The following is a 144,179-nucleotide window of genomic DNA, read 5'->3' on the forward strand; positions in this document are numbered from 1 at the left end:
CAGCAGAGCATAAATACAGTTCTGAACGCCCTAGATCATGTGGACAGAAGAATTTGCATGTGTGAGGTTTCCAGTTGTCCCTGATGAGCATTCAGGCTCCCACCAACATCAGGAGTGAGCAGTTCAAGTTTGCCTCATGTTGGGTATGAGCAACAGGGTCTTTTTGCAGAGTAATCCACAACTATTTGGTTAGGAAAAGCAGAGCAGCCATCCCACAGAGCTTTCTCTTGCAACCTCTAAACATTCAAGGGTAAGAAAACTGGATACCTCTGAACATTTACTTCATAGTGCCTCATAGTGCACTGAACTTTATATGAGGATCATTGAAACAAACACTGCATTGCTCATCTTGTATTTCCATTTTTGTAGAGATATTGAGGGATATTTTACATTCAAATGCTATCTGTCTTGAATTAATGAGGATAAAAAGCATGCAGTACATTGCTACATATTTTCAGTAGCCCTTATGTTGTTTTCACCCTGTGAATATTCTTGAGGGGAAATATACCACAAGAAAAGACATACATGAAAGAAAAAAGTAGTTATACTCAGTTCTGTCTCCCTTCCTACTCATATCCGCCTTTATTCTTTCTGCAAAATTTCCACATGGCTGATTGGCCACATGAGAAAGGATAGAAAGAAATATTGAGAAGGAAAAAAATAAATTTAAAAGACTCATTTCCCTTAAAAGCTTTGCACCAAATGGAGAAGAGCAGCCATAATTCTTTCCTAATATTCTAAATTTTTTACTCTCCCCAATCATATTCAGTGAGGACATTGCCACTGCAGCTATATTTCTTTGCTAAATTATTATGTTACACCATGTTTCAGGGCCCAATTTCCCCAAATGTCCAGATCAGGCACCATTTTGGATCAACACATATCCAATTATAATTCCTTGCTGTGAAAACCCACATATCAGGAAATGGAGAACAGGTTTGTGCACATGGATGCAGAAATTCAGAATCTCAGTAATGTGGACCAGACATGCACAGACAACACAGCTTATTTTCTGCTTTATCTCCTGCTTCTCTTATCTCTCTCAATATATGTATATTTACATATACATATAGGCAAATGTATTTTTATGTATATACATATGTGTGCGTGTATATATATAAATATATCATAATTTCTTCTCAAGTTTGTACCTATATTACCCTCAAATACACAATCATTATATGCTTCATTGTATTATTTAAAAGGTTCAGTACATTTCAGTGCAACTTTTAAAATAAATTTATAAAATTATTTTTATATAGCATTGCAATTAATTTTAATTGAATATTCAGCCTTAATGGACTTAATATTTAACAGACTTCTGCAGTCTGTCCAAGTCTGTTTGCAAAAGAACAATATTCTTTCTACTGCTGCATTTGAGGCAAGAATTCCTTGAACTCTGAGAAACTGAGAAAACTGGGATATCACAACAGAATAATAGATTATGTCCTCATACAATGCTCCTGAAACATGATAACATACCCATACATCTGGGAAGCTCCTGCTATAAGATTTCTCTCCTGCAAACAATCCACATTCAGCCTTTAGTCAAATTTCAGCCTTTCAAAAAAGCTTGTAATTTCCTGAAAATTCAACATATTCTTTCAGAGAAAGTGGCCAAGGGGGGTGATGTAATAAAAATGCTGAAATAAAAATAAATGTTAAGTCAAGAATTTAAGAGATAATGTGTACTACTCAATTATATCCCTTTGCATTTTCTTCCATTTTGCCAAGACATACTTTTCAGTATTTGTTATACATATAAGCAAAGAATTCCTCATCAATTGCAAGTCAGTATATAGTTGGCAGCAACTACATCTTTTGTCCTATAAATATTTATTATTTTATCAGTGGGTGAATCTTTGGAAAACAACATTTAAGTTGCCTGTCAAAATCAACTGATCCATACAAATAAGTATGGATAAAAATATGGAACACATAAATTTTACTGTTGTCCATATTTTCAGCTCTCATAGATGTAAAAATGTATTTAGAATAACTCTGGTCTGAGAAGCTGTGCAGATTAAACACTATGATCGGTTCATTGATGACATCAGACAATCCACTGTCAGAACATGGGAAACTTCTGTGCTAACTACAGAGATCCTTGTGGCAATTCCTGCTATCTTTCCTGATCTTTCCAGAGCAAATGAAGAAATGCCTATGCAGCAGAAAGCCTCCTTTTTAAGTGCGATCTTGACCAGTTGATGGAAAGCTGTGTGCACAATTGCTGTGATGGTTACAAGCCATGTGTGGATGTAATACAACCAACTAAAAATCTATTAGACTTGGTTTCTTAAATCACAGTCACTCTCTCTGCTTGGTGCATTGTGTTTACAGGCCCAGCTGACCTCAAATGCTCCTCAAATACTGCTACATTTCTGGCCAGTATTTAACCCATAAACAATCTACAGGGTAAAATAATCTTTAGATACCAAAAGATAACCCTAAATTAAATTCTTCACTAGACCTGCTTACATTTCAGGCTTTCCTTTTGCCTGTCAAGGATAGTTAAAACAATTTCTGTACAAAGACTGTACAGTACTGTACTGAAATTTAGGATCCTTCTTTTCTAAAGCTGCTGCAAGAACAGAAGGTAGTGTTGTTTAAGGAAGGGAGATAGTTTCTGGAAGTGCAGCTTGGACTGAATTACTCAGAAGCCTATTAGCATGAGTGAGTGCATGTATTTCTTCTCTCTCTCATGCCCTGATCTTTGTCTCATGCTGGCCAGGTTCTCTAGCCCTTAAATATTACAGTGAGAGTAGAAACTGAGTTTCCACTTGGTTTTTTTGAGGAAGCCTCCTGAAACTTTTACCTCGTTGTTGTCCTAGGTGCAGAAGGGAGCCCACTTCTCTTTTTAAGACCATCATATAATTTCAAAGCCTTTCTTCTGCAAATTTCGGCAGCTCAGAACACCCAAGCAGCACAGTACAACCGTGTCCCTTAGTGGCAGTAGCACTTTTTTTATGAACGGCCCTGACCTTGAGTAAAATTTCCCCAAAATTCTCATAAGGACTTCACCAAACAACTTCCAGGCCTCACCCAAAGGAGCTGGCTTGCTACCACATTTCAGAGCTCTATCCCGTTCACAGTAGTCACTGAATCTTTGCAGTAAAACCTCCTAATGCCCATATGTGGCAAGCATTTGCTGTTTACATAGCCATTAGCCAATCTTTTCAGAAGATTTCTTTCTTGCATGCCATTTTCTTACTTGGGTTACAAGTGCAAAAAACAGAGGCCTGTGGTAATATGTTTTAATAGGCAAAAACTCAAACATGAAGTCACAGCCACAATTGTTTTCAGATGTGCTTTTCAGTGTAGTCTTAGGGCAACACAAAAAGATTTTTTTTCTTCTTTCATGGTTAGATTTAGTTTAAAAGATTGTTTTTTCAGGCTGATTTCTACATTGAAAAGAAGATTTAATCAAGAATTATATTGTTTAATACTGCTTTGCAGAGGTCTGAGTGATTGATTCAGATTTCCCTAAGTCATAAGATGAATGAATGGAAGGAGGGATGAATAGTTTCCCTATCTGGTCTCTCTGTGTTCTGCGGTGTTCACTCCAGTCTTAGCAAAACTGCTTTTTAAGATCAGTCTTAAAAAAAGGTCAGAGCCTATCAAAACCTACTGTATCTGAGAAATATGCAAATCTTTCCCTGTTCCATATTCTCCTTAGCCTCCCACTCCAATTATTAAATTATAGGGTATTAATAGAAACTAAATAAAGCACTCTGAAAAGACAAATTCCAAAGATGCAAAATTCAACTGCCAAATAGAGAGTATGCAATTAGGTTCTTAAATAATTCTTATCACATTTCAAGCTAATATTAGCACTTCTGAAAAACAACAGAAAACTGCAATATTCCCAGAGACACTCAGCTGAAACAGCATAGCAAGACACAGAGAAAGAATCTTAGTGAATTCTTATATTTTGATGTTATGCACAAATAACATTTATCCCCACCTAAAATACTAAAAATAATTTTTCAACTCTAAAATGAGTTCACAATATTTATGTGGTGATGTTGGGAAATTTTTGATTTTTTTTTTACTGAGCAAGTGCAATAGCAGAAATGAGGCATTTCTGCCTAGATTTTTAGAAAGCATGTATTAGCACAAACTTTTACTTAATTGGCCTCTTCAAGTAAGTACACAGCAATGAGCATTAGTCTCTCCTCATTGCTTTTTAAAACCTTTATGTCTATCCAGGTCCCATAGCCTTACAGATTTTAATGGCCTTAAATGAAGAAAAAGAGCATTGTTATTCAATTTGACTCAAGCAGATCTCCGTTCAGAACGTCAATGTCTCCATTCACAATGCTATTGTTAGGGTTGTGTCATCCTTTCTATTTTAAACCTTGTTTTTCAGGAGGTTTTAACTTGCCAGTAATTTTTCTTCCTTGAATCTGAGGCTTAGCAAACAAAGTTGGTCAGTTGGTTGGTCAGTCAGTCAGTCAGTCAGTCTGTCTGTCTACCTATCGACTACCCACATAATCTATATTCCTGCAGTACACACTGCCAACTGAGAAAATTATCCATTCAATGAGTTATTCAGAATATCACTTCATACAGCTCAAAATCACCATTGATTAAAAAAGTAAAGTTTGGCAAATAATTTACCCACAATACAGTCAAATTCATTTTGACTTACTGACAATAAAAAGAACTTGATTTAATAAATATTTGCAGGACTGAGATTTAAATATTTTCTTCTTACGGCTTGTGGTTCTTTGCATGAAATAAATCTCCAAGATCTTCCTCACAGAAGAATGGGTTTGTAACAAGGTATCACAAACTGAGCAGACATCTTTTCATTTAATGTCTTATAATGTATCAAAGTATTTTACCACATATTCTGGACATATTCTGTATTGTAGATAATTACATACCACATCAAGTTTGTGAAAATTAATTTTATACTTTGTACAACTGTACATGTACAAAGGGAAAAATCCTTGTGATCGAATTGTTAGGTTATCAAGGAAGGTAAAGGAAAAAAAGGGTCCCTTCTTTATTGTTGCAAAACAGAGTGAAAGCCATTTTATTCCATTTTTGTTTCACTTACATAAGGTGAAGGATTTGAGTATCCATGAAGCTGTGCGCTTCAGACCATTTCTCATAGCTCATCTTGGCCATTAGTGAATTCTTTTCCAGGATGGTCTTGCAGGAAGCCCCAGGAGATGAAGGCTTTTCACTGCAACAGTTCTGAGCACCATGCCCATATGCATAAATATTCCATCTTCCTCTTTTTATTTTGGAACTGCACTGGCCTCAGAGATAGAGGAACCTCTGTAATTGTGACTGCCTGATAGCCCCACTTGAAGAACTTAAGCAAATCTACAGCCCAGCTCTCACATGTTCTAAATCCTAAATTCCCATAGGATGTTCTTTAGTTAACCCAAACAGCCCAGCTGCCTTGCATATAGTTGGAATATGAAGAGCAATTTTTGTTTCATAAATCTGATCACTCTCCTGTTGCTTCTACATATTAATGGTGCTAGAATAGCTGCCTTGGATTTAAATCCCCTTTGTGATGTGCTATATTGGTAACCGTAAAGGGGATTTTCCACTTCTAAGTGGGCTGTGATCCAAAACGGACCAGGAGTTGAATGGAACCTGGAGTTACATGCCATCTCACCATGACAAAAATATCCACTTTTGGGTACAAAGCTTGCAGTCACAAACACCAAGAACTGGCTGCAGCAGGAATGCAAGTTGGGTATTAGCTGAGCATTCTCAGCAGTGCAGTTCTCAGATAGGAATTATAACTAGAAGAAAATTATTCCTTTCTAAATGCTAGACCTCCTTCTGGGAAAAATTGGAAGCTGAGAGGAACAGATAGTTCTCTCTCAGACTGGGGAAGACTGAAGGGAGGCAGTAGGATTGAGAGCAAGTGAAAAAAAAAGACTTCTGAACTCATCTTCCCTTGTCTCCTTTCCCCCCCAACCCCTTCCCTCAGAAGAATTAAATAATGCAAGTTTGGAATAACTGGTATGACTGCAAAAGTCACTGAAAGACCATCAGAGGCTGGAGAAAAAGCTTTCAGCCCTTGAGAAAATGTACTAATAGAGCCACATTTGATCCACCCAAAATGCCTCATAAGTGAAAATGAGTTTCTGGAAGAAAATAATTGCATATTGATTTAGACTAGTTCCCAAATCCAGAGTTGACATCAGAGGTCAAATTAGTTATAGACTTATGTATACGCCTTCATTTAAGAGGTGTCTACAATGGAGATTTAAAAAATCTCTTCTTTCCTGAAAATGTTTTAAAATATCAGATAACCAATAGAGCAGCTGTTCTACAACATAATAGTTCTGTACACATACCTATATCAATTATGCATATCTACGAAGGTGGCTGACATGAGTTTGTAATCGGAAAGAGTATTTAAAATGTGCTTCCTTGATCTAAAAGGTGATTATTTTAAGATCACCATTGCAGAAGTGAAAGTTTCCCATTTACTAGCTGGCTATATAATCAGAATATGCTTTGAGCTGGCTAGATGTATTATCACCTGTCAGCTATTTAGAGCCCCTATTAAGTTAGAAGATAGACCCGCACCGAGTTGGGGAAAACTACATCTGCTTCCAGACATCAAATTGACATTTCCTGGAAAGAAAATGCCCCACCTGTTAATTATACTCTGGAGCTGCCAATAGGGCAAGAAGACAATATTTTCAGGATAACCAACAGAAAACAGATTAGCAAATATTAAAACTTTGCCACTAATATTATTAACTTAAGTATGTTATTCAAGACTGGAAGCATTTGTATTAAATATGGCACCTGCTGAAGACTATTCAAGAAAACAAATCAGACAGAGGAATAAAGCCAGTAACAATGACTCTGGGGGAAAAAAAAAATGAAATAAATGAATTCCTGTTTTCTTAGTTTTTGATGAGAAACTGTCTTCTCAGTGATGCTTAGCACTTTCTTATAATGTGGCCAATGTTTTATTGATCTATGACTCTAATAAACCAAGAGCCTGTTTTTATGGGATGTAGCAATGAAAATAACTGCAGGTATGCAACTGCTTATATTTCTATGGATAATTTGTCATTCTCACTAGCTAGTATTAAGATATAACCAAGAACTCAATCAATCAGACCATTAAGATCATTGGTTCAAATTTCATAATTTGGGTTATGCCTTCTAAAATGTCTTTCCCGCTGATAAAGTGAAGAGTTTGCTTAGCAACAGCTTCAGCATTTCTTTTTGTGACTGAAACCCTGATATCAGTTATAAAAACTAGAAAGTGGAATATCTGGGCCATAGAAGATATTCAGCAATCTAATTTCCCTTATATTCAAAATTTCCAGTGACCTCAAGTAAAATAGACACAAGCAATGTTTTGTCTATAGCATCCAAAAGCCATATCCATATCAACCTGCTTAGATACAAACTTACTAAGTGATGTTAAAAAACTTCTATGTCTAGGTGGCATTTACAACAGTGGCTGAGACGGGAATCACCACTTCTGAGTGACTATTTAAGAGTATTTAGTTGCCTAAAATGCAAGGCATGTAGCAGGATTACAAAACACCTAATTTTCATTGACTTCACAAACACACAACGCTAAATGTTTTGTATATTTTTAAACAATTTACTTTCATTTTTACATGTTGAAGAAAGACAATATAAACATATTTGTGAAAACTAGCACACTAACTAGTTAGGTAAGGCAAAAAGTATATAAACCAGCGTGTAGTAATAAATAGCAAATATGTTTCAAAAGCCAAGAAAATAGGACTTAAAGAACTTCTAGTTTCATAAAACATAACTCACTGTTAGGGTTTTAGAAATCAGTCTTGCCATATTTCATATTCTAAGGACTGCAAGCATGAATCACAGATCTGACAGTACTAAATTTCTTGACTGTATGCATGAAGGTATACTTGTGGTTGATTAATCCAAAAAGTGTTGTTTAAAACAAAAAGGCTCCCTACCACAATTCCTTCCCCCCACAAAAATCTGTCACACTAGCCTTGCTTTTGTTAAAATTATCGTGAAGATGCTAAGATATGTTCAGATATCTATCTGGGAAGGGTGGGTGGTAATTGTGATCTTAAAGAACAATTGCTATTTTGAAACCCTGTCTTGCTTACAGATTCACCATTCTGAATATCATGCTCTTTAACTGTAATAGTGCAATTTTTTTTAAATGGATCTGATTTCAGGGTTACACTTGTATCATTCCCAATAGAACTTTGAAATACAGCTCTACTTGCTGTAGAATTCCAAAGCTTTTAAGTTATTAAAATTGTATGTCTTGTATATTTGCTATACAGATAATACAGTGAAGTAATTTCTTTGAGGTAATTACAGTCTTCTGAAGTCAAGACTTTGTTTTAATCACTAAAGTCAAAGCCAAATGTCTTTTAGAATTTGCTCATGATTTTCTTCTGCTATTTTACATTGGAGCAAGAAAAATGTTAGCAAATCAGTTGATTTACTGATTGCACATCTATGCCAGGAACCACTAAAAGTTGAAACCCCTACAGAGATTATATTTTCCTTTTGCAGGTACTGTTTTAATACAGGGACTAAGCATAACATTGTGTCCTTACTCTGCTAGTTCTTAGGTGTACCCTGCATTGATTTAACTATTCTATATGAATTATGAAATCCTCATTCAAGAGAGAGCTCAAATGGTAAGCATTCCTCAAGAACTATGACAAAAAGCACATACTTTGCAAGTATTTCTAATGAATGTACTAGCATAGTTAATGAACAGGATATTCTGATTATCTTCCCTGTTCAGGAGATGAATTTAATTCTACATTCTCGTAACTGAAGGTAGAATTTTTTAGATTAAACTACCTTTTAGGTATTCTGGTTAATTTGCAAGCAAAAATGATTTTCACTTCTTTTTTATAGCACAGGTTTCTGTGTGTAACTGTAGTGACATAGATTACATCCACAACATTTGTGGAGTTGGCTAAACATTTTTTGTTTTGTCATGAAGTCACCAACAATTTTTCTCAAAACTTTAAATCCCTAAATCAATGGTAGAATTCCAAGTAGATTCATACTAGAATCATTTAAGATCTCTTTGTAAAATCCTTGCAGCCCTTTGACATATTTTTGATTTTGTAAACTCTCTAACTAAATAAGGCTAGCTTGACTCTGTATTGAAATTAGGATGCATGTTCTTAGCCCACTAGGTTGGTAGGTAAGGTAAACTCCATTTAATCATGTAATTGCAAATAAAAAAAATCTATTCATGAAACTATTCGACTGTCATTTCTTAGAAAGGATTACATCTTGCTTCATGTTTAAGCAGCAAATGACAATCCAATAATAAATAGTAGACTTAAGAAAAGAACATATAAATATTTTTGTCTGTTATCTTGATATTTTCAAAATTTATCTTGGTTCACAGTGAAATAATGATACTTCGGTGAAGTCAAACTTTAAAAAAAGTCAGCTTGATTAAAATTTTTCTCTTTTATTTTGAAGGTTTTGAGCTTTGTATTTCAAATATGTTGAAGGGAATTTTGAAACAGAAAGTATCACTGAAGAATACTGACATCTTTCATTCAGAAGCTGCTGAAGAGGATGCCGACTACTTCAGTCAAAAATAAAAATATTCAGAAAATCACTATCTGCATTTTCCTTACACTATCTGATAGAATATAATAAATAGTAATAATTATATATACTATTTATATTATATACATACATATTCACACTAGTCTCTATTTCTCATAATAATATTCTTCTGGAAAGTTGTCCCAGCTGTTAACAAACATATTATGCTCTGTTTGTTTTCAGAAAATGAAAAAGAAATTCTACACTATTACTAGTTCTAACAAGTTGCAATGAATTACTCTTCACACTTGAGAAACATCAGTTTAGTGCACTACATGAAGAACATTTTAGAAATTATTCAAAATTTGAATTTTGAGGATTATGGATAATCCTAGAACACTTCAAAACAGTCCAACCCTGTCATTGTGAATACTCCCCCAAGATAATTTGAGTACTCAATGGTATTTTTGCATAATTCTACCTTGGGCATGTCTGTGCATCTTTTAAGAAAACTTTCACATGACTACGCTTGAGTAATGCAAAGCCTATTTGAAAGTCAATATGAAGTCTTCATGCTCCATTACTTGTGTTTCACTGGGCTTAGTTAATCAAATCAGGAAACAGAAATAGAACCATGAGATTTAATTGACTAGTCACAAACATGCACACAGGTCAGGTTTCAAATTCTGACTTTCCAGTGTGATGGATGAAATGTTAGAAAACTGCAGTCACTCTAAGAACCTCTTAACCACAAACTTAGACAAGGGTTCGGGTTTTTCTCAAATTATTAGATATATTTCGTTACCTACTGATTAGCAACCCTAGTGCCAGATTCACAGAATCATATAAAAATAGGACTGGAAGAGATCTGACATGGGTCTTCTGTCTTCTCCTAAAGAAATTTCAAAACATCTATATTTTTATTTTTCAGAATAACATTATTCTTTTCTGAGCAGTCAAACTGCCATTTCCAAAATTTTTAAAGGTTTTTAGACTGGATTCCTTTGGCTTCAGATTCCTTTGATAACCAACACCAGGCACAAAGCAAAGGTGTGTTCTAATGTGAATGCCACATAGTGAATGGGCCATCATTCTCACCTAAATGAGACCCTAAGATGCCATTGCATTATCCACAGCTTCTACAAACACTTGTATTGATGTGCAATTTTTTTGTCCCACTGCACAACCTGCAAGCAGGAGTCCAAGTGCTGCATTTCAAAACACTTTTTACAGAAAGTTTTAACATCCCCCAAATTATAGCAAGCCATACTAACAAAGACAGAGGATGAAGATGCTTTGCAGAAATGCAAAGGAAAAATATAAACATACATTAGATATTGCTAGCCTAGCCCACTGGGCATATATTGTTGATCACAGCATGGATCTGACATTGTGGGGTATATTTACAGCATGGGGTATGGAGAACTAGACACACAAACAATCGTGAGAACAGTGTATTTATTTTTATATGAAAGGCATTGAAAATTGACCCTGTTGGGATGTAAATCAGGAATTGGAATGTTTTGGAAATTCTACTAGTTCATGTGCTTTTTAAATGTTGAATTTTCTTTTTAAGTGATCAAAAGTGTCTTTGAGTCACAACAGTCAAAGATGGCAAAGACCACATATTGCTCTAATTCTGCTTTTCACGACATCTTGCAGAGATTAATGCTTGAAAGATATTATTAGAACTTTTTATTCCTTTATTCCAAACTGACACCATATGAAGAGCTTGCCATGATAGCTCTTCAATATCTTCTCTTTTTATTTTTGAAGCTATATCATGTAAATTAAACTAGGAACATCACATCAAAGCTAAAAGAAAGAGCTAATATGCACTACATAGAGGCATTTAAACACCTGCCATATTCTCTTTTTCTCAGGTAATAGAATAATCACTCTACCCCTTACAGTGTGAGTGCTTCAGCCTTCCAGTCTGTATTCCTTCCTCACTGTTTCTTTCTTTCCCCATGGAATTGTTGAGTCCATGTTTACTAAGCTTCATCTCGCATACATATGACTGAACAGTATTACACTACCCCTAATCAGTAGTACACAGTATTTTCAGGGCCTTCTTATCACAGTTTAGGCTAGCAATGAAAGGAGAAATTGAGGGAATTGTGGCTATTCTGAGGATTGCTAGTAAACCATCCCTCACAGAGATTATTTACACCCTTGAGATAACTAACAAAGAGCAAATGGACTGCCTGGGGCATACACCAGAGTGTAGTAAGTGACTGATCTAATGACCACTGAAGATTTCCATTGACTTCCAGAGGCTTTGGTAGTAAACACTGGGTTTCTAAATTAGCTGCTCAAGGAGAGGCTGCTCTTCAAAAACCTCTTACACTCTTACTCCTCCATTCAAATTAACCACACTAAGCACATTGCTATACTATCAATATAGGTATTTTCAAGGTATATATTTATAGCAAGCATAATAATGTTAAATTAGCTATTTGTGGTATTGCTTCTTTGTTGCAGTAAGACATTGAAAAAAAAAGACTCATTTTACTGTAAAAATACATATCCTGGTTCCATAAACGAACAAGATATTTGTAACAGTTACAGGAAAAATGTGTGTCCTTCCTTAAAATATCAAAAGAAAAATTGTAGCACAAGTCTAATAGAGAAAAGCCAACTATGTTTCATCATTAATAGTATTATACAGCTTAGTATTTATTTCAAATTGTTCACACAGTGAAATAAAAGTATTGATTAATCACCCATACCATTATTTAAATAAGCAGCTTCTCTCACCTAAAAGCAGTGCAGAAAAATGTGTTTGAAATAATATACCATTTTCAAATATCTAAACTAGGGTATATGGAAAGTTAAAACGTTTGAAAAACTTACTACAGTGACAAAATTCAATGTGAATTAAACCTTGAAAACCTGACTCTTTAATCAGTAAAGCAATCTGAATACAAAAGCTGGCAAATAAACTTAATACACAGATACATTTTTATAATGTCATTTTTCCAAGGAGGAATGAATATTATCTTCCATTTTCCAGTTAAAAAAGCAGTGGAGATTATTCATCCTTAAAAGAGATTTTCACACACTACTTACTGGAAATGTAGGAACAATAATAGCTGATATAATACAGAACGTTATGAAAACATGCCTTGTGTATCAATGATACGAACAAAACTATCATACTTCAAAAAGAGTTTAAAAGCTTAATTTCTGCTTATTTAAGCATATGTAGAACTTTTATACTTAGATTAGAAAGTCACAATACACTGCACCGGAATATGTATTTTATATATATGGTGTAAATATATGCCTATGTGAACTTCCACATTTAAATTAAATACAATCACCATGTCAGGGATTATTTTTCTTGGACTAGACCTTTGCCTGATAGCAAAAGGCCTGCCTGCAAATGAACTGGTAAGTGGGTGTTCACTGCTTCTCAGTTACCCACTGAAAGGTCGATGAATCTCAGAAGCCACAGAAACAGCAAAGAGCAAAAAGGGGGTGTATGAATCTTGCAGTGTTTATGAGTGTTAATGGTGAACACAAAAAACTTCCAGAGCTAACTAGACCTAAAATGTTTATAGGGAGAGGAGTCTCTGAGCTACAGAAAGTCCTCCTTTAATAGACTAATCTCTTTTCAAGGCAACTACTGCATCTGTGTTGTCAACCAGTTTAATAACTGCTGTAAGTCAAAAAGATGCAAGACTCTGGTCACTTAGGAAAAAAGCTATAAAGGACTCCAGAAGTAGATCTTACCATATATGTCATAATCTCATTTCGAAGATCTATTTTTGTCTCCTCTACTATTCTTGTCTATATTATAATCAGAATATGACAAACCAATATGCTATCAAAGATCTGAATAAGCATTTTAAAAGAAAAGTCATTATCTAGAATATTGACCAAAGCAAGGAAAGCATTTAAATACTTCAGGTCTTGGCAGGCTTCAATAATCTCAGAAAATGGCACCACTCTACAAGTGTTGTAAACCAGCCTTACTCTATTAAAATCAATGACTTTATGACCATTTCCAGGAGCCAGGCATTTGGTCCTAAGAAAGTATCATTCAGCACATCACAATACCAGTTCAAGCTTGGTAAAGACAGTGTAAATGGTATTATAAAGAACAGGGAAATGCTTGTGACTATTTGCCATAAAGGTACCTCTGCATGTGCAGGTCAAAAAAAAAATCCTCTTGCATTTCATTTTCAACCAGAAGCTTATGACTGTTACAGTCATGGATTATTACTAAAGAAAACAGAGTCATGATACCTTACAGTTAGTTTAAAACCAGATCTTGTAACTTAAGGTACAAACAAGATAGAAAGTTATTTTTTGACGAATAATTTCTTCACCAAACCAGCTGTCATGGGGAACCTTGTGATAAGTGACAGAAGAAGGAGACTGTGTTGCTAAAACAGCAAGGATGAGCACAACTGCCTTAATTTTAATTCAGTGCTTTTTTTTTTTGAAAGCAGCAGGAGAACACAGAACATTGTCTGGACGAGGGATGGCTCCCGCTCACCTCCTTCATTTATTCTTTTTTTCCACCAATCTTTTGATTTATATACACATTAAAAAAAAAAAAATCTGTGCTTGCACAGCTGGACATTTTTCTTTTTGTGTCCTTAAATTCCACTTCTATGTGAAACCTACTGAGTGCAATCTTTGGGCCAAATCCTAGAAATAGGTTTAGGTTTAGAGCCTAAATGTGCTGCAGGAAAATACCATGAAGGTGTGGGAGTAACTGACAGGATCTTGACCTTCCATTTCTAACATATGGCTTGGCTGCTATTACCTGGTGAACTAAGGGGAAAGAGCATAAAAACTGTGAATCATGGAATATTTCCCATACGGAATTTTAGTTCAACGTTTCCTCTGACACCAAGCTTGTTATAGGGAAAACTCTACCTGTTCTGACATCAAGGAAACAGTAAAGCCAGCCTGCTAAACATCTTATAGCTTTGTGGAGGTTTTTACTTGAATTTTTTCCCTTTGCTTTCACCTCTCTCCTACTCACACAATCCCTGACTGCAGACATAGTGTCCTTCCCAGTGGAATCATGCCCTGAGACATGTTAAGTATATCTGCATAGACTTTGCAGTGGCACTGCAGTCTCCATACTAGCATGACCTGGACAGGCATGCTTCTCTCCTCTACCTTTTTCACCTCCTCTCTCCAGCAGATGCATTCTGGATTCTTTCTGCACATCTAGATTCACTTGCATTGTATGTGGAGTTCCTCTGCCTGGGTTTCTATTGCCAAAGTGACAGAAAAAGAGCATTACCCCTGAATTTGAATCTTCAGTGAGATAACTACTGAATATGCTCTTTCTAACATTAACACACATAGTAAAACCTTTATAGGTAAAGTGTAATGCTCGGTCACTGAGTTAGTATGTTTTGTGTTGAAAACTCCTGAAAAACAGGGGTTTTATCTCATGCTATGGAAAGCCAATTGGTAAAATATCTCAATTTTGGAAAGTATAAATCAGTTCTTTGGGGCAGGGAGGTGGGAAGAGAGGTAAACATGTTTGTATAGAGATGCATATGCTACATATACAGGTTCTCACAGATGATGCAGAAGGTACAACACCTTCATGCCCTTCATTATACTCATATCCTTCTGAGGGGTTGAAATTTTTTACCTGAATTCTTGGATCCATCTTTTCCATCCATTACTGGGTGCACCCATGGTGACGTCACGGTAATTATATTCTTCACATTTGCACCAAGGGGAGGAAATAATGTGAAAGCCATTTCAATTGCTTGATGCTTCTTGACGCTTCTTAAAGGAGCAGTGGAAGCTGAAGAAAAAAATAATAGTATTTGTATAATGACCAATGTCTTTCCTCTGATAAACATATGTAATTGACATTCACATTAATAATTTGTACAGATAGATTTCCTTTTATTACTCTGTTAAACACACCAGAGTAGAACTGTGATATTTTACAAGTTAGAAGGTTGGGAAGCATATAGACTTACAGGATATTAAAAACCAGGACAAAGGTGTCCAATTTGGAAAGGTTTAACCGATTATTATTCAAATACTTCAACCAGTTCAATAAGCAGATATATTCTGTAATGATACTCACTAAATGATATGATTCAATATTTTCTGAGTAGAGTCCAGTGATAAGCATGACTAAGATTTTCAAAGGCATTCAAAATCTTCAATCCCTTTGAAAATCTCAAGCTAGACCCTTACTGTTTATTGGCCACAAAATGTAGCACGCTTGAAGTTACAGATCATTAAATTACATGGGAAATTCAAATAATTATTAATAGCACCATATCAAAAAAAAGGGAGCTAAAACTTCAAGTAAGCAACTATTCCAACCACAGTTTCAATAATGATCTTCAGCAGCAGTTGATAATAACGTATTTAAAAAATGGAACAACTCCAACACCAAAAAGGAGTCCATAAAGGAGCTTGATCCTGTAAATATCTCTCATGCAAGTCCTTGTACTGGATTCAGGAGGCATGAGTCCTCATGAAACAAAAGACTTTTTGGTACACACATATAGAGGGGCAATTTCCTTGGAAACTACTGCATTGTTCCTGACTACAGTGCAGCTGAAGCAATGTAAATATCTGTGTATGACCTTTGTTGGCAGCAACCTTTAGAATAACTTCTCTAGAAGCATGTCTGGGTGTAGGGGAAGTTCTCCCTTCTGATTAATATCCAAATGCAACCCATGTCCAGGATGCTGATGCTGAAACTCAAGGTAAGAATAGCTGTTGCATCCTTTAGAAAAGGGCAATGAGCCAACTGCCTTATAGCACTGCATTGCTGGCAACCTTGCTTATTTAACCATTTGGGCTGTATCAAAACTGCACCTGGAAGCAGAGAGATCTATATTCCACCAGAAATAAATTCCAAAGCCATCTCAGCACTGAACTTCCAATATTTTGTTGTTACAGTTGAATAAAGTCACTTCATGTTGCATTCATTTGTTTCTGCATAAAATAAGTGAATGTCATACTTTTTTGTCATACCATTTTTATTTAACAGTTTTTTTCCATATCCATTAGTTAAAAAAGTTATAACAAGGCAAAGCATTTATCAAAATGAAAAATGTTGTACTCTCTGAGCAAAGAAAGGGGAGTCTAAATAGACTGTCCCTGCTCTTAAATTAATGGAACCATCTTACATTTAATATTTTTTCTCAAGTAGTTATGTAAGCACTCCAAGATCATTAATGAAGAAGTACAGAATCACAATTTACAGCTGAAGGGCAAAACTGCTAAAAAAGCATTTCAGAGTCATGTCATCGAGTGATATAATCTAAGAAAATAAATGTAAGGATCATTGATCTCCGATATCATAATTAAATGTACACAACACATGACAAGGAGAAAGGACAACAAAGTTCATTAAAACTTGACTTGGAACCTAAGCTGCAGAACTAATCAAGCAGATGTACTAGGGAATAGCCAGATTTATAAACAAGAAGCACTTACATTTCAATAAATAGAATTTAAAAACTAGATTTTTTGTCACTATTCTAATGTTAAATAATACTAATAGTTAACAGTTATTATTTATAATAACATCCCAAAATGTATCATGGGCTAGTTCCTCTGCTGGTACTATAATTTGTCACATTTCTGTCCACTACCATTATTGCAACAGTTCAGTTGTCTTTTGTAAATCCAGGCTCACTTCCCATCCAGACATTAACACACACCTTCCTGGCCTTCCTCTTTCTAAAAAAATCTAGCAGAACAGATTTGCCCAGGCCTGCTTAAGTAAGTAATACCATAACTGATCTTTCTTTTAATATACAATATGTTTATTGCAACAAAAGAAAATTCACAGGAATCAGATGGAATTCATCCCAGAGAGCTAATGGAACTTAAAGAACTAGTATTGGAGCCACTGGCTATTCTTCTTCAGAACTAATGGAGAACCGCCAAGGTCCCAGAGGTGGGAAATGACAAACTGTATTACCTGCTTCCAAGGAGAAACAAAAATATGTTCCAGGGGAATTACAGAACAGCAAATTCGAAATGAAATTGCCAAGATAGCTAGCAAAGCAGTCAGTTTGCAAGCTGCTACGAAGGCATGCTGAAAGGTGGATGATAAACAGTAGAATTACAGATTGGCAAAGACAAAGCATTTCTATGACGTAAATATTATTGTACACAGGCCTCCTGCTCAGTGCTGTTGCCACCCCTCAAGACCTTAGTACAATCAGACTTACTTGAGACACTTTCATTTGTGCCAGGAAGTACAATAGTCAGCTTTTATCAAACTTCAGGAGGAACAACCCATCAATGTAATCTCTCATTGTCTCCCAGCAGGTTGGCAGGATAACCATATTTTGCTAATGCTCCTTTGCACCATTCACATAGTTTACAACATTAGACTACCCTGCATTTGTCAAATACTAGGGTTTAAATTGTATGCTAAGCACATTAAAAAGATTTACAACATAACAGAGGATGGAACATAGATCTAGCACACTCATATGGAATATCCCTATATAGAGATTAGGTTTACAATCTCACCAGTTACAAGAACAGTTTAAGAACCAATTGCCAGGTTTGGATTTGCAGTGTTTCACGAAGGTCATTTCCCTTCCAGTTACAAGAAACTTCTCATGTTGAAAATTGTATGATAAAAATAGATTTCTCTCTTGTCCCCACAGGACACAGGAACTAGAAACCAGCAAATATAGAAACACTTCGAACAAGCAGGTTTATCAAGAAACACAAAAAAATGAATCCTTCTCCAATTTAGCTCTATTGGATAACCCTCAGTTAATTCAGAATTATTTTAAAATGTTGATCTAAGAAGATAAAATAAGAACTTTAAAGTCTTTTGCTTCAAAGTGGAGTAGCATGGTGCAACTGCTAGCCCTTCCTCACCAACTGGGCAAACATGAAGAAGCAGGAATAACATTCAAATGACCATGAATCCCACATATTGGTTACTTTGTGCAAGTATTTAGAAATACACTCACAGGATGAAGGACCGTGTAACAAGGATTGCTTGATAGTATGAGAACAGAAATCCAAGTACATCCACAGAACCTACCAAGACCAGAATAGAGCTATGCAGCGAGTCCAAGAATATAGTAAAAAAAAGGGGGTTAGACTTCACACTAAAATTATGGATTTTTAAAGTGAAATTACATTTTAAATCTTAAACCATGATTCACATTTGTATTCAATGCATGCCTTAAATGCCATCCATACCTCTAAGATATATTTTCATATTCCATACAATGAAATTTTTGGAACAAATACACAACATGCCTGGAAATGAATTGTGCTTCTGAAGCTCTTTTAGAATAAACTTTTCATTTATTTTCATCTACATGGCAGACTTGTCTCATTATCCAGATTCATATTTGTTTTCCAGGAGATTTCAGTGGTAAGTATTTGGTAGCCAACTCTGAAAAAAGAAAAGGTGCATTCATCACTGCCCTAATACAGATCTGTGACAGCTTCAGGTGCTATAAAACTTTGATTGCCTCCTGTTTAGGATGACTGTACTAATAACAGGTGGCAGAGCTGTAAGTTAGATATATGTGTTTTCCCAAATGACTATCAACCAAAATTTTATAGAATATTAAAGAACTGTGTTCAGATATCATTATTGAGGTTGCAAAGTCAAGTACTTAAATATTAGAATCCCTTTTGCATGTGCATTATGATATGGTCTCTAATTTCATGATCCACATGAACCCTGTCTCTTTCAGTGCATCAAGCTGATGGTATTCACCTCATGAGCAGCTATTTGGTATTTTTTTTCTCATTTTTCAGTGTGTTACTTCAGGACTTAATTACCTTACAGTACTCACACTCTGAGCTGATGATGGAATTAGTAATTTCCTTGTGAGTTGCTTCATGAGACTTATCACGAGAGTATTGAATGTTCACAGACATTAACAAATTTACGTTTGCAACAACCCAAGGGATGAAAGGGTTTTATTATGGTCATTTTACTGCTTAGGAGCTAGGGCACACAGGACCAGATTTTTCAGTTATATACGTACCCAAAGATGCATAAAGGAGCCTAATAGTTTTCTCAAAAGTGCCAAGACACTTTATTTCCATTACACAAGTGCTTTTGAAAATTCCTCTAAGAGATTACACATTGCTAGCCGTGCAAATACATTTTGAAAACTGACCAAGAAAGAATAAGGATGAAAGTATCCAGGAACTGTGGTTTCCCAGTCTCAGAAATCTAGGATCCCATTTTCAGAGTATTTGGCATTCTATTAACATTTTATATGTTTTAAACACAACCTTCAAGTTGTGGCAGAAATCTAAACTTCAGGTGTAGCTCTGAATGTTCAGCACTTCTGTAAACCAGTCATGAAGATCCCAAGTCACAGAATCACAGAACAGCTGAAGTTGGAAGGGACCTCAGGAGATCATCTAGTCCAACCCCCCCTGCTCAAGCAGGCTCACCTAGAGCATGTTGCCTAGGATTGTGTCCAGACAACTTCTGCATCTCTGCAGATACATTTAAATAAATTAACTATCAGTAAATAGAAACTCTCTAGAGAGTTCTGGACAACATTCAAATGCCTTAGCTATGTAGCCAACCTTTCTCTCCCTGCAGTTCTCATCATCATCTGCAATGTACCTTTTAGCTTCTGCAAAATTGGAGGAGTATTCACTACAATCTCCTTTGCCATAAAACTCTGAATCTTTTGTGTACTGCATGCAGCAGCAATTCCATGCAAATATGTTCATGATTGTGCAACTGAAGACCATTACTCTGTGTAGGCACAGAGAGGTCAATTTGTATATGCAGTGCAGCTGCCATGCAAACTACAGATCACATAACTTTGCAACTCCAGCAGGGTTCTTCCAATGCTTTGAGGAGGTTTTATTTTCTTTTTCTGAAATATTCAAGATATCAGAAAGAACAAACTGAAAAAAAATGCAGGACTGCCCTCGTGAATTAATCCATTGACAGTCCAGAGTCTTCAACAGACCCTGAACCTGTTGACACCCCACATACATGCAGCTGGTCATCATCACCAGTCTCTTGATAAGAAGACGGAATTTATGACCTTGCCTTTGTGTTAGATATGTGCCCAAAACAAACTTCAGGCTCCCACGGTCTTAGGAATAAACCTGTCACTTCAAGTCACTTCATTTCACCTATAAATGCTGAAGAAATTCAGTTAGTATCTAAATAGATAGCCTTTTCCTAGAATAATCAAAAAGATTATCACTTTATTCTCTACTTCTCTTTCTTTCCTTTGACATATATTAGTTGTCCTGAAACGATGAGGCCAGTAGTGTGTGTGAAATGAAGTTGTATTTGTAGTAGTGATATAAAGTCAATAGAACTATCTCCACAGATGGAACGTCCAATGTCTGCAGCAATTCCACCAGTTATTATTGTTTGCTCTTATAAAAATGACCTGAAATATTCCCTCATATAAGTTTACACTTACATATTAAACTAGAGATGAGTTGTTTTTTTACAGTTATACAGGTGGTAATAATGAAGTGTATCTCTACTACCTGTTGTAATTATCATATTAAATCATCAAACTAAGATCTGTCATACAATAGCACAACAAAACTTGAAGGATATCAAAGGACATTTTTGTTCCTGTAAAAGTATTTGCTTAGCACATCCATTACAGACATAGATGTACAGAAGAGATAATAAATGAAGAGTCATAACTGAAATCAGAAGAGACTCTTGAATGCTCTAATAAACTTCCAGTGTAGTGGAAGGATACTTCAATTGTTGGCTAACACAGAAACAGAGAATAACCATAAGCATATCTTCACCAACATTAAAATATGTGTAAGGACAATAAAACTATATATATTCTTTTGTTCAACATCTTTGACAGAGAACTATCATTTAGAAATAATACGTAATAGCTCTACAATGTATAATATATAATTATGTAAATAATTGGTATAATCTTGAGATGAGATGAGGGCTATTAGTGGCAGTGGATACTTTGAACCTTGCACATTTAGTCAAAAAGACCAATGACATCCAATCAAACTTCTTTAAAATGAATTGCAACAAACAATGGCAGCACAGCTGCTATTAGTATTATAATTGAGTTTAGGAGGGAAACAGCAGCTGAATGCAATGCAGATAATTAAGGAGCAAGCTTTTGTTAACACTATCAGTAGGGTCATGATTCTGCAGATTGTGAACTTATTATGATTGAACAAACTAGTCTATTTTTATAACAGAGGTATATTTCAGCTTCTTGTACCAATAAAGTATATTCTGACTACAAGATAACTGATTACTTATTTATTTAAACTAGCCATTTACAGAAATGATAAGTATTTACAAAATCTAAGATTACCATGGAAACCTCATTCTTAAACGCTGAGGATTATGGGAACAATTGGTTATACAATTGTGATGGGTAAATAACAAGCTTCTGAGTATAATAAAGACTGTAGTTGTGAAATTATATTAAATAATTTATCTCTTTCAGCCTAATATATATTTTATTTGTTAGCCCAGCAATGAAAGGGAAGCAATACACCTCCTGCAGATGAATAGTGAAAAAAAATCAATACTGAAAAACACAGCCTTCAAAATATACAGACATGAACTGCATAAATGCAAGTTCTTGTGGTCCTAACACTTAAGTTGTATCCCCAGGTGTGGGAAATCCAAAACTGATCTAAAATTTGTATTTCCTACCGTTTGTTGACTAACCTTGGAACAAAAGACACAGTCACCCATGTAGAAGAAACAAACAAATGAACAAGAATCAGCAAAGGACTGGAAGTCATTCCAAACTTACAGCTTGGCACCACAATCAGGCAATGCGAGATGCTTGACCGTTCATAACCATGAGTCAGGGTTCCAGAAAAAGAAAAGAGGTCATTAAAATAATAATAACAACATTAGTGCTGATAGTAATATTGCTGTTATAATATTATATTATCATAATAGCTGGTACTGTTTAAGCAAACTGAGCAGTGCAGGTCTACCAAAAATGTTATTAGCACCAGTCATCTTAGTAACCCCTTTAATTCATGCAGCAGAGACTCAGGATCTTTGGTTTAAGACAATCCTGCTGACAACATAGGTCATTTCACTGGCAAATCTAAATTTGTTAGTGACAAATGAGTAATCCTGCTTTGGAATCTCATTGACCTCAATGTGTAAATAAAGCAAGTAGAATGTGTCTGACTGGCAGCAAGCCATTACTGTGCTATGTGCAATAACAACAATAATATGTCAAAGTGATTTAAAAAAATACGCTTTGATGTTTTGATCTGCTAAAATTCTATTTTTGACCCTACAACCTCCCAGAATAGTATAACAAAAATGTTTTGGACCAGTTCTACTAGTTACTAAAGTATCTATTCTGATGCAAATATTTTTACATTACTAACCCTTTGCTTGTGGCAAAGTAATTTTCAGTTTTTCCATTCCTGATTCTGAACCTTCAACAGTCTTATTTCACTTGACTGTGGAAAGACTTAGCAAAAGCTTACCCTAACTTGAAGTTATTTTTCTCTCTCTTTTTTGCAGGAAATCCATTCCCAGGCATAGCACAGAGAAAGCTTTAATTTGATCATTATTACAACATAACTCAAGCATACTTCAGTAAAACTGAAGAATGGTACAATTTCCTCCCAGTTCCAGTTCCTTTTAAGGAAATCTAGAAAAGAATAGGTATCAGCCAGGAATAAAAACATGCCCACCTGCTCATATGCACAGCATGTTTTCATATCTTTATTTACAGATTAGCTCTGGTCACGTGTCAACAGAAATCTGAAGCACCTTTCAAATATTATAAAAGTGTTGATAATTTACTAAAACTTTCCTAATACTCTCTTAATGTTTGCAGTGGTAGTAAATAAATTGATGTATACGTAGAAAATTGAGAGGAAAAAAAATGGAGGTAAAATAAACTTGAAATAAACTCATTAATAAATATATTTTTGAACATCTTTTTATTGAAATATGTGAAAGCTTTCCTTAACATGACCAGATTTCTTTAGGACAACAGTACTGGAGAACACAGTCCATTGTGCCTACCAAGTAAATCTGTTGTTCTAATGAACCTCTATAGTTATCATTGCACAGTTTGCATAGTAATTTCAGGGACTGGGAATTTGGGACCTAGCAGAAAATCAACAATATCTCCTTTTGGCATAGAAGTTTTCTACTAATTTAAAATTAAAGACTGTTATGTTTTTGGAAATTTTTAGCCACAAGCACTTATAGCTGAAGATGATGATGCAGAACAACAGTCAAGTTAGAGTTGTACTGCCCTCCACCTTTATCAGATATTGCTTTATTGTAATGCAATTGTAATATTTCATACAATATATTGTAATGTAATTGTAATATTAGAACACTTTAACACATTAGGTTTTTTTTGGGGAGAAATATGTTACTCACTAACTAAATCAGCTAGCTTTGAATATCTTTATATCTCCTTTCCTCTCCAAGTGGACATCATTAAAAAAAACTCAAAAAACAGCACTTATTACACTTCTTTAATGATGAAAACAATTTCAAATACCATGCACAAGTTCCACTGCTGAAATGTCTACCAGAAGCAATAAACTGCTCAGACCATACCCTCTGCACTCATGTCACAACCTCCTAGCATCTTCACCACAGTACGTACCACCATGAAAACAGCAGAGCATTCAAAACAACAGCTCCGAAATTCTCTCTCTCTCACTAAAATATCTTCTACATTGTTGTGATAGTCTGATTCAAAATGCAACCATTTTAAGCTTACTCTGACAAAATTAACAGAAATTCTATATTTAAATAAATAAGTAACTTTTGAAAGGAGAAACAGCGTAACTGCTTTTTTTTCCTCCTAAGGAACAGAGAAGAATAATCATTGCTGCTACATACATAAGCTTGTAAAAATTAGTCTACCACAGCAGAAGCATTCACAGCAGCTAATAAGACTTCTTGGTAGAGGCAAAAGTGTCTGGAAACAGAACTAACGGGTATGCAGACTCTGACTGCGAGCTCACTGCCTAACTCAGATTGTCTCATGTCCTGTCATCAAAGAACAGGTGAACATCATTGTGTCTTTAATATATTTTTTTAAATGTCTCTCTTCAGTTAAGAATGCAGGTTCAGGTCACCCATTCCTGCAGGACAAAAAGTCACAGTAAGAGTCAATAAAGGACAATTGCAACAGTGGAAAATTCTGGAGTTTTAGTTTCTTCTATCACCTTTTCCATCTTTCCTGTTTGGAGAGCTTTGAGAAGCCATGACTGAAAGGGTTATTATGAGACTGTGGAGGAGACCTATCTCCTTTTTGCACAACTGCAGTGGATACCCAGAGGCATGGCACTACGTATTGGCATTCTGACACTGGCCTGTGGTCAGGGCACAAGCACAGGCAGCAGTTCACTTGAATATGTATTAGTGAAAAAAGAATTTGTTCTATAGGGTTTTCACTACCATGAAATCATGGTTTCTGATAATGCAGGAGGGATAAAAACCCAGCCTGATTTCCTTTACCATTGTGGAAATCAAAAATAGATTTACTCAAAACCTGAAGAGGTTTGCTGCAAAATAACTGACACAAGGTTAAACGTGGAAGCCTCCATAATTCACTCTGACAGAATGATTTCTCAGCTGAAAACCTAGTTTACTCCCTGCTTTCCTTCTGAATATCAGTTAGCACTCACTTTGGATTGGTCAGCAGGTCATATATGTATTTCCTTTTCCTCACTCTGGGAACGAGAGCTTTCTTCCCATAATGATACCTTTGCTACTCCATGAAGCAAGGGATTAAAGACAAAGCACGGAACTTGACCCTCCCTGATCACTGCGCCCCACTACCACTGCACTGATCCACTGAACAATTTCTTTGTGGTTTCAGAGAGCTCTCCATGTATGCACTGGCCTGTAAAACACATTCAGATGAAAATGACTTCTATGTGGAAGCCCTACAGCACACCATTCAAACCCATTACAGTAATGACATACAGTACAGTACTGTAATACTTGGCACGTATATCACTTTATTATTTCAAAACACTTTATGAAAATTAACTAAGCAACCTCCTTAGCATCCCAAGAGGTGGGATAGCATCTACTGTAAATAACACCATGTTGTGTAATGTGATCTATAACTTCACATACAATACATAATTTAATCAGATTTATTAATGACCTTGAATTTTATTCAGGTTCTCATCCCACCTTCAGCTGCATAGAGCTGAAGTCCGGAAACTCAAATATACTTAGGCATGTAACTTCCCTTGATGGTAATGCAAGTGAGGCAGATAACCTCTGAGAATCTGAAGTGAAACACTTAAAGGACATGAACAGCACTGTGATTCCCTCCTTTTTCTTCTTCTCCCTCTTTTATCCAGTGGGAAAATTATGTGACAGTTTTCAAAATTATTTTTCATTTATTTATTTTATGTCTGCTGTGCTTCACATGTTTGATATTGAGGCAAGGTTAATGGCAGGTAGCTTGCATTTGGAATTGAAAGTGGAGATGTTTAAGGTGGCTCCTAGATCCTGTGGGTATATGGTAGATATTGCCAGAATATACAAGAGATTAAATGATGCTTATCAAAAATAAATGTATACTAATTACTCCTATCTGTGCATATTGACTGGGTTCACAACACAGTGAAGGTAATGTCTGCATATTGTATACACTAGCTACTGACATTCAAGGTCATATCTTAAATTACTTCCTGAGGCAAAACTCCCAGGAAGTCGATTAATGTTTTGACTGTGGTAGGATGTTAGGTTTCACTTTATGCAATGATTATATATGACCCACCATTGAAGGCTTGGTGGAATCAAGGATGCTTGATTGATTCATATAATGCTCTTTAAGGAGTTTTCATTTTGAAATATGTCTAAAACCTTTAGCTGTAATTAAAGGCAGGACAATGGTTGCTCCTTCCCATGGAGAAGCATAAGAAGAAAAAAGAGTAAAAAGAGAATTTAAACAGAGTAAGACTTCTGCCCTTAACTTGCATTTTGTAAGAGACCTTTAAACTGGATGTGTTCTAGAAAGCTATATGAGAGAGAAAACTGTTAAAACAAATAAAACATTTGATTAGGCCACAGAGGAACTGCATTCAGAGTCTGCTTCTACTGATGATTTCTTGTGTGACTGTTGGAAAACCACCTAATTTCTCCATGCCTCCATGTTCTAATGTTAAAATCGGCATAAGAACTCGTCTTTCTTCAGGGACGTATTGTTGAACTTAATAGTTAGTGCATGTGAGGCATTCACAAACTATAAATGTGTGGGGTGGGCCAATAAGAAATTTCCTAGATATTTTTTTCTCTCTCATGACTGAGAGCTAGGCTACATAATCCAGGAAATTTATTTACGTCTGGAAGCTCTCAGAAGGCTTGATTTACTATGTGACTGTGGCCCAGTACACTGCATATCTCAGTTATGAAGCGTATTGACCAAGGAGGTCATTGCAGTTGAAGAAAGAATTAACTGCTCTGTTGGAGGGCTTCATAAACTCATTTATTACTATTGCTGCATAGAGCCCCAAATGTCCAGCACAATTTTCTTCTGACTATATTGTTTGCTAGGAGCAAGAAAGCTGTTTTACTGAATGATGAGTCTTTTTTTTTGTTATATAAGAATGTGCTTAAAACAACACATTGGGAGTTGTTAGGCATTTATTTACCATGGTGGGTTAATCTCATTTGGGGAGGTATAGAAACTCAATCATGAGTGCTACAGTATATAAACTAATTGCCAGGATAAAACCAAATGAATAATTACTTAACTTCAGAATGAGGCCTGGGGGGATTTTTCTTTAATAAAGGTTTAATTCACCAGTGATAATGAATGCAATCTCACATACTACTGAACAACAACATTAGCATAATGGCTGAGATACAAAAACTATAATTAGAACTAAACAGAAATGTTAATTACAGCCACAAAGGTACCAAACAAAAAGGGAGTTTTCCTTTACCTGTAAAATGGGTTTCTGCCTGTGTAGCTCTAGTAATCCCTATGAATGGGTCATCCACTCTGCTTGGGTGACTGACAGGCAGAAATCAAAAACTGAAGCTTCCTTTGCCTTTTGATCCAGAGAAAACTGCAATTCACACAGGGGACTTAAATAGAGTACAGATGAGGGCAGTAAAGACTGTACCTCTAATCATAAAGCTTAAAAATTAAGCTTCAGTGTATCTGAATCCTACATTTCAGTTCCTTTTCACAACAAGGCAGGTCCAGCAGGACTACTCAGGAATATTAGATCTCTTCCAGGTATATTGGCTACCCCCAGAAGTACATAGCACCATGTAGCTGGACAAGGAAACACGGGCATCCAGTTGACTAGGCAGCTGCTGAGAAGTTTACTGATAACAAGCAGCTTCATTTCCGGCACTAACAACAACAATAACAAAAGCGCTTTGTTTAAAAATTTGCACAAACTCTTACATCTTGCTTAAATGAAAACTGTGAGATAACCTCCTGGAAGAATGCTCTTTTGTGCCAATTCTGCTATGCATTTTTTGCAATCTTATGTTACAAAAATATTAAATTTACAGATTCATAAACTCAGAAGTTATAAAATATGAGAACTAAAGTTGCAGATTTTTTCCCCCTACAGGACTTGTTCAGTGTTTAAAATGGACTGTGCTCACTGAATGGGGAGCTATTTAGTTTTTCTTTTTATCTTCATCATTCTATGTTTGATTCCAAACCTTATTTATCACACATCATCCAAACCCTGCACTGAATACAAAATTACCAATTTCTTCATAGGCTTTTTTGTGGTTTTCTCAGCTTTTTTGTGGTGCTCTCAGCTCTCAATATAATTAATCTATCCTCACAACACCTCTAAGAAGTCATATAATTGAAGCACAGAGAAATGAAGGCCACATTGCTAAATATTCACTAATTCGCGTGCCTTCTTTGACAACTAAGTATTCTAGAAGAAAAAAGTCATCATTTATCTAGCAGTGCACATTTAAAATATTGCCTCTATTTTCTGGACCTGTACACATGAGCTTTCAGAATGTTCAGAAGCAGAAAATATCTGTAAAAATCTGTAAAAATTCTGATACAAGAGATCTGTTCAGCACCCCATTAGAACATGGGGTTGAAGGTAGGAGAGGAATCCAGTCCTCTACAGTGGTGTTCAACCACTTGAACCACGAGACAGTCCCCTCCATCCATATAGTTCTGTGCCTTGTACACTTCAATTTCTGCAACAAGAGAACAGGCAATCAAAGAAGGGTGAAAAGGAAGAAAGAAAAATAATAATAACTTGAAAAAAGTAGAGATATTTTTGTTATTGTATTTGCTAATTTCATTGTAAAATGGAGACTTGGGTGCAGTTGTTAATGGGAAGGATACTTCTGATCATCTAACTCCATTGCCACTGAAGTTAACAAATGCTTGCTTTTATTGGATACCCAAACCTGATTCGAATCTACAAACCTGACAGGGAGCAAACATGCCCCATGATGAAGCCAGTCAGTGTGTGTTCTGAGAGCATGGGCTGACATACAGTTACAGAAATGGGTTGTGATGAACATGGCCACTTTAATTTAAGATGTCCAGAAGAGAGGTTAGTAAAAGTGCTTTCTTTTCTGTAACAGGCAAGGGATTAAAGCACTGATGCTAAACCACTGGCTAAAACACCTTAGGGGGAGGAGGCTCAAAGTTTATCTGCTTAAATTGATCTCTCACCACCTGGCTATATATGATATATTCTTTCCTGTTTAAGCTGGACAACCTCCACAAAAAATGTTCAAGCTTCAGTAGATGAAACTGTGGAAAAACAAATCCCAGAACCATGACATGACTTTTTAATGCAGATAAGATACTTTTCTGGGTGGCCAAAAATCTGGCTTCTGATTGTGTTTATGCACTTTACCCAGTGACAATTTAAAATAAAAGGCATATTATTACAGTATGGACAAGAAACCAAATGCCTCTTCCTCCCAGGCCCTGAATGCTCTAGCCATGAAGTCAGTGTCCTGCTCCTCCTAATTCTCCTTCTCTAGTCCAGTGACTCTTGGAGTCCCTTCTGCCCAGCAGAACAATTTCAAAAGGAAATACAATCCAACCCACCTAACCAGCCTGTATCAGAATGATTAAAAGATTCATCTGAGAGGTTAGAAACATGAATTTGAATCTTTTCATGCTAGACAAACCATTGAAACTTGAAATACCATTTCCCGGGCAAATGCTGTAACAAATATTCTGAGTGGATATAGGGAAAAACTTATTCACCATGAAGACAGTCAAGCAGTGGAACAGGATGCCCAGGAAGGTTGTGCAGCTTCCATCCTTGCAGGTTTTCAAGATCAGACTGGATAAAACCCCAAGCAACCTGGTCTGACCTCATAGCTAAGCCTTTTTGGAGCAAGAGGCAGGACCAGAGACCTCCCAAGGTTTCTTCCAACCTGAATCATCCTATGCTTCTACATGAAAAGATGGCATTCTTCATGGGTTATACTGCAGAAAAAGCAACAGTTGAAACCATGTCCTATGAGAAACCCCGAACTACTTGCAGTAGACTAGGAATGCTTAACAAACACAGTCCTTCACTCCTACCCATCTGTTTGATTCTTTCAGTGTCTAGAGAAGCTATTTGTAGGCAATTTCCGTGTGCAGTTCTTGCAACAGATTTTTATTTTCTTCTTTTATCTCAGCAATTCTGGTATTAAACACATCTTAGCCTTACTAGACAGTGAAAATATTTATGTCTAAGGTGATTTTTACATTTGAGAAAAGATTCCATTTTAATTTTGAACATAAATGACCTATTAGGCTAAACTGCCCATTCCATCAGAATGCTATGCAACTTTAACAGATTTCAATTCACTCTGCTTAAATTATGATGCACAAAGCTAGACAATCTTCTTGTATGATTTGTCTTTCATGCAAAGTAAGAGTTTCTGGAAAAAAATGCTGTAAAACTAACAAAAAAGAACAAAGGAACAGCTGTAAGTCAAGAGTTCTTATGCCAACACACTGTTCAGCTGGGTTCCACATTCACTTCCATCCCCCACATCATGCTGATTATAAACTTAGAAGCAGTTCTAATGTTTTCATTTAATTCATTTTTTCCATATTTTAAATTCATTGTATTTAGCGAACATTCGTTTGAAACATGCAATATCAGAAGAAACCCCGCAAGTGCAGGGAATTTGAATAATCAGGTCCAAATAATCCCCGAACCTCAATCCAGTGAAGTCTCGCTGGGACCATTTTAAATGTGCAAAGGAAACAAATGGCCAAATTACTCTAAACAATTGTGAGGTAATATGAAATAAGGCAGATGATTAAAATATTGATACTTACATTACAGTAATGCCTTCAGTCCCTCATGGAGATACAGAACCTGTTCTGCCAGGTACTGTACAAACACACAGGATGGTGTTCTATCCAGGAGAATTTACAGTCCAGATCTTGACCTCCCATTAACTTCCTTGTTCCAACACTGGGTCAGGAATAGACAAGATAGAGTGTTGGGAAGAAACAAAAATATGAAACAACTATTCAGCAAGTCTGTAGAAGCACTGGCCATAGCTATCAAATTTCTGCAATTCTGTTTTTGTGCCCTGCTCCCCAAACCCCACTGTAAACTAATCCTCTTGTGTGTTCTTCTGCCATCTTCAACAGCTAAGCACTGGCTGTCTGTAATACATATTGCAACTTTGTAGGTACTTCGATTTTCCTTAGACTATTGCTGTGTCAGAATTATTTGTGTTACTGGATTCTCTACATGGTTTCTTAATTTTAGGGAGGTTCTTTTATTTGCTTTTGTTTGCATTACTGTAAGTTTTCAAATTCACACTTTGGCATACTATTATCTGCTAATGTCCTCCAAAGCATCCAAAGATTACATTCCAAAGATTGAGAACAACTGGGGATATGCAAAATGAACAATGTGATGCATATTCTTTTAATAAGTCTATCTTCTATGCTTAGATTGTGCAACCCATTTGAGGTATTGTTCAAGTATGTTCAATAACTGAATACAGCCCAAAGAACTGGAGGACAGCTTTCTCCTAAAAAACAGCACAGTCTGAAGATAGTGGCATACAGTAAAATTTGTCATCTAACTGAAATCTTAAATTCTCTAAATATTTCATGGCATACACATTTATGCATTGATGAAGATATAGTGCTGGAAAATTGATAGTCGTACATATGTAAACACCCATACCTACATTACAAACTTGACTGACATCTTGGAAGTGGAATATTTAATCAGTTTCTCTTGACAGTTTTATCCATGGGCCTTAAAGTGCTCCCAGTTTTATCTCTGTTGTAACGCTACAATCAAATCTGACTATTTCGCACAACAGCAACATTTTGGAAAAGTATTTATCTTTTTATAATGAAAATACTTAACTTGGTGGACGAGAGAAAGGCTTTGCTACACAATAACAGATATGATGCTAATTATTCCAAAGAATGATGTCTCTTTAAGCAAAGTTGCTTTACTAGGGTGAAGCAGTATTATGCATCCTAACCTTTTGTTATTGGCTAAAGGTCTCAAAAGTTAAAATACTAGGAGACACATCCAATAGAGTTTTATTCAAACCAGGTTTCAATCAAAAAGTCATCCTCATGGTGCATGTGTACTTGTCTGCATCCACATCACAGATGAAAAATAGCAAAGCTGCAAAAAAATACCTGATAAACTATGGTCCTTATTTATCAGAAATATTTCTTTAGATATGGCTAAATCATTACTTTTTTATCAGTGACCAGTTTGCCTGTTACACAACAAGTAACGCTCCTTCTTTTTGGCTGAGTGAATAAGAATCCAAACATCTAATTTCTTTACTCTCCACCTGTTAGCCAGGATATATCCACATTGGTTGTTGGCCATGCCAGGCCATCCCCATTTTTATTTCCTCAACATGCCTAATACTTCCATTCACACTACATTTAGTTATGACTTTTTCTTTGACTTTTTCAGCTCTTTGTGTTTGGGGATTTTGAAGGTACAGTTAGGATGGTAAGGATATTTGGCTCTGAATTATTTCATAACAACCACAAATAGATGACTATAATTCATCTCTTATCTCAATATTTATTTTATTACACAAGACACTCTCCTTGAATGGGTACTAAGCACTTCTGAAAATCAGGCAGGTTCCTAATTTAGAAGCCTAAATTTTAGCCCTTGAATCTCAGTTGCATTTGACTGTGTGGTTCCCAAGCCCAAATTCGCCCTTAGTAGCAGGGAGCGCAGTTTCTCTGGCTTCACTTTTACTAGCAGAGAGTAAGTTTATTCATTCTTGAGACTGTACTTTACCATCTGTCAATACAATTTTTTGCTTGTGATTTTTTTATAATGAAGCTTTACCACTTTCCACTAATTTCTAAGGACAGTCTTTTTTTAAAAACAACCAAAAACATTACAGTTAGCTCCTGTTGGTTTGTTTCTTTTTAGCAACGTATCTTGCATCTATACTGATTGCTGGGCTTTGGAAATACACTGAACATGTATTTATTGACTAATCAAAAATACAGTAAAAGTAGAAAGACACAGCAATATTTAAAATCTAGCTGATTACCCTTTGGTGGCAGATGACTAACAGCTTACCTCAGCAAAGCAAAAATTGCTGCCAAAGGTTTCTTCATAGAAGTAATCCTTATTTATTATCCAAGTTCACAGCTGTATACACTGCAGGCAGTAACTAAAAACACTTAAAAAGCACGATGCTAAAAAAACAAACCCCAAACTTACGTGACTATGATGCTTATTAAAAGTCCAATCCAGCCTCATTAAAATCAACAGGAGGGGTTCTGCCAATGATTTCAGTAGTAAAAGAATAAGGCTCAGGGAAAATATTCAGACAAATTCATAAGGCTGCATTCTGCTCATTAGCAGTGAATGTATGATTCCGTCTGGCATGAACAGGGAAAGTGCTAAACAGTTTTAAGAATCCTTAGGTTACTCGATAGTCTCCTTTCTCGAAATAATAGGACAACAATAAAAGCCATATTCTGCCCCCAGTGCACACACGCAGCCCCAGCCGTCCGAACTCCAGTAGTTTTCAGAAAAAAAGTGGTTATACACAGCTGTTGTAACAGCTTTGGGGGCCAAATTGGTAATCTCTACACAGGATAGTATTTTTATAAGATACGTTAAAGTCTCACTTACTATTAATAATCACTATTCAGTATTTGGTAAAAGGTATGGAATAAGACTGGATGAAAAAAGAAATATTCACTAACCAATCAACCACTTACATTCTTTGCCGGGAGGGAAGAATGCAGTGGAATAGCCTACTATTCCTCTCCTACTATGCACCCCATCTTGCCCTTCTATGGCTTTTACTTGTCCTTCCTAGGCTGCATTCTGCAACATTCTCAGGTAGTTTGCAGGAGCTAAATATGAAACTGAGCAAGGTTAGGTGACAAAATACCAGCCGGTGATTTAAAAGACTGAAACAAGGTAGAATCAAACAGATTCTGCCCCTTCCCTTTCATATCACTGCTATGGAAAGTAATCATCTTTAGAAAAAAATCTGATCACAGTTTTCCTGACACTGTGTTTGAGAAGGATATTTATAAAGGACATCTGTTGTGGATGCCTCATGCAGCAGTGGCCCCTCTGCAGTGCTCACTGTCTAACATTCAGCTGCTTCACCATGACTAAGTCAAAACCTGAAAGCTGGGAGCACTAATGAATATTATCCACTTCACCCTGCACAGAGCCTGAGATCCTGTCAGAAGTGGAAAAGGGACCCTGCCATTGAAGATCCAAAACGATCTGCCCGAGCCAGAGAGAAAGAAAAGAACAGAAAGCTATGGAGTCTGAATGAACAAATGAGCCTCTAACATGAATCGAAGAACAGCAAAATTTAGAATAAGGAAGCCATCTCAGAGACCTTTGTATGTTCCTCAAGGTTAAACCTGGTGATAGCCCAAGAACTTCCATTCTACAAGACCTCCTATAAAGGGAGCACTCTGAAGGCAAAACTGATGACACTCTCCACTGTGGTTTTAGAGATCCCACAGTAAGCTCTGAATGAATTACTATGTTGACATAGTACCACGCAGCAATATGAGCTCAGGTCCCAGAAGCACGGTTAGAGTTGTGTTAAGTCTGGACTAATTAGCCATGTCTCTCAGCAAGGCTAATTAGTCCAGGCTCTGCACTTCTGCTGACATGGTGATATTGTCCTGGTTCAAAAGATAGCTCAGGCAGTGTTAGCTCTGATCTATAAACTATGCTCCATCATAGGGCAGAAGCAACCCCTGAAGCAATCCATTCCAGACACAAGACATTTAAAATTTTATAAATTTAAACTAACACTACAAATCATATTCAGAAAAATACAAGGATCAATGGAGGTCATGAATGAGAGGTGGCAGGTGCACTGCAAAAGAAACGTGGCATATAAGGATTACTGCAGCAGGAATCAGTAGCTTATGAGGCCTTTGTTTCTAAGTACCGTAATATTGTCAGCCTGAAATCCATTCTTCCTGAACCTCTCTCTCTAATTAGAGTTAGACATGCAAACAGTGTATTTGTATAGACATATGTACCCTATGCTTACATATGCTGCATCATTCCAGTAATTTAGAACATTTAGCTATAGCCATTGTTTGGATCACATCCTTAGCTGATACCATTTGGCATCATTCCAAAATATTGATTGGGATCATAGGGGCAGTTGGAGTCCCGCACATCAAAGATTTTTTTTTTTTAAGTTACCAAGATACCTGTATTTTCATTCTTGTACTGATCTCCCCTTCCCCTTCCTTCACTCCAGTTCTCTTTCCTCCAATTTTTCCAGTTCAGGTTTTCTCATAGCCTAATTCTTCTGCTCACTTCAATATACTTCCTGCCTACATCTACAGTGGTCAAAATGCCACTCAGTCCTGCTACTCAACAGATTGCAGTAGCAGTTGCAAAGTGCTGTTCAGTGGTTTACGGACAGTTTTCAGACCTTCTGGTCATGCCCCTGATGAATCACAAACCTCCTCAGGTTTGTGACCTCCTTCTTCTTGCACCGGAAGCCACTGATTAAATAGACTTTGGAGTTGCCTCCACAGGAGCAGTATAGTTCCAAAACTGTGGAGATGCCAAGAATTTTTAACTCTTTCAATCCAGCTTCTGGTTATTTCAGTTGCACTTTTATTTTTGTATGCACAGTGTAGGGATTTCTGGTCTATAAGTAACCCTTCACATAGTATACATGCTTCATTTGTGTAGACAGCTTTACTGTGGCTAAAAATATAAGGCAGTTACCTCAGTAACAAATTACTTTCTATATTACAGTATGCATACAGAAAAAATTATGCAACAAATTCCTAAAGGGAAGAACATATCTATTACTTGTTAAAATAATTTTAAGAGGAAAATTAATTTTAATTTTTCAGTAGAATTCTGTAGTAGAAAACATGTACATTGTAACTGTTGCACTTAACAAGCATATGCATTTCAAATATATATGTTTTCTTAAAAGGTAACTATAAAGAAGGACACTGGGTGAGTAAATTCATATTTGCCTATCCTGCTATTATAAATGATGTGATCTTTCCAAATAGAAGCACTGGCATAATTAAACTAATTTTCCAAAATTATTCTAGTATATTCAATTACAGATTTTAATTATTTTGGAGAAATAATTCACAATGTTAATGAAAGAGACAGTAGTAAGAATCATGGCAGAGTATAGGTTTCATGTTCCTGCACTCCATAAGCCTTATTAGAAAATGTAAATCAAATATTTGATGAATACTAAGAGCCTATTGGGACATTAAAATGAATATTACCATTGTGACTCTGAGAATCAGGTTGAAGAATAACAGAAGTCAGTTAAGGTAAGTGGATTTCAGTGCCAAAGGGAACATTAGCTGTTTTAAAGAGGCCTCTAGAGTATTATCCAGTATTAAATACAAAAAAATGATGTTTAAATAACACTTAGATTGTGACACAAACCAACAAAAGACACCAGAATTTCAAAGTTTCAGCTGCTGCCTCATACAAATTGACCTCATCTCCCACGTTCATAAAAATTAACAGAGAACAGCAGGGTGGGGGGAGAACAGGATACAATGGAGTTGACTTTGAATCTCCAACGTTAACCCCTAATGATTCACATTAAAATTAATGAGAACTTTGCCTCTGCTTTCAAAGAGGGCAGGTCCTAATACTGGCTTGTATTTAAAAAAATGATTTTGTATTTAGTGTTCTGTAAAAACATCCAAAGCTCACTATATTCTACAAAGTGCAGGTTTGATAGCCTAAAAGGTTGGATTTCAGTTGTGCCAGTGCTTCATATTCATACTTCATGTTTTCAAAATACTGTGCAAGCTGTAATTTATTCCTTCTAGGAGATGCCATGCTTCAGAGAGGGGGAAAATGGGAAACATAGGTTAGACTTATTTCCAAAAGCCACAAACAAAGGCTGTGGCAGGGAAATGGATATTACACAGGTTACTCTGTCTCAAATTTTCCACAAAGCACCACAGCACATTACTACTTGTGAACATTTAAGAAAATATCTACAATTTTATGTTCATTTAAAGGGATGGAGGAGTTACACCACTAGGAAAAAAACTATAAAAATTCTGTGTGCTTCACTACCTCCTAAACTGGGGTAAACATACAGACACTATCAGTAGATTCAGGGTGAAAATATAATTATATACCTTCAAATTTTAGGGGGCCATGGATGAATTCTGAAGATGAATGAGAAAGATGTTTGCATTTGATAAAGCTAAGATTGTAAAAGATGATCCTGTAAAACCTAATGAAATTTCTACCTTTCTACACCACCAAATATTTCACTAGTTGGCTAAAATTTCATACAGATTCTTGTCAAACTTTATGTGTGAGCTGAACTCAGAAGAAGAAAACAGTTTCATATTGTTCCAAATTGAAATCTGTGCTTTTTGTACCAAAAGGTCAATTTACCTGTTAGGATTTATATTCAGAGAGTTTGGGGTAGTAATCTGTTTTCTGCATTCTCCCCTTTCCCTGTCATTTCTATAATTTTATCTGTGGTCAGTACATTTCATGAGCTCTTATGTTAAGATATCACTGGCAATGTATTTAATAACAGAAAATGAGTATCAGGTATTGCTTGAACTACTCCATATTCAAGGAAAAGGAAGGTGTAATAAGCATCTCTGTTCCTAGAGCTTTGACAGAAGGCCTGATTCTGCTCTGGGCAAGGAGGGGACCACATTCTTGGAGGATACCATGCCATAACCTGTCACACAGTCTAAACGTAGCTCTGTGAGCTTTTGAAAACTCCACTCTTTCTGTGTACTGTATGGACTTGGTGACCCAAAAGCAGTGGCCTATATTTGAGAAATATTAGCTTACATGTAGCAAAGACTTCCTAGTCATTTCTGAAAGTACCAATTCCATTTTTTGTATCATTATAATTAGTAGAGGATTTGCCTTCAACTTCAGCAAGTGCTGTGAAAGTCTAAATAACTTTTGATCATTATCCAGAAGCAATTTTATTCTAAAATTACAAAGATTTTATGCCACTACAGACAGCAAAATTAGTAAAAATGCAATTTCTATTCTGGATCATACAGTTGCAAACACTTACATATGTCTTTAACACAAAACATACCATTAACCCTGTTAAATCCACAGAACTAAAACTGGGTAGTCCCCCACCCAGTTCCTTTACACTGAGATTTTTTCTGACTCCTCACTGGAACAAAGTTCTGGAAAAACACATTCCTGAAACCATCAATGATATAGAATACTGTCAAACTATCTTCTTGTGATAGATTGCCCCCTTTTCTCCTTGACCTAGAAATATTGATAAATTGATAAATCTTAATAAAATATCAGCATTTTCCAGGTCCTACTGAATTTCATGGAATGGACCATAAGTAAAACATATTTGCTCTTTTTTGCAGAATAAAGACCTTAATAAAAACCTTAATTTTCAATTCTTTGGTTTTTACCTAGATCGTTTCTGCTAAATTCAAATAGCCTACCAGTACTAGAATTGTATTCACTATACTAGCATAAACTTTCAAATTAGTTTCACAGGGATTAAATCTGACTGATATCACGGACTGTTTTAAAAAAGGGATATTAAGTGACTTAAGTCATTATTTAATTACTCTCATACAAAGATTTAATTCAGTGTGACAGTATTACGCCAATATTTAAATGAGAGATGCCCACGTTTCTCTGAGCCAAGACCAAGCCCAGTTATTAGGAGTGATGAGTTTGATTTGAACCAGCTTTTCTGGTTCATGATATCATTGGGCTCAAAATCCTACAAGTGAAGGCCAATCTTTATATTCAGAAGACAATCCACTTTGAAATATCTATTTGGGACAATAATTCATTCTGGAGTATTTTCTAACAAAAGTGTCACAGATATTTTATCCATCATTGTATTAAATTACATATGATCTGATCACATGTGCTTGGGTAGGAAACTGGGAAATCTAGAAATAGGTATTATTTATTATTTTTCTATTTAAAAGAAAACAGCTATTAATACAGAAAGCAGAAAATCATACTAAATAGCAAAAATTAAGTGCAGTATTTAGCTAGCAGTGCTGACTTCTTTCTTTAAAAAATGCAGTCTGTTGAAGGGTATCTTAAAGTATTCAGTCATCTATCATACAGAGATTTATTAGACTCTCTTGAACTACATGGGAGAGACATCTTGGATCTTATCTTCCACATATGGTCCAAAGACTTTTTGTTTTCAAGAAGCTGATGGTTATCACAACATGATATAAAGGCTTCCAGCACAAGGGGTGCAATTTCAAAGAGTGGATTCAAAAGAAATCACCACAAGTATGCAGCTTTCAGCACGACTTAACAAAATGAAAATAATAATTCATGAACCGGAGCAGAAAACTCCAACAATGATGGTAACAATGACAGATGTCCCTGATGCAGAAACATAGTTTCTTGCTGGGTGACAGACAACAATAGCAACACTACACTAAAACTCAATTTCAGATTGAATAGAACTGAGACCAATGTAATCAGAGCAAGCCAAATAACAGAAAACCAAAAGTTATTCGTCATCAAAACTGACAACCAAGTTTGGTCTCTTTAGCAGAAACACAAACATTGATAGCAGAGATGTATGCTGATAGGAGTGGTAACTCTCAGGAGAGTCATGTGGTTAAAGAGGAAGTTTTGTGTTGGTTTTGATCAAGCAGATATAACAATTTACAGTCAAATAAGTATTTAATCATTCTACTGTGTAGAATGTGAGAGAATATTTACAGAAAAAAAGAAAAAAAGCACTCACTTGATTGGGAACTACTACATCATATAGAATTACTACCACAACAGAGTGCCAAAAGATGATAATTTGATAGGAAACAAAGAAAAGGTCTTGATAAGTCTTTTCATATGCAGAATGCCTAAATGAATTCACACAACCATACAGATTTTTAATTATAATTTTTGGAGCTATGTCATTTTCAAACCAGCTCTGAAAAGGGCAATATGTTAAGAAGGTATAATGTGAAGATATTTGCCTGGTCATGAACTTTATAGAAATGGTTTACATCAACACATGGCTGATGACACAAGTGGTTGATGTGATGATATTGCACAGTACCATCTTGCTTTAGGATTCTTTTTGCCTTTAGGTTTGAAGGGTTGCTGAATTGTTTTGCAGAGGGTTATTCTTCAACAAAGGAAGCATATCTATGTCAATCAGATAGCATTGATTAAGCTTAAGACATTTTACCAGAGAGAGTTTTAAATGCAACAATAGATTATAGGAACATGACAGGACATTTTAAATAATAAAATGTTGTTATTCTCTAATAATTTACAGTGGCAGCTAGCAAATCCTAACTTTGCAAAGGTAAGGAAAAACACAAAAATATTGCAAATAAAGTGTCAAGCAGATGACAGCATAGAACAATCCTATCCAAATTATCACTTTTTCTAGCTTTCTTTGCTTTACATGCTATTTTTAATATGGAGTTGTACAGACTAACTATACAGTTAAATCCATTTTGTTCTAGATTTTATTTGTTTCATTTTACAAGGATTTTTGCCACTGCTTTCAACTGAAAAAGGACCCTATATACAGAGTTAATTAGCAAAGTAATGCTAACGGGACAAAGCACCTATGCTTCTGCTTTCGCCATCATTACAAAATGCCAAATTCTATTAATATTGATAGATAGGATTTTCCTAAAAAGAGTCAAGTTATCAAAATGTAAGAGGAAAGAAAACAAAAAAATTAAGATTTTAGGGTCTTATTAAACAAATTTGGCAGTTTCTGTACTTTGACAACTATTTTTCATCAGAAAAAAGCAAGTTCTGATTTTTGTTTAAAAGCCTTTGCATCCTACTCAGTGTCTTACACACATTCACTTCTGACAGAAAGGATTGAAGGACCATTTTTTCGTGAGTACTGCTGACTCAACAGGCAACAGGAACTAGCTAAAGGTACATACATGCATTTTAAGTGCGTGTCTGGGGAAGAGGGCCAAGTGTGAGTGTGCATGTGCATACATATATGAAAGACAGACAAAAAAAATAAAGGTGTTCCTTCCAAAACATCTAGTCTATTTGACAAACATGGGAGTAAGGACCAGTGAATTCTAAACGGTTTAGGCCAAATCTCTATCACTAATTCAGCGTATGATCAGGGACAAATCATTTAAACTATTCTGTTTTTTTCTCAATCTAAGAAATGAGAACAATCTATGTGTACTTACCTATAACACAGCAGCAACTGTGAAGATTATTGTGCTTTGAAAGGGTGGACAAAAAACAATGAGAAGATGAAACTCTAATACAATCTGTAAACTATAATCCATAAACATGATATTAGAATGATTCTTTCTTTGTAATTATTAAATAAACTATTTAAACTCTTTAAAATTCATTACACTTATTAAAGAGATGCTGAAATGTGGGAGCAGTGATTTTTATTCATGTTTCCTCCTGTTTAACAAGTTGTGTTCACTGCATGTAGATCTCTTTTTTGAGCTATACTACACAAGTCTTCAACTTTATTTTTACATATTCTACATGTACTATACATACTTATCCATATATGGACACGTTGCACTGTGCATATACTAAAATATATATGTTTTAATATATACTTTAAGTGATAGATAAGGCAGTTTATACGGTTCATCTCCTCACAGATGGCAAGTTGTTCTTTGAACTTTTGAAACCTAATATCCTTCCGACCAAGAATATCGCAATGATAAATCTTTTTATGTATTAATGGAGAAGAAACTTTCTTAAATCATGTAAAAGACATATTTGTAGCAATAACGGTGAATATTTGATTTCGCTCCCACATACTGCTATCCTATGCTAGAATTTGTGAATCTCTTAATAGCTTCCTACTCTTTAAGATCTTTTTTTCAGTTGATTCATTTATTCTTATCAGGGATCAAAATATCCTACTCAAAAGATGGTTAAACAGTTTGCTGTCAAACATGAGAGGAAATATAAAGTGAGGTCTCAGACAGGTCTGTCCTGAGCCCAGTTCTATTCAATATTCTCATTAACAACTACTAAGATAATGGAATAGAGAGGACACTTATAAAGCTTGCAGATGACACCACGCTGGAAGGAGTTACAAGCACTTTAGAAGACAGCATTTAAATTCAAAATGATCTTGATAAATTGGAGAAATGGCCCAAAATCAATAAGACAAAATTCAACAAAGACAAGTGCAAGGTACTAAACTTGGGAAGGAAAACTCAAATACTCAAAAATGGGGGAAACTGTCTAGGCAGCAGTAAAGGATATTGTGTTACACAGGACCACAAATTGAGTAACAGTTAACAACGCAATTGCAAAAAAAGCAAATAGCATCCTGAGAGGTCTTAACAGGGGTACTGCAGTTCAGGCAGAGGGGGCAATGATTCTGCTCCATCAGTACTGGCAAGCCTTCAAGAGCAGTTCATCCAATTAAGCAACTAAAGACAAATTCTGTATAGAGAAAGTTTAAAAAGTTAATGCCATTAAGACACAAGTGAACTTGATGAGTCCTCTTAGTGGAAAGGACATCGTTTATTTATTTAACATGGATACTAACACACTGGCGGTGAGAGATTTCAATACATGAAGAGGATCTTGCTACTGCAAAGAGAAAACATGAGACTCGAGACAGATATGGATAAGCTGGAGACAAATCAGTGGTTGCACACTGCTGAAGTTACTTCTTGTTTGTCTATAACTTATATATAGCCATTGGTGATTTGGAAAATCTCCTAGATAACACGTCAAATGCAAAATAGACAAAGCAGCATTATGGATATTTGATGACCAGCTCAGTGCAGCTCACACACTAGTTTAGTTATACCTTTAAAAAGGCTTTAAAATGTGTGTGCTAAAAGTGTGTGTTATCTTATCAAGGGAATGAATTGTACTTGGCATTACTGCATGATATTCAGTACAAAGTTTGCCACAGAGTTGCAATTATCACTTGCAATGAAAAGTGCTGGCCCAGGCAAAGTTCTTTCTACCTAATCTCCAGCCAGCAAGCCAAAGAAGCAGTCAGACCAGCATAGACACTGCTCTGTGTTCCACCACTGGCCAGATGCTGATGGATAGGAAATGCAATCCCGCAGTGCTTCCCACTCATAACCTGTCACTGGATTCATCCTGACAGATATCATCCCTCCCAAACTTGGGTCAGAGAGAGGCAGCTGACACAGAAAACAAGACAAATTTAAGGACTGATACTTTGCCTATATGGGTATAGAGAAGTTTTAGCATTTAATTTAAAAAAATCTCCAACTTTTTTTTTACAGCAGATTTGACAATGCATCATTATTTGTATGACCTATTCACATTAGGATAGTGTTCAGGAGCCCTAGGCACAGAACAAGACCCTCAGTGCCAGATTCTGAACATAGATGGAAAAAAAGAGTAGTCCAAGATTTTACAGCTTATGTATAAGAAGAGACAGACAAGAGAACATAAATAAGACAGTATCAGTCTGGATGACAGACAGCCATGTCAGCATACTACTAGTTGTCAAGTATTCTGTATACCTTGCAGCAAAGGAGAATTTTAAGGAGGAAATTTACTTCTCTGATCGTTGCAATGTCTTTCCAATATAGGTTTTTTAGACTAATTCTAAATGTGATGCAAAGTATGAACAGACATCTAAAAACTCTCTTCATCAACTAAGTAGGTCATTTGCTTTCTATAGATCTTAAATTTATTATCAGGACATTTTAATAAATCCATAATGATGTTTTGGACTAGTGTTACTGTCAAAAAGAAATAACATTTTAATCATGTTAAAACAAGTTTGGTGGCTGGCCTAGAGTACTCTGGGCCATGTGGGTAACCCAAATTGAATTTCCTGTTCTGATTTGCCAACCCCAGAAGGAGCATACTGATGATATGTTAACAGCAAAGAACTCAAGCAAATTAACTTCTTAAGTATGACATTTACCTTCCTTTAAAAAGAAAAAATAAAAAGAGAGAGAAAAACAGGCTTATGTTTGCATATATGTGGTACGTTAGAAAGGATGCTTGTGAACAAACATTGATTAGATAGCATCTGTATCCAGCAGGGATCCATACATGCTTGTTGACAAACATTCCAGATGTTGTAGGAGTTCTTTAACTTTTTAAACTAATATTACTCTGTAACTCTTTTGGGAGGAAAACAGCCATTGCAGAGAGGGGTATAGCATATTTTATTTCCTTCCACTGCAATTAATCGTGAATGAACCAGAGCCTTTAAGACCTGAAGGGATCATTAGATCAGATTTTTATTTAGGCTTGATCCAGAACCATTATGTAGATTATGTAGAATATGGAAAGCATTCCATAGCTCTATCAGGACATTTCATTAATGCATGTATTCATTCTCACTAACTCAACTTTCAGAGTTCTTTCACTGTGAAATTTCCATTTCTTGACACTATGTTTGGCTTAAATGGCTGTAATGATAGCCTACTTCTGCCTCAGTGCTCATTACCACATAGGTTTGGGGAACATTATGAAGCAACAGCACAGCAAAGAAACTCCAGAGTATTGGGTTCTGCCAGATGCATGAAAGTTGCTACACCTTTGTTCCTATTACAGTATTCATAGGTTCCTGCAGCTTGTCCTGTAAGATTTTGTTTAATGAAAAAAACACTTTTAGAAGGCAATTTCACATCAGTGATGCAGGAAGCATATTTTTCTTCAGAATGTGTACAGTACTCAACACAGAAGGGTCCTGCTCTATAAATAAGACTTTTCTGGCATGACTGCAACAGAAAGTGCTATTAGGTGTTGTTTATATTTAACGATTTATGCATAAGATGTCACAAATAGGAACCACAGTGGCGAAGAATTCAGAGAGGAAATAACTGCAGAGTGCACTGGGGAAAGCTTCAGAGTGATACAGTGACATTTCTGAACGGAGCCTCCAAAAACATGAGTTTCCTAGAAGCCCCAGTAACAGGCACTCAGTATCGTGGAAGAGCCCAGTGGGATCACAAATGATGAAGGTTCAGCATGCATCAGGCTCTGAACCACAGGCTTTGACAGGGCAGTGTGGGACTGCTCTACTACCCTCTATTAACTTTATACAAGGAAGCATTCCCTGGGGATCTCCTGCATCTCTTCACTCTGTCTGCAGCTTGAAGGGGAATTGGCTTTGACTCTAATGAAGACATATTGCTTTTACATGTCTGTTAGAGTTCATTGTTTCATGCTCTCACTAGTTGTTTCAAGTCAAGCCACACCAGATTGCAACCTAAAAGCTCCTGTAAAAAAACTCACTTGCCACTAATATATGTGAATTCAAGCGGTACTTGCCAGTTAACCATTTCAATACTCTGGACACTTCTGTACTTGCATAAAGAGACAGTTTACTATTTCTCCGCAAATGTAGAACAATCAGCAATGAGACAAGGCTGATAAAATTTGAGATGGTTTATGGGCAATGATTCACATCCAAGTAGGAGATGTGATATTTCATATCCTTAGTCTACACACTGAGTATTTTGTATAAATATGAGACTAGTTATCAAGATCAGAACTACAAAGATTGAAAAATCTGTTTTTTAGTAGAGGCAGCTCAGAAGGGCCAACTGTAGGGAAAATCCTTACTATGTTTACATTGTATTTGAAAGTACTGCATTTATCAGGATGCTGCAACTGTGAAGATGAGTACAGTTTGCCTTTAACAAAAGGTACCAAGGATCAGATAACAAGTACCTGATTCAGCCTCAGCCAGAGTTAATGGTAGCAATTCCAGTGACTGCAAAATACACTAAATCATAGTATGTAAAGTATTAGTCTGCTTGATTTTCTGTACATACATTCAATTCCAGGACCTGAAGATGAAGTGATATGCTCCTGCTGATCATTCAGTTTCAGAGACAAATATTAAAATAACAAGACATTACTGCTGGTCTTTTCAGCAAATCCAGAAGCAAAATAACTAGAAGTCCCAGTACCTAGCCTTCGTGCATGCATAGTTCCATTGAACTCAATGTAAATATTTGCCTGAATAGACTACTTTGAGTCAAACAGAGAGAAAGTATATTTAAACATAGTCTACTATCCTGCTTTCTGAAAAATATTAAGGACATATTTTTGGTACTATGAGGTATAATTTCAATGGATACTTTATGATATATGGCCAAAAATAGATTGGTTAATTACCTCTATTTTTCTTATTTTATTCAAAATACAGGAGTGTTGCACTGAGTTTTTCCTGACTGCATAATGCAAGACATTCTGCTTTTTGATGGCAGAATGAAGCAGCAGCACAAATTGGTTTGAAATATGATGAAATAGCATCATTACTTGTGTATGAAATCTAAAAATCACTACACTGTGACCTTAATTTTAATTGGCTTTTTCTTGAAACCAGCAGCTAAACCTCACCATTGATAGAAAACTATGCAATTATTTCTAGTCAGTTCCTAACTCCTCTATGAGCTATGCATTAGCTAGTAACACAATCACTTATTTTTCCTCATACTGTGGGGAACAAAATATGTGTAGCTACATCTAAATAATCAAATTAATTGTCAAATCCATTTGAATGAAAGGAAAACTCACTTTGTTCCCCAGAAGTTAAAAAGTAGATTTCAAAGGAAGTCACACACATATAAGACCCCATTCAGCACTCATAGGCCCACTCCACGTACCCACGGTTTCTTTTTTTCCTGACAGTGTTATTACTATAGTCTCTTTTGGTAAAATTACTGCTTGTTTGTACTGTTTTGCTTGTATAAGCACAGCAAGTCAGAACAGTATGTTTAGTAGCCTTCCATACATTCCTTTTTTTTCCCTATTTCACCTGATATTTCTAATTCACATTTGGTAGGTATTTTACAGTTGATAGTCTTCTTTTCTCATTTGGCAGCAAGCTCATTGTTGTGTAACGATGAATACTAGCATACGTTACACATATTCCTGCTTTATTTGGATCAGATAATTTTACTATTTTATCTTTAGTGTCTTACCTTTATGAAAAGTAAACTACCTCAAATAAGCAGATTCCTCACAAATGAAATTTGTAGTTATGTAGGACTGATGTAATTAAAACTCTCAGGAGAATATGCAGAATAAAAATCCTTCAAGCTTTTCCTGCCTAAATTATTGTTAGCCAAAGACAGTACTCATCATTTCATTACTGGAAATGGAAAAGTGACAGGACATTTAACATTTGGGCACTTATTTCACAGGCCTTGATCTTTCAGCAATATTTGGATTCATAACAAGAGAGAGAGAGAGAGAGAGAGAGAATAGTAAGAGTAAAATGAGACATGAAGATCAAGAGGAAATCTGATCTTTTTTTTCCCCCAGTGTGTTCAGAGTAAACTGTCACAAGTGACCAATTTCCTGTTTTTAATCTTCCATGGATCAGCCACATGGCTGTACAGGATGCAATGTTCATGCAAAAAATTGAGTGTGCTAATTACTAGAAGATCCCCCTCTACCAACCTGGCCCCCATCCACCTTATCTTTCCATTCTTGAACAGGCAGTCCAATGGTATAGGATGCTCTGCCCTGGCAGAGGAGACAGTTGCACCAAATCATTACTCAGCAGTTCAAAACATTAAACCAGTTGCAGTGTCTCTCCCAGGCAATTTAGCAAGGTTATACTCTGTTAATAACTCATCTTCAGAAATAATGACATTTGAATTATAAAACTGAGATAGAAAGGGTACTTTACAGATAAGTGCTGTTTATTTAAAATGCTTACATGTTAGAAGTCATTTTATGGGTGCCCTTCAGATACAGGCACATCTCCATGTTTCAGCAATTATTCATCATTTACACTTTTATAGTTTGGGAGAGTTCTGAATAAGAAACCTACACCTTGCCCCAAACTGGTGAACCAGTCTTGATAACACCTTATACCTAAGAGCCACTAAAGTTAAAAAATGAGTAGGAAAGCATCCATTTTTTCTAGTCTGTCTGTGAACATAGTGAAAAGTAGCAATAGTCTCTCAAAGCTAGGATATAAGACAGAAATCTGTCTCACAGTCACAAAATCTCCTGTTACCATAGTGATGGGGATTGAGCAAACGACTAAAAATACCTGGTCTTATTCACACTGTCTTAGGAATGTGACCTAAATGACATGTAATATACGATTTTCTGTGAGAAATTAATTGCATTTACTAGGAGCCAACACTGAAATGTAATATAATGTGCAAATACGATGTGTTGTCAGACACTTACAGGACCACCTTCTTCTCAAAAATGCAACACGAACAGAGTTGGCTCAAAGAAAGCATACATGTATGTCATTAACAAATCAAAGGTACCAATTAAACATGGATTTAATCTCACCAGAATAAACAAAGTTGTACTTTAAAAGCATTCACTGGAATCGCTGGTATGTGAAATTAACTGTTACCCCCAAATAAGATCAGTGTTTGCAAAACTCTCCCAGTTGTGATGGCTGTCAAACTTGGGAAGACACATAGGTAATACAAAGCTATGTTTAGATCAGCTTTGTTTTCACAGCACCTATATATGCCAGTACAAAACAGAAGTGTGCTACTGTAGAGGGGATAGAGGGATACCTCACCCCGTCTCCCAGTGCCCAAAGAGGCTGCCGCCATATGCTGCACCCAGAAGCTGCTGCTGCTGCTCCACAGTAAGAGTGAAGCGTTCCAGGTCCCCCACTGACTGTCCAAGGAAAGGGGAAAGTAAAGAGGGAAAACGGGACTTCAGATTTATCTGAAGGTCTTAATCAGTTACAGTTTTATTTCTATTTTCACAGGCAGTGGTCTCCCTCCTATCTACAGTGCAAGATAACATGATTCTTGACCTGTGACATTTTATTTCCTTTGCCTGTGCATGTTTGTAATAGTTTGTTGGGCTGAACTGTCCAAGGATGATGGAAGGCTAGTACCACTGATATTATAAAGGACGGAACAAGGTAAATGTTTTGCCTGGAGACACCTGTAAAGGCAGACCCATCACAAAATTGCTCTGTACCCTCTTAAGTACATTCCAGGATGGTATGGGATTATATTCCAGCGTTGTTAGACATAATAAAATTCTACAAAATGTACTTTATTTCAAATATAATAATAAAATGTTCAATCTTGAAAAAGATCATCAGCGGGCAGGTTTTGCCTCGATTATGCTTTTAAAAACAGAAGTTTCTCTACTTATGCAATCAAAAAAACAAACAAAAAACAAACAAACAAAAAACCAAAATACCCAAAGCCTGCAATGTCTGCAGTGGAACATTTTCTACAATTGCAAAGCATTTTTAAGAAACCGCTTACTTGGGCAGACCATCTGGAAGACATGCTGTATTCCACTGGTGGGTATAAAATATCCACAGCCCTTGAAAAATCCAGGCAGGTCATTTCTGTCCATCTCTTCGCGGAACTGTCTCTTGGCAAACATTGTTTCATAAACTGAAAAACAAGCTCAAAGCAGAAGCTTCCCTTAGAGACAAACTTGCTGTATATTATTAGGCACTGATTTTACTAGAAATATTTTCTTCATAATCAGTTTAATATGCTTGATAAACTTTGTATGAAAACCTAGGCCTGCGTAGAGGTCAGAGGATGGGGTAGATTGCTGCTGACTTACTCCTGCAGTACAGTGAAACTCACTAGTCATCCTTATAGCATCTGAAGGGGAACAGTCAGGTTGAAAAAAACTTCTTTCCCATATTAGAATTTCTCAGTATGGAAAGGTGACGGTCTAGTCCCTGCAGAATGAGGCTGGTGGAAAGAGGTTGGATAAGTACATAATTATAGTGGGAATACCTTTTCTAACTTGGCAGATAGCTTAATCTATCTAAAGCAGTATATTAAACTGCTTCCCTTTAGGGGAAAGGCATGGGGAAAACTTACAGTGTAAGACATTGTGCCCAGAATTATTGTAATAGAGATGTCTGTAGATGCCTTGCCAAGGCTAATTAAAAAAGAACAAGGAGGACATATACTAGTGGGCTAACAGTGAATTATTTTCTTGACAAATTTAATGTATTAATACGGCTTCAGTCAAAGACATTAACTCAGAGATAAGTGTTGTGTGATTTATTTTAAACTGCTCAGGAAAGCAAAAGTACAGATTAAAAATAAAAATCTTCACAGTCTCCTATATTTTGATGTCCATACAGCATTTTAGTTGATCTACCTAGCTCATAGATTCTTGCAGAATTGGTGCCAGAAATCTTCTTCCTGACAGACAGAGGATATTAGTCTAGCTGGTTTGCTATTTATTAATGGAACCATCAGTTTTCCTGTAAGGGTTAACAGCAGTAGTTCAAATTGCATTCTATATTATGCATGAGCATCTATAACATGTCTCTCTGTCTTCAATAAAATAGGGCAAATTAATGTCACTTTAACGTTTCAGAAAAAAAAATCTGCCTTTTTAGTCCAACTTTGTACTTAAAGACCATAACAACAGTAAGAGACAAATACACTGGGCTGCAACATGCTATCACATCTATAAACAAAGAAGCTTTGAAGGTATAATTTTTAAGACTTCTCATTAATGCATCAGTGATTCAACCATCACGCAGCATTTCATCACAATAGGAAGAGTAGTGCAAACTTTTCAGTCATCCAGCATCAGAAGTATGTTATGAGCTATTCAGCCTGGGACAAGAATACACTGTTCCATGAAGATACAGCTTATGTTTTAGGGATTAATTATTTCTATTGATGTATTTTTTCTCAAGTAGGGGAAAACCAAATTTTGCATATATTTCCTATGTGATGATAGGAACATAAGACACGAATATGGAATTTAGAAGTCAAAACTATGCCGTGAATCTTCAGAAGCTTCAGATATATTTATTACATGGTCTGCATCAGTGAGGTATCTAGAAGGAATTCAAAGCATACCCACCAAATATGCTCAAATTAAGTATTACAGTCCTCCTACTCTGTACTGAAGTATAAAGCTTTGTGAATGCAGAATTAAAGGACTGAGTGGAAATGAGAATCAAGATCTAAACAATTAATACCTACCAAACTTAGAAGGTGTGAAAATCGATTAGAACCTACATTCAAAATTAACAGGTATATTTTTATCTCTCTGGAATACTAATGCATATTTAAAGAAGGAAAAAAGCAGCACAGTTCTAACCCTTAGGTTTGAAGATGGTTATCCAAATCCAACTTTCAGTGTTGCATTTTTGATTCTACAGAAAGACCTAGTGGAACAGTCACACTGCTTCACTTCTCCTCAGCAGGGTGTCAATGCTAAGATTTAATATGGGCAATTTCTCATTTTTGATGAACTCCCAGATAAGGTGTTTTTCTAGCATGGTTGCATATCACATGTTCTAAATCCAAAACATTCTATTAATGCCCAAATACTCTGCACAGTCATTCCGGCATTTTTGTTCCCAGCAGGAAATTTATTTTCTAGAATACTCACTCATTTAATTTTAAATATCCCCTGTGATGGAACTGCCATCTTTTTCTGTGGAAGAGGAATCTGAAGGGCAACTGATCACAGAAAAAGGAAGTTTAGATTATATTTCGCAGTCTAAGCTGCTTTTTCTTTTCCTTTATATCTTCCTATAATCCCTAGTGTAATAAGGATTACTTCAATAGTAATACTCGAAAGAAAGCAGAATGCAGCGAGCAGAGCAGTTGGAGCTAAGGAAGAGTCAGTTTTGGTATTAGCCACCTATTTCCTTCTCCTTCAGCACTGCTCTGCTTATGTATCAGTACAACCATCAGGAGCAGTGGCCCTCTTGTCTGTGCCTTCTTGATTATGCTTTCAAGTTATTGTCATTTATGTTTCTCCTGGCTATTGCTGTTTATTCTATTTTAAGTGTGTGTCTGTGAGTCTTCTACCGTGCAGCTGAACAGCAACATATATCTTCTCACATGCTTGACTACACAGTGAGCCTTCAAACTGGTGAGAAAACAGGGGAGACAAAAGCAAGTGTAAAAACTAGTTTCACGAATAAAATATCTAAAAAATGAATAAATCAAAAATTTTTGCAAAGGTATCTTCTTTTAAGAGGCTCTCTAAACGTACCAGTTATTTATTTCACTGTGGGAGATGTTTGGGTGTAATTCATTTTCCATGCAATGGGACAATAAACCTGACACTGGAAAAAATTATTATGGCCTGCATGAGCAAAAAGGATAAAGCTTTAAGACAATTAAGATGATACTCAGTTTTGCTTCTTCTCACCTACTGTCTCATTAGAAATCCTTCTCCCTGACAGTGCACCACACTGCCTATCATTTAAGTTAGGAATTAAGTTACATTGAAATTAAAATAAAAGATCATTCTATGCAAAAATTGTATAACTTACATTTTTTCTTGTCCATCCACTCCTCCAATTCAAAATACCGAAGTGGTGTGGATAGATCCAAAACACCAGCTCGACATTTAATGCAGGCCATCATTTTACGGTAGTACCTTACAACTGCTGGTAGGGATAGTCCATGACTTGTAGCCTGTAATTAAAGATGGAAGAAATAAGTGAAGGATGACTAAAGAAACAATGAGAAGGTGGAACTGAGAGGTGTGCAGTGTATACAAAAATCTTAAAAGGAAACATAACAAATTCCATTGCAGCAAATACATATGGACAAACACCTAAAAACAATTACTCCCTAGTGCTGATAAGGAGTGGCCCTTTCCAGAGGTGATTGGATAAAATGATTTTGGGATACTGAGCCTATGAAAATTACAGAAGTAGATCAGGAACCATGGGGTATAGAAAATACTATCTGCACCTGATCAGAGTCTGAGGGGAAAGACAAGGTTCTGTATCTCAGCAGAAAAGAAGTGGAACAGTGAAACTTGGAAAGATCAGAAACTTTGTGATCAGCATTTGATTTTTGATTAAAGGTATGTCATGGGAGAAAAAAAAATACATTTGTTTTCTACGGCCCAGGAGCAGATATCAAGAAATGACATTTCACCTCATCATTAATTATATCAGCAGAAAGAATTCCCCTCTTTCAGCATACAAAGCAAGGAAATATTTTTAAAGGTTAAAGGTTACCAAATAATCTGGCTTGTTTTTTTAATTATCTTATTTTAGGATTCTGGAAAACTAATAAAATAAACAGTTTAATGGATTACTCAGTTCCTACTAGACCCACTTATTTGAACCAGGTTTAATTTTTCTTATGGTATACTACTTAAGATAGAAGGCTTACAACTTACCAGAGAAATGATATCTTAACTAAAATTATGCAGTCTCCATTAGCACCCAACCTCCAATATGCATAAGCTCTTTTAACTCATTACAAACACTGAAATGCAAGGCCAAAGTGCATATTATGGGTCTCTACTACGTCATTTCTCAGGAATTGGCATTTCATTTAGCAACACTAGCTGAAAAACATGAAAAACATAGAATCCTTGACTTTTTTGTTCAGTAGTTAATGTTTAAAATGGAGTGGGAGAGGAAGAGATACAATAAGCAGTCTGCTAGTTTCAGCCTCTTTTTCTACGTGAAAAACTGCAAGCCCCAGAATTAACAGTACAATATGCAAGTACACCAAGACTCTCTGAAGGCAGTGGGATCAAATGTCACACAGGCCATTCACTTCTAAAAACTAATGGAAAGTCTTCTTAAGAAAAAGTGTTGGAAATGGAAAATCAAGTCCCAGCTATCAGTGATTTTTCTCTAACCTTCAAAATGCAGAACAGCGATGACAGACAGACTAGTTGAGCACGGTTTTTTTTCATAGCAAAGCAGTAATAATCAAGAATTCTTACACTACTAGAATTTAAACAATACATGGATTAAACAACAAAGGCATTACCTTGATCTTTATTCTTTTGAATGCCCTGTGTTCAAGCCATCCTCTCACATATCTTTGAATGCAAATGACTGCTTTAAGTACTTCTCTACTGCTAGGATGTGTTCTGCTATCACGAAAAGCTTCAAAGACTTTCAAGTGAGTTCCATTTTTCTTTATCTTCTTCGGAGTTTGAAGGTCGAGGTGTCTGTCACTAGAAATGAAAGTACAGAGATTTGTTTTTCAGTTTGGTAGACAAATGCTTGAACTATGAATCAAAATGCTAGTAGACAAATTGTAACTCATACCTAAAATAATTACAAAATCCTATAGAATCCTTTTATTTATATGAATAGCTTGAAAAGAAACTTTTGATCATTTACCATCTATAATCACAGAATTAGTATCCAAACTTGTTTGCCAAATGTTTTGCTGAAGATCTGTAGATCTGCACAATGCTCATGGCCTAGTAAACTAGATGGATTAAATTATTATTATTTTAAACATTGCTAACATTTTGAATCCCTATATAACTGTGCAGTTCTTTCATCTACTTTGATTTTTACAAAATGGAGGACACAAAAGGGTATTAAAAGTCATATTTTATATGAAGAAAAGTTTTTTAATAATGAATTTGTGTTAAGACTAAAAAAATAATTTACCTACCTGCTGTTAGAGCAAAACTGGTAATACTAAGTGCAGTACATAGACTCACTGAAACCCTTAAATGTCTCTTCCATCTTAATGCTAATTTTCAGGGCTTTTATTTATGTGTATTCATTAAACTTGTTAGGCAATTTTCAACAAAAAGATTTTTTACTAGAACATGGAAATGGACTGAAAGCAATCCCTCTCATAAGGACACCCAAGAAACGCTGTACTAGAGATCTACTTGTCAAAATAAGACAGCAGAAACCTCAGAAAGGCAACGATATTCAATAATGTGAATTGTGTATGTATTTGCCACTGTAAAATTAACAAAAACAATTTAAAAAAACATGAAAGCTCTCAACTTTGTCTTAGCATGTAATGGGGAAAAAAAGAAACACTCCAAAGTCTCATCTCTACAGTACTCCGCTATGATTACTTGACTATGTCCCAGCTGAGGGAATGATCAAAGTATGTATGTTGGATATTCAAAGTGCTAGATTTTGCATTCCAAACAGTGTAACTGGCCAAACTGTAAATCAAAATGTACCTGAGGATTTTTTCATATACCACATCTATAGGTTTCTTTTTTCTGAAGGTATAATTATGAATGGAAATAGTCATTTTATAGTTAAGGTCATAACTAGCTGTATGCTCTAAAGTCAGTTGTAATTTTGCTTACCACATCCAGACTGTGATAAGCAAATCCTTTCAGACTAAACCAATCTGCTTGAAATATCATTGTGCTGAGAGGAAAATGTTTTTTGATGTCTGATCTTAATTAAGCAAGGTGCTAGTCAGATAAAAAGAGAGAAATGGTAATCTGAATATTTCTCAAAATCTTATTTTTTGCTTTTTGTTGTTTTTACTTTTTTGTGAAGTTGTAATCATTTGTTTGGAGACAAAATAATTTAATTAGGAACTCAAAGTAATTATTTTCTGGTCTTCTGTAACACTTTCTCCCTCTAGCCAAGCACCTACAAGATTTCTCATCAGATTATCTTCTTATAATAAAAATGCATCAGTTGTCCTTATTCAGCATTCCACTCTGTGCCACAAAGACAGATCTGCCCCATCAATCATGATCTCTCTACCCGCTAAAAAAACCTTTCAGGTTTTTCATACAACCTCTGACTATGGGACCACAATTCCACTGCTCACTTATAAGCTGACATACTCTAACTCTTTCCACTGAAGAAAGAATTCATCCCTCTGCCAGCTTAGTTCAGCTGAGTACCAGCAGAGGCTGTGCATTCATTATTCTCCCCAGAGTTTCTATCAGAGAAGGACAGCATTTTAATTTGCTTGTAGGGTATTACAGAAATTGCAGTTTCACAGGTTACATGAGGAATGCCCTGAGTGGACTCATCACCACAGTCCTTTCTATACAGTTCTTGCCAGTTTGCAGCTGATTTGTCTGCTCTAAGACAGCAGCATGTGCAAAGCTTGAGGATATCCAAGCGCTACTGCCCTGGGTAGATCAGAGGCACTGTCAATGAAGACCAGGGAACATCATCATCAGATGGACAAGAAAGGGAACTACTTGACTTATTACATACAAGGGCATATGAATACACACAGAATTCAGTATTTCTGTTATTTTTTTCTAAACTTTGAGAAAAGGTTTATCAGAGGCAGTTATCTATGTTGAGAAGGCAAGTCCCATTGTGTTATCTAATAAAGTTTTAAATGTTTTCTTAACATTGTTTTCAGATTTATAAGTATTCCAGATAGAGTTTGACTTTACAAGCAAGACCCCCAAACCAGTAGATAAGTTGTGGTAGAGGTAGGTTATTTGGGGAAGGCAGGGCACTTGGAGTGAAGGAAAGAAAGTCTTCCTAAAACTAACAAATTTTAAGTTAACGCTTTTGTATGGAAATGTGTTTCAGAACAATTTTGAGTTTGTAACCACATACATTCTTTGTTAGAGCCCTGGTAACACAAATGATATCAAAGACACAGACAAGTGCTTGTTTGACAGATGAAATATACAATCACTGTCTGCGCTGCAGCTGTCTTTGTAAAGCCAAATTCATGCTGCAGGTCTGATGGCAATGCATTGAATGGGTCTTCCTACCGAGTTATGCGTGTTGCAATTTTTTTATAATCTCTTACTTTAATTTCATGCAATTTATATATGCTGATTAATAGTGTAAAACTATATTTAATATGACCTGGCACTGGTGTATAAGTGATATTTTTTGATATTAATATTCTGTATTGTTCTTAAATATTAATTTATTTTTAATGTTGCTATCAAGTATCACTGTTCTTTCTCTTATATGCCACAAAAATTCTACACTAAGCTACCTCTTGCTGAATGTGATTTTTATTAGTTACACTATGTCTAAATGATGCCTTTTATAAGAAAATTTGTTCTTGGAATAGCTAGACAGAAAAAAAAATCAAGTTTTTTTTATTGATGAGGGCTTAGAACATACTAGAGCAGAACAAATATCAAGTATGATGTTTGAAAGGGAATTTCTATCAAATCAACAGTTTATCTGCATTAACATATATTCCATCAGCTTTAAATTTTAGTTCAGATATTGCTACTAATTAGTTTTGGCTGATATTGGAGTATTTTGTATGCCCCACTTGTAAAAGCTGTTTTCCCATCTGTTAATAGGTTGGAAGTGATTAAAGGACACTTATTTTGGCTGTTGTAAAGGCCAAATCATTTTAAAGCTGCAAATATGTGACAAAATCAGCTAAAGGTTTGCCAAGTTCAAGACCTGAATTTCCTAGAGTTGTGATGTCTGATTCCCTCCCCTCCTGCCTAAAGTATCTATCAGTTTTCAGTTATATAAAAGCAAAAATTCAGCCTGTGACAGGCCACACCTCCTACCTATTTGTTTAAGCAGAAGTTTTAACAAACCTTCAATGTGTTTCTGATCTCTATCTAAAAATCATTTCTGCTGTTTGTATACCAAATTTGAAGCATTTCTTCTGAGATCTTAAGCAAAAGGTGGTTTACAAGAGTTCCCATTATCACAATATTTGAATACCTATGCCTTCTCTTCTTGTCTGTCATTTCATCAGTGTGCATAAGAGAGCAGAAAAAAAGAGAAATAGTTAATGTGTGAAACATCAGAGGAAAAAGGAGAATACAAAAAAGAGGTAAAGAATGGGATGAAAAGGACCATCATGGACAGCGAGCTGGGAATCAACAGTAATCCAAAAACCCTCATGGCAAGAGATTTGTGTGCCACATATTGTGAAACAATTCAAGCTTTCAGTTCTAACTGGGGAAGAGTATTTCAGTCATATGTTTAACTTAATCGAAGATATGAAATAGCCTTGTGCAGAGAGCTGAAACAACTCTTGAATACCATTTACGTCTTATGGTCTAGCTGGAGGGGTTAAGTGAAATTTAAGGTGCAGCATGTAGGCAAATCTCACTTATTAAACTATAACCTGCCTTCTCCCCGTATACTTAACTTGATGGTATCAGGATAGAACCCAAGCTGACCCTTGTAACAACAGAGGTATGAAAAGAGTATTCAAACAGATATTCTAACCCTGGTTTGTCCGCAACCCCCTGAATATATATATATATTTTTTCAGGATTTGAACTGTGATACCAAAGGGAATAGACCAATAACTAACCCTAGACTTACTCACTTCGTCTGCAAATTTAATTTTATAAATAAGCAACATAGTGCTACCAAAATATATTAGACCTACCACCTGCTTTGTACTACTTTAATGGAAAATCTGTCAAGCACTTTCCTTAATGATTATATGTCTTAAAAATTCAAAAATGAAAGGATTATCACTGAAATCATATTAATCTGCAAAGGATTAACAGCATACTGTTGAAAGACTTCATGAACTGCAAAAGGAGAGGATCTGAAATAAAAAATGCAGAGAGCTTTTCATATAAATAGTGCAGAAAAAGTGTAAAGGTTGAAGCAGAAAAAGCAAAAATGGATTGAAACAAAGAATGCTGATCTGAATTAAACAGTTCAGCTTTGAAAAGAAAATCAAATTGTAGAAAATGTGCTATAAATTATAATATACCTTACCACCTGTATAGACTTTACTCATTTTTTCCATATGTTTCTGTAACCAGATGTGCTCTCATAATAGTTTGCAATTTTAAACACATCTAGATACATTATCTGAAATATCTTGTTTAAAAAACAAAAAAAAATGTATTGAACATTCTGAACCTAATGAAGCATTGAGAAGGAAGTCTGGATTTCCTGCTGATGCAGTCTTTTTCTTTAATAGATAGGAAGACCCCCACAGTTTATAAAATACTTCACCTTCAACACTACACAGCTTAGCTTTCAAGATTTCCATGCACAAACAGATTAGTTTATTTCTTTGGTATATTTTCCCTGCTTGTAGGACAGTAATGAAATCATGCCAGGCATCTCTTGTTACTTAATGGCCAACAGAGTTCATTTCATTAAACCTAATTCAGCAGTTATCCATATTCACGGAGTCACTTAAAGCCGTGTTTGATTTTAGCTTTAGTGGGATATAACAATAAGCTTAAAGTTAGGCACATATTTAAAATACTATGCTGAATCAGGATGGTTGCAACTGCGTGCTACCTGAATAAAGTTAAAATTAAGCATATGCTTAAGGGTTTTGCTGAAAAGAGATGGAGTGCTGAACTGGAGCCCAGTGACTACTTATAAGTGTCAGCACATTCTCAATCCAGAAATTATCACTTTACAAATAAAATCTTAAGATATGCATATACATAATCAATGTTTGGCTGAGTAGAATTTTGACGACCAGCTAATTACAATTCATGCAGATATAAATTAAGAAGATGATGAAACACTGTTTAAACTCAAAGATACATCTCAAATTATTCACTCAGGATGTACACAGAAGATAAAAAATGGCAGTAAAACAACATGGAGGCATAAAGACCACCCATTATGGCAGGCACAATAATAGCTTTAACTTCCACTTGAAGACAATTATCAGCATCAGTGGGCCCAATTTAGTTGGCCTCAGGATCTGATACTACAATTTGCCTAGTGTCCTGAGGTCCCAGTGATGTTAGTGAGAGGTTAGGACACACATCATATAAAAGAATCTGGTTCATCACATAAAAGAATCCAGAATTCCCATTCTGGAATTTTGCAACTTAATGACACTGAAAATCTATGGGTTCTGCTTGGAAATAACATAAATACAAGACTAAGACACATTCATGCTTCCTCATGCCTTTGTCTGTTTTCAATATTAATTACAAGGAGAAAAACATGGTCTGAAAATAAATAAATCAGTTTCATCTGCTGTTATTGTGACAAAAAAGGAATAGGAAAGAAGTAACTGCTTTTCCTCCTTTCTGACTTAACACTAGACACAGCTCTCTTCATTTTGCTGGCTTGGAAATCTATCACAAACTGGAAAGACAGAAGAAAGATAAAAATTAAATTAAAATAAATTTAAGTAAATAGGCAAAATCTAAGACAGCTCACAACTGCCCTATATTTCAAGAACTGTACATATACTTAAAAAGGTTTTAAATCTACACAGAATTTATCTGAAGGCCTTTACTGAGCAAAACTAAAATGTTCAAAGAAATAAACTCTACCTAATCTGTAACACAAAATGTCAGGTATGAGCCTAGCAATACTTTGCTTTATGCTCAGATGTACAGGTTGAAAAAGGGTAGATTTTGCTTTCCCCTTTCTGTCTCCTCAGTGAACACTCCCTGACTGCTACATTTGATGACAATTTTAACAATGTTTTCATTTAATCAGTTATGAAAACACAAAAAGCACAAACATTTGCCATCCTTTTTCTCCTCATAAAAGTACTCAGTTGTGTAGATCAGGCCGTATGACTTTTGCTGCAATTCATATCTGAATTGGTTACCTCTTAAAAAGGATACATTACCTGTAAAAGACTCAGAGAAAAGAAGAAACAGTATATGATACATACCCCACCTCAGATGTCCTTATCCAGTATGAAATATGGCCTTTCCCATATACATTTTAATTCTCGTGTTACTAAAACTAAATGATGAATAAAGCACTATAAAGAATGGATATTTGGCATCACACTAAAAACTCACTCATCCCAATATGCTCTCCCTGACACCAGCCAGCAAAGGAGTTCTAGGCAGGCATAAGAAACATTGCACATTCTGGTTGATTCTTCTCCATTATAGACTCCTGATAATCAGGAGAATAATCAGTTTATTGACTGAGCTATACCCTTATTTTTAATAGCCACTGAAAAATCAATTAGCCATCAAATTGTCTAAGCTCTTTTTGATGCCTTCTATATTTTCAAACTTTGAAACATCTGTGGCTGCCTGTTTCACAATTTAATTATGCATTATATGAAAAAGATTTTTACATTGTTTATTTTAAGTTTGCTACCTGATGATTTCATCAGGGCCCTCTTGTTCTTGAGCTATAAAAACAAATAAATGTCATTACTCTTTATTAGCCTTTTCCTACTATTCAAGATTTTATCCCTGCTGTTATCTCTGCTATCCAGATCATAAGATACTGAATCAAAGGGTGAAAAAATGGTATATGACCAGTAAACACAACATAACTCATTTTCTATCCTGAAGAATCACAGTTTATTTAGCCTGTCTCATGACAGAAAGTATTGCACACCACTGGCAATCCCAATCACTATCTTCCAGATTCTTTTTCTTTCTAAGATGGCCTGACCGGCATGTGGTATTTTAGATATGGATACACATTAAGAACTATGTCCTGATCAGCAGCCAGCTATGTGGGTGCTTTCATATCCTTAAAAATTTCTGACCAGATTATCAGTGCTACATCTGGTCTCAGCTAGTCTCCCTGTCAAGGACCTGATACATTTGACCAGATGAAAAAAAGACTGCACGTCTGACGGTGATTTGCTCCTATCTGACTCATGAATGAGTCCGACTGGTTGCATGTTGCTGTTGCACATATTTTTAGCTATGGTATGTTTCAGATCCTGCTCCTTAGTCTTATTCACTCAAACCAGAGTCTCAGACTCAACTATATACAAACCTTGCCCATTATCTACTATCTTCAGCCCCACCTTGCTCTATGGACGTCCTGCTATTTCAGCCCAGCTTCCAGCCATGCTATTCTCCCAACTTTGAGAATGACAATTCTATTAATTCTTCTTCTGACCTGATGTGCTTGGCTTCCATTGCTAAGTCCTGATTGTATTCTCTGTACACACTGCTAGCTATCTGCCTCACAGTAACACAGACAAGCTGATGTTTTCTGTCTAGCCCTACATTCTTTTCTTTCCCATACCTAACTTCCTAATTATATTTTGTACTCCCTTTGGTGTGGAATTAGCAATATCAGAGAACTAACCATAATGATTCCAAGTTCTTGCCTGAGTGAGAATGCTGAATTTAGAGCTCATTCTGGTATACATGAATAGTTAGAGTGATTCCCTTCACCAACCATTGGTATTACTTTACACAATTAGGACTTTTTCAAACATGCATTTTTATAATGTTTTTATGAACAAATAATAAAACATTTGATTTACATGCTAGATTAACATCTGCAATGCATTAAGTACAACTGAACCACTTTTTCCAGCATGATATTTAGCAAACATACCCATAGAGCCTAAATGCTAATTGCTCAATATCATTTTTTAATCAAAGAATACAGGTGTTAAAAGTCAGTGCATTACTGCAGATGTCAATCATGAGGCATCAGTTACCCCAAAATGTTAGAGAAAAACATTCTTCTTGTGAGGCTACTACACTCCAAGCAATTGCTATTGCAGATAGAGGACCTGGCTGTGCACACTTTTGTATATTTTAGGATTACTAGCCACTAGTGCAATTAAATGGTATTGGTGGGAGATCTAAAATGCAAAAGTATCCTCAGGAATAGTCTTATTTAAAACTTCATTTTATAGGTGTCTAGTTCTTTGGTCATTTATTTAAGAAGTTCTGTGTCATCACTGAGCAGTCCTGTCCAGTTTGATTGGCTTTTATAGTAGCTTGGTGTATGCTGGTCTTCTGTTTTTGATCTGGGAATTTGAGTCCTGTAATTGCTCCTCCCAGAACTATAGTGGCTAATGCCTGTCATTTTATCAGCCCCGTTCATCCACTTGGAAACCCTGTCAGGCTCAAACGGCATATGCTGACAGGCTAATCTACTTCTTAGTTCATGTGGTTTAATGCCAAGCCAATGTCTAATAAAGTCACTATGATTTAATATAAAGAGGAAACCACACTTTTTATGCAACTGAGGTGTGACTAGATAATTTAACGCAGTCTGGATGTAACACCAGCTGCTTGAGAGAAAACATGAGAAAAGAGTGGACATATAGGTGCAATAAGCATATTATCTGCATATGACTGTAAGAGTCATTCTCCAAAAATGAATTTCTGGATAATGGTCCCACACTACAGTAGGTGACTTTGAACATTTGTGGGTATAAATGAATGAATTCACTGCAATATAAATACTTCATTATTTTCTAAATTACCCCAAATATATCTTAAAGATTAACATGAGATTACCCAAATGCTATCAAGACATTGTTCAGGTGATTCTTGGGTACCAATAGGTGATTTTGATTATGAGCTGAGAATAGAAACAAATATACTACTGTGCATATGATCGTGATTTGCCAGGACCAGATCATTATCTCTGAAATTCATAAATCAAGTTTCAAGTTTCTGATATTCATAAATCAAGTTTCACAGGATTCATAAATCAGGTTTTCAAAGTCTTCAAGGTTAATTTCAAAACTGAACATTTTTATATGCCGATAAACCATTGATCAGCAGACCGCTACCCTTAAGGCTTAATACAGCAGAGAACAAAAGTACTTTTCAGATGAAGAATCAGTTCTTTCTTAAGTTAACCGCATAACTTGAAGTCTGTCCTCTTTTAATAGTAAGAGAAATCATATCATTGCCCCCTGAAAAATAAGAGATGAGAAATACACGCAAAGGTTTTGCTTAAAGTTTGTACTAGCCATGCTATTTGATACATCGCTATAACAAGAGAGTCAAACAGCTTTATCTTCTCAGAATCTTCCACATAAAACAGTGTAGTGAAGCATGTGTTTGACTCAGAATGAGCTGTTCCCACTTCACACTATGATGAGCCACTTGCCAATTGAGTTCAGTCTCCTGCCTCCCACTTGCAAAAGAAATTTAATTGGCTACTACAGCAATCTGTACTCTGATAACGTTGCTTAGAGAAAAAATTGTCTCATCTGAAGACCATGTACAGTGTTTTTCTTCCATAGCCTTCTATTTGTGCTGGTCCACCATCTCAGTATGTAGTCACCCTTCAAACAGCCATTCCTCCCTCTAGATATCCCATAGCATCAGCTCATTTCTATCTAGGAACATCCAAAAGTTCACAGTTCCTTTCCTTTGCTTCCCAAATTACCTTTCAAGTCTCCAGTATGTGGTCCAGCAAGTTGTGTACACTTTCATCTGAGGCTGCCTCCTCCCTTGAATTCTAAGTTTTATTCTGCCTGAGACAAGGGTGGCCTGCAATAAAGACCTTGCTTCCACTTCACAAGCCACCTGTTATCATCTTTGCCAACCTGCCAACTCCTCTATTGCTTCCCAGTCCTGCTGCTCCCCAGCCCACTATGCCATCTGCACAGCAGGAATTCAGAGATGAACTTACAAAGTGTTAGAAGTCTCAGCTTTGTCTCAGAGCCGGTGCTGCTTTGTGAGCAGAATAATTATTCTGGAATAAAAGTAACTTTTATTTAAGAATAATGTCTGTATGGAAAGTTATTCCAGAATCAAGGACAGCAAACTAATTTATTCTACTCTAGGTAGGCTTACTCTTGTGCACAGGGCCCAAGATCTATTTGTGAATACCTTAAATACCTTAAATTTTCTCACCTGGACAGGATATATACGGTAACAATTGCATTAAACTACAGAAGGAATGAAAAATGATTCAAAACATCATTTGAAATATACATTTCTAGCATTTCTGGAATTGGAGAGAAGCTGAAATGCAGGACTCTGACATCTCAGAAGACTGTTAAGACTTCTGTCCCCAATTTTTTTTTTTTAAATTAACTTGCAATGAAACCACACAGATCACTGCAGCCTCGAACAAATTGGACTTAGATTGTCATTTGAAAGATTGGAAGAGATGACTAGGGAGAACCTAGTCTGGGAGACCAGAGGGAGAACCCAGCTCATCTATTACAGTTAGTGGTATCATGCCACAGCAACTCAAGACCTTAGTCTTGGTCCCAGGCCCCCATGATGTATGCTGCCTAAATACAATAAATACAGGACAGTTACTAGCCCAGATAATTCATGATTACAGTAAAAAAAAAAAATCAAGAGACAACAGAGGAATACAGACAGATGAAGCAACACAAGGGAATAATGAAATGACTTTGATCAGCATGATATGGAATTATCACAGTACATCAGGAACTTAATGGTTGTTGATTTTGTTACTATGAATGGTTAATATTAAGAATGAACATAAATTGGACTGAAGAGGTTGTCTGGACCATCTACAAGGAGTTTCTGCCAAGCCTACAAGGTAGCACAGGAAAAATACATACGGTTGCATGCTGAACATTAAAACTGGCATCATTCATCAATGGGAAGAATAGAAGCTGATCGTTCTATTGTGAATCAGAGATGATAGAGTGGAAAAGAATGTTTCACATTTTGTTCAATTCAGATTATTATGATATTCTGTTTAAACTGGTAAAATCGAACCATGGAGCCACTTTGCATGATAAACAGTAGAACTGTTTATCAGCCTTGAATCATAATGCTGGAATGGGTAATTCACAGCTAGCTCTGAATGACCTTTAGATTTAAATAACTGTCTCCTATTCTAGGTCAAGTACAAAACCCTACCAAAGTACAAATTGCAAGCAAACCAAGCTATCATAGCTCTTAAAACACTACAGTTATTTCCTACCAAAGGGAAAAAAAATCAATAATTCAAAATAATGGTATTCTGGTAATGTTACACCTTGTCTATAATCCATTCATTCTCATATGCCTTTTGGGGAAAGGTTTTACTAAGCATATTTTAAAGTTTAATGAACCCATTTTACTTTTTTTGCTTCTGTTAATTTTCCAGAGAATACATGAAAGCCATTCTAAGAAACAACAATGCCCCTTATGTGTAGATGTAAGCAAAGCTACAGGCACTTTCTGAGCACACTTTCTGCTTTATCAAGATTCACATGCTACAGTGATCTCCGGTGCCTTCTCATTAAAGACAGTGCAATCAAACATGGAAATATTCTGCAAGATGATTTTCTTTCCACATGAAGCATGTTCACTAACAAAGATGTCTTTGTGGATGACACGCTTTCTACTACTTCTTCCCTACTTCTTGTCTGTATTTTAATCCAGATTAGTTTTTCTTCTTGCTAGATTAGATATTATATCTGGTTTTCATCAAATAAATATGCCGTGAAGCAAGCATATATGTTTACATGGTAACACACCTACCAAGAACATGGGTATTGCAAATAGAAAGCTGAACTGATATTGAAAATAATTGAAAGCATATTCCTCAGAATCAATTGTGAAAACAATGCAACTGCATTGGCAAGACAGACTTATCTTCAAAGCATCTTTGGAGAAAGTAGCTCAGTCATGTTATCTATACAAGTTAAAGGTACTGCCCTATCTTTAGATAATGTGTTCATTACAGGCTCATTTATATCAGCATCATATGACATGTCATGATTTTGAAGTTCAGATTTGTTCTGTTGCAGAACAAAATCAAGAGATTCTACATATTGGCTAGGGCATTCACTTGAGGTGCAGGAAACTCATATTGGAGAAAATGCCCTGAATGAATTAGCACAGGGATTTCAATTTCAGTCTTTCACAACCTACCCAAATACCCCCTTGCATACTTGGCTTCATGAGAGTTAGTATTTTGTTTTTCTCTTTTCCTCTCCATAGCAGATATTCTAGGCCTAAGAAATTCTTCTTGACAAAAATGCCACTGAAACTAACACATTTTTGGGGAAAAGTACTTCAGCTGTAGAGCTTCAGGATTTGTCTAAAGGCAGGGTATGTTTCTTAGTCATTTGCGCCTTGTAAAGAAAATGTAGGCTTATCCTTGCTGAAATAAACACTTTTCATTTAGCTCAACAAGGCAAATTAAGTCTCTGTTCCTAATACAAGTGTTTGCAGTTTAGCATGAGATACTCCCACTCCCTAAATTCCATAAACTCACCCTGGACTTAGTTTCTCAGCAGTGTCAGCTCATGACACTGAGTCCTTTTTCACTCCTTCCATGGAGACAGAACATTCCAGGCTTATCTCATCCTTTACACCAGACAAGCTTAATAATCAAGATAATATTTATTTTATGAAAGGTAAGGTCAAGAATTTTGATTCAAGATTAGAATAAATATACAACACAATTCTAACTGAAACTTAATGATCAGGTGCCTCTCTGGTACTTAACCTCTTTTACCTAGACGCCTCAAGACTGTTCCATGCTGTCAAAAGTGGAAATTTACTGCATTCAGCAATACTTCTTTTGGACCTTATTCTTGATCTAAAGCCAGATAAGGACACTAATTCCAGCCTATTCCATTTGATTTTTCCTCCATCTCCTCCCCTCTCTCTTTTTTATATTAATTTCTTTCATAGTATTATTTAGATATGGACGCAGCCTTTGGACTTTTCACTTTTCCTCAGGAAAACTTGCAGGCCTTCAGCTGGCAAGAGTTACTTCACTCCATCATTTCATACCTCTATAGGATTCTTAGTTAACACCTTACTTGCACCTTTAAAGTTCTTAACATAAATTCCTAAGGCATTGCGATTGTTAGAACACTCTTAAGGTTGCATGTTACAGCATTCCATAGCCACATATCATTTTGGATACCTTTCAGTTAGCTTATAGTCACCATCAATCTAAGCTTGTAACACAGACTAAATCTGACATCTTTAGGCATGCCATTAGCATTGACAACAGACTTAGGAATACAGTAGCTTCACTGAACTGTCTCTAAAGACATGCTGCCTTTGTCCCTGTCACTGAAATTTTCTGGCATTTTGACTGATCAGCACTGTTTAACAAAACATTTAATGAACTATTACCAAAACAGTCTCCCCAAACTATCCTCAATAATTCTATTATGCTGTAAACTAAATTTTATATTCCGTGCCTTTACTGATGAATGTCATCCAAGAGATCTTTAGACAACCACACTTTTCTATTACAATTTTCAAACCCTGAAAGGACAATATGAGGCACCAATTTGCAGATAATTTCTGAGAGGTCACTTGTAAAATACAAAGTTTAAGATGTAGGACAAGGAATCCCCAAAATAGAATCATTAGATATTTAGTATGCACAGATCATTACTCTAGGATACACAGTCATTTACTCTTTTAAACTTGTTTTATTTTAAATACAGTAAAAAAAAATTCTCAGCTACGCAATATTTTATATTAAATCAATTCCAATTCCAATCCAGTTCCTAGCTCTGGTTTCTTATTATTTGTAAGGTGGAAAAGGAAATAGGTAAAGGAGAGCCTGCAGTGCATTGATCTGAAAGGCTAGAGGGAGGTTACTAACGGATTTCCTCATGGATGTGTGTCACTGGTGAGCATATTAATACTTCCCTTCATGTTTGGCAGAGTAGAAGAGCAGTACCAGTGAACTGACATGCAGGTGGGAAACACCATCAGTAAACCAGGAAGACCAAAGTGTCATATAGCAGAAGAAGAATTGGATGACATTGTGAACTGGCATTATAGAAATGGATTAAATAGTACAAAATCCAAGTTTATAAACTAAGTGACTAATGAGAAGGAATTACTTTAGTTTGAAGTAATGGTGGAAGAGGAAGACCTGGATGTCTCAGTGAGTTACAGCATGACAATAAGCCATGGCTGAGAGAAGTAAATTTGACCCTAGAAATATCAGGTAAGGGAAATCTTAATGCCATTCTATGAAGTGTTGTATTCTGTATCACTCTGGTCACTCAGCATTCCAGCAAGATGAATTCTGACTGGATTAGGTGAAGGGAAATAACTGTTAGGATAATGAGGGCAATGAAGTGTGTCCCATATGAGAGGAAACAAAAAGTAGTTTGACCTCTTTTACACCAGAAGAACAAAAGCTGACAGTGGACACAATTGATTCAGGCAGGAGTGGGTGTGAAAAGTCAAGGAGGGAGAACAGCTATAAAACTAAACAACAATGTTGGCAAAATACAGAGTGAGTATAAACTGGCCATGCCTAAATTTAGGGTGAAAAATAAAGATTTTTCACTAGCAGAGGAGACCAGACCTGTCTTCCAGTGGAAGCAGTGGGAGTGAAAAAAAAAAAAAAGTTAACTAGGTGTAAAATAGTGCTTAATAAATATCGAAATGGCACAGTTACCTACAGCAAGAAGGTTCTGGATTTATCAGGTAAAAATAACTCTCTCTGTCCAAAGTCACTGTCTCCTTGTGAATTAACAGACTCTTAGGACAATTTACAAATATGACTAAATTACAGTACAGCAAGAAAAGTACTTATTTGTATAAAGGCTGGATTCACAGGGTTTTCTAAAGGTTACAGAGAACGATTATCTGACTGTATCTATCTGAGGATGACTCATTTAAATGAAACTATCATTATAAGCTTTTTGGTATAACATCTCTCGGTTGAAGAGGTGCTGGAATCTCAACTGCAACTAGCCAAAATTCTGTCCAAATCAATTTATGTTATCAAACCTTCTCCCTTCTTTAATATTCAGCTTTATTCACAGATAGAGGCTCCTTTTTAAGAATGAAAGAAACACTTAAATAAAAAAGAAACGTTCCCCCTTTTTTTCTTGCAAGACTTTTGGTCTTCACAAGAATTTGGCTTACATATGTTAAAAAATATTTTATTAAATAGTAGGATCTATTCACATCTAATGTCAGACAGAAAATTTTAAGTAGGACCTCCAACAGCTGCTTGCTACTTTAAATTATTTTTAACATTTTTATACCCCAAAGCCATAAAGTTTTAAAATCATATCTATATATGTATATTTAAGTACTGTTAAATATTTCTATTGCTTTCTGGGCTTTACCTTATGTGTGACTATATAACTTCAAGAATCTGTAACCTTTGCAGTGTTGCATATTTTTTAGAAGTATTTGTTTAAATTACTATAAAGGTTATCATTGTAATTTCAGTTATCCAGTTGTAACATTATATTTCATAAGGCTAGGTCAAATAATTTCACCTTTCTTAGCCCACTGGGAAGAAAGCTTACACTGCTGGATAGTGTATTGTAAAAATCAAGTTGGTGAAATAATGACATAGCCAGGTCATGAAGATGTGAATACTGGAAGCCAAATATCTGTCTTTCCAGCCCTCCTCTCAAAAAAAGGGTTAATCTAGACAAAGTGATTTGAGTTTTGATCTTAGGATGTAACACATGATGATCAATATCATTTAAAAGTCTGTGTACTCAAGAAAAAAAGTACTTATAAAAAAAGTACTAAAAAATAGTACTAAAAGTACTAATTTAGTTTAGTTAAAACAGGGATCTGTTCTTCATGTCTCTATGTAATATGGCATATGTATGTTATGTAATAAGCTTACATTCATGGAATTTCTACTCATTCGAATGAAGTGCATTAAGAGTGAAGCATTGCTTTGTCAATAGTAGTTGGAGTTCACAAGAATCACAGGATATCTGGTTAGTCTGGAATTTCCTATTTCTTTTCTGAGCCCAAAACCTTGGCTCCTCTTCCAACTTTAAAATTTGTTCCTCTGTTTTGATAATAACACTGCTTATATATCTCTATAGTAGAAAGCAAAGTTCATTATTAAAATGAAGGAATTTCTAATGTACACAGACTTGATCTTTCCTCACCAATACTTGACCATTTTACATACCTCCTTGGCCTTCATTTTTATGTGCCTCACTTGATTGTGCTCCTTCACAAGATTTGGTGCAATCACTCCTCTCTAGTCTTGGTATACTTTGTCTGTTGGGAAGATTATTGTGTTTTTGAACAATATGTCATTTATTCAAATTACTTAACATTTTTTATTTGTCCTCAAGCTACTGAATTATCTCCTAGTAGTTTCTGTTCCCAGAAGTGTTACTGGGATTGACATCTGCTTCCTACAAGGTCAATCAGGAGTTTCCATTAACCACTCATCTAGAGCTATGACAACAAAACTAGTAAAATCTCAGAATTTGCCTTTTACTGTATCACTTTTAATGCAGTCTCACAAATATTTTCAATTGAAAAATAGAAAGCTTCATTTTTATCCAGATAACCTCCATAAAAAGGCATAAAATCAGCTGGCAGAAACCAGGAACAGGGCTGGCTTTGAAGCTATTTTGAAGAAACAGTTTGAGCTCTTATACAAGTACAGCTCCACCACAGTCAGTACAATCTGTGTGCCTTGTGCTAAATCTCAATTTGGTTCTCATTATAATGTGGTAATATACCATATTTAACATGTCCTGAATGGTAAAATATACATACACTACTTTCCTTTTCTAAGAAAGCGCTTCTCTATCAGCTTCAGCTAACTATTTCAGATGTTACCAACCTCCACATTTATGAAAAAGACAGAACTTATGTTACCTAAATTAATTTGGGTGAAACCCTTCCACAATTACTCTATAGCATAAAGCTATCAAGATTCAATGACAGTTCATTCCTCATTCTCTTTGCTCTTTTTTATTTAGCTTTAAGGTTAGGTGACAATACAAGACTGTTGAAATATCTTTAATATGTTGAACTGAATATTCAGGACATTACACTTATTTCTTAGGCACTGTTTTATATGTATTTTAAGTCTAGATTGTCACAAAAGAAGTGACCAAAAAACCCCAGAGTTTCTTAAGTCAGAGAAGATACGAGGAAATGTCATAAAAATTCCAGATATGTAAAAATTTGCTGCAAGAAGGAAAGAAGTTATCCATTCTTATGTTACCTGGGGTAAAACTGATGTAATGGGCTGAAGCTGCAGCAAATGAGTTTTTAGTTAGACACAAGAATAAACTTTGTAATTACAGTTAAGCACTAAAATCTGTTTCTTAGGGAGGCTGTAAAATCTGTATTACTAGAAGTTTTTTGGAACAAGTTAGAAAAAACATCTATCGAGAGTGCTCTGGATAAAGGTGTTCCAACTGAGTAGAGGATGGATGGATTACCTGATCTCTAGAAAGACCAAGGAGCACTATTTCATATGATTATATGATATGTGATTTATATTATACTATATTTATGTAATCATATGAATATAAAAATGTTACCTTAGAACCCCCTTATAAGTATGGTGCTCCAAGTTTTTAGACGGAGTTATTCTAGAGTAGAAAATGAAAATGACAATCCTACAGAATCATTCACTCTTCCTAAAAACTTCCTGATGAGTATAATTGAAAATACCGCTTTTATTTTTCACTGCAAAATTACTTTTCTTGCAACATTTACTAAAATATAAAAAGTCAAAAAAAGTAAAGTGAAGTATTTTTATAGTTCTGAAATTCAAAATATTTGGACACTTTTCCTTTGGAAGATGTTTTAAAGACTTTTTGTACTTTATTTCAAGAATATTTTAAATTGCAGAATTTCCCATGAACTGGAATTCCTGGTTCCAATACAACTTTATTTAATGAAAAAGGCACAAAATATTTGAAAACATGAATTACCTGCTTATATTGTAAAATCAAGTATTTAACTACAAGTTCTCAAAAATAATTAATCATCTAATATTTTTGCACAAATGAATGAATGTAAGCAGTTCTTCCATCAGATGGTAGCTATTGTTATGTTTTCTACATAATAATATAAATTTAAAATGGTAGCACACAGCCATACTGCAATAATTTTGATATTGATAGGGTGAAAGAATTTTCTGCTCTAGATTCTGAAAAGAAAATACAACTCTGACTTCAGTGGGTGCACTGTAACTCTAGGGAGAACAAAGAAGCTTGAAACCTTTTGCAGTAGATGTGACCATTTCAGAAATACTAAACCAAATTTGGCTTATGAAATGAAAATCCAAATCAAGCCAGTTTTGCCTATTTCTCAGAACAATAGAAGCTGCTGTACTGAAAGAGATCAATAGTCTGTCTTGTCCAGGACTCACTCTCCAAAAGTAGCACATGCTCAACACTTCTGAGAAAATTTTAAGAACCACTTTAAACAGGTATAGAGATATGTCCATTCAATGGACCACATCCTCCTCTCTAGATTCGCTGAAGTCTTCCATCATGAAGTTTAATGTCACTAGCACACTTCTTGTTATACTCAATAATGATGACACTAGCTATTCTTGCCATTTTGCACTTTTTGGTCTTAATAACTTCAAAAAGAAATGAGCTCAAAAATGTAATTACAATTCTTGTGAAAAGTATTGTTTGTAACTTTTTTTTTTTAATCCCATTTGTTTTTCCTGTTAGGAAGAAAGGAATGCGTGAAAGAGAATTTCATGATCCATCTTTTCTTTACTGCTCATGTATTTTTGAGATATGTGTACCTTTTTAACTATCCCCCGTCTATGGTACAGTCCTCTTTTCTGAAGCTCTTTCCAGATAAATTTTGTCAAGCTCCTGGACTGTTACATTCTATTTGTGCCACAGGCTTTTTTGGAATGCAGTGATCAGGACTGCACACTGATTCCAGATGAGGCTGCACCAGCCTTTTATGAAGGATTATTATTCTTACTATATTTGCCATATTAGTCCTTAACAATATAATATGTTTTCTTTTGTCTTACTGATTACAACATTTATGTTGATTAGCACATAGAGCTAGACACACTTTATCCAAAACAAAAAAAATTCTGTCATTGATTCATTGATGATAAAAGGAGAAAAAACACTAAAGAAGAACAATCATGTAAAGGATGCTGTGGTACAAAGGTTAAGACTCAGGACATGTTCATCTGGTTTCCTGTTCTGTCAGATACCCTCTCTAATCTCTTCTGCCATCCTAGGAGTTGCCATAGCTGCCAGCTAGATGCAGGATTCTCTCTAATATAACATAACATTCTCTCTAATACAACATAATGTGAATTCCTCCAGGGAACTGAAGATAGTCTCCTGGCTGCTACCAGGACAATTGAGTTCCATAATTGCCAAATTACTCAGGATTGAGTGACCTCTCAGACATTACTTAAAAACAAAACAAAACAAAACAAAACAAAACAACACAGCCAATTCTGCTCTTTATTTGATGGAGCAAGCACAGCATACCAGTAGGAAACATGCAGCCATATGATGCTGAGTCAAACATTTACATGCCAGAGAGAACAGGATTTAAAGACACATCCCTGTCTTTTGCACTTTTTATTTTTTTGGTTAAGCAGATTTCCATTTAGTGGGATGGATTTTACAGCTCCTAACTCTGTGTATGACTAAGTCAGAGAATCCAGTACAAAGTACAGTTACTTGAGTCACTTCTGAAAACCTCAGTCAGCTAAGAAATATTTGAAAATGTTGTCTAGGGCCTCTCAGCATTAATTTCTCCCCCATGAAGTGAAGTCATATTTGAAAAATGTCTGAGATACTAAGATATGGAAGATAAAGGGATCATGTAATGATCACAGGTAAATATCCTAATGAAGAGATATGCAGACAAGTTAGAATGCACTGGGGCTCTCTGCTTACATTGTATGTTCCCCCAGCTTGGCAAAGTGCTTTTTCGTCATGCACATCACCATTTACCATAGATCCTGAGAACTTAATATCAGCAATAACAAAAAAGATCGAAGAGGTGAGGAAAAAACAAGTTTACATCACTTCTCAGATTCCAGGGACCAGTGAGTCAAAATTCAATCTAACAAACAAACAAATATTATGCTTCTTTCTCAAATTTGTATTTGGTTTACATAGAGGCCACCTTTGTCCTTTATACTTTCCCAGGTTCTCTGACACTTACTGAACTTTATCTTGTCCCAAAATAACAACCTCTCTTCTGAATTCCTGTCATGCTCCATTTTGATATGAGACATCTTTATCTAGTCATTTTCCATAGAGCATTTCAGTAAGGTTAGCCAGGAGTGCTTTTAACCTTCATGGACTTTTTAAAAGTCAAAGGTTGTTGCAGGAATCCTGTGAAAGCTCATCTCACATCTACGTAAGCCAATAAACGGGTGAGAAAAGTCACAGTTTAAACCAAACTTCTCACATAAGCATTCCTTTTGCCAGTGACCATTTCACTCCAAAAATGAGTGTGTTGGAGGGGAGAGGAGGAAGTTAATGAAAATTTGCAGCTAGCTAATGCCTTTTTATATAGGACACTCAGTTTTAATCTATAGCACTTAGAAGCAATTATTAGCTAGAAGATAGAATTAGCAGTTCATATTTTGATTATATGTATAATTTAAATGGGGGGAATCCTATTTTAATTACTAAGTGTTGGAAGATTAATTTAAAACATTCACGTTTTGTTGATTTTGTCTGTTAAGTCAGTTTAGGAGCACAGTGAAACAGTGAACAGGAGAAATAGTGATCAGGATCTCCTTTACATTCAGTCCCCTTTAAATATTCTGAAAATAGGAAGTAGTCATAGAGTGCATGAGGTTGAAGTTTAGTGTCTTTTGCAGCACGAGGATGTCATAAACAAGAGTGTGGCTGATCAGAGCACCAAAATGAGAGATTGTACTCCCTGCCTATATTACAACTTCCATCAAATCTATTTTTAATGCAGTTACACAACAAGAAATTATTCTTTTCTGCATGTCTCAGATGGCTGAGGCTGTAACAGAATAAGGACATTTTTATGCAATTTTATATAAGTTATGTAAATGTGTTTCACATACATTTATGTATATGTATAATATGTGATTATATACATATATAAGAGTTACTAAATACAACTTGAGTGCAGCAACAAACTCATTAAATACTCCAGAATGAACAGAGGTCTCTGAAATTTTCAGGTAATATAAGGTGTTTAAGATCTTATTATAAATTCATAATATTTAAAAAAGATATAATATTGTGGTAATAAATTTCTTTGCTACAAAATATGTTTTTTTCAAAACTTCAGGTGAAAACATTTGCCAATTAATTTTTTTTTCCTTGACACATAATTTCTTTGAGGCAAATTTTAAAGGTATACAAAGACTCAGATATCTGTCTAATGGATTTTTGAGTGGTCTAAGAACTTAACTTCCACACAGATCAATAGGAATTAAAAACCTGATGGGATTTCCTAAAATGCCCAGGGGCCAGACTCCATTTTGACATGCCTAACATTACTAAAGTCTGACTTTATAACCTCAATTTTCTATTTCATGAATTCATTACATTTACTTGCCTCTTTTTGTATGTAGAATGCAAACTTTATAGAACTGAAACTACCTGCACCCACATGTACGTACAACACCTAACATAATGCAAAAATTACCCTGTTTCTGTTCCCGGGCTGTTTCATCTCCAGTCCTCAGTCCTTGTCATTTTTATCCTCAATTTTCACCTTTTAGACTGCTGCATTTTTACTTTATGGGTACCTATGTAAATGAGGTTTAACTAAGATACAATGAGAGTGCACAAGCTCATTTTCCCATACAGATACATACTTAGACTACTTCAGAGCTTGTTAAGAGTTTTCAGGTTCAAGGTTTTTGTTTTCTTAGTTTAGGAATAATAGAAATTCTTAGTCCATTTCTAATATTTCTACTGATTCAGAACTTTCACTTCCTTTTTCCTGATTGAAATGTCCTTGGAGATAAAGCATTTGTAGAAGGAATACTGAAAACTGTCTTCTTTCTACCAACCTCTTTCTCTCAACAAAAAGAGATATTACTCTTCCTAAGATTGCAGTTATTTCTGGTAAATCATTTCCAGTACCAAATGGTGAATGTAATGATTCACAGTATAGAAATAGCCATTGAAATGGCACCAATCATACGTTTGGTGTCAGGTTCAGCAGCGAGGCCAAGCGTGCAGAACAAAACCAATCCCCACTACCTCACAGAAGGGGAATTGTTCCCTGTGAGACAAGGGACTTTCCTATCTGTCATGTACCACAGCCATTCTTTTAAAAACCTGGTTATTTTAAAATAAGAATATTTTCTGCACTTCTTTTCATTGAAGTATTATGAAACATCCTTCTATATACTAAACAAAGATACATATTTAGCAAATAGTTTAGTATCTAACTGAAAACATCAATTTGTTTACTAGAAATGTACCAGACAGACTGTGAACTGAGAAGAATAAGGCTTCTGAAAGTGTACTCACAAAGGTTTGCTTTTCAGGGTTGATATTACAAGTAATTAGCTTGACATTTAATAAATGACAATTTCTAAGAACTGCTAAAGCTGACTTAACAGGCAAATAGAACAACCTTGTTTTGTTTCAAAAAGGTAGTTGCATTGTTGCACATTTTATATAAAGTGGTTTTGCCAGCTAATGCTGAAAACATTTACATGCATGAAATACTTGAAATAAACATCCTCTGTGTACACTGAGCTTTCTATTATGGTGCTCTCTGCTTAGCACAAACTCTGATAAAATGTCTTGTGGCAAAGCTGATACATACTGCAGCTGAGTGGGCTCATCCTAGAGTTACAATAAATTAATCCTTACTTAAAGTCATGTGTTTTTTTCTAAGCATATTGCAAATCATAGACAACTCAGACCGCACTTTACATTTTGGTGAAAGAAAGTATGAGAACATACATTTAAGTTATACTTCCTTAAACTTTTTCTAGGCTTTGGAATTGAGTTTGATAGTGCTAAGCAACAATTGCTTTGAAGAATCAAGAATGTATGTGTTAGTCCAGTTTTCCAACCCTGAGGATATGTTTGTTTATGTGCAACGCATTTGAAGTGCACATAGAAAACCACAGTATTTCAAGAAATACATCTGAAATTTGGTCAAATTTCCTGCTTGTGTTAACAAAAATATTAAGTGTTTATATTATATGATGGTCATATCAGCTTTATTTTCATGCATTAGAAATTTTGAAATTTCTTCTGAGTGAATGTATTTCAAAGTCTCATTCATGCAGTTTGGCTGTTCAGTTAACACACCCACAGGGTACCCACCAGGGGTCTCCTACCTTGCCAGGTAACAGAATGGAGCCTTCAACCTGAATGGCAGAAATCTAGCTAACAATCAGGTTTCCATATAACATTGGCAAATGGTACTTTTGACAAATCTGCATTTTGTTAAATTTTGATGAATTTTACTTCACAGGTTAAACATGGGGTGGGGCAGATCTACAAAGCAACCCTGTTTAAAAGGAAAGGTGAGCAAAGTCATTGGCCCTTTTATTTCTAAAGCCAGAGCTCGATGCTATTTTCATGTACTGAAATAGGCAGTAGACCTGCCTCTGGGTGGTTGTGACTGCATTAGCATGTACACAGAAAGAAGTATAAAAGTTTTTTGAGATGTGGAGTGCACAGTGTATGAACGAAAGACAAAATGTGAAATGTTAGCATGACTGAAATCAATGCCAAAAGTCCTATCAATTTTATTCTTGACATTTTGGGAGAAAAGGAAATACATGACATTTTTTCTTTCCTCACTTCCTTCCCCCATTCCTTTATATATATACATATACATACATACACATATGTACACACACACACACACACACACAGGCCTGCAGGCTCCATAGCTCCATAAATGTAGAAAAAAAAGATACCTTTTGGCAAAAACAAAATAAATCTTCAGAAAAAAAAGTGATACTTTCTCAAGATTTGCATTTCTAAAAAAAGGGAAAACTTTAATAAAATCAACAGTTCTTAGTTTGCAGCAGTCTTGAAGGAATAGAAACATAACCTGAGAAAAGAAATACAGCACTTCCCATTGCACTGTAGAACTAGTGCTTGCAAATAATGAAAATATTATACCACTATGATGGCTCACCTTCACCAAAGCAATATTGGATTTAGAGTTTCACAGTGAACGAAACAGAAGTAAAACCAGCACACACCTGAATACATTGGGGGTCCCTCACTGGCATTGTACAGGCACGGGGACATTGATGGAAGATGTCCGTAAAACTTCCAGTTCAGAAAAGGTACTGCATCTTCATTCACACTTACTGGGATCTCTCCTGCCACCCCTTGCAGGTCTCTGTTCCCTGCTTTTTCTCTAAGTCTCACCCTACAGTTAATCTCCCCCACTTCATCCTCTGATATAGTTGATTCCATCCAAGCTGATCCAGCTCATTTCTAGCCTCCTTCTGGGACCCTATTTCAGGGTCTTTCTTTATCTCAGTTGTATAAACCTTTCCATTAGTTAAAGAACTCACTTTCTGCCCACAAGGCACTTCCACGGACCTGTTTTATTGTAGTGAAAATGCAAACAACAGGGAAAAGAAGCTTGTATGAATTATACTCCCTTAGAAAAAGCCCTTTGAACTGCAGCCTCCCTCCTTCCCCATCTCTCATCACCATGGGTTATTTTTCAAATGTGCTTTCACAGCAGCTTTTCACTGAAGTGAATGGTACTACTTTGGGACCTTGGTATTTGCGCAATAATTACTATTGTTCAGCTCTGTATTTAATAGGCAAGTGAGAGGACTACTAAAAATACAGCAGCGCTCATAAAGATTGCCTCTAACTCCCCTTAGAAATACATTAAAAACCCTGCAGTCCCAGAAGCAAACCCTGTTCCATCCAGCAAAACTTTTCTGTTAAGCTGTAATGCAAAAATACAAGAAGAAGAAATTTTGGAGCAGAAGAAATGGAGGAAAGAATAAAGACTGTAGTTCAGACTACCATGGTCTTGGTCAGGACAGCAAAAGTCTATTTTATCACTGCTGCAAATTGATCTAATTTTTTTCAATCACTTCAAAATCAAGCTACCTCTAATTTGCTCTAAACAGCCTTTGATTTTAGTCATCAACAAAACACTGAAAGTCCTGAGCAACACACAGACTGACTATCTTTCATAAAGATCAAATTTGTTTCATGTCTTGTAACATGAAATCTCTTCACCTCTTTATTTTATGATTCAAGTTGTATTTGAAAATGCACTGCTTACCTGCAGTACTACAGCTCTTTTTTCTACTTACCTTTCTCAAACCCTATTTCCAACTTATAATTTCCTCCAAAAAATGAAACAATATTTCACACACTTTCCCATGAAGAAGCCCATCAGCTGTATATTTTTATGTTCCTAAATTAGTGTGGTTTTTTTCTGATAGATGTATGACCATAAATTGTGATGTATGACCAAAACTAAACAACATCCACAAAATGTGGTAGATGGTTTGAAAGTATACTTGTACTAGTGCTAATTACCAGTAACCCCACCATTTTAGAAGCATGTAATGAAAAAGCAACTACACTGGAATCTAAAAATGATAGCATATCTTCATCTGACACTATTTTTTTCTTTTTGATAGAAAAATTGGTCATTTCTTTAACACAGTAAGTCCAATACAGGTAATGCACCTGAAGCAGACAGAAGTAATTTGATTGTTTCTTAAAATCCCATTTATGTGTGAGGATTGAAATTGAATCTCAGTCTTGATTTTTTCCACATTCGCATTCTAGCTAGGTGTCACTGAACACAGATCCTTTTCTTATTTCAAAATGGAATTTTTCTAAAATGGTGACATGAAAAGGAATTAGAGCTAGAGCTATGTTTCTGCCTAAGCCCAGCAACTAGTCAGTGTCCCTTTAAGGAGGAATAAGGGAATGTGGGTGTCTTCACACTGAGCGCACACTCAGGAGGCAGTGTGATTCTGCAGCAACCCCTAATTAAATGTGAGCCAGAGCCACATGCTAAGGCCTCCAGCTTTTGACAGTCCTTGATTTCGCAAGACCAGATTTTCAAAACTGCTCAGCTGTCATGGATAAAGCTGTACCATCCAACACTTGGCCTTTCAGTTTCTGGCCTTTATTGCAATAAGCCCTTTATTCAGAAAACAGATTTCTTGCTAGTATCATCTGCTAAACCACAGCAGGAAAATTGATTTTCATTATAAAAGTTATTTTTCAACAATGCATTCAAAAGTATTAAAAATAATATAATTTTTTCACATAGGACCTATCTGTAGAAAACTTAGGTTTGGCAAATATTTATAGAGTTATGGCTTCTATGATGCTATCTTCTGTCCCCTACTGAATCTGTCAAAACCAAACTAACAGTGACTTGGAAAAAGTATACTACTTCAACGCAATAAAGGAATAGTGAAGAATTTGAATCAAGCCTTATTGGCCAGGATGAGCCTTTCCAGAGGTGGCAGTATTACTTTGTTGACTCAGCCCAAGCATAAAAGCTGTTTGGTGATGCAGGTGTTCCAATCACAGCATTAGTCTCTCAATGCGTAAATCAGATGGCTCATTGAAGTACCTCACTCAACATTCAGTGCTGCCAAAATGTTCATTGAGTCTTTCTCTAACCACACTTTTGCATAAATAATGGCATAGTGAGCCTTGCTGCCAGCGCTCCCCATCAAAACTGGTCAACATTTTCCCATTACAAGGCCCTTTTTTGAGCTATTCAGACAAACTTCAACTATTGAAGCTCCTCTTTGCTGAGCATATGCATCTTAAAAAAAAAAAAAAAAAAAAGGCCTCGTAGACAAAAACTGAATTCCAACTTGCCTCCTTGTATTATGCTAGAAAATAATTATTCTGTATGACAGAAATAGAGGTGGGCAACAGGATAAAAAAGCTGAACTAAGTTCAAGTCAATGCTTGATTATGACTCATCTCTGTTCATGAATAAGAATGAACTAAGTCAACGCAAGGTTTCTGGCATTATTTCCTTATCATCAAATATGTTTGATTTTTCACATATTTGTCATCAACTCCTTTGGCTCGGATTGTTTTTGGCTAATAGAGATAAGCTAGACCCTTGATTTAACTCAGTCTGACTATTTAGCTCATTGAAAGAGAAATCTTCTGCATCCAATCACCTCTATATGAGGAGCAACATCAGAAAGCAAAGAGAAAAAACAGCCTCCAAGTTATGTTCAAAAGATTTCACACTAGATGGGAGATGGAGAAATGAAAAACAGGCTTCAGGTCAACCTGCAAGCTCCTTAGATGCAGGCCGCAGTGGACCTCCAGAAGAAAAGAACCAGGGCTGCTGCATGGTTTACACTGCCTTAAACCCATCTAGTTCCCTGTACCCTATTACCAGTATGAACTTGACAAAGGGGGGTGGAGGACAGCAAAAGAAGACCCTCAATTCCTCTTCCCTCAGTCTTTCCCCACTTGCAGACCTCTGCACTTGTGAAACGTCTCTCCTGGGTCCTGGAGCAAGACGGAAATGCTGACAAAAATGTGTGTGATCTCTCTGTTATGCAAGATGTTATGATCCCTGACAGGTCATGGAAATACTATAAGGTGCAATACTAAAAATCTCACAGAACATAACCAAATGTTGTTATTCAGGTTTGACAAAGGGCAGGTTGATATTTATTTGGCATTAGCAAATAAAAGGATAATATCCATTCTGTACTATCAACCTAAGCTATATCTGTAAGCAAAGTGGATCAGTAGATCTCAGGCAGTCATGTGTATTTTTATGTATGCCTAGGGGTTAACACACAAACACTGATGTGAATGCATAAGAATTTACATTTGCTTATAGTCTTAAAGCTCTTGCCTCAATTTTTTTAACTGAAGGAATTATTTAGCTTTCTTAACAGTGCATCAGCCTTTTCTACAACAGGAATGACAAAATTTTCATTTCCAGAAGATATGGGAAATGGTCTGGTCCTTTTACTTTGTAAGACAGAGCTTTGTAAGACAGCTGGACTGAAGTAATTTATTAAAAACATTTTAGAATTAATCCTGACGTTTTTTATCAAATATTTTCTGTTTTTTTTACTGAAGACTTAGGTATTCAGCTAGTTTGACAGTTGCTTGAATACAGTTTGAAGAATATTGGCAATAATCACTGAATAAATTATTAGAAAACATTTTTCTTGGATATTACTAGCCATTTCCATCGCTACTTATTAGTTTCTATTTCTGAATGATAAAATCCACCAAGCTTAAGGAAAGAATCTCTTTTAGCTTAAAAAGTTGATAAATAACCTGCAATTTGTGTTCTTTAGTTAAAAAAAGGACTAAAAAGCACTTAAAGTGCTAAATAACAGAATTTTGAAAATCTTTTCTTTGAAATCAACATTTCTGCAGATTTTGTGAGTATGTTATTATAAGGGTATCTTAGCAGAGATGTAAGAAACTACATCACATAGCATGCTCTGATTCAACTTTGACTACCAGTGGTATAAATGTACAGGATGTCTAATACCAATAAAATAATCATCTATTTTGTTTTAAATTATGCTGTTAAATTATGTTTCTCTCTCTTTTCGTTCATGACCTCAGCACTGCAAGCTATTCTGCCAGCATTCACACAGGGAAATCAGTGATTTGCACACATCCAAGGCTTGCCCACATACATCAGCTCACAGAACCAGAGCCTATGTTTCTGACCAACAGTCCCAAATGGGACAATATCATAAAGTAGTAACAACTGTGTACTGCATATTGTTAAGATTGGATATTTGCCTTTAAAAATGACAGCTACAAATTGTTACAAAATTGTCTCTTACTACTCTGTTCCACTGAATAGCATCACAGCTCTCTCAGTGACACCACAGAGGTTTCTGCTTCATCAGATACAGTGACGTGCACAGCATGAGTGGTGGGAGCAGATATCCAACAACTTTGTTGGCCAGCAGATCAGGGCCAGCCAAGAAGTTAAAGTCATCCTGTACTGAATAGGCTGTAACAGATTGCTTCCTCCTTGTAATGAAGGGAGGACCAAAGCACAAACTGTAATTGAAAGCTCCCTCCCTGCCTGACTGATCTGCTCTGGGGGTGGACAGCTATAGGCTGCAGCTGAGTCAGTTTAGGGCAAGTTGTTATGCTGCAATTTAATCCCAAAGAACAATCAAATAAAGGTTTTCAGATCCTTTCTTTGCCATTTTTAACAATATTGGCAAAAACACACTATGGATATACTCTAAAATTTCCTGTTAATCAAGACAGCGGTATTGTATTAATACTAGCCTAAATCAGTACTTTCTTGTTTGATTGTACAAAAAATTTATATTGTGAAATGTGTTAAAGCCTTAAATTGTCTGCATCAGATGGAAGAATAAATGTTAACTCATTCTCAAAACCTGATTGTTTCAGTATCCATTGTCTTTTATAGCCTTACATTTCCTTACACCAAAACTGTACAGTGCAGAGAAAAAAGAGAATAGCAAGCAGAGCATTTTGCTGTTAGCAATAGCCAGCCTGGGGACCTTTAACTGCAGTAGATTAAGAAAATGTTTAGTGACTGTCATGATTCAGAGCCCAGTTAAGTCTGTGAGAGTCCTAAGAGGCATTTACAGCAAACACATTTTTGTTATTATTTCTGTTTATCAGGGAAAATTCAGTCAGAGAAGTGTCTTATTTTCACAAGAGTCAGATCTTTTATCTATTTCTCAGTGCCCTTTGACTGAAAGAGATGGGATGGAGTAAGTTCCTTAGGTTACGAAAGCATTAAGTATTCAATTTTGCATCAGGAGCTTTTACTGCCGATCTCTTTTCACTTGCATTATTTTTAGTGAGTTTCCACAGAGGACTAGGAGTTCAGGCTGCCAGCTGGGCCTTCAACTACAGCAGCTCAGGCCAGCAAAGAGCTAGCACAAGCTAAGATCAGGATTCAAGCAGTAAATGGTAGCAAAGGCAAGACCCAGCTGAGGGTCAGGAGATCCATCCAGCAAGATGTGGGTGTCAAACGAGAAGGCTGAAACAGGATTAAGCTTGCTGTTTGGAAGAAGGAACCAGTTGGGATAAGAAGCAGGACAAAGTGATACACATACAAGAGTCAGGATCAAGAATCAAAGCTACAGCAGTTAGAAGCAGGATCACAGACCAGAACTTGACAGTTGTACTGTCAATCAGCCAAGTTCTTAGTACATGCTCAGGTGTACAAAGAAATATGTGTAATAGCTCACAGGAAAACACAGTAAGTGACCTTTCACTTTGGGTTTGAATGCTAGAGAATAAAGGTTTCAAATAAGATTGTAAAGCCTGTTCACTGGGAGAAGGGTTAGGAGATAAATACAGAAAGTCATCCCTGAGATATGTGGAGATATAGAAAAAACTAACATTTGCAAAAAAAAAAAAAAATTTGGCAAGCTTCGATGTTTTAAAACTTTTGAAGTTCTGCAGAAAATTTAAAAAAATCGAACTGAGGAATTTTTTAAAAATACCTTAGGCTCTCAAAAAACTCAGGATAACTTTTCTTTTTTAATACTCTGTAGAGATCATTCATATTAGACCTTCTCTGTGAACAAGAACAGGATTTATTCTTTACCTTTGTATGTGATCTTAAACCGAAGAACACCAGATAGTCTAGAAGAAGCACTGGGTAAATCAAAGGATCTGCTTAAAAGAAATAAAAACAAAATAAAATTTCATCTACTCTATTTCTACAGGATTACATTATAAGCTAAACTCTCACACTGTGTAAAATATCACTTTAAAATATGTTTTTAACATTTCAAATAAGAGTCTTAATGAACCTTTTGAATAACTACTAGATTTGGGGTTGGGGACTTGCTAACTGGAGAGTTTGTAATTTTTAAGTTAGTTGTTCTGATTAGATGGGCCTAAAAGTCATTGCACTCTAAAAATTGCTTTGCAATAATATTAAATAAATTGATGGCTTCAGTCTAGTTCTTCATGGACAGACCTCTGTCATTTCAACTGTAATTAGCTGCCACTTATGTTGGTACTCTGAGTACAGAAGTCAATGAATGAAAGTATGAAAATGTTATCTATAGTGGCCCTGGAAAGCACAGATTTGTCCATATTGGCAAGAAAGTCTGGGCAAGTGGCATTGCCTACAGATATGCTATAGCTGTTAAGTGAATAATAAGTAGCAATGAGACAAGGAGAATGAGTTCTGTGAAGCTTCATTCTCTTTTGGATGTGTGGGAGCAGGCTGATCCTGACCTTTGCCTCTTCATAGTGATGCCAATCTGTCTGCTCATCTGTTCATGGGCATTCTGTGGAATAACTGCAGCAGTTCCAGATGTTTTATTTATTTTGCCATTAAAACAATGAGGTATGTAGCCGTCATGGTGGATAATTTCAGAAATAAAAAGTATATTCTATTGGCAAAATCAGTTAATGAAAACTACTCACTGTACATGAGAACTAACCACGTATTTGCTGAAATCTATTTCGGTCATGGAGATTGTGCTTTTGAGCTCCATAAAAAATATAAATATTTTAACATAAATGTGTTTTATCTAAAATGTTTTAGTCTAGCTGCTAAACTATGCTTACTTTTGCATAATGCTGGACACAGAAAACTTACTCATCCAGGGGAACAAGTTTGTTTCCATGGCCTGTTTCTAGAACGGGTGAAATAACTAAGAGCCACGGAGCCTCCACTGCACAGCTCAGATTCACCTCTGGCTTGCAAATGAGCCTACCAATAATTGGCACAGTCAACAGTAACCCAAGGTGCTTTTAAAACTACAGCAGTACTTTTCCATGCCTACTGTGCAACCATGGACACAAGGATCCTAATATTAGTGAAAGATCAATAGGAAATTGAGGGAAATGGAATCACTATCACAGTTCATGTACATAATCTACTTTCACATTCAAGTATGCTATCACGTAAAGAATGCATTTGTCTTTGTATTTGATTTATTTAATAGACAAATCCATGTTTGTAATATCAAGAGTTCTCATATAATATGTATAGAGGGTTACTTCTAGAGACTTATAAGATTTCAGTAGTGTTAAAGGTATTTAACATTCTCTAACCCAAATATCTTGTGACATCCTCCAAGAACACTATTATAATCCAGAAGTATAGTGACCAGTCCTGCTTTCTCACTGAGATATTTGTTACATTTTCCCAAAATAAAATCCATGTTATAAATCTGTTTTAAATCTCTGAAGTCCTTTTACAGTGCTTTCAGGGCATGATCAGGAGGCTGATGTTAAGCAGTTTGTGAATTCCAAGTGTGAGAGAAAGGTTACACAAGCTACTGAGGCTGAAAAGAGGTTGAACTAAAAGCAACACAAAATAAAATCAGAAGTACAGCTATATTTTATTTTTCTTGGGAGTGTCACCATTAGAACGTTAAATAGATTCACAAGGACTTCGGGAGACTAAATGAGTTTTCCTGGAATTCTTGAACAATCTTAAGAGCCTGATGTAAGAGATGGAAAAAGAGAAATTCCAAAAAAGTTTTTCCATTAATTTTGAGTTCAGAGTTTGCATTCATGTACTATGGATGATGCTGGGCCAGTACCCATTTTATTTTCAGCCAGGTCGATAAATAAATATATACACTTGCAGTGGATGTGTGCATGCCCTTAAAGTAGCTAGGTGATGTGTTCATTTCACCATCTTCACTTATAAAATAGATTAGAAGGTGCAAACAGACACACACTAGAATTTCCAGTAAAGTGGGGTTCTGTCTGCAAAATGTTGGCACAAAGATGTAGGTAAATTCAAAGAAGTCCAAAATTAGAAAAAATTATGCATTTGGTCATAACCATCTCCTCCCCACCCCGTTTTCTGCTTGATAGTGCTCTTTTTTATTGGTTCCTCCCTAATTCCTTCCCTCATTATGATTCTACTTCTCTCTTCTATCTAGCTGCACACAAGAAGTGGGGGAAGGAGAGGGGAGACTAAGCAGTGGAAAGCCTGCAAAATCATCAGATAAACATTTTAGTGAATATATGAAGGTTTGTTCTTTTCTGATGCATCCATTCAGTTTAGGAAGATGGAAGAAGGAGCAAATGAAAAGTCTTTCATAAACTGTAATTTTATTTTCCTTTGAGGATATGTGGAAAGAAACAGCCAAAGCTCACTGATACTTCTAAGATGTTTTCTGTGAGCAGCCATTTCCATTGTGCTCATTCCAAGGCAAATATAATTACCCTGCTAAACAGATAAAACTGTAAGTCTCTAAGATTACACACTTAGGTCTCTATATTCTCTCACCAATATTTCAATCTCAAATTGAAATTTGAAAATGTTCCACTAAGAATGTTCCTTAAAGTACTAGAATTCAGATGATAAAAGGAACTTATTGTCAACTGTTTTGAGGCATTAATATGAGAAAGGTGTTTGAAATGATAATAAGGATGTTTGAGAAATCTTTAAAATTATCAAAAGCATAAAGCAACTTTTGGGAAGATTCAGCTCACAAAGTATCTGCCAAGATTGCATATAAATATCCATAACGGGTTGGAGTGTGCTCCATTACTCATGTTGGTGGGTGGGCATGTGTTCATACATACACTCCTATCAGAGCACATGGGCTGCAGCCATGAGGAAATACTTACCAACTCAGTTAAGAGCTGCACAGTCTTAGGTCTATGCAGTTTCACAAGAGGTGGTGCAGCCACAAGGGAGAGATGTGCCATAGAATGATTATGCCAAGCTGATCGAATAGAAAGAAGGGAAAAGCTGATCTTTGTTAGCAGAATTGGGTCATATCTTCACCTGCTATAAATCAGCACCAATTTGTTGAAGACAAGGCAGTTCTGTGATTTTCATCAGCCAAAGATCTTGGTGTTTTTTTTCCTCTTATTTAAAACTATAGGGTGAACAGGAGAGTGGTTTTGAATATTAAGAGCTATATTCTCCACATGACTTCATTGTTCTTTGCACACAGTGTGTGTAGGGGAGAAACAGAGGTAGCAGAGGCAGCTGGGTGCAGCTCTCTGATCCTGTACCATTGGGTTTCAGCAAAAGCCAACACTGCTCACAAATAGCTCTAATTCACACTACCAACATCCACAAATTTATCTAACTCTGCTCTCTTGCTGACTTTAAAACAAGGGGACTCCTCTTCACTGCATTTCTCCCCAATTATACTGCTTTCCCAGCAGGCTCTTGAGCAGCACCCACCAGGGAAGAGCTAGTTTGCACAGACAGAACTCTCTGGTTAGTCCTTCTGACCAAGAAACACCTTTAAAGTGACTCAGTTGCGAACTTGACATTCTAAAGAAAGCCTGCAGATATGGTGGGTATTTGTGTAACTGATGTTTTTATAAAGAAAAGTGTGTACCTTGAAAATAATATAATGCTTTTTTTTTCTACATCTCAGTAGTGTTTTAGTGTAGGTATAGGGCCTGATCCTGGATTACAGGCTGTAAATATGAGTTTGACCACTAAAATCAATGAGAAAAATTCAAGAGTTTAAAGTAACAGCTTCATACATATACAGCGTAAGGTTCAGGCCTACTATAATAACTGAAGTTTTTTAAGTATATCACCGGAAAGATAGCTTATCCTGCATTTTTCAATGAGATTTTGGGAATAATCTATATATTCAAGAGGCACTATTAACTCCACAAGCAATCAAAAAGAACTCTTATTCCTAGATTTCATAGAACTTGATGACTTTGATTGCACAGATTTTATAATTTCTCAAAGAATTTACAGTAAGGAATTTACCATAAGTATAACAATGCAAAAATGTAACCTATAAAAAGGCATGGTCAACTTCTTACTTGACTCTGAGAGGTAAAATAATTAACAGTCCAGCCAATTATTTCAGGTCTTACCTGAGAGATGAAAAGTTCTCATTTTTCTCATTCTCCAAAGCTCTGCTCACTGAGTCAATCTTGGACAACAACTCAGTTACACTTATTCTCTCTAGAAAAAGACAAGCAATGTAAGAGAGATATGTATAAACACAGTCAGCCCAAGAGAGACACCAAGTCATTATGTTTCTCTACAAGAAAGAGTACTAGAAACTTCTCGGGGAAATGACAAACATATGCACATATTGCAAACATTTTCTCCTATATCATTCTGCAATTAATTTTGAACTCCAAATCATTATGCAAGTGGACCACACACTCCACATAGCTCTGTTTTATATTCACAAGCATAGAGAAAACCAAACCACTTTTAAGCATAAAAATTGCTTTAGAAAAGATCTCATTAGGAATGTACACGCAGCAATTGTTTTAGAAGATCCAAAGATAGCAAAAACACTCAATAGACTTCAAATATGGGTACACTATAAGAACTGCTTCTTTTTCCCTAACTTGTCTTCTCCTGCCAGTAGCTTTCCTTACAAAATAAGAATACTCCCTCTGTACTTACTTCCCCAAATTAACATATTCTTTTTTTAAATTTTTTTTGCTGTTTTATATTTTATATTATGTTCACTTACAAACAGATAAGTTTGGAAGCTTTCTTTTTATTTTAGTACCTCTGTAATCACACCACAGTGCAAGGGCGGAACTGCAGGGGCAAAGCAGAACTGAAGATGCTCATTCCTCCAAGCCCCAGCCACTTCAGTTCAGCACACTGGCAAACGGATCCTTACTTTGCGCTCTCTCTCTCTCTCTCTCTCTCTCTCTCTCACACACACACACACACACACTTTTCAGAGAGAAACAAAGCACAGGGAAGAAAACAAATGAAGGCTCCTGATTTCAGTAAAATAAAGTGGAATATGAGAAATGTTTGAGTTCTAATTCAAAAGTAAAAAATATAGGGGGATTCAGGCTTTCAGTCAGCTACAACTGATCCTGTGAGCTTGTCTTACCTCATTGCAGCAAATGCACCACAGCAGACCCGCCGCAGCAGATGCAACCTGCATCCACTAACAGTGGCTCACTCCCTGGCAAAACACCCATAAAAAGCCTGGCACAACACCCATGCAAAGTACTCCCGCATTCAAGTATGAAAAAGAAAAAAATTACCACCAAACCATGTAGCTCCAGTAGGTGGAGTGCCAAACCTGGAGTAGCAATGCTGATATGTACCAGCTCAGAAATATAAAGTTCCCCAAGAATTATTTTTACTTTATGACACATCATTTTGCTTCAGAGATCATTCCTCTATTGTTTAAAATATGCACGTTGATTTAACACAGGTATCACAGTTTTTTCATGTTCCGTGTCATGGGCAAGTTCACATGCTCAATTAGGGGAGTCTTCTTCCCCCCACATTGAAGATACAAGGTAGATTGAATATCTTTGGCCTTTTCTTTATTTTTGTGGTATATCTTCTATTTTGTGTTCAGTAAGTTTATGCATTTTTGCAAACTCCATTTTAAACAGACTGACCCTAAATCCTTTTCCCTCTGAGTTGCACAACTTTCAGTTTCTTGCTTCTTGTGATTATTAACATTTCATTAGCTCCCCAATCAACACGGAAAATTTGAATTTCAAATGTAGACGCCAAGCAGAAAAATTCTCTCTTTGACATAAACCTTTCAAACTTTCTTTATGTATCATCAAGCACACAAAAAGGCTTCACAGGACATCTTTAAACTTCCCCAGCACATGGCACTACTGTTCTGAATGCCAGGTAGGCATCTTCTATGGGAAGACTTAATATTAGCGTAAAACACATGGCTTTTCTTGCTGATATTGTCTTTTCTCTTTGCATGCCAGTTTGCAACATCTCTCTCATATCTTGGCACTTTCATTTCATACTTCACAGTTTTATTGGCACTTTGAGCTTTGAAGGATAGCTCATTTATTTGCTATATTTAGATGCCACAAAACTTTGAATACACTACACAGAGATGTAGAGCAGTAGTGATGGAGCACAGTCAGACACAGACAATTACCCTGCTAACATTCCAGAAATCGATCTAGTAAGTTGCCCTTTGACTAGAGTACCAAAACCAGCAGCACTGCCAGCCTGCAGATTCATGAAATGGTTTGTTCAGACATCAGCTATTCTGATACTAATGCACAGGATGCAGTATTGCATGATGACAAAAGTTCCTTCATGATTATGTGTAATTTTCCTTTAAGATATTTCTCTCATATAGCCTCTACACAACTACACATTTGTGTAAGCATAAGGAAGAATGGTTGTGTGCTTCCTCCACTACAGATTCCTTCCCAGCCTTCTTTCCTCAACCATCTCCTAAAGGAGGGTCTTTTAGGTCACTGTTATTCCCTGAAAATACCCTGTCTTTCCTGGGTATCTACCCTCAAGCCAGCCTTCCTTCACCACTTTCTCCTCTCCCCCTCTGTATCCTTTCTTCCCTCAATGATTTGTCATGGTAGACAGCAGGCTGCAGTAAGTGGGTCTGCAAGAATATCCAGAGATGTTTAAAGACAGAGGCATTATTGTCTCTAAATGAAGGAGGAAAATGAAAGGAAGGGTTTGGTCATGTCCTGGAGGGGAAAAAAAAAAACAAAAAACCAAACCTTATCAGCTAAACTTTTGAAAATATGGTGCAAGTTCTAAACAAACTTGTATGATAAAAACAAACCTGTTCTGATAAAAGGGGTCTGTTTTTGCAGCACTGCTGCTGTTTTGCTCAATGAAATATTCAATAATAATAATTCTCTTGCTTTTTATAATGCGCAAGGACCTTATTTGCTACAAAGTACAAGTATTTAACAGCTAGAAACATCGGCCAAGACTAACTCTAAGGCAGAGCATGAAGTCATAAACATGCACAGATGTTACTATTTGAAAACATCAAAGAGGTACTGAAGTTCCTGAGCACATCCCAAGTTGTGTTGATTTCAGCAGTAATGAGTCATAAGGGAAGAAGATACTACTGAAATTACATGCCTAGGACACTTTTCTTTGCCACTTATATTTAGAAAAAAACAACAGTGTGTTTAGAAAAACTTAATGGGAAGGAGAGCACTCTGAAAGGCTGCAGTTACCAAGGGCTAAAATGAATAAATCTGCTTGCCTGTACTTATGCAGTGAAACAAATACAATGCTAATGTATTACGCATTTCTGATGATATCATGGAAGGCTAAGGAGATCTAATTTCACTACTATCAAAAAAGTTTAGTGCTGAAGTATACAGGAAGTTAGGAGACTGATTATTTTAGGGAAGAGTTTATTTTATGGAATTTGGGTGGTTTTATTAACATAGCATAGGAAGTGGGACTACTCACACGTTCTGAGCCAGTCCTGAAATCTCTGCTCTGATTAATAACTGCATTGAAGTCCACTGGAACATTCACTTAGGTGAGTGAGGTCTTGTTTGTTAGAAAGAGGGCCCTGTATCTTTGCTGAGTTTGCTTTAGCAACTCCAGTCTACTCCAGTATGTGGGAACAGCCATTTTATGCTGAGTGTGCTGGGAAGTCTACCACAGAGTGCTAGTACAGTAAAGCTCATGCTACTTTCTTTGTAGCTATTTTATCCTTGTATTCCTCACAAAAGGGCTCCAAAATCATGAAAATATTAGAAGAGATGCAACCCAATAACTCTTTTCACTTAGGCAAGTACAATTCAAGGTGTCACAAATCTTTCTTTAGGTGTGAAAGTGAAATCTCGGAGAGGTGGCTGGCTCATTATCTATTTGAGAATCAGAATTTTAAGTGAGAAAAAGAACAGCTAATATTGTCCATTTTGCACTTTTACCAGCACAAGAATAAAGACACACAGAAAAAGAGATAATTTAAGCTATAGCTGTGTTAATAACTCAAGAAATAGGATAGCAAAACTGGAACAAAGTGTGAGTTCATGAAAATAAAAATTTCAGATTAATTTTTTCTTTTTCTTTGTTGTTCTAAGATTCTCCTTGTAGATATAATTTTGCACTAGACGTTTTCTCTCTGCAAAAACACTCTTATTTTCTCTCTTGTCTGGAGAAACCTAATGAACCACACATACTCCAAAAAGACAGCAGGTATCAGTCAGCATCTCCTTGCTGGGCTCCAACTTCAGTTAATGAGGTGAGTCAGTGCAAGAACCATGTCATCTTTCTACAAGGTGTTCACATGCATATTCACTTATATCTCACAATATCAGTGTCCTCTACCTATTCCTATTAGCTGCAGTTTAACTCCTTGGACACCTACATAGATATTTATGCAGAGGCTCTTTGATTCGGAGTACCTGAAATGAGGTGTCATCCAGCAAAGGTAGATAGACTCTTTCACAATGAAAAAGAAAGTAAACAACAAATCTGAATGTAAAAATGGATCTTTGGAGCTTCAGGATTGCTGGGTAGACTTTTTCAACATTCCTATCAGAATGCAAAGGAGATCATTTTTCCCTCAGATCTTGCCAAATGTCATAGTACTGTGGGACTTAGGCCAACTGTACAGAATAGAGATAAAAGTCTATAGGTTAAAGATGGCAGGAAACTGGATTTGGTTTATACCTTGCAGTATTTAGTGGTTTCATTCCTTTTATCTCCAAACAAAGGCAAAGGAGTAAAGCTTAAAGGCATTTTTCCCAAAATGCAAACAACAGTTTTCTTGATGCTAAATAGCTCCAAACTTTGCTTCACAGAAAAGGGAAAATAAGGCTTATAATTTTTTTTCCTTCAGAGATATGCATTCTGCAGCCTTTTATAATGCTTTTGTTTTACCTCAAGTAGAACTAGTGGCAGTTGTTAAACTTATCAGCAGGCCAGGTTTGAAAATGTTGGCAATATTTCTACAGATGCCCAGTATTATAGGGGTATTCTTCTTTAGAAAATTGCAGTAGAATATACAAAGCCAGGACGTTCATGTTTAAAAGGGTACTAAATCCCAGTCTTCCAAACAAAATCTAGAGATGCATGGAAAATGTGCCCTCTTCTGAAATAGAACGTTTAGGATCTCCAGTGAAAAAAAAATTCTCTAACTTCTCAACAAGAACATCAGGGAATTAAATAAAGTTAGCCCAAACCACAACCATTCACATGATATCACATGAATGTCACAGCACATTCACATGATTCCCATGCCATCTTGCCTCATTTTCTTGCACATCAGAGTGACTCAAAGAGTCATTGTGGAAAAACAGATAAGGGTCATTTTCAATAAAGAAAGCTTTTGGCTGAAAAAATACTGTTTTGATAGAAAGCAGAGCTTTTGGCAAATTAATATTTTACATCCAGGTTATTTGCTTTCTGCAGAAAAAGTGACTTTTTGTGGGAAACACAGAAAATATAAAAGAATTCCAAGACTGTATTCAAGATTTTTTTCATTGTGCAGCTTTGATAGTGTCCATTATTCATAAACCAAGTTAATCTATGCTTATAGACATTGAGAAGATTATAATACAGCTCATCAGCTGCAAAAATCTATTAGTTTACATGCAAAAGTACCAGTTTGAAGCCACAAGAGAGTGTGGCCCAGAAAAGGCAGCAATGGGCAAACAGCTAAGTGCTGATTTTCTTCCTATTTTAAAAATTACATATTATAGGAAACACTTCTCACCTTCTTGCTCCACAATATACTGTGCAGATGGGTAGATGTAAGTCTTACAACTTTTGACAACCTTCTCAGGAGATGTAGGGATGAACTTTACAGGAAATGGTCTTCCAGGTAGCTTGTACAATCTTTCTTCTAACCAAGAGACTTGCTGAAAATTTCTTTTTGAACTTGCCATTCTAAAAGGTTTGGTGTCATAAGATCTGGTATTTTTTTCCAAAATAGAAGGGGCAGTCATAGGAGTCTGAGTTGAGCTCCACTTGGAATAAGGTACAGAAAAGTGCTGGGAAGATACAGATCCAATGTATTTCTGTTGATAAAGTGAATATATATGTTACTAAGGTGATCATAGTTTTAAATTATTTCTTTTGCACTGAATTATCTCCAGACCTCTGATATAAAATAACAATGAAATAAATACATAGTTATTTCAGAAGTGCCAAAAAATTCAACAGTATTCCCCTCATGAAATGAAGCTCTATCATCTGATTTACTGTTCTTTATTTCCATTTAAGAGAAAATGTTAAGTTTGTTGAATGCAAATCTAGTTTGTTCTTAAATAAAAATATGAAACAGGAAAATGAATAAATTGAGATGTAGTTTTCAGATCTTCAAAGCTCTTCTGATGCTGAAATTTTTACATATAGGTTAAGTGCCATAATATGAAAATCTTTGGCAAGAATTCCTCCATCCTTGATCCAGAACTTTGTGATTAGTCCTTCACACCTATTTAACAGCTGGTCATTTACCATTTGCCTATTTTATGCAAATAGTCTCCCATTTAAATAACAGTCATTTCATTTGTTATCATCAGAGTAATTCAATTTCCTAAGGACAACTGAATAATACAGCTGCCCCACTATGCCATGGATGAATGTAGTCAAATACTTGTAATCATATTTTAAATATGTTACCGCTATTTAGTATTCCGTCACATCCACAGCATGGCAGGTAGCTCACAGATATAAAGAAGAGGGATCCTTTTCTTATCTAGAGAACATTATTTTAGGTCTGTGTTCTAACAGGGATCACTATTTTAGTGCATTTTGTAATACTCACAGAGGAACAATTACTAGAGCTTTAATCAGGAAAAGTTACTGGCAGATGGAGACACAAACAGTTTAATAAAATATTTTTAATAGCTACAATCTCCTATTCAATACCCACTTTTGCCACAGCTTGACCCAAACTGGCTACCATAATCTGCATGTTCAATTTAGAATTCTTTATGTCTGGGATCAAATGCATCCCTTGGATTGCTTTAATTGACATTCATTTTGCACACCTATCTATAGGTAGTCCTGCAGAGGTGAATTACAGTAATAATTACACAGTATTTTATGAAGTCCCTCTTCCATCTAAACTCTGGCCCTTGCTCTGGTTTTGCCACAGACTGTAATGCTGCCATGGCAAATCAGGGGTGTATACACTACGCTTAAAATATCCTAGCACTAGGTGACTATCCTAAAGGTCTTTCAGAAGAAACGTAGAAAGGGACTGCAGATGTAACCAGTCTCCCATGGAACAGACAGTACAGACCAGACTTGAGAAGGGTAGCAGCTGAACAGAAAAAAAGCAGAAGGGAGAGAGGTTTCATAAAACAGCTTCAGAAAGAAATGCACCACATGCCTCATAGTGCCCAGTCAGACTAGAGAATTCTGTAGTTTGATTCTGGTTTGATAAATCTGTATAGGAAACCACACAGCACTTTTATTTAGCTTAAGAAAGAAGCTTGTCAGAAGTGATTCAGTGTCTCAGAACTTCTAGCTTCAATTAAGGGCACAAACAAATCTCCATTATGAATGACACCAAAGTTCTCCCTTTTCTCTCACTCTCCTTAAAATAAAATGTCCTTGGTAAAAATATGTGCCCAACATCCCTTCAGTCTCAAATCCTCTCCACTTTATGCTCTGCACAGCCTCTTGAAATAGCCCCGCAGTGACTCCCTGGGTCCCTGGCCGGGGTGGGAACCAAGCAGACAATGTGCACGCTCCCACTACAGCCAGGGCACTTCATAAAGAAGTGCTCCCAAGCCCAGCCCTGAGGGAGAACATCCCTCGCAGGCCTGCACCCCACCATGGACCTGTGGATTCAAGCTCAGACCCTGAGCCGTGGGCAGGCTTCCCGGTCCAGGCTCAGGACTGCCCCATCCTCGTGGCCCTGCCTGGTGATGGTGGCTCCAGGCTGGCCCCGACTGCCCCACAAGGGCTGCCTCACTCTCCCTGCTGGGGGTGGCGGGATGGGTCCTGCTGGTGATACGGAGCCAGGCTCCCAGGCCCCCCCTCAGGGAGCCTCCAGTCCTTGCAGAGTCCTGACAAAAGCAATGTTTGTGCTGCTCTCTAAGGTGGTGCATGCTTCTCCAAGCTGCTATGAGCAGGTTTACTGCATCTTTCCACTGCACAAATGCAGTAGGTTATATGCTACTGCACAAACTATGCACAAACTATGCCTGCGCTTCCCCTCTCCATCCAGACATACTTTAATAGTTATTTAATAGTCATGGATAAGGGAAGGGAAAGTAAGTGAGGGAGGTAAACATTCAAAAGCTCTATGACAATTTCTATTGTCTGAGACTTCCTCAAGACATTTATCCATAATCTGAATTTGTTACAGGTTCCTAGGACCTTGTGGCTTCCTCCCCCACTGACCCTATGCTCAAGATGTTCTAAAAGAGCCTTTTCATTCCCCTGTTGACTTTATCCTTTTGAAACCTTTCAGGTACCACATCCCCTCCTTTATCCTTCCTGCAGTTCCCGATAAGAAAATTTTATAATGGTCACAATCAGCGTTGTCTTCTGTTTGGTAACTTTCAAATGCTGGATGATATTTATATTTGAAGAGCTTCTGGGCTTATTGATGCTTATTTGGATTCTAAATTGGGAGAATTATGTGAGTTTTAAAATATTTTAATAAAGATCACCATAATAATGCATTGTTCAGAGAAGACAGCTAACAGGTATCTGGCTATTACATGCTAAACACAGCAAGCAGTAATACTTTAAATACATCACAATGATGATGGGTTTTGTTCTTCAAAAGTTAAAAGAATCCTTTTTGAAATTTATTATTTGCATCCTGGGCTAGCCATTTTCCAAATCTGTATACAGATGCAATCCAAAACTCAAAGCACTTACAATCTAAGAAAAGTGGCATTAAATGAAAGGGAAAAGGAAGATAATGCAACTGTCTTCAACTGCCTCTTCCCTGGATGTTAGGAACTAATTACTTTCATGAGACGTTAAATTTGACATAAGCTTTTAGAAGGGATGTGGAAAGGGGGGCACTGTTTCCTGTATAGCTCGTTTCAAGCAGGATCTTGTCAGCCATAGGAGAGTCACAAAAATAGTGTTTGTCATTTGAGAGGCTTAGCGAATACTGGTGATGTAGCAGAGTTAAAAGCACATAGGACCAGAGTTAATCTGTGGAAGCATTTCAAAGATAACGAATAGAAATAATTTAATCCAGCAAAAGAGGAAGAGACAGTATAAGGGTTGTAAAGGTATGATGGGCAAAACAGATGATCTTGCTATCTACTGGAGAGAGATACAGTCTGGGGATAGGAAAGCTGGAGACAAGAAGGTTATCAAAATGGGTGAGGAGAACCAGGAAAAGTAGTTGCAGGAGATGGGTCAGAAATAAGTCATCAATATGGAGACATTAGTGGATGCAGTACAAGTGGACAACTCTCTAGGGACAGATAGAAAGCCCCTAGCACTCTTGCACCATGAAAGAGAATACACTGAAAGAGATGCTGTGGAATTAAGCAGAGAGGTGAGCAGAAAATTAGAAGAAAGTGTCACCAAACCCTGCAGAAGATACTATTTTCAAAGGAAACATTGGATTGAAAGTGTCAATGGCATGAAGAAGATAAAGAAGAGAAATGAATGGAAGATATTCCAAAAGATTCCAAGATTTGGCTAGCTGAGAGGAGAAAAGCATTGAGATAGGAAGCTCATTAGAGATGACGTCAGGTGTAGCTACAGGAGCAGAAAGGAAGTAATTATTTCTGTTTGCCTAGTCAATGAATTTAGAGATGTAAAGAGATGGAGGAGTGGAAATTACTGAAGGGACACTTGCCTGCATTTTACAGCTAGAGGCATGGCATATAGACAATCATGTGGCCCAAAGCATCCGTAAACTGCCTTATCAGATTGAACTACTCTTGTATATACCTCTATGGAAACAATGCCATACATTTAATTTCAAATCATTTACCTGTACAAAAAAATTCTCTCTGAATGCCTGTCTCTTTGCCCTGTAAATACTTGAGTGATATATCACACTTCACTTAAAATATTAATTATCACCAAGGGCGGCTCCTGCCTGACAAAAATTAATGTGCACTATGACAAACAGTGATTTATCTATTCTTCCAGCTCCTTAAACATTTGAACTATGTTATGGAGCAGGAGCTCCATAAAGGAATGTAGTTGAGTAGATAACTTTTACTTCTCACAATCCATTGTTAGCAGGTAGTGAAGTCCCACTGATTCCAGCAGAAACAGAGCTGGACCAACCCAAGCATTCTTGAAGATCCTGTCATTAATATTCAGGAAAGGTCAGCTGAGCACTGAATATCCCAAATCCCAGTTCTAGCAAGACAGTTTGATCATCACGATGTATTGTAGAAGCCCTTCTCCAATTTTTCAGGTAGTAAAAGGCACAAAGCTGAAAGATACTTCATATTGTTGGGACAAACAGGGTGCTTCTCTACAGTTTAGTAATATTATACGTTACCTGGTCATTAGGAAGTTTACTGTATGAATGTTATTTCAATTACCTGGCAGCTTTAAGAAAAACAAGAATAGGCCAGGGTAAACCTTTTAGTAAACATTTGAGTTTTATGAAACATTTCCCTATCTATTAGTTGCAAAAATCTTTTCTCCAGTCTCTGGCTAATTTACAAACTTCTGCTTACCAAGAAGGATCAATGCATTTAGCAAACTGAAAAGACTAAAATCATCAGAAATTAGATGTTTGGGGAAATGTTTGAGGTTACTTCCTCTGTCTACTGGGGTGTCTGAAGAAATAAGACCCTCTCTCCCAGTCCATCAGCACAGCATAAGAAGCAATGGTGAAAAAAACATTACTGTAACCTGTGTGTTCTACCTAACCTGTGCATTGTAAATCTTTTTCTCTACAAGCTTTATCCTTGCAATTAAGATTAGACACCTCTTTGATGTGAGAATGGGGACTATATTAGACATCAGTCAAAGGCAATAGTTTTTGAAAAGAAAGGGAAAACTGTAAGTGCAAAATGCAATCAGGTCGTCTTTATCAGTGATCCTGACTTCTGGGGTGACTGCTGCCCAGGACCTAATTTAAGAACTGGAAGATCTTGCTACTCCAGCATAGAAAGCAGAGAGGCCTAAGAGAGACCTATGAATATTTACACAGGCTGCTAAATTCAATTTACATTGGTGCTGGCCTTCCTCAACTCAGACCATATTCTCAGATTGCTACAGCACTGATGAGCTAGCCAGGTTCATGCTGTGAACTGGTTCAAGGAGAAAACCCATACCAAAACCAGTTCTGCATCATCATTATCACCATCCTCGTAGCTTTGAGCAAGTTTAAATCCCTGAGTTAGCTCACCACAAGAGCCAGATGAACACTGATGTTCATACAAAACATGTGGCTCTGGGCAGTGGGAGGGAAGAAGGACTACAGTGGTTCTGACTTAGATCAGCTTACACTATTTCAGAGCTGATCCATAGAGACAGACCAACTAGGAGACAGAGGTGCCACCAGCCCCATAATCAAGACACCTGACACCATTTGCTTGCATCAGCTTTCATTCTTTATGGTCTGGCAGGGATATCAGGAAGCAGTAACCTTCTGTGAGCTTAAGATGAACTGCTATTTTAAAATTTAAATAATATTTTGGAGTTTATATCCTATAAATAAAAAAGACTGTGGAATGAAGCTTTCTTATCTTCCCCAAAAGTTTAACTGATTTTATAGAAATGGGGGATTGTACCTTGAGCACTCTGGCTGCAAGCTTTAGCATTTTTCATGAAAGAAGAAAATTGGTGAATATACTATACTTACATAACTGTAAAGCATTTGACTAATTTTTGAACTACCCCATCCTTGCTGATTTCTTGGGGTGAGGGGTTGATAGTATTCAATACAATTACTTAAAGTAAGTTATTAATGTTTATTCTTAAAACATATAATTACTTAGTTAAGTATAACTGTTATAAATATATTAAACATTCCTTATCAGTTACAAATGAGGAATGTCTATCTAAGCACAGTATTTCAAATATGGTCTAGCCATAATCTAAATCTCAAATCCTCAGTATCTTTTTCAATGATCTGGAAGAAAATACAAAGTGATTGCTGGTAAAACTTGCAGAACATGCAAAAACTGGTGGAGTGGCAAGTAATAAGGCAAATGTTCTATAAAATGATCTGCCTCAACTGGTTAGGTGGCTTCATTTGAACAAGATAAATTTTAATAAAGCCAAATGCAAAGTCATAAATCTAGGCACAGGGAAAGCAGGTCACATTTACAGGATGTGGAACCGGAAAAAAAGTTGTTCTGTAACTGCAAGTGAGTAACAAACTGTGATCTCATAGAGCAATGCTGTTGCTAAATGAACTAATTTTATCCATGGATAAGTAAGGAAATATTGAAAAGATCTAGATGCTTTGCATTATTTCTGTATACAAAACTGCTGTCACCACTGCTGGAACACTATGTCTGATCTGGCATTTGTATTTTTAAAAACATTAAAAAACTGGAAGAGATTCAGAAGTGAATTAAAGGATTGTTTGACACCTGAAAAAATCTGCCTTAAGACCAGAAGATGAAACAGTATATGGAGACATTGAATGGAGTTTAGAGAGATATTCTTTGGTGTTTTGGGAGAGGCTTGGGTTGTCTTTTAAACTGTAGCATTGGAGGTAAAGAAGAATCCAGAAAAAGTTTAAAGGACAAGGATTCCTTTAGACCCTCCTCACTAAATACAGACAATATCTGTAAAGAAATCAGTAAAAATTGAATTGCTTGCTTCCTTGTACACCAAGAACACTTACTGTGGTGCTCCCAATAAGCAAAGGTTCAAAGAGTAAACCTGTGTGTCAACTATCAACCTTTCATTTCCCTACTTACTGTGAGGGAGAAAATCTTCTGTAATAACAGAGGAAGGTTTGTGCAACAAATCACAGTCTGCATGTGCCTACATGGCAAGAAGATATCAAATAGAAATTGGCTTTTTTAATCAGGCACAGAGAGGTATAACAAAATCCAATGCCTAGAATTAAAATAAAGTGTACTTGTTTAACAGTGAAGGTAGCTGTTGCAAGATAAAACTAGAGATGTGGTAAATTTTCCATAACCTGAAATGATTAAGATTAGATGTCTATCCAAATGATATACTTCAAAAGTTATGGAGTCATGCAAGAATTATGGAGAGAGATTTCCTCAGCTGTTATGCAGGAAGATAGTCTAGATTATTTTAACATGTCCTTCCAGCTTTGGATTCATTGAAACTATGAAGAACAGAGGAATTCCTGAATCCCACTGCAACAGAAAAGATAAGCAGTATCTGAGAGAAACGGCAGTGTCAGAGGACAGACTGTGCACGACAAGAATCCTCATCTGCTAGAGAGGGGTAGGTGACCCAACACTTCTTGGCTATCCTGAAAATACAGTTTATATAGTGAACAGGGGGGAGGAAGTCTCAAAGGGATAAGAGAAAAAGAGCGGCATCAGAAATTAAAAGGAACATCCATATGTTTTCATGTTTCTTCAAACTGCATCTAGTAATTCCAAGGACACTCATAATTTAGCAAGGATATAGCATATCATTTTCGAAGTAATGTATACACACTGACTAATCACCTAGAAATACTTTTCATCTGTTAGGCTTTCAGCATCACCCTCATTTTTAAAGGTTTAAATACTGATTTTTATAAGCTTGAAGATAAAAGTCTTCAACTATTCTCTGTGCTAAGTTTCCAAATAATGTTTTTGCATTTTTTAAAAAATTCTGTTGTAAAGAGAACAACATGCAGTATTAAGTGGCAGTAATGTATATGAGATTATGCTGCATTTATTTTGTAAAATACATATTATTTATTATATTAAATAATAATGACAATAATGTTGACAGTAACAATAATCATTTCTGCAGAATAAAACAAAATATATGGAGAAGAAACCTGTAATTATGTAAAACATGAAATGTAATATTTTCACCACAGCAGGTTCCATGACATATGGCCTGTAGGAGCCAAAGTGGAGGGAATCAAAGGAGTTGAGAGAAAAATTGTCAGGGTATTTAGATGTGCAATACAAGCATTCTCTTCCTGAATATGAACTACTGTAGCGTTTGGAAATAAGGCCATTCCTTTTCCTGAATTTACAGCTTACGGGCTTTTTTTCTCAAAAATCATCTTAGAATTATAGCACAGGTGAAAATAATTTCTCAAAATGTGGAGAGGAATGTAGAGAGAAAGTTCACCTTCAACCTATCACATTGTGGCAAGTCCAGCCAAAATCAACACTACGTTATGAGACTGTAAATTCTGAAGGGCCTTTACTTCTCTTTTCTCAAAGATGTCCAGAAATACAACCTATTCCCTTATCCTCCTATCTGAACAAAAAAGTAATCCCATTTTCTTAAGACATCAGTTTTACCTCTTTCATGATGATTTATAAGGTTGCAGTTTTCCTTTTATTCTGTCAAACAGGCTTCTGTATTCTCATTGCAGCTGACCTCTGCACCATAGGAAGCAGAAAAGTTTGATACCATCACTGCAGGGTAACTCCTTGTTATTGAAACAATGACTAGTGGAGCAGCAGGAGACTCAGTGAGAAACCTCTTAATTCTAATCATTGAAAATACTTCTTCTTCATCAAAATGATCCTGGAGTTCCTGATCTGATTTTTGAAAATGACAATGTTGAAGTAGGTGTGTTCAGTCAAAGAGCAGACGAGATAAGCAGGGCCTTATTTTTCTGGGATGTCTCAGAAATTAATCTGCACTTCTTTATAAATCCACCACACTATTTTTACTGCTAAACTATTATTTCTAACCCAGAGTAAACTCATTCTAACTATGCTCCCTACTGCATTCTTATCTGTTATTAATAGCAGGGAATAACCTTGGAGCGCAGTTATTAAGAATAGTGCTTCTCACACTATGTTTGGAAGTTAGTTAGTGGGAAGGTACCCAACATGCAGGATGAAAGCAAAAACAGGCTTTTGGGAAGAGGTATAGGATCTGTCTCACATTAGTTTTCTTTCTCCCTCCATTTCTATTCACAGAAAATAGCTTTTATTCACAAGAAAAAAAGAAGCCTTAGCTGCACAGGGACAATTAACAAAAAGATTGAATGGGAAAAACAAAGACTTTCTGTACATAGTTATCTATAAAGGGTATTTTCTATCCACAACAGGCAGGACAAGAAAAAAACTCCTAAATTTGCAGCAAAGGAGATTTAGGTTAAATATTAGGAAAAACACTGAGAAAGCACTGAACCAGAATGTTATGGGCACCTTCTGAGCACCATTGCTGGAGGTCTGGCAAGCATATCCAAGGATGGTGTAACTACAGCTGACCCTGCTTGTGGATGGACAGATAGATATTTAACTACCTGTCTAATTAATCAGTGGATGATGGATTTGAGAAAAAAAAAGGTTCATCTTGTATATGACTTATCTGGCACATACAGGAAAAATTATAAATAAAGTACTTAGCTTTAGGTAAACAAATGTAATTGCTTTGCAAAGTAATAGTATGCTGTTTAATGGAACATTCTGATCTTTTCTCTCTTTTTTAATGGTGATACTTAAGTTTGCATTTCAGTGGCTAATGAATACATGTGCAGGGTTTTCAGGTTTTGGAGTTACTCTGTAGATCACCGTGTGAGACTTTTTGGACTACCACAGGGCAGGGTATTGGAGGTTGAATAATTCTGCACCAAAAGACCTCCTGATGGTCTTTGCAGCAGTATTTTCCTACAGCTTTATTAAAAAATAAATAAAAAAGGCTTCTTGGGAACCATATGACCTGAAACTCTTGGGAGGCAAACAACTCACTCACTGCTACCATTCCTTGTTAAGATTGTGTTACGGTTATATGGTATGAGTGAAGAGTTTGTCTTAACACAGGACCACCAAGTACTCTTTCTGAAGTTCCTATCCCAGCTCTGACACTTCTTTAGGTGGGTCCTCAATGCTCACTGTGGAGGAAAAGAAATGTCTGCAAAAGCATCTGTATCTATATGAGTAAGTGAAAAGCAATCCAGGACCAAGCCCCAACTTCGAGGCCAAGGGATACTGGAGAAATCTCTTGGAGAAAGCTATTTGAAAAGTACAAACTTCAGCCAGCAGGAGTCCAGTGCTTGTGCTCATGGTCTGTCTCTCTTTTATTTGACAGTAGGTATAAGCATGGGCTCAGGAGAGACTAGAGCCAAGTGCCCAGAGTGTGGACAAGGCCAGTCCATGCCATTTGACCTCATTTATTTGGTAGTACAGAAATAGAGATGCAAAGAAATACACCCAATCATGGCAGGTGTTTTTCCCACAAGTCAAAGCTGAGGGGACTAACTGGACAAAAGCAGTTCTATAAGAACACCAGCAGGAGTCAGGGGTAACAGGCAGGTCAAGCACCTTGCAAATTGAACCTGTCTTCCTTCTGAAGTTCCTTGGCAGATTTGCTCAGGTAATTCACTGGCGAATGCCCTGGAATTTGACTGACTCCCTGAAAAAATGATCAGGGTCAGGGGGAGGGGTTGTTTTCCATAACTATTTGTAGAGCAGACAAGCTTGTTTCTTCAGTTTTATGACTAACATGGTCTATTTTGTTTTCCTCATCTATACAGTGGTGCTATGGACAACAACCCAACTGCTGGAGCTGTTGCAAAGCATTCTATAGATGGTATAATTTTAACAGTACTCCTGAACATTGTTCATAGCCTTCCTGACTTCTCTGGGGTCTGCACTGTTTTTCTCCATATACACAAAATAAGCCTATTACAGTTTGTGAAAGGTTTTGGTAATCTGGTATATTTACACATACAGTATTTTTTTAATAACATTTTCTCTTGGTTGCTCTTCCAAGAGACCTGTGCTCAGCTCTTTTTTTATTGGGAAGCAGAGAGGAGAAAGCTCAGCGGCCACTGCAGAAAAATACAACAATGACATCATGGTAAGGCTACCCTCTGCAAAGTTGCAGATCAATCCCAAAATGGTATTAGCTCCAGCAGTCACTTGGGAAATAAAAGTATCAGGTTGACTCATAACTGCAAATGTTAAAGGTTCAGAAAAAATGGAAAGTATAGGGTCAGCTGCAAATATCTGGATCTGCTGGGGAGACAAAAGCAGCATGAAAATACTGCATGTCAAAAAAAAATTGCTGGTGAACATTGAATACTGCGCAGGTCAGCTGGATCAAGTGGCTCCTTTTCAAAAATAGAAATTAACAGGTAAGAGAAGTTTCTCTCTGATTGCCAAAGACCTGTCTGTCTGTCCTCATTTATGGGATATGACTAGCAATGAGCAAAGAAGAAATACATTTACATCTTGAAAGAGAGCTATAACTTCTAACGAAATAACTGAAACTCTATCCTTTTGCATGTAGCATTGATAGCATAGGTACTGAGACAGCAATAAGCACTGAATTGTGAGTTGAAGAAACATGCCATAGGATGCTATCTATTCTCTGCTCTCTGATGATTTATTTTCAGGGAAGCTCTAGGGCTTTGAAATCCCATGTTACTTTTTCTTTGGCTACATCTGGGGATTTAGGAACCTGTTTGTCTGTTCTGTTATCTCAATAGTGGAATGAACCTCCTTTGCTTTTCTGTTTAGTTTTCAGGTGCTGAGGCAGAGTTATCCACAAAAAATGTTGTAACTGGTCCCCAACTCTCCCTAGCATGAACAACTGTTCAAAACAAGTAACATGCTGTAAACAACATCACATTTTGAGGGGTTTTCATCAGTCTAAAGATACATATATCTGTGGAAAGGAAAATATAAGATAATGAGCAGTACTGAGCGAAAATATTGCAACAGTTTGTGTACCACAAAACAGATTTATCTGAGATAGAATGGCATTAGCAACAAGATACACATCCAGGAAAAGTCCAATAGAGGAGGAATACAATGTTAAGTATAAAAGAGATAGCTGAGAAAGGGAAAAAAGCAAAGCAAAGGTACCCTGAAGAAAAAATAAAGCCATGAGAGGTTTTAGTATGAGCTTTAGGCATCTGTGGTTTGACCCTTCAAAATAGAACTTTAGAAGCTTTCTCCAGGGCAGGTTTACATGAACATCATTGCTATTCACAGATCTGTACAGTTGTTTCCATTCTACAGTGTGTAGAAGGTTTATACCTGTGCCACAAGGATATGCAGAGTGGCCTTTCATAAACAAAACCCAAATTCGAGACAACATCACACACCTTAGTTTTATTTTTTTCAGAAACAACCTGCACACTCAGAACTTTCCAGCATTGGGAGTTTTGATATTCAGAAGTGTAGAATATCTTCCCTTTGGAACCACAATACTGAGATACTTCAATGTTGCAAAAACTTCTTGTTCTGATTCTGGTATAAGGCCAGAGGCAGCCACAGTCTGCCTGTGTGGAGGCTATGTAGCCACCATCCATCACATGATCCAAAATATGAACTACTTTGACCAGTACTAATGAAGGACACAACACTCCTAACCTCATACCTTTTCCTAGTGAATCCATGACTGCTGTTTTGCTCCAATTTTTTTAAGCCAGCTCCTTTGTTCATCTAAATACTCTGACAAAACAAAGTTTTAAGAAGCATGACATTGAGATTTAAAGATTACTCTAATAAATATATAAAGACGTACCACTTTCACCACTGGGTGAACAGTACCAGAAGTTAGGACAGTATATCTTATTAGTAGAGAAATCACCTGTAATGACAACCAGCTACTTTAACTCTCCAGGCAGCGGACTTCCTAAGCATTTTGTTATAGGATGTAGGAATCATTACTCATAAACTGCTTACTCAGCATAGCCAGGGACACGTGGGTACACTAAAATCTAACTGATTGTCAAAAAATGTGTAAAGGAAAGTCTACAAGTCTAGTTCTTTTCGGTCAACAGGTAACATGTCTTTCAGTAATCATTGTACCACACACTGCAGAACCTGTCCTACCACCCAAACTGAAATATCACGTTTCCTTTTTGGATCAACTCTGGAAATCCAAATGCCTCTTTGAAGCCACACTAGCTACTGATTCATTCTGAAGCTACCTCAGTTGTTTGCTCAGCAATTCCTCTAGCCCAATACCATTTAAAGACATTAATCCATTATTGTTCTGAGGGGTACTCCCAGGTACTGAATTCAGTAAAGCCCCAAAACTTCTCTCTTTTGCAAATTCAGCTCAACTTTTTGCTTTCCTCCACACTTTGTATCGAAAGTTTAATAAAATAAAAATAGCAACTACAACAAAAGCTGATTATGACATCAGATGAATTACCTCTTTGGAGAACATTTCTGTGAAAGTGGAATACTGCAGCAGCACACAAACATCTGTCTAGTTCTGGAAAGAAAAGAGAAAGGACTTTCCTTTACTAAACGCTCATCTTTTCCAGTTGTACTCATTGGGAACTTTTCGTTTAGAATTATTCAGAAAAAATTTCACTCAGGAGATCTTTCCAGTCAACCTGCCAAATGTCATTAAAGTGTGAAAAAATTAAAACTGGTTAAAATACAATAACATTTCTTTTTCTTGGAGCCTTTTCACAGGATTTACACTACAGTCAAGGACTGGATCCACCATCCAAAGAACTGTCACTACTGGAATTCCATCCTTGATCTAAAACATCACTAAAGTACCTTTAGTGACAAAAACTTTAAAAAGCACAATAGATGTTGCATATTATAGTCATAGTCACTAATCTTCCATAGATCTTGATACAACAGCGACATAGCTTCCTTTAACAAAAAGTAACTTTTCTAGCACAGGCAAGTACCTTATATACAAGACTGTATAACTATCTGCAAGGTAAGAGCACATTTTTCTGTCTGAGATCCCCCCAAAAACAAGAAGATACCTCTAAAGCATTACTCCATTTTACTAGTCCTTTTAAGTCTTCTCTACATTTATTCCAGGCCTCACTCAACTGGGTGGCTACTCAGATGGTGGAATACAAGAACTTAGTTTTATGTATGAGAAAGATCAGAGCAACTAGGGCACCTGACATCACTAGGTATACAAGTTCTGCTAGCTGGACATACATCCTCAAGGTTGGAACATGGCTGAACAGAACTGGACCTGCAAAGAGGCAGAGTGTACGGATAGACTGCAATCCAAGGTAGGCCAGGATCTGGGACACAACAACATAGGCTTGGCCCGTAACACAGATCCTTATACCCACATATCTTTGGCTTATACCATAAACCAGCAATTTAATTACTGTTATCCTTGGATGTTCTGCACACCATTCTTCCCTACCATGTAAGGAAGTGTTTAATTTAATTACTACATAGGGACTTTTGTCCCCTTTGAGATTTCTTCACTTTAAAGAAGCAGAATTTTGTGTGAGAGTCTAATAAGAGATTTATTTTTTATTTTTACAGAGTAAAAAGTTCAATGAATAAAACACCTGTAGAGACTGCATGACCTAACCTCAGCTTATGCAGCAGCTACGTTATTGGATTCAATGGTGTTGTATGTCAGATGCAACTGAATGTTTAGGGACACAGTGATCCAGTATCTGCAGTTACAAGCTGAAGACATCATCACTTCTACAGGTGCATTTTATGAACATTTTAATTGTTAAGTGTCATGCTAAATCACCCCCAGTATTTTGTAACTTGTCATTCTTACCAGTTACACTTACTAAAGAGAGATCCAGACCAAAATCATGGTTTTGAAATCTTAAAAATCAGGGAGAAAATTCTGATTCATAATCCAAAGGAAAGATACTTTCATAGACATTGATGTCAGAAGTGTAATGTGAAATTCTGGACCTCCTGTCAGTAAGGGTCCTTTCTCTCTTTTCTTCTTGGCAGGAAATATTACACCATTACATGTAAAAGAATAGGAGGCAGGGACTTAGCATCCATAAGGGTCAGCAATGAAACCTTGGCACACAGAGCTGGCTAAGAGCTGACTTTCAAAATAGCCTTTTTAATGTCATGGGGATTGCACTGTCTCTCCAAAGTGCTTTATTAATTTTTCAAACTAAAAGTAGAAACCAATAACCCTAAAAGTTAAAGGGTTAACTAAAGCTTCAGCTTTTAAATCTCCAGTTAGCCAGGGTACATAAGTGCCTGAAACCTTTAAAAATATTAACATTCCTATGGCAAATTAATACTGAAATATACTAACAGTTCAGGCTAATCTGTTACTCCATCTTGGTGGTGTGACTTCAGCAAGGTATTGCCACAAATACTTATGACATCATCAGAACTCATCACTGAAATCAGAACCTCCTGGAATAAGTGCTGGTAGATTTAAGCTAGGAGAAGTCGAGCAGTCACAGCTTCCCAATCAGTAGATTTCTTTTAACAAGCTACTCAGATTAATAAAAGAACAATTACTTTCACTCTCAATTTCTTCTAAATTGTTGCAATCTTGGATAAATAGAATTTAATGAGATCACCTTATGCTAAATTGATTATTCTACAGAGCAAAGTGCTTTTCAGTTGAGAACTCAGCAACATATGAAGTGATCGTGATCAAAATATTACTTTCAGTATATGAAAGGTGAAGACATGCACAGTATATAGCTCAGATATGAAATACAAATATAAATAATGGGTAATTTCTATATTTAGATTCATGAAATGAATGTTTCACCCATTACAATAAATTAATGTCTCCACTTTTCAATGGAGAATTTATCAAAAACAGATACACTGCCTTTGGAAATCACATATATCTTTGTAAGTCAGATAAAGTCATCTTACATTGAACTGATGTCAAGATGCACCATATATATTTTCTGAATTGAATATATGATCTACTAAATCATATCAGTATTATGTATATTGAAAGCTAAACTGATGAATCACTGGATAAATTAGATAGCAAATGCATGACAATATAGTATTTATTAAAACGCATCAGTGATTCATTTCAGTTCCCAGAACTTAATATATTAACTTTTGAAGAATTCTTTGAAATTGTAGGGATTTTGGAGAAGGGCAAAAGAGGCAGGTAAAAATAAACTAGAAAACAGCAATCTGTGTGTGTAGCCATGGAACAAAGTATTGTATGTTTTTTGTTTGGGGGAGGGGGCTCACTGGGACTTGTAAAGAGATGCAGCTATTCCACTAATAGCTATTTCGGGATTTTACATTTAACAGGCAGAAAACTAGAAAAAATGGAAAACAAACCCCAAAATAACTAAAAATTTTTGGGGAAAAGTGCTTGGTGAAAGATTGAAAAATGTAGGTATATTCACTCAGGAAAATAAGAATGAAATATGGTAATATAAGCCTACATGTGCATTTTTAATTTCCATCCCTGTTAATATCATTTAGATATCATGTTCAACAAGGCAATGAGTATTACTAAAAATACTCTAAAAACTCTTAAATGAAGTTACTATCTAAAACAGCCTATCACAAAAACTCTATTGCCACTCTACTTCCAAAATATCTATTCCAGGAAAGATCTGAGAAGACATGTCCTTTAAGCTGTTCAGTAATGACAAGTAGATCTCTATCAGACCAAAGAAGCAAAGCAGACTCCTGATTTTTGAAATGTAAAATGAGATTATAAATAGGACATGGATCAAATTCCTCCACGGTCTCAGAAGAACAAGGAAAATATCCATGAGATTGATATGAACAAAATAAATATAAGTTCAAAATTAAGAAAATTTTAAAAGCAGTTAGATAATGGAACAAGTGACCATGCCTAGGTGCAGAACTGTGACTGGTAAAGGATTTGAAAACATTTTGGGCCAAATCACATGATATGCTTCATTTTCCTTGGAGCTCAACAGAATCCCACTTAGATATTCTTTTTTATATCCACAATTAATTTTCCTGGGAAAGCTCAAATCTGTAATAACACTGGAATGTTAGTTTCCTTAGCATCCTTCTTTCTCCACTTTTGTGAGGACTAAAGTGATTTTGCTGCCAGAATAAGTGGTCCAATTTACATACCTGAAATGTTCTTTGACCTATTGAATTAAGAATATAGGCAAATAGATGCTTATGAATGAAATGAAAAACAGCAACATGGTAGAAACCAGTAAAATATTGCCAGGCATTATATTTCTGATGGGTTATCTTAACCATATAAAAAGAAAGCATTCAAAAATATTTATATGGATAATATCCCTAACACTGTATTTTCCCTCTCTTTGGGAGCCAGATTATGTCTCTAAATACAGGCTGAGGTAGGGTTGGTGTACACCAACCATCAGAGACAAGCCCAAGAGCTTCTGCTTCTCAGCCACAATCCTTCCCCTTTTCTGCTCTTGCCCTTAAATGTGAAATTAGTTCCTGAAGATCTTCTAAAGATAGCCCTTTCACCTAATTAAAACCTAGCTACCTACTTTAATCCACAAGTGCAAGGAACAGAAACATAACTGCGCCTGGTCTGGCTGCATAGTCAGAAACGGCCTATTTTTTCCAGAAAGACCCTTGCAGAATAAAATCAGGGCATAATGTAAGAGGGCCACTATATATTGCAGTTGGCCAATTAGCCCTCCTGTCCTGCACAAAGCACCCCTAATTGCACTCGTGAACACTTGCTCAAAGAGTAATCCCACTTGGTAGCTGTATATTAGGCTACTATATCACAAGCCTGAGGTCCCTAAAAGGACTGTCTCCTTTCCTCTCTTTTGTAACCTCCTACATTTGCAGTATTCTGTAAATGATTAGACATAATAATAATTTGCCTCACACAGATTCCACAGCCCTAAAAAGTATTCATAAATGGAAGAATCATTCAGCAAATATATATAAATTCTCTCTACAGAAAACTTCCCTTATACAGAATAGCACAGTGTACCTTTACTGTCATGCTGCAGTATCTCTGACTTCACACTCACGTCCTCATCTACCCATCTTCCACACAACTGCCATATTGGCGCAAGCTGCCGCACTTGTCAGAGGAAAACGAGTACAAGTAGCTGGGGCTGCCTGACTTCAGCCTCACTTGTAGAAGGGATGCGACACATCAGGTCTGGCTCCCTTGATCCCCTCACAGTCCTCCAATGTTGTCCCATGAGGCTTCATGTCCTGCCTGGAGTGTTATAATGGTGGAGGTGATCAAAAGCTCTGGTAAAGCACATGCCTGACCCCCCGCACAGCACAGGCCCGGGCTGCTGGCAGCCACGGCCCAGGAGGGCTGTCCCCTGGGGCTGCTGGGATGAATGCTCATGCTGGTAGGAAAGGAGAAATAGTTAAAAATCACTGGGGAACAGGAGTAAATAGACGCTGAGGAGACACGCGCAGCCTAGTATAGCAGGTGGCTTTGGCCTGCAGGAGACTAAGGCCAGCAATGGCCCAGTGCTCTTGCGGGAGGAGCAGCATCAGACATGCAGTGGTGGACAGACAAGCTGTTCATTCAGCACAGGATGGAGCAGACTTTGCAGGTCGCAAAAAGTCCAGGTAGGTAAGGCCAGCACGGCTGGGAGCTGCTATAAAGCCAACATACTGGCACACCATCAATGTCTCAAACGGGTCACCAGCGCTAACCCCGAGGCCCTGCCCATAACTGGCGCAGGAAACTCAATAGTCACTCCAGGGCTGCTAAAAGAGACAGTGAAAGCGCAGTCACTGCGATACTGTCAGACTTAAGCGAAGTGGGAGAACTAACAGGTCAGTTGTGTAAAAGAAGATTTGTTTGCAGCAAGTTCATTTTACAATCACAGCAATTGCAATGGCTGGCTTCTCAGCTGACCCCTCTCAGGGCACATCAGAGCACATCTTTAGGCACCCACATTTGAAAGAACTGGCTAGTATTTTTTTCTAATCCACTTCGCATATTGTCTGTCCTGAAAGCTGAAGAGAATATTTATATGCTTACCTGTAAGGATGTGCTAGAGTGCCTTGCCTCACTAAAGTGATTTAATCTTGTCCTGTGTTCTCATATATGTCTGTGCAAAGATTTCTGCTACTGAAAATTGTAAGCAGACTCTGCTATTATAGTGTTATAAATAGGTGATAAGGCAGAACAAGAACTAGTTCAATGGTTTCAACACCTCCAAAATCTGGTATTTAATTTTCTCTAAACTAAAGCACCAAGAATACTGTGAAAGAAGACAGAAAGATGAAAGATAGGGCCAGTTATTCCTCCCAACTGCCAATATGTTGTATGAATTTGTGGATCCCATATGTGTTTGAATTTATCTTCCTCATTTTTACAATTTCTGTGTTATCTCTTAAAATGAAGCAGTTTCCATTAGAAAAGAAAACATTCATTCTCATATTGCTGGATTCTTATTAGTTTTCCATGTCTCTGAGTATTTTTAGCTGCTGAGATGACCCAAGAGATTTTTGTTTTGTTTTGCAGCTCTTGAAGTCCAGCACAGGATTTAAGAAGCTAACGTGTATTGTAAAATGTAGTTATTTTGAAATGACTCTCACTTTAGTTAATACCTTTTCCCACACATTTATTGTTCAAACTATCTCAGAAAAAAATAGCAAGATGATAATCTCTAAATGGCTGTTTACGATGGTAGCAAAGTGAGAAAACGGGAACACTTAGGCCAACATAATTATAGTCAGTTATCAGTATATGTCCTTCAAAAATTACTGTTTGAACAAATTTTCATATGATAAGGGATCAATATTGCTGGTATCTTAATTATGTTACATTCCAAAATTTTCTTAATGGCTCTGGCCTACTTGCCAGTTTTTGTCGTTTCTGCACGAGTAAAATGGTACTGCTGGCATGGGACGCTCAGCAATCAGTTTGCCACCTTGTCTGAAATGGAGGTTGCTAAACTGAACAGAAGGCTGCAATGCCAGTACATGTGATGCAGTAGCAAAAACAAAACAAAAATGGTACTTAAGAACAATATTATTTAAAACTTTTTGAAGAGAACAGAATAGAGAATAGAAAAGCAAAATATCATGAGATAATATGAGATTATAATGATAATAAATATGAGATAATAATGTTTCAGCTTATTGGTCAAAAAATTGAATTGCATTAATAAAAACTGCCATTTTGAGAGAGCTGCAGGATGTATAATTCATCCATCTAAAATGGATTCAAGTATATATTTTTTAACTCTGGTCTGATTTTTGTGGTTATAATACATATATCCATCCATACATACATATATACATACATACAATTCATATATATATTATAATACCTATAATCCTAATTTGAGGACCCACTAAACATTTCTGAGTCTTTGCAAGGAGTCCTGGGTCCTAGAAAGAACTTTTTTTTTTCTCTCTCTTTTTTTTATAGTTCCTTCTTTCTTCTTCTATAATTTGCCTCTGAATTTTTTTGGTGGGGTGGTTAATCTGAAATGCATTCTGCTTTCTGATATCTGAGAGAAATTTCATATTTTTGCATTGTAAAGAAATTGAACTTCTACTTCAAAAAAGGCAGCATGTAACATCATGTTTTGTGATCCTATTCTCAGCATAATGTTGGGAGTGGGCTAATAGGGGACTGTATCAGGCTCTCATTCTGAAAAGCCTGTGTTGGTTTTGTGTAAGTTTTCTTCTAAGCAAATTACGATGGTTTTTGGCATTCATCTGTGCATAAAAATTTTATTGCGCATTAGGAGTCTTTGTCACATTTTCAAAAGTCAGTCATGAGTTTTGAGGCCCAATTCTATTGCCTTTCAATGGCATTTAGGCTTCTTTATCCCTTTTTTAATGAAGACACTAGATACTTTTGAAAATTTTACCCCAGTGTGTGACAGTTCTTGTTATACTTACTGCCTGATATTTAATTAGAATATCTTCTATATTACTATTATCATCCATTTTACATACTCAACTATTTTTGGATACTGGACTACTTTCTTTCTTTCTGAATTAATATCCATACCCTTAAAAGTAACATTTTCTTGATAACAGCAAACAGCATGCTTTGAGTTACAGCAAACTGATAATACAGTTCTTGATTGCTGCATGCTACAATTCACAGTGCTCATTGAACACTGTAGTGACAAACTTGTAAGCATGACAAAAAGACAGTAGTCAGTGTGTTAAGGGTTTTCACTTTCTTTTATAGTAGATTAGAGGTTTTCTTAAAGGTGAATTTGTAAAAATTTTGCATAGGATATGTACTATAACCCAAGATAAGATTTATCTTCATCACAATTTATTTTATTAGATTGCCATTTGTTGTAGCTCATCAGAGCACCTTTTTACAGTTCTATTTCTTTAAAAATTCTATAATACCTATAAATTAAAAATATGCGGTAATGATTTAGCTGAGATGCAACATCATGTCTACAATAGAGTTCTTCTGTGACCTTGCCAAGTTTACAGAGTGTGCCAATAACCGAGCTGGGATTAGAAAACTCACTGATTAAAATTTTGCTCACTAGGATAAAACACTTGAAATGAATCATCTCATTTTCCAGCATGTCCTCGGGTTGCTGCAGGCACAATAAATTACATTCATATAATAGCAAGCAACTATAAAAAATTAGAGTTAAAACATTTCATTATATATTGTAACACCATGGCGTATTTTTAAAAACTCTGAATTGACTTAAAATTTGATGTTCATAGATAGTGAAATTTATGACCAGTATTTTTCAGGGTGAAATTTCAGAATTATCAGCCTGATCCAAAATACAAGGAACTCAACTGAAATCTTTCTACTGACTCAGTAGACTCCAGAACAGCCCCCATCTGCACATTTCTTATTAACATCAAATGCTATCCCTAGTACCTCCACAAAGCATACACTTGCAGAGCTGCTGAATGTTCTGGGTATAACCTTGTCCTCAGTAAAATGAACAGTATATAAATAGAAAACAGCAACAAGAAGATGCAGTGGAAAATAATCAGCAGAAGAAGTAATGGAATTAATGGATGCCAAAGCATTGCACATCAGGGCAAAAATGTAATCCATTATTTAGCTGTTTATGTTACAAGAGGTTCCCAAGGGATAACATTCACCTAAGGAGGCTAATCTCCTAGTTTTCCTCTCCAGTAAATGAAGAGACAGAGGTTCCTCCAGAGGGAGACTGAGAGCAAACTCTTTGAATTGCCTTCTGGAGAAGCTCTTCTACTCCACTTACTGTAAAGATAGCCTGAACAAACTAGCTGCCCTGGGTTAAAGTTAGCCGATCTCTTTTATTTTCACAGGCAGTTGCATAGAACTCAATCAGTCCGTCTAGTTGAATAAATAGTTAACACCTACACTTAAGGAACAACCTCAAACTTTCATCAAGATACTGAGACAGCTATTAAGCTAGTTTGGTGGTCCATTAGACAAAGCAATCTGCAGAGAAGTCTATTTTAAGGTCCTTAAAATTTAAATAAAATCCTTTTACATTGGCAGAATTGCCAAAAATACTGTTTATTGTGTCTACTTTTACTACATCTGTTGCAGTAGTCCCCAAAAGTTTCAGAAAAGATTATGGTGGATGCTCTATAAAGACATCAAAAAGCTCATAATATCCCCTTAAACATGTCTTCTTTTTCTATTCATTTGATGCCATAAGTAATGCTCCCACAATTGCTCAACAGTACAAGTACAGTTGCATTTTGCACTCTGTATTAATCAGATCTGAAAACACCTAACACACATATATGTCAAAATGCTAGCTATCAGGCAAACTGGGGAAATGCCAAACCTGAAAGAGAAGATGTAAAAACAAAAGCCTTACTGCACTTCTAAATGTGCTCTAAATTTACAACAGGCATTTGAATCAGATCTGAAAGGCTAAAGACACCTTTAGAAGAAGTAACAGCCTTTTTTAACTACCGAAAGGCAGCTTGCACCCTTCAGAATATCCTATCATCTCTGCTGCCCTCGCATCCTGGTACCTCTGAGGTAACCGAGATTGCTGTGTATCACAAAATACTCCATTGTCATTCCAGGAAATGACTGTGAGGGAGGGAAGTAGATTACAGAAAGTATTCATGCAGAAAACCAGCAAGACAATTTCTGAAATAAAAATAAGACAGATTCAAGACAACATGAAATTCAAAGCCTCAATTTAATGTATCATTTCTCAATTGTTTTTTGTTTGTTTGTTTTCTAAATGAGGTGCAAACTAGAATTCCTTATATAAACACAGCCTGAGATTCACTGCACTACTCTTTCTGTTGAGGCTGGCTGCAACCAGCATGCTTTTCAGCAGTTTTCAAGACCACTACATTAGAATTTCATTGTAGGTTTTAAGACACCCAGATTTCTTAGGGGAGGCACTGGAATTTTTAAGGAGCTGTTCCTATTGCTCCTCAGCAGAAATAAGACACTGTGACTCACAGACTCTTTTTTTTTTCTTTTTTTTTTTAAGTGAGGGGAAGTATTCTACTCAATTACCTAGTACAAGTAACTTATAATTTCAAATGCATTTGCTGGAAAATAAGTGTTCACAATACAAAATGACATACAATTTTAAGGAAATGATTGCGGAGAGATTCCTAGAAACAATAGGTATTCTTAAATGCTTTCTGAATTCTGATAACTGATACTAGATTTTTTTAACATTGCAAATTGCATCACCATAACGGGGAACCAATATATTGGTAATTTTTTAGATCACAACCACAGAAATATTAGCAGGTTAAAACTAGCTGCTAGACTTCTGCAAAAAATATATTTGTTTTTCATGTTATAAATATTTGCCTTCATTTTAAAAAATGTCAGTCATTGTTATCCCAGAGAAACAAGAAGTTAATCCCCAAAAGTCGTTTATGGAAATAATAATAATGTACAAACCTACTACCTTTAAAAATTGCATAGAAAAACCAAACCACTCTTTCACTGAGTGCTGCACAGCTGACAAATTAAAGAGGCTTCTCCAGAAAACAACCAAAGGTGGACAATATTCCCTCTGAGCTAAACCTCTTATATTCATGGATGGTTAATAAATCTGTAGACCGATGATGAGAAGCTAGTTCATTTTAAATAATATTTCTCCATTCCTTTGAAATTACTGCAGCCCTGCATTAGAGGTTTGCTCTAACAGTAATATACTAAAACTACAGAGAAAATATGCAGACAAAAAGAGAGTTAAATCTGTGTGATCCAATGTTTCTTTCTATATCAACAAGAAAGATAAATATATTAACGAAGAGAAGCTCAGACTTTGGTAAGACACTGAACAATTATGTGGAAGAAGATGTTTACTGTTCAGAAGGAGTGCATTCACTTTAAATCCTCGTTCAGGAGAGCATCCTTATTCAGGAAAACACTTAAGCACATGCTTGACTTTAAACACATGCTTTAGGTCCAGTGAAGTAAATGAGATTTAATCACATTCTAAATAATGATGGATTTAAAGCCAACATATATTAACATCAATGGTTTTTGGATCAGGGCTTTGCATTTTTCAAGTCTTAAATATACACATACAGACATGTACATATACATATACATACACCCCCACACAGACACATACACAGAGAGATCTGTCTCCAAACTAAACCAAAACATGAGACACTAGAATTCAAAAGCTAATTTGTTCAGAAAGCAAAATTACACTGAAAACACAGATCTGAAAGGCAGTGGCCAGTTCATCTCACTGGCTCCTTGAATTCCAAGTTTACTTACTTGAAGGTAAACATTTATGAAAATCCAAGCATTTCCTATCTGGAATCTTCCTTCCAGACTCTCATGCCCCAAGTTTTGATCTCACAGAAAAGAAATGGTTTGGCTCTAACAAAAATTCAGTTTACATAGCTTTTTTTGTCGCATTTTGATGCCAGCAACAAGAATCAATTCCTCTTCTAAAGAGATGAGTCTCCTGATAAGATACTGATGTTGGCACAGGCACAGACTTCACATCACAGCTAACTTTATGGGCTTTCTTATATGAGATACAGAAGAAATAAAAATAAGGCACAGTTTATAACAGGATGATCACTTATTGGGTTAATCATTATTTTCCCGATAAAGAAAATGGGGATTACCTTCGTTTTATTCTTCTTATAAAGAAAAGACATCCTTTTAGAAGCAATTGCTAAAGAGGGGTAAAGCTTCATTGAAACTGCGCAGCACAATAAGATCCTTTTTCTGGAGTACATTTAAAATGCAGTTAAGCTCCTTTTTAAAGCTTATTAAAAACTGAAGCTGTAAGATTTTCCTCCTAAAACATAGCACTCACACAAATCTGCCCAGTAGTAAGACTATATGTTTTGGGAGGCTTTTACTGTGGACTGAAGATAGAGACCTGATTATTATTTGATGAAGATCTATAGATATATGAACAGAAGCAGCCACAAAGAAACAGCCAGAAAAGCTAGGGGAATAGCAAGAGAAATACTTGCCATCTCACCATCAGAGAGTCTGTGCTATTTGGAAATCAGAATGAAACACTGAGAAAATAAACTGCCATCTCTCATTCCTGTTGTGCTCAAAGAAACAGTTTGTTACATCTTACATTAGTAAACAAGCAAAGTGGCATCTAAGAAATACTGCTTAGTATCACCAGTTTCTCCCCCTAACAGGAGAGAGAAAAAAACAAAACCATGAGATGGGAAATTGTTTGGCTCACAGCTGAATTGAGGGGCCTGTTTCAAACAAATGAGTTACAAAAATAAGGGGAGAAAGTTCCATGGCTTGATGTTCTGCTAACAGGTCAGTCTAATGGTTCTCACTCTTAATATTTGTGATTTTATAAAAACTATAAAAACCAGGATTCCTCCAAAGCCAGAAGGAGCCCACTTCAGCCTAACCATACCACAGAGGAATATGGAACACAAAGAGACAGAAAGGAAAAGAAGAGAATCAGCTTCTTCAAGAGGAAAACCTACACTAAATCTCTTATTTCCCCCCATTATGGGATGCCAATCTAGGTCTGCCTGAGCATATGCAGGCTGACAGCACACAAGAGATTTTCTTTCTACCTACAGCAGAAGACCTTGTCTCCAACAAACATGACGTTCAGGATTCAATCTAAGAAACCTTTTATAAATTGGTTTTCTGTAAGAGAAAACAGTACTGTATCAGATGTGTCCTGACAACAGCCTGAGAATGAAATGCATTGTAAGTAATGCAGTAAAGCGTGCCTGATTTCCTTTCCATGTTTCCATCAAAACAAAAGATCATCTCTTCTCACTAATTGCGCTCTATCTGGGAGCACAGATGAAAAGTTGATTCTGCAATCTATACTAATTTCAGTAAGCTCTGCAACAAGGTGACTTATATTTTTACCATCATAGAAAGATAAATGAATAATTTCCATGTTATTTGCAAAGCTTCTGAACTACTGAGAATGGTTCAGGCTGCTCCCTTGTTCTGGGTCAATCTAGAAGTATTAGACTTTAGGAAACGTTATGAAATCCTATATTCCAAAGTATCTGCAATCTAAAAAAAAGCAAACAGAGATTCAGTATTTATTATGTATCTTTCCTCTTTCATTTCCCTCTGCCCCCATAAATGGCAGAGTCACATTAAATCCATAAAAAATCTCAGGATTAGATACCAACACCAGAATGAAAGTGCAAGGATAGTGAGTAAAATTCAAGTCAAGCTGGGCAGTGAGCATGTACGAAAACACAGCAGAAAGTAATCCAAAGGGCATTCTATACATACAGAGAAAAGATACAAAGATGCACAAGATGGTAAATTCACATATCACATGTGCCATAAGGATTTCCAAGACTGGATCCAGAAGCAGCATAACTGTCAGTGTTTGAACACAGCTATGCTGCTCTAAGAACTGAGATGAAGATGGTTTGGGAGGATTTTTGCTTTTAGTAGATATGGTAACTCCTAATAAATAAGAGTTATCAAACTTTCACTTGTCAAGGGTGTTCTGTTAAAATCAACATTATAAAACCTCTTTTGGGCAGAAAGAAAGAGTTGGACTTGGCACAAGAACAAGAACCAAGAGGAAAATTCAGCATTTCAAATACAAATAAATAAAAAATCTACTTCCTATCTACACAGATATATAAACATTCATACCAATGAATGATAACTTTTATAACTGATAACTTTTGGATTCTATTAACCAAATAAACTTCCATAGCCACCTCAGAACTTGAACAGGTGTTGGCATTTTAGGAGTTATTCTGGTGACTGGTGGTTTGATTCCTATTCGATACTGAATCTAATTTGCTGCTTGATTTTGATTTGATAGTTGCTTTGCTTTATTCCTACTTCAGGTTTGCATAACAACAGTAGTTCTTGAAAGACATTTTCATGAGTGTATTTATATTACTCAATAACACTAATCAATACCCCCAAATTAATTATATTGATATAATTCTAATGAGCTTAAGCACACTTACAAAAATTGATTCTAAGTCTCATTTTTTCATAAAAATATGTGGTTCTTTATCAGCCAACCCAGATTTGCCTAAATCTTCCATTTGTCCCTTGTTTCTCAGATATTACTTATAGGGAGCAGCAGAGAAGCAGTAGACCCCAAAGTCAACAGCCAGCTCAGCTACCTAAACTGCGAGCATGAAGACTCCAAGTGACCAAAGGCAGTCATCATTCATCTCTTTCCCACAGAGAGAAGGTATACTCCTTATAAACACAGGATGTTACAACTTGCCCAACTAAAAAACACACTGCTGTTGTATTTTTTTGAGATTACTCAATTGAACATCATTGCTAGATGAAACAAAAACATTTTAGGTGAATGCATCTAGTCAATAAAAATGCCTCAAAGGGTTTCAGTCTTACTGAAACTAAACATTTCCATAAAACGCTTTCAGTATCCCCTAAATGAAACTTTCAAGAATCCTTTTATTAAGAATGTCAGTTTTTTATTTTGATTCAGGATGAAAAGGCAGGACAGAAATTCTCAGTTTTGACCAGCTTAAAAATAGCTTTTTCTATAACTAAATGTTGCCACCACTACTACGGATCTTTAGAGGCTTGGTGACTGAAGTGCTATCAACCTTATTAATACCATTTTACTTTCTACCATCTCAGCTTGCACACTTACTGACATAAATCTCAGTTTATCAAGATCAGGTTTTTCTCGAAGCAGATTTTTTCCAAGTGTTCTGCATTTCAAGTTGGAATTTAACCTCAAAATGGTAAGGGCCAAGCAAAGTACCTACAAAGGTTCATAAGCTTTCCCTAGTCCATGCTGATAATATTTTGCAGTGGTTTATAATATTTCATTTATACTATTTTCACTTCAGCTCCAGTACTCTCTGTGCATACTTCCGATTTGAAGAGGCAATACTTACCCAAGTATAGGACTGATTTTAAAAAAGAGGCAACATCAGGATCTCTATTTCTGATGACACCTTTAAGAAAGAGAATTCTCTGTACTTTGCTTGCAGATTTATTGAGATCTGATACCAATTATCCGTGACTGGCAACCTTGACCAAAATTTCACTAGCATTCCCTCACCCCTCCCCTCTCTCTTCCCAGTTTGGAAACAATTGACTGTAAGGACCATTTCATTTCTTTTTACTGTATTTATGTACTGCAAAGAACATGGAATATATTGAACTCTGTTAGGAGAAAAGGCGGAACATATTGGAACATGCTTTGAAAACTGGGTGCCCCGTGCAAGCCTACCTGTTGAGCAATTGTATGGATAATCAGCGAACCTGTCCCCAGAATCTCTTAATTGTATGGATGATTCCTTTGTTTATCAGACAGAGCAGATCCCTGAAAGAGACTTTCCCAGCTCAGACTGCCGGGAAGAAAATAATTCAATAACAGCATTTTATTTAAGTCAACATGCCTAAAGTGTTTGAAAGGAGGCCAGTCATTAGAGTCTTATAACTAAAGCCTTGCATGTTATAAAATAATTAGGGTCTGATCCTGTAACATCATCTCTCTGGAGAGAACACACAACAGATTCCCTTGGAATACAGGTACACTAGGGGCAATTGCCGCTAGCATTGATGGATCTAAACTAGCTTTACACAAGCTAGCTTGACTATTGGATTGCTCAGAAAAGACTACCATCTAAAATATTTACTGGTCTCCTTAAGCAGATTTTTTGCAGTCCACATTGCTTTCTGTAGCTGCAGCTACTCTGTTAGCACAAGCCAGCCTAGACCATTTAAAACTGCAGTGTAGATCTATATTATTCTGATGAGTATATGCTGTAGTAATAATTCAAAGCCCCCAGTTTTCCAGACTGCCTAAGGATGTCAGACATCAGTTCCCATAGTTCTAATACACAAAAATAATTTTAATAAAAAGAACTTTGTCCAACTAATCCTTAGGGCTTTACTTACAACAGTCAAATCAGATTCAAGGAAGTATAACCAAATTATCTTTGGTAACAGTTTTTCTTAGCTACAGCAACTGTGAAGATAGGGAAGTAATGTTTTTCACCATTTCTCTCTCTGATTCTAACAGACTTTCTTTGTGAAAAATGAATAAAAATCAATGTCTGTCTATATCTATGCAACTGGATGTCAGGTATCATTTTAAAAGCTTCACTGGGCATCCAGAGCATAATCATACTTCAAGTGATGTCCTTATTTTACACCACAGGAATGGCTGCATGAAAATATAGTAAAAGCCTATGAAATAAAACTCGTGATCCCCTGAGATCCCTTGGAAATTGTCATTCTTGCATACAGATTTCATAAAATAACATTGGACTGCACATTTTAAATACATTTTTAGTGAAAACTAGAATATTAGAAAATACAGGTTAACCTCAAGCACTATTTCTGAAAGGATATTAAGGATAAGTTATTAGTTATTCAGTGTTAGTAATATGGTTTTGAAGATATAAAATACTGTTAAGAGCTAACTATTGTTTTCAACCAGTCTGCATACAATAGCCCCCCAGAAAGACTAACTAACCAGAGACTCAAGCAATTCAAAATATATGCTAAGCAAAACTACATTTCACTGCCAAAAGTTTTCCCCAAGAGGTGAATAACATTTTCCGTAAGTTTGTGGAAATGACTGAATTAAGTTTGGTAATTAAATACTCATAGCTACTTTCTATGTATGATTCAACATTTCATTTCTCTACTGAATAATATGGGTTGCATTAATTACATAAAAGGGAAGCTCATATTTATTATTCAATGAAAAGATTAACAGTCTAAAATACAGTATTTTAATTCACTAGGGAATATTTATCTCAATGTTTAAAGCATGAAATTTGCTTATCTTAACCTACTTTTCATCCTGGAGGATTATTTATACTATTACAGTTTAATTTTACAGAAGTTCAATTACATATAAAATATACTGGACACATTTTGTATTAAGCGATGCTAATTACACAGCAGATATTTTGTAATTAAAATAGCTTAGTTCTAATTTTCATAAAGTTCTGTATATAGACTAATTCAACAACCACCAATTGCAGCACTACTCCTAGGTTCAGGAGCAGCATTTTTTTCATGTTGTTCTTTTCCCAGCAAGTAATGCCAAGGCGACCTTGTGTGTGTGATGCCCAGCATTTCACTTTGGAATCTCTGTGTTTCCTTCTGACCTTTTCTGGGTTACTTCCTACACACATAAACTTCTTTACCGATTTTGACTATTCTATTGTTCCACTGGAATATAGCTGTCATGGTTATATACATGGAATATACAGTCATGCAGAAAGGCAGCTCTTCAGCTAATGTAAATTAACCTAGCAAAGGCCTCTAAATTTGAGGACAAACCCCTGAATTTGACCCAGTGGATTAAGAGAAAAGAGCAATGAGATTAAATGTTCTTGGTGGACTTCATTGCTGAGAAAAAGCACTGAGCATTATGAATGTGTATCATTTGATTTCTGTAATAGATACACGGACATTCATAATGAAGTCTGCAGGTAGCAACTGCCTGGATCATACTAGTAAAATCCAACAGAGGGAGCCTTCTGGATAGCCCCAAACGAAAAAAAAAGGCATTTTTCCAAATGTTAGTATTGCATGGCTGGAAGAAGTGAGGAGTCCAGATAATATCAATGGTAGTGTTAATAATCTGAGGATAAATATCTGAAGGGAGGGTGTAAAGAATACGGAGCCAGACTCTTCTCAGTGGTGCCCAGTGACAGGACAAGATGTTATTGTTACTGTTGTTGACAATATAATACTACCTTCATCTTCTGTTAGGAAAGATATGTTCTTTACAGCAGAAGAGAGGACTCTTCCTGCCCAGTGTATCCACTATTAAAAATGCAGTCATTGTGAGAGAAGTGAGAGACAGTATAGAGGTTGAGAAGTCCTGAGTGTCATCATGATCACAGAATAGTTGGCATTGGAAGGGACCTCTGGAGATCATCTGATCCAACCCCACTGCTCAAGCAGGGTCACCTAGAGCAGGTTTCTCAGGACTGTGTCCAGTCAGGTTTTGAGTATCTTCAAGGATGGAAACTCCACAATCTCCCTGGGGAACCTGTTCAATCACTCTCACAGTGAAGAAGTGTTTTCTGATGTTCAGATGCAATTTTCCATGTTTCAGTTTCTGCCCACTGTCTTTCCTGTCACTGGGCACCACTGAGAAAAGTCTGGTCCTATCTTCTTTACACCCTCCCATCAGGTATCTATAAGCTTTGATAAGACAATGATGACATAAGGCCCTGTAGAAAACTACCCCTTCTTCCCAACACACTGTGAGTCTACATTGGTTGTGCTTGCCTCCCTCACAATCCCTAGCAGAGCAGGACAGGCTGAGATCCACACAGCTGGAGGTAGCTGGGATATGGCCATCTGCAATACAGGGGACTAAAGTGAGTTAAATAAAACACTTCTTCCTCACAGCAAAGAAAGAGATCTGAAAGGATAGAGATGTGTTAAAGCAACTTTACAAAGATGCTAGGGGCAAGTAATTGGTTTTGCTTTTTCTTTATTTGGTTCTTTATACAATTTTATTTCATTAAAAGTACATCCTTTTGGGAAGAGGATGAGCTAATATTGGCTAATACTGGCTGTAATTAAGCTGCGCTCCTCTGCCTGATGTAGTACCACTGAAGTCAGTGAAAAAGTTAAAGGCCTCATTTCTAGCCCCATTTAAGAGCTTCTTCTTCCATCTGCACCATATAGTACTCATATCTATCTTCTCCACCCATTCTTTTACTAAAGCTTATAAGCATTAAATGAGCAACTCATTTAATTAGTTAATTTATTATTTTTGAATTCAATGTATTTTTTTTCTTTTTTTTTAAACGATTTATGATATACTCTGAGATTGAAATAAATTGTATTTCAAGGTTACATCACTTACAGGATAAAGCTACTGAGTTTTCATATTGCAGTTTTACTATTTGCAATAAGATCTGGTCACGAGGCATACCAAACTACAAATAAATAGAGGCATTGTATTAATTTATAAAAAGTGGACAGTATCAAAATAGAAATATCAACAGCAGCACTCTTCTGGTCTAGCTTTCTCCATGAAATATGGAACAGCTAAAGTAACTTTAAGCAATTCCTCAAATTTATGTGCTGAAAGCTATTCAAATATAAAATAAGCACTAACAAACGGGCAACCTTGTCAGGTGCAATGTTAATAAATCAAACTCACCAAGGTAAGTTAGCTACGTTTTCAGTACAAGTGGATCTATCATAAGAGACTGATAATGATACAACTACCAGAAAATTAAATGTGCATTCTCTGACCTTGACAATAATTCACTAACAGCTTGCCTTACAATTTTCCTAACATTGAGCTACTCTTCAGAGGCTATCTAAAAAGTGTTTATATTTCTGTGGATGGAGAGTTTCATCTGTGTCATCAGCACTCTACTAGGTTTTTTAGTGCAGTATTAAGGTAAATTATAGAAAATAATAAATTTCAGGATAACATTCCATGAAGCTACCTAGAGGAATTTGTGGATTTGGAGGAGACAGAGGGGTTGGGAGGTTTTTTTGTTTTGGGATGGGGAGGTGTTAATAAAGAGTACTGGAGAACTAATCTGATGGCCTTGTGATAGCATTCCAAATTAATATAAAACAAACCAAGGCTGAGTTTCCTTTCCTGATTTGTCACTCCCTAAAACTGGCAATGAGTAGGATTGCTGCTGAGTTTGTAAGGAGGAAACACCTTGCACATATTGGATACTGTGGTAAATCTGACTGGGATTAACTTGAAAGAACAGTGACTTCAATGAGAGGAGACCAAAAGAACATGCTTTTCTTTTTCAGATTACTGAAGTGATGGGATATGCTCTCTATTACTATATTAGAGGGTAAATTCCAGACAGGAAGATGAACTATGTAAGCTAGAGGACAATGCTGGCACAAGAACAGTTTGTTATAAACTGGTGATGAAAAAATTTAGGCTCAGAATTAGAAACAGGTTTCTTGCCATCAGAAGAGTATAGTTCTTGACAAGGAACTTAAGCAGTTTTAAGATGGAATTTGAGAACTTCATGGAAAGAATTACATGATGCAGTTCCAGAAAAGGCAAGAGACTGAATCTGATATTTCTGGAGGATCTTACTTTGTCTCTAATGTGAATTTCAAAGAAAGAATAAGAGAAAAATGCAGTATCTTTGCATGCTCTTTGGGGCTTATTAGGGTTAAAGAGGGACTCCTTTGTCTTCATAAATATAGGTATTTTTTCCTCTAATGATAGTTCTTGGTTTTGGTAAGTCAATTAAAAACATGCAGAGGCTTGCAGACAGGCCTTCTACCCCACAAAGCAGCAACTACCACTGCCACTGCCATTTACATTGGTTGCTCTGTGCTTACTTTTCTTTCTGTGATCCTCTGTTGCCAAGTGATATTTGTAGTGAGGAATCTTGTCACAGAACTGTTCCCAGAATCTGCATTCGGCACCCCAAAATGACCTAAAATGAAAATCATCAAGTAATCAATATGACATACCACATCACTTTAGGGACTTCAGCCACAGGTAGTGCTTTGGCATTGTTGGTACAAGGCAGGATGCTGAGAGCTAGCTGTAGGGTTATTAACATGTTGACTCAGGGTAGAGTATAGATGTACATCTCATCTCCCTCTGCTGTCTCCCTCCACCCACAAAGCACTGAGCTCTCTTACAGTGTTGCTCCTGAGATTGTGAAAGATAATAAAATGTGATGTGCTGTTAACAGAAAAGCTCATCAGGGGAGAATGGGGCAAGTATCAGCACCAGTATCTTATCCAGATGTACCTACCGTAATGGCATCTGTTATTAATAATAATCTGTAAACATTAGTAAGTGATATCGATTAGAACTGCTTTCACAAAACTAGAAATCTGTTGAGAAATGAATCGCCAGTGCACTTTTAAGGAGACATGCATGGAAGAACCATATTTTTCTAACTTCATAGAAGGAAAATCATCAAAGGCAGATATCCCTGCCTTCTCTAGAGACATATCAACTTGTGCAACCAGCTTTAGGGGTGCAGAATGCAATTACAAAGAGAGTTTGACTCACTTTACTGTGATTTTTCCATTGTCTAGAAATCAAAAACCACGGGAGAGAGGAGAAAAAAGGATACTTACCTAATTTTAAGATTTTTTTTTTAACTGAATCAAGGAGCATTGCTTTTCAAGGGAGGGTTAGATTTTTTACTTTTCGGCAAATGCATTTTTCTCTTGTAAAGTGCAATGTGTGTAGGAGTCAGCTCACGTAGAAAGTGGTTCCCTGATCAAAACAGATGGCATGCTAGCAGGGTAAGTTTTAAATGGCAGAGTGTTGATGTTGAAAGATTTCAACAGCAGCTTCCATGACAGGCACAGAGACGTAAATGACAAATACAAAATACAAAGGCATTTCAAAACTTACCAGTGTATCACTTTTTAAGTTAATATTTTTCTCTTGGCTCTCAAGATGCTAGAGGGAGTCTTCCTGGCTGTGGGTACAAGATTACATTCCAGCTCAACAAATCTGATCTTGCAAGAAAAACTAATGAGGGTTCTATTTTTAGGACAATCAAGTGTGAAAACTGGGCTTTACTGGCATGGGGAAGTAATAAGCTGGCTATTGGAAAGGTTTTTAGCAAATCTCATGGTGAAAGAGTGACCAAGTAATTTTTCTCCTGACTTACTGATCTCATCAAGAGTTGTTCTGGAAGAAGTTTCATATGAGATTCTCTGAGCTTTTGTCACATGCTTTCTAGTTATTCATCAGCTAATCTGTGAGGCACAGTAAGCCTAAAAGTGTTCAAACTGAGGGATTTGATTTTTTTAGTGTGCGAATAATGTTTTCATATTTTGCAAATGTTAATAAAAGTATTTACCCAGATAAATTATTTTAGATATCCAAATTTGCATCTCTCCTGTCCTTGCTCTTGTTTCTTCAGTTTTCATTCGTTTTATATACATGTGAGTCAATATTTCTTTTAAGATATTAAGTTGTTTTTAAGAAGTACTCCTTGACATTTGTTATTCTCCAAACATTTTCCCATCTGTCCTGGTTTCACAGGCTCTTCCGCATTCTCAGTGTCTTTTTTCACTAGACTAAGGCTAATCTATCTTTTCACCAACCTTCTTATCAGCACTCTTATGATTTTCATTTTTTTCCTTCCTTCCAGATTCAGTTCTGCATTCAGTTGTCCACAAAGCATCTACTGCCAATAAGATATGGCAGGCAGTTTTGCTGTTTAAGGCAAAAACAGAGCAGCTGAACCTTGATTCAGCTGCTTACTGCAGAGAAGGATGCACAAGATGGAATGACAGGGATGCTTGGTGAAAACTCTGGGAAGCAATAAATCATCAAAGGGAGATCAAGGAATTCTTTTTTCTCTGTGATGCAAAAGGTGTGTAGATGTCAACTTGCACAGAAGGTGATCCCTGATCAAAAGAAGTGACATACAGCCAAGGTAAATTTTAAGCATTTTACCTACATATTTTTCTCATAAAATAATCTGGGCACTGTCCTACGAAGAGGCCTGACATGATCGGGAATATTAAGTAACATCTATGTAGCTTGTTCAGAGTGATATTTTGGGGTGGAAGAAGGGAAGAGACAAGGTAGCTGTTAAACTTGTCCGTAATCATATCTGGTAATGCTCAGGGCCAAAAATGAATGAGTGAGCAGATTCTGTATAGTCTCTAAGGCACTGTTTTTATGCCTCTGATAGACGGCCTTTTTACAGTCTGTACTTTCTAAGAGATACACCATAGTAAAAAAAAAAAAAGCACACAAGATTTACTTTTCCTCTATTGTCTGACTAGTTCTATAGAAATAACTGATAATAATTAACCAAAGTGGGTTAGACTGAAACAGGAAGTCTATGCAACAGATGTTTAATAAATACATAAATACCAAATAATACATAATAGATACTAAAGAATATTAATTTAAAATGACTAAGGCACATATAGACCACATACTTAAAATAAGTTTTTAAGGAAGGCTGCATCCACTTTGTAAGACAAAAGATACTGTATCTTCAAGGCGCTACAACCCAGACATTGAATTGTATCTATGTGCTGGTACCAGTTTGCCACCTGTCACTCTAATAACAGTATTACTAAGGAGGCATGATAAAATACTGTAGTTGTGTCTCACCCATTCAGCTAAAATGATGAAAAAACATATCAAAGTATATCAAATTTAAAGGTTTTTTAAAATATGAAATGAAGAGACTTGAAGTATTTTGTCAATGAGATACTCATTAACTGACATGAGTAAAGCATGGTTAAAGAAGAACAGAATAATGAAACTCCCAGTTTCCAGTAAACTTCTATTCACTTCCCCTTCCAAGATGATTTGCTTAGTGATAATAATAATATACACCTACAAGCAACCTCAATTATTGCTCTCTGTGGAGCAACTGTTAGCAGTTCTCCAATTCCTCTGTACAGTTATTTAAACATAAGGTTTTGTCTTTATGTATTTAGTAGCATTGAGTATCCTTAAAGTACCCTTGCAAAGAGCCTGCCTTGGTAGCAGTCAGAACTATAACAAAAAGTTTTGGACTCATTTGGCTAAAATTAGTCAGGATGTACAACAGAGTATTAAACTTCACAGTTAGATGCCTAACCAAGAATCCATTCACTAGTTTTTAGCAGACAGATTTGAATATTTAGGCCTGTGTTTCCAGTTTTGCACATAGTTCCACTATTTTGTTTTGTTTTGGAGGCTCAGACTTTCAAAAACAAGCTACCCTTTCTACTAGCACAATCTAAACCCACAAAAATGGCACCCACAAACTAGATGGCTAAAACCAGTGTACCATTTTCCCCTTGAATGTTATGTTTAAAATAAACCCTTTGTAGAAGCATCGTTGTGACATGAAATGCAATGAGAAGCTTTATGGTACAGTTTTATTTTCATTTATTTGACATTTCTAAGTCAAATAAAAGCTTTGTTTTGTTTTAGCTAAAGAGGAATTACGGATTGTGCTCTTGGTCTGCTATTGCTAAGTGTCCTAAGAAAAGGCAAATTATTTTCTGAGTAGAGCTTGAAGGTAGATAGGAGGAAATCAGAGGTGGAAAAGAAGTGCAGTTTACCACAAGTCACCGCAATTTATCATATGGTCACAGCAATACTGTTTGGCAGGATATCAGTGTGTTACAGATTCCCTTCAAAACCTGACTGTGCCACTGAGAGTTGCATTACTCTTTTGCGGTTTGCTGTTCACTCTCTACAGCCCTTCTTCCACAGGAAAAGCTTAGTGACTCTTGCCATTGAGTTCTCAAGCTTGTCCTACCTACTGCAAAGCAGCTAACAGCTGAGAGAAGCAAGACAGTACTGAGTTTGTCCATCTCAAGTACTCAAAATCATGGCCCAATGTCCTGAGCTTTAGAAAACAACCTGAGGGATTCTCATATTTGCCTTCTGGTCTTTGAGACTTAAGTGGTATTTTCAGGCTTTTCTCTGCAAAACCATAAAAGCTTGAAACCTACCTTTCAGTAACAAAAACAAACAAAAATCTTGAATTTAGCCACTCTGCTTTAATAAAAGCACAAAACATCTGAAGGCTCATAAAATGTAAAGATCTGGCTATTCTGGTAACATGTGTAACTTCAGGCAGCACCCATTCCACAAGAGGAGAAATTTAGCAGTCTGAGCATTACATCCTTCCCACTTCTCTGAGAGAGAGCAAAGTATTAGTTAAACAGAAGCAGCTGCCAGCTAGTACTAGGGAACAGCTAAAATGGCCAGTGCAGGACAAAAGTGAGGAATGCAAGAAATACAGAGCTGCAAAAATCCCCAAAGCAAACCAGAAAACATAGCCCTGATATTTGTTCCTAATAGCATTTATGTCTGAATCTGCCAAAGCCTAACAGAATAAATATACGCTAACTTTGGGAGGCCTATAAGTCTAATATATAAACTGAATGCTACTTACATCCCCAGTACTGAGGAAAAGCTCTCACCAGTGTTAGGGAAAGCTCTCCACCCAACTCATAGTAACATAACAATCATTGCTGCTTCTGGACACAAGTTTTAGAGAAGATTGGTGGCTATTCTAAATTGCTTAACATCATTTTTGCCCCAGCTGGCCCCAAGATCAGAACTTATGTGGGTCAAGATGAAAGTGCACTTGGAGTTACTTTACTTCCTGTCAGCACCAGCCTAACTGGGCAAACTTGCTACCACAGAGCCTCTGACCCACAATCTTCACAAACAGCTCAGCGAAATAAGTCCCTATATTCATTTCAATAGCATATCTCTGCTTGTTTGCTTCTTGTAGTATTATCCAAACATTCCATCCATTCAACCCCAAAATTTTAATGGGTAGGACCCTATTGATTTTGCAAGAAATCAAGAAAACTGGAATGGGAAAATGGGAGACACACAGAATCTGACACCTAGCTAGCAGAGTCATCATCACCAACCAGTTGTGTCAGCCATTCAGCAAAGAATTGGGTGATGGCTCCTGTTGACAATTTCATCATTAGCCATTCTCCCAACAGTTTAATATGATGATAAGCTGATAGACTAATCACCCAGACAAGAAAGAAAAGAAATAATATTAGTTAAAATGATGGGGAGGTAGCAAGGCAACACTGCAAGAAAGGAACCTCAATGAGTATCTGGAGCAGAGAGACACACAGAGAACTTGTTAACCTTGCAGGTGGAAATGGAGTAGATGGATGGAAGGATGCTTGTGATTAATGGGAACCATGAAACAAACAAACCTACTTATGAATATACTCCCTTACAACAGTTTTTACACCTCTACAAGAGGCTGATCAGTTCCTTGAGTATCACAATACTTGAGCCATTTCTAGACTGAGATCCCAGTGCTCTGCAGATTTGATCCTTAGCTCCACAGCATCACAGGGGAGCCAAATAGCCAGAGAGAATAGACCCATCCCTCTTTACAGGGGAGAGCTACCATGCAACAGTAGGGTAAAGATTTTTCACAACAAAAACAAGAATTCCATATATCATGTTGAATTGAATGAAGAAAATAGGAGAGCTGCTGTTAAACAAACATGCAGATAGCCATGATTCACTGTCCCAAGGTAAAAATACGGGGATAAGAGATGAGGATGTCATAATTTAAAAACAAAATATTGCATCTGTAACTTGCTCAACCAGAAAAGAAAACATACCTTCCTCTTCACCCTGTAACTCATCAGAAAAAGAAAGAAATCACAGAGCAGCTCAAATTTAGTACTGAACCGTAATCGATCTCCTAAGAAGTCTACACAAAACTGATTTTTGTATGAAACATGGTCACATACCAGTTCTACATGAAAAAAAAAATCAACATTATACCCATAGTAGAAACCAACTAATTTCTGTACCATAATAAGCTTATTTATTTTACTTAGGCCACTGCAACACCTACTTTATAAGGAGATTTTCTCACTGTTGCTCTAACACTTTTGCAGCAATTATTATAGTCTTAGCACCATCTGGAAATGGGCATATTTAGCACAGCGACAAGCGTGTCTGCTCACCTTGTCTAAACTAAGGGTTCCATTGGTGAACATATGTTGATAACCTGAAAACTGTAAGACTTTCATTATGAAGTGCCCGTTCCTATTTCTCTATTATAGTAATTTATTTCCAAAATGACTCAGATTGTGAATAGTTTAATCTACTATGAAATGTTCATTGAAAAATAATTTTATGTTCTAGGAATCTTCAAATAGTTCTTCATATTCTGTAATCCAAGTTTTTAAAATGCTGATTTTGTAACCTAAAAACTGAATTCCTTAGCTATATACTGCATACAATTCAATACACATTGACTACCATACAAGTAGCCTATTACAAAGAAGCCTGGTTCATGACTTATAGTACATAATAAGTGCTTACAATGACACAATATATTGCTCTGATAAGATTATAAACACAATAGCAGAAGGAAATCCATTAAAATCTAATTATGCACACACGACAGTTACAGCTTGAAAAGCTAGCTGAAGCATTTGGACTGATGGTTTGAAATGATAATTAATTTTAAACATATAACACTACTGATGGACTTAATTCCTGAAGGAATTTAATTTTAAAACTTTACTACTGTATGCTGATTAGAGTAGAGTTCCAAGGCCAACAGGGTTTTAGTATCGTTTTTAATGTAATAAGACATTTAATACAAACCCAGCTCAGGTTAGTAGAAACAGGGAAAGTGGATGCTTAAGAGCTTATTGTTTGAAAGCCACCTGTAATGAACTTCTATATTCAGTCTGCAAAGAGCCTCTGAACTACCACCATTTAAAAGCTGGGAAAAAGAAAGTTCAAAGAACAGTTCACAATCCGACCTGCGTAATTTATGGTAGAACGGGGTAATAGAATGGACTTGTCACGCATGCTGACATAACCACAAAACTCAGAAGCTCTATCCAGATTTCCACAATCACCTACTTATGCCCTTATTAACATGCAGGACCTGAAGTGTACTTTTTTCTAACTGCCACTGGAATTTCACTTCTTTATCACAACCATGACCTCACATCAGTAACGATAAAAAATCTGGATGACAAGCTAAATGTAATACAGCGCAGAGATCATTAAATAAACTTATCAACAGGCAGACCAGTCGATTATGTCTTCATCTGTTCAGTTGCTACAGCAGTACAATGGAGAAAGAAAACAACATTTTAATCTGGGGTAGAAGGTTTTTGATATGAAAAAATTATTTTGGTACTCTTCCCCTTCCCAACAGCAACAAAGAAGAGGATAGAACCTATGAAGGAAAAGAAATACTCTTCCTACCAGGAAGCAGGTTTGTGAAGTTTTAAACTCCAGATGCTACAGAGTCAAACCTATTAAAGTTAGTTACAAAGTTAATAAAGATTCTCACTGATAAGAAGACAGAGCACTAAAATTCTATCTCAACAATACATAAGTGGAAGAAATCCAGTTCTTTGTTCTCTACGGTAGACATCAAGACCTTCAATATATATAGGTCCCAATGATAAGAAACAATGCAAAGACATGGAAGTCTCAGGAGAGGATACCAAGATTTGAGCAGAAAATGGAAAAAAACAAGAGAAAAGATGATGGAGATACAAAATAGAGAAAAGGTGAAGTCCTCTGCAAATGCTGATAACCCAGAGTGTAATGCTGAAGGAGGTTTCAGAGGGGGAAAAAGATCCAGCAAAACTAATGGATGATATGAACAAAATCTGTTCACAGGATTCTTTAGTTTTAAGAACAAATTTGCAGGAAGACTATTAAAAACAGGAATTGCTATGATAGGAACTAGCAGTGGACTTGGGTAAGAGGGAGGACAAAATCTGACTGCATTCTTCACATGGTACTGCAAAGATCTGCAAAAAGAGAGCTGAATAAAAAAAAATATTTTTATCAAGAGTTTATGCTTTATCTAAAACACTGGAGCCCCTCTATCATATTATAAGTTCTCTATTCCTCTTACCTATCACCCTTTAATCACTTATCACCCAACTGTATATGTAAAATATAATTAAAATATTTTTATGAGACTGTAGCATTTAGGAAATTTTGGTGTATTACTCAAGCAATATGAAGAGTCAAAATAAAGCAATCAGAGATATCAGAGAGTAGGTAAGGAAGAACTAGCTGTCACACAGACATGAAGTCTAATTCTCCTTTTAATTACACTATTGTGAACCTTTGAGACTACCAGAATGAAACTGTGTGAAGAATGTAGCCTGTAGTCTGTGATACCCAAGACTGAACTCTGCAGGGAGAAAAAGCAGGACAAAAATGAAAAGAAAAGAGGAACTCTGCTTATTTTTCTTCAGACAGAAAGGAGGAAAGCAAAATGCAAAAAGATTGGAAATATTCATTTCTCCAAGAGATACTGTGAATAACAGAAAAGATGTGACTGGTGACTTCAGGTCAGCTTTACCAAATCAATCAAAGAAATCACAATCCAGAGAAAGGGAAGAGAAGACAGTAACATATATTTCTATGCCAGCCAACAACAGCAAATAAAGTAGACAGATCAAAAACATTAATGAAAGTGTTAAAAAGCCATATGCATTAATTTAGTCATTGTTTGAATTTAAACTCTTCAGCTTCTCTCTTCCAGGTGGTCTACAACACTGAATTTGCAGGTGAACTTTTTCAGTGAAAGACAACTTCATCTTTGTAGAAAGCTGCACCACAAAATGCATGGTCTGAACCATAAAAATAGATTGGTGATGCAATGAGAAAGTAAGGAACTTCCTCCATAGTAAATCTCTTGTATACAAGGAAAAAAAAAAGCCAATGCTCTTAGGTAAACAAGCATCTTCTTTCCTGCCAATGCTGAAATAAATGGCATAAAAAAGAATCAGGGAGGAACAAATGGCAGGTACCACAAGGCTAGCACCCCAACATTGCCAGTTATTCTGTAGCTTGCATATGGAGGGAATAGGACATACCCATAAACTCTGAAGTGTGAATATGATTCTGCAAACTGGGGAGGACACAGGAATTGTGCTGCTTGATTTCTACATGTATTTCTTGCAAAGTGCCATATGGATACTGTTTCTTCCTTTAGAAGAAAAGTTATGTTCCACATACATATATCCTGAAGTTAATACTCACTGACCATCCACCTCAATCATAAATGTAAAGGTTTGGTGTTTCAAGATGCTGCAGTGAGAAGTAGATAAATATATTCCTCACAGTAGAAGAATGTAAACTCTGTTTACTTGCATGTTGTTCACACACAAGTCTATGTTCAGTAGATTTAGGCTGAACTATAGCACAAATCTGCATGGGGATTTCTCCCGCAGAATTTCTCAGAGCAAACTCCAGGTTTTCAACATTCAGTATTAACAGGTCATGCATCGACAAGGCCAAACACATCACAGGCCAGGCCACCATCAGTCATGTTCAACGGAGAGTTTCCTACGTGCAGTATGCGCACACTGAGCCCAGGCTACAGCAAATCTAAGAGCCAACGGTGTGAACAAAACCACATAGGATTAAGCTTGCTGTTGGACTGGCAGGTCTAAACACAACATACATTCTGGAGAAGTAAACTTTAATTCAAAAAAGCAAAAAAGTCTGTTTGCAATAGACATGGTTTTAATAACTGTATTCATTAGGAATAAACTTTGAACTTGGTGTAAATGCTACATGTTTGTGGCGTTTAGGTGATGACCTCAGAAAAATCCTGCCTCACTTCGCAGTATGCAATGTTAAATAAACTCAGTGATTTGCTCATCAAGAAAGAAAGACAGTATAAGATTTTCTTTTACATTCAATTAGTGTCTTGCCATTAACTTGCTACAATACTGCTTTATCAAAGTAAAAAACCCCAGTATGTGTGTGTGTGTGTATATATATATATACATATATATGCGCCAATATTTACTATAATTCATATTTTCTACTTGTTTTCTTCGTCAATGCTGCCACCTTCTGGCAGTCAGAAGTTTCACTCAGCGTCACCTGGGTCCAGTGTTCAGGTTACAGCACTGTGGACAACTTCCTAATTGCAGCGTTCATTGCCTTCAGACTGAGCAACCCACTCTCCTATCTCTAGTCCCATCGACTTCAGTGGGATTTGTACATACTAATGTGAGGATTTGCAGAACAAGTGCCTACAATTGTAACATTGTAAATATTTATGAGACCGAACCAAAAAATGAAGGAATTGACATTTGTTTATCAGTCTGGTTCTAAACTGCCTGTCTTCCCCCATCATCACACAAGCTAAGAATGTTTTAGCTATTTAGAAAAGATTGGAAATTGCAATTTTGTCTTTTGTCCCCTCTCTCCTAGAACTCCTACTGAGGAAAATTCTTGGTTTTGTGAGTTTTAGCTCATATTTACTGGTTTTTGTGGCACAAGTTAGTTTCCTAGTCTAAGTTCCTGAAAATGTCCTGTCTTCAGTACTGTTGAGCCTTTCCAATTTGGTCAACTGTTTACCTGTTCTCTCTGTTAAGGTCAAGGCTACCTAAAGAAAGGCAATGGCTCATATAGGCAGAATCATTCCATTGAAGGAGATTAAATACTGACCTACAACCTTGAACTGAACTCTTCTCTGGGAGAAAACTGCCCATTTATTATGCTCTCACATCCTTAAAGATCTTCAACAAAACTCACTTCATTTAACAAATTCACAAGTGTCATCATCAGTTCGATAAGAGTGACTGACAATCTAATAGAACTCCAGAAATCCATTTTCATGGAGCTTTTTCCCTGCTGGACATAATCTGTGGAATGTCTGGACAGTAATTAGGATAGCAGTATTTAATTAAAAAATAGGAAAAAAAATCTAGAATATTTTGATTGGTGTTAAAGGCACGAATTCTCTACATCCAAAGCAAGAAAACCAGTTTCACAGGCATAGTGTCTGATGCAGGCTCCCACAACCACAGGCAAGGACAGGCCATGCACATGCAAAAGCAAGCGTAAATTCCAAGCTTAGCAGAGACATAGCATACAATACACAAATACATCATAGAAACTTAAGATGATCTTACCCTAAGTTCTTTCACTGGAATGAGAGCCTGAACATAACTTTCTCATATCACAGTTAAATGCCCCAGACTTTGGTCTACTGAAATAGAATCAGTTGCTTGCTCTCTCTTTTTCACTTAGGGGCCTAATGAATGTTTAATGCAAAGTGGAACTGCTCTGACCAGCCTCCAAATCAGACAGATATTTTGAACTGCAGTCTCTTATACCCCAGGCAAGTAGCCTGATCTCTAAACCAGCTGGTAAATGTGATGCCCCTGTTCCTGTTGCGGATAGACATCATTTAGTGTTGGCCTCCACGTGAAAAAGGCAGAACTCTTATTTTATGAAAGGTGGGAGGATTCAGGTAAGAGATAGGTAACAAGATGTTCAGTCTTGTCAGGACTTGACATTCCTAGGCATGCTCAGAAGTAAAAGTGTATGTGGCCCAGGGACTTTATTGACAGAAATTTAAGTAGTCTTGGTATTAGCCAATTTACTCATGTATCTACATTTTGGACTAAGGTGCTAGTTAAGAGTAGCAAAACTGACATGCCTGTAACACATAACAGAGTGCAACGTAAAGAGGGCCCTTATGTGCCATCTGCAGGTCCAGAACCAGCATAACTCTGCCTGACAGCACCGCACCCAAGGGAGGACTGCTGAAAGGAAGGACTTACCTCAGGCACAGTAGTATGATAACACTGTTGTACTACTTTTCATACCCATGCTGGAAGGTCTACATGATGCTGCACTGCACCAGCAATCACTTCAGCCCAGTATTACCTAGGGAGGAGGGGTATCTGCATCCAAAACATTTTCTTGTGAATCTAGCCCTTATTGTATTATGGTTATTTATATGCTTTGGACAACTCTATGTATCACAGAATGGAAATTCTATTACATACAGGGTATCTTTTCAGTGATCATTTTACTCGAGATACGTGATAAGATATAGCCTTTCCTTTGTGTAGTTATTTCCAATTTTGTTCCATTTTATTATTAAGAATATGTTTGCAAGGGGCTCAGCGGTGCAACATGGTCCACGTGTCTTATGGCTTGCATATGCAGAACTAATGCACAACAATGTGATAGTCCATAACATCTGCTATTCTGATGAATTATTTTAGCAACCCAACAGAATAGGGCACTCCATTGGCTCCTAATTTTTTACAAGATCGGTGGAAAGAGAGGTTGCTATTGTAGCTGATTATTCATCAGAACCAAAAATCCTAGGTTGTATGTCATTAAAAAAATCTCAAAGTTTAGCAAGTTGAAAATACCACATAAGCTTTTAATACCAAATACTGAAAGTGGTTTGTGAAACAGAAATCATCTTAGTTGAGTACAGCTCAATACTCACTGATTATTTTTACAGGAAACCTTCTGAAAGAGCCACAACTCAACATGAGTGGCCTATCAGTTGTGCCAGCTGGCTCATCGTATTGAAAAATGAAAAATAAAACATCTATGGATTTTTAGGTCATTTTAAGACACAGTCTGAGTGCAAACCTGTATTTGCTACATAACCAAAATTTCTCTGATAGAAAATAAAGGTGTGGAGTCTGCTGCTAGAAATGTTTATATTGCAATAAACTTTCAAGATTAGTAACATTCCTTTTGGAAATTGGGAGTAATACTGTTTTTAAAGAGAAGTTTCCATAGACATTTTTTGAACAATCTGTGTAACAGCCAATAGCATAATTTAACTCTGGGGACTTAAATTATTGCACAGCTTCTTTATTTCATTCATTTTAAAATTGTTTACAAATGTCAGACTTTGCTCTTCAATAAAGCCTTTCCATTCAAATAGTTTCAGAAATAAACTGGAATATTCACAGAGAAAGGTATTCTGTCACTTGAACAATATTAACAGAATAATAGTTCTAGACCCAAATAAAGAACAAAAGCAAATGTATTATCTTATTGGACCAATAGTGTGACAAATAGTTAAAAAAGGAGAGATGCGTACAGTATGTTCATGGTGTGCCATGGCATATAAAAAAAGCCTGATCCACAGATGTCAATGAGTACTGAATTAGGTCTAAAATATGTCAAATGAAGGAAAGCCAAGAGCTGCAACTCTGTTCTTGAGAACAAATTCTCCCTGATTTTCCCTAACAATGTTAGTATTTTTGATACTCTCACTTGCATTATTATTTGAAGATGTATATTTTTAATTATCAAATATAGTAAATACAGTTGATAGTGTACAGTACTGCAGTAAAAAGAAGTAGCTCTAATAATATATGAAGTTATACATACACATTGAAAAAAAGCATGTATTTACTTCTTTAATAGTATTTGAAATATACATTAATTATATTGTGTCCTGTAATAACACTTCTGGGCACTTCACATTTCTTTTGCTTCAAGTAAAAAATAATAATTTCCAAAAGATCTTTATAAGAATTATCTTTGACTGAAATAGCTCTAGGAGACTGATGAATAAATCTGACAGCTAGGCAATGAACCTAAATATTGCTGGTGCAGAAAAGGGGTTAGAGTCTTCCAAGCCTTACAGATTTGATTTATCTTTTCACCCCTAATTGTTTATCCAGAGAAGAAGCATTTGCAGAAACAGGATTTTATATGTGGAAAAAATGGTGTGTATAGTGGAAGTTAGAAAACCAAAAAAGGAGGGAGGAAACAGAGAGAGACAGAAAGGAGAGAAAACAGGCAAAAGAACTAGAGGTTTTAGAGACAAAAAGCAGACTGAAATTTTATATTGTACCAGTGCAATGGTGATGTCAAATCTTGAGTGGAGATTATGAGCTCTTCTAAATGCTGGTAAGTGGCATCTCAGACAAAGAAAATTTGCCAGAGTATCTGTGTGAATAACTGCATTTTGCTGCAAGGCATTCATAAGACAGCACTAAGAAGGAGTTACTCAGAAAAGCCTGATGTACTAGTGAATGTATTCACGCCTAGCTCCTTAGGCTCCATTTCCCTCCTAGCAGTATATTTTAGGAGATCTCCATTAGAAATGCTTTATAAAACCAAAGAGGAAGCTGCACAACTCGTTGCTGAGTTGGAATATAATCTGCACATGTAAGTGAAAATGTGAATACAGAAAAGGTAAAAATATTTGATGCAATTTTAATCTATATAATATAGGTAACCACTAACAACCAGAGTTTTCTCTAGTATCTTCCCTAGGCTATCTTCTCTAGGAAAACTCATATAGTTACCTGTAAACAAGTGTAGTTACCTGAACTATCCACAGTAAAGTGATCACAAATAAGCCTGCCTGCTTTACATTCACACAGTCATTTGTTTCAGTGATCAGACCCACTGAAAGAATTAAACTATGTACATTTGTCATAGGGCTAGAAAGGAACCACAGGGAAAATTTGAGCTGAGCAGTCCAACTGCATCTCTCTCCACCTGTAAAACAGAATTCATATCAGCACTTCTATAGTAAGCGGTCTGCAAAATATTACCCTTGTTTCTGGGTTCAGTGATTAAGAATGTCCCAGTGGAGGCTCTCTTGTGCTCACGTGAGGGAGGGAACCTTTGTATCTATGTCTGTAACTTTTGTGATTATGAAGAAAAATCTTCTAGATGAGTAGATAACGTAGTGTCTTCTGCCTCAAACTGCGGGTAGCAAGGCAACAAGCAGACAGACTCAGTAGCAGTAACCCATATGTAGCAAGTACCCCTGTTGTCTCAAGGGAACTGCCATTTATTGAAAATCAGTACTGCCCTCACTTTGTACAAGGCATAGCAGAAGAAACTCTCTCTGAAGGGCAAAAAGAGAGTAAAAAATAGGGTGGAAGACGAACCTGAAAACCCGAACAAGAGGAAATGATTGTACGATAAGGAAAAGAAAATTCACACAAATAATTTTCTGAAAATGCTTCTGGATCAGCAAAAGTAATCAAATAGCATTGCCACTAGGCTCATAAGCACTAAAAAAAAGGATCCTTCCAGCCCTTAAATAATGAGTCTACTATTTGTTCACCTTTGCGTCTCTTCCCAGCCATTCCTTCTCTTGTGTTGGCTTTTGCTGCATCCAAGTAACAATCCCTGATCTCACTACTTTGACTGGTTTTTCTTCAACAGCTGTTTGCACCTCTCCAACCTTATGCTGCTCCCCAAATTGGTTGCTTCAGCTGTTTGATAAACCTCTGGAAAAAGAAAAAGCAACAGTTCCTGTTACCAGGCAACAGCCAGTTTCTGCTACATGTAGTTGTGACAAGGTGCAGTACTGCTGCCACAGCTACTCTTCCTCTGTGGAGTTCACTGAACAGCACCTGAAGCTGCCACAGGCAGCAGTAAGTCTGTGTACTTTGCTCTGATAGATGTTTTATAATTAAATCAGATATTATCAGCTTTCTGTAGCCTGATTTTTAAGAGAAATTTACAGCAAAATCAGGCTAGGCAAAGCACTCAAATGACTGAAGTATAGTTTTAGTAAGGTAATATTAGATTAACCTGGATTACATGAATAAAGTAGTATATCTAAGTAAAACCTCATCTTTCGGTATGCAAGCTGATCACTTCAGATATCAAAAAGATATCATTTTTTCCTTTCACTCATTTTTCTTTTAGCCAGGTGCCTTGTTGCTCACTTCTTGTTCAACGTAGTCTAGTAGGTAAGGCTGAACAGGCCATAGTCTACCCAGATGGTAATTCATGGTGGGTCTCCCCATACCTTGTGCACAGCCAGCCTACCTGCAGAATATCTCAAGCCTCTGGCATTGCCTGTGAAACAATAATTCAGCCCAAGGTCTCTAGCTCACCATTCTCCAAACTTCTGCATGAACAGAATTCAGTGTTTGATATTTTTTTGGAATCATAAGACACAGGCCCCAGAGCGCTGGTTACGGAAGACTTTTGCCTTCCTCTAAAAAGCTTTGTCCATGCTGTATGGGATTAGAAAGATGAAGGACATGCCTATGCTGATATGACTGAACAGGCTGTAGGTATATCTATGCTCACTACAAAATATCAGTGTCATAGTAGCAGTTTCAGCACAGCAGGCTCAAGCTCCAGTGCAGGCTAATTTACCCAGTTTCTCAGGCACTGCAGTGAAGGCAAGCCATAACAATCCCAAATGACATGGCATATCTCAAATTCCTGTGTGAAAAACTTTTTACAATCTGAAAATATCTCACTGTTCACAGAGATGATAACATATCTTGCA

The 144,179-nt window shown here is 36.4% G+C and overlaps 1 protein-coding gene across 1 annotated transcript; it reads right to left on the minus strand.

Annotated features, from left to right (window-relative positions):
• Window positions 1-14,221: 14,221 nt before the first annotated feature.
• On the minus strand, window positions 14,222-95,497 carry IQCM (IQ motif containing M). The gene is given in 11 exon segments (XM_067297028.1): window positions 14,222-14,322; window positions 15,164-15,322; window positions 49,164-49,298; window positions 52,178-52,322; window positions 53,646-53,835; window positions 69,943-70,007; window positions 70,103-70,194; window positions 84,475-84,545; window positions 88,704-88,794; window positions 94,295-94,598; window positions 95,456-95,497. Coding segments are annotated over 11 exon segments (1,395 nt in total).
• Between the last annotated feature and the right edge of the window lie 48,682 nt (window positions 95,498-144,179).

The sequence above is a fragment of the Apteryx mantelli genome, chromosome 5 (genome assembly GCF_036417845.1).
Source record: "Apteryx mantelli isolate bAptMan1 chromosome 5, bAptMan1.hap1, whole genome shotgun sequence".
In the NCBI taxonomy this organism is placed as follows: domain Eukaryota; kingdom Metazoa; phylum Chordata; class Aves; order Apterygiformes; family Apterygidae; genus Apteryx; species Apteryx mantelli.